General features: G+C 44.7%; 2 protein-coding genes across 2 annotated transcripts; one reads left to right on the top strand and one right to left on the bottom strand.

Annotated features, from left to right (window-relative positions):
- Positions 1-79,707: 79,707 nt before the first annotated feature.
- Positions 79,708-135,404, top strand: ACSF3 (acyl-CoA synthetase family member 3). Its single transcript, XM_066582317.1, has 11 exons — positions 79,708-79,732; positions 83,231-83,917; positions 87,347-87,502; positions 97,119-97,273; positions 98,312-98,457; positions 104,525-104,631; positions 105,482-105,608; positions 115,167-115,301; positions 115,742-115,853; positions 132,849-133,009; positions 135,259-135,404. Exons 2-11 carry the CDS (start codon positions 83,252-83,254, stop codon positions 135,402-135,404), a joined length of 1,911 nt encoding a protein of 636 aa, XP_066438414.1. The 5' UTR covers positions 79,708-79,732; positions 83,231-83,251.
- A 6-nt stretch (positions 135,405-135,410) lies between these two features.
- On the bottom strand, positions 135,411-136,512 carry LOC136581694 (germ cell nuclear acidic protein-like). The gene is made up of 4 exons (XM_066582316.1): positions 136,471-136,512; positions 136,219-136,363; positions 135,778-135,907; positions 135,411-135,625 (listed from the first exon to the last, which is right to left on the bottom strand). Exons 3-4 carry the CDS (start codon positions 135,893-135,895, stop codon positions 135,411-135,413), a joined length of 333 nt encoding a protein of 110 aa, XP_066438413.1. The 5' UTR covers positions 135,896-135,907; positions 136,219-136,363; positions 136,471-136,512.
- Positions 136,513-144,179: the final 7,667 nt, after the last annotated feature.

The following is a 144,179-nucleotide window of genomic DNA, read 5'->3' as shown; positions in this document are numbered from 1 at the left end:
AAGAGGTTAACAGTGGTGAAGGTTGATGACTTATCGTCATCACTAGTGTTGAAGGAACACAATTTTTTTTGCTTCAAGTTCGGTTTGGCATTAAGCTGAACCAAGCTTTTAGCAAAGTTCAACGTGTAACACTTTCAGTGTAATACACAGCTTTTATGGCTCTTAGACATTGTTGCACACCAGTTTTAGGGGTTCTGGTGAACTTCAGGTTAGGGTCAAACTAATTTGGACTGAACCAAACCTTTTGCTAAAGTTCAGCAAACCAGCTGAACTGAACTTTTCAAAAGTTTGCTCATCACTAGTTATCAATCTATCCTGATGATCAATCGATCAACAGTGAAGACATCCTCAGAATCAGTCATCAATAGCTGATTAGTGGGGGCCTGCTACCCTGTTCACCGGGCTACTGTACAGAGACAAAAGCACACAGCTCTGTAAACTTTGCAACAGAAGCTGTGCCTGCAATACCATGTTGGGCCACTGCATAACATACGGAGCAGTGTGCTTCTGGCTCCATACACTGTCACAGCAGCTAGGCAAGCAGTTGATCGGCAGGGGTCTTGCACAGCAGACCTTACCAATCAGCTATTGATGAGTAATCCTGAGGATGTATTCATTGTTGCGAAATATATTCTTAGTAAAAAAAAATCAAGTTACATTTCAGGCAGATGTGCAAATGATTAGCGTTGTGGTGTGATTAGATGAACAGTCTTGCCACCTGTGGCTCTAAAACTGGTTCCATCCTTGGCCTATTAAAGGGCTCTCAGAGGCTCCTTGTGTGTAGTGGACCTCTTTTTCCGTTTGTTTAGAGCTTGTTGACCATTAGATGCCTTTATGACACAATTGAAGAGATTTCACCCAGTTAGCAGAGTTGGAGAGAGCATTCATTATTGGGATGCGAGAAACTGGATGGTTGTATCGACGAATTGCCGCCACCTGTCCAGACTGTTAGGAGGTATAGAAACCAGTGGATGCGTGAGAACACACAAGGCGACTGGGCTCAGGATGCCCTCAACAGACTACAAGTAGAGAGGAGCGTCTGATCATCCAACAAGCATGAGCAGCTCCAACTGTTTCGTTGTCTGCCATTTAGAGACAGGTGACACCATCATTACAGCTGCCTGTCGGAACCATTTCCAGGTCCTTGGCTGAAGGACATTTGGACTCGGTGCTCATTACATGTACTGCCTTTGAGATCCACCCAATGGTACCTCAGTTTGCAGTGATGTCATAAATGTTGAAACTGGACGCTACGGAGTGGAGCAGGGTTGTCTTCAATGACGAATCCAGGTTTAGTTTGGGCAGTGTTTTTGACTGGAGACCTAGAAGTGAGCGCTTCAATTCTCCCTACTGCTGATGTGATGCTCTTGGAGGCCATCGTAAATGACAGTCGATCACCTATAGTAGTTGTATGAGGGACAATGACAGCTCGGCAATATGTTCAGGGCATCCTGCAGCCACATGTTTTGTCTCTCATGGCGGCTTCCAAGATGTATTTTCAGCAGGATTATGCTCAGGCTCAAAGGAATGTCTCCACAACATTGTCACACTTCTATTGCTGCTCGCTCGCCAAATTCATTGCCAAAAGAACATATATAGAACCATCTGGGACGCCAACTTTGACAAGTTTGCACCTGTGAACCTTCATGCCCACCCATATCACCTCTTATATCTAAACTAGAGGCGGTACAACAGGGTACTAGAGCCTCCATGCCCACCTGTATCACATCTTGTATCTAAACTAGATCGGGATATTTTTGAATTCTTCATGGTACTGTCAATTGAGCACTTTGCAGTAGTTTGTGAACAACTGTTGTTACCTTTGTGTTACCAACAGTAAACATCGTAGCTGTAGAATTTTCAGTTTTCCTTCTGATTTAAACAGAAAGCGAATCCACACGATGTTTTGTCCAGGTACCTCACAGACTTACCCTGAAAGAGAAAATCAAAAAAAGGGCTCACCGTTCTCCTCCTGCGCCTAAGCAAATTCTTGCTGAGTGGAGTCAACTTTAGTCTGTGGTCACATGGGTCGTATTCCCGGTGGAAATCTTGCAGTTTTGCCGTAGCGAAAAAACGCAAGATTTCCACCTAGGAAAGTGCAGTTTCAAAACCCGCGGCACTTAGCCGCGGGTTTTGGAGCGGTTTGGCCGCACGGTGCTCCAATAGGGAGGAGTAAGGCCACAACGGAGAAAAAAAATAGACATGCTGCAGCCGGGGAATCCGCGCAGCAGCGCCGGCTTCTGCCAGCTTTGCCGCAACAAATTGGCCGTCCCGTGTGGACGAGATTTTTGACAAATCTCGTCCACAAGGCTGGCTAATACCAGGATTAGCAGCCGCAAGTAGATTTGCCGCAGAGAAATTCTGCACTGAATTTCCGCGGCAAATCCGCCCTGTGTGAGACCAGCCTTAAGGTAGCTTCACCCAAGACGTCTATCGGCCCGAATAATAGATTGAAAGAGCAACTGCAAAACGGGTGATGGGCGAAATGTCGCTCACTAATCATTTTGTTTCAACTCCCCTAAAGAAATAGTTGGTGGTTGATCAAAAGTCATCATGTATATATTTCTATGCGTGGAAGCAAACGTACGACTGTCATCCATATCCTTCAATGACTTTCCTGAGCAACTATCTCAATGATAGTTGATCAATGTAAAGGTACACTTACCTGTTTTTTCCCCCCACGATTAGAAACCAGGAAGCTGAGCATCGAATGGACTACTATGTGCAAAATGACTGGTTTCATTCTATAAGGAAGAATGAATTGTCAAAGATCAACTAGGACCGAGCAAAAGATGCAACACTCTAGATTTCTGTTTGACCTTGAGAAGACATCCTTATACCTATTAGTACAATATTTTCCAAGAAAGGTTTTTGAAATCACAAATACAATGTGCCCAATTCTTTCTTCTCTTGGGATAGGAAAAGCGTCGGAGGTATCTAGCAGGCACTTATTCTTTTCACCCCATGATAGTTAACACGGATGACTGGATGATCTAGCATGTATGTTCATAGCAGAGCAGGGGGACATTGTTATGTTATGTGTGTGGCCAGCTTTAGTTACACTGACATCCAGACGATTAGCTTTCGGGATATAGCTCTGAACTACCATTTAGGGAAATTTTGGTAGAACAGGAACGCAAAACATGTCTCATCATGCAAAATTAAATGTGGACATTCCCCATAATGATTGCGATCCCACCAATTGAATACTATCATAGCAACGGTGGTTGGCGTAGGGATTGTCCTCTACACTGGGCAATTATTGAACTCCGTGGACCCAATCATCTTGACTAGTCACACATTCATTTTCAATATGACCTGGGCTTTCCAGTCTGATTGTAGCCATAATAGCTATATGTGAAAGTATTTGTAACAGGAGGGTAATTATACCTTAGCATGACTGTGTCCTGTTGAATCTACGGGATTAAAGAAATCATGGAAGGGTGTTTTCAGACTTCACGAATTTGCCGAGGATTTTGGTGCAGATCTGCAGCAGTTTTCACCCCTTCAATTTGAAAGAGTGAGATCTGCTGCAGATCCGCACTAAAATCTGCAGTAAATCAGTGATCTATGACTGCCTAACCCTAGGAGAGTTTTCTATTCATATATATATATATATATATATATATATATATATATTGGGAGATGAACCCAGTAAGTCCAACAACTTATTTGCAATCTGATTCTATGTTACCCTATGAACACTTTGCAGGTCTCCAACGCTCAATGATGCTCTGCAGATACATGTCCGTCACTGTCTAACTCTTTCTACATTATTCCCAGCCAATTCTTAGGAATCCCGCAGAGTATCTCGCATACACAGCGTACGTCGGTGCCTTCAAGCAGGTTAAACAAGGCTCTGCAGATCTTTAGTTCAGGGCATGATGTGCTGCACAATGCAGACTTCCAAGTGAAGTGATGCTTTTGCGATGCTCTGCAGGCATACACTCCGATAAAAGAGGTTAGCAGATGCTCTGTAATTTGTGTGATTAAATTCTCAAGTGATACCTTTAACCCCTTTGTCGCATGAGCCGACGCCAAGACGTCGCTGTGCCAAAGCAGAGTTATGGCCTACGGAAGTCAAAGCGTTAAAGATGGGATCGTGTCTTGGGAAAGGAGGTGTTAAAACCCATTGTATATCCGCGGAAGAATGCTGCAAACATTTTCTTTCTTTCTAGAAAATTAATATGCAAATTCCTCCACCCTTCTGGTCCCCCCCCCCCCCCCCCCAACAAGCCCTTGCTTTTTCTTCCCCACCTCGAAATTAGCCAGGCAGAATGCTGAAGCTGATTATGTATTCAAATGAGCAGCCTTCGTTAATGTGGTATTAAGAGGAATGCTGGAAATGAGTCGGGGGGGATGGGAGGCGAGGAAAGGAGGTACCGGGGTGGGGGGGAAGCGTTGGGTTGGGGGGGGTGGTATAAGACAGGAGTGCAGGTAACAAAAAAATAGAGAGAACATAAAAATGAAATGAAGTACATAGGTGACTAATGAGATACTATAATTTATACATGTGTCGGCGTATATAATGCAATACGCCTCTGTCCTGTACGATGAAATATGCTTTGTTTACTGTCTGTACCAGCTGCACGCCATACCCTAGTGAAATAAAACTGGAAGCCCGCTATTAAATCGCCTGAATTTCCATATTATGTGATGGACTTCGTGTCCAATATTATGGTAGGATCTTCTCATTTGACTGGATAGGACGCGGTTATATACATTTACATTCACCCACTTTTTGAGTACTTCTTTAGCACCTGCGCCTTGCCAGCAGAATTCTTCATGCTAAGGATTTATTCCTTAGAGATTATGGTCTTTGAAAGCAAGATACCATCAACTATTTCTTGCAGATTCGTCGGCTGCATGCTCATGCTTTTAGTTTGCCATTCCACCATATCGTAAAGGTGCTCCACTTGTGTTAAGATCCGGTGACTCTGAACTCATTGTCTAGGAACCAACTTGAGCCGATGCTTTGTTAGATGCAGGGTTGTCCTGGCTGGGTGGTAGGAGATAGGTAGCATGTCACCATAAAGTTATGCAATAATACTCAGATAGGCTGGGGCATTCTGAGCTGTTGTATTTTTCTAATCTCAAACCTCTTTAAGGGGCCTAATGCAAGAAAACATTCCTCGCACCTTAGTACCGAAAAAAGTAATCACACACGTTCATGAGATCATGGATCTATGGATTCATGCCGTCAACTCCAAGTTCTGACGATGGAAAAGTGCAACAGAATTTTTTAGACCAAGTGATGTTTTCAAGCCTTCCAACTTCCAGGTTTGGTGACCGTTCCCCTTTACAGCCTTAAGTCTCCATTCCTAGGCGTGGGACTCTTGCACACTATGTTAACAATGGCTGTCACCTTTGGCTATCTTGAACCACAATGGGTGTTCTCCTCTGATCTCTCCCATTAACATGATTTTTTCCTATGTCCTTTCTCAAATCCAAAAGGTGTGCAGTGTGTGTATTGGTAATTTACTGTACACGCTACTCACCTGCTTCTAAAAGATGTTGTGCATAAGCCGAGGTGTGTACTGATGGTCAAAATGTTTAGTCTTTTTATATGCTGTAGGTACAGTACTATTTTCTTGTTATATTGTTATAATTTGCAGCATACGTACTCACTATCATCAGATGGCCATAGCATTCATCAGTTACTGCATTACCATACTAACGCAGCAGTCGAGGTTGGCACTGCAAGCGCAGCTCCCATTAAATTCAACGGGAGCCCCACCAACCATACCGACCCGGGCTGCTGCACTATGGTCAGCGCTTTCTGCTTCTGACTGCAGTGATAGCGGCCATTGGAATCAGCTGATAGTCTGGATTTAGCAGAGGTCCTCGAGGATCAGCTATAATTTTTTTTTAAAGTTCCAGAATAGCCCTTTAAATGTTCACTAAATTTTCAAACTTATGCTTATATGATAATCAGTGTGATAACTAGCATAAACATTCAAATCAGTTTATTTTCCTAAAATGCTGAAGAATCACTTTAAAGTGCTGCCACGGAAGAGTCTCCTTTCCTTTTAATTTGCTGTCCACTGCCTGTTGTCAAGTGATGCCTGTCTCTAGTAACAGAGATAACAAGACAGATAACAGGAAATGAAGGAGGGCATCACTTGGGCCCAAAATGTGCCAGATCCAGCAGTTCTGATATGTTTGTTGTTCTGCTCAGAGAATCAAGCTAAACAACGGAAATCAGCAACAAGCCCAAGTGCAGGCCTGAATGTTGCCTTACTGTTCCACAGTTACCGAAATCACATCTACACTGCTCAGAATTGCCTTAATGCAATAATGCAATTATGTTTGTGTATGTGCTACAAAGAGCAGAATTAGCATTTTCTCCAAGAGCAGTGTATGGAAGACATCATAGCAGTAATCTCCATCCACAAGTTTAGAGAGAAAGAAAAACTATAGATACAGTCTGCAAAGCAGGAAATGGTGTATAATGCCATATGCCATGCATATAATAGCCAGATATAGTGTTAGTCCTCATGTGCACACATTATTAAACGTTATGTGAAAAGTTAGGTACAGTTTATTAATAGAGATGAGCGAGTATACTCGCTAAGGCACATTACTCAAGCGAGTAGTGCCTTAGCCAGGTATCTTCCCGCTCGTCTCTAAAGAGTCGAGGGCCGGCGGGGGGGGGGGGGGGGGGGAGCGGCGGGGGAGAGCGGGGAGGAACGGAGGGGAGAACTCTCTCTCTCCCCCCTGCTCCCCGCCGCAACTCACCTGTCACCGGCGCCGGCCCCCGAATCTTTAGAGACGAGCGGGGAGATACTCGGCTAAGGCACTACTCACTCGAGTAATGTGCCTTAGCGAGTATACTCGCTCATCTCTATTTATTAAGCGATTATCCACATTGTATATCACCATAACATACTCCTTATGGACCAGCTATATTTCTCTATTTCATCCCCCCCCACCTCCAAATAATCAATAGTCAATAATGTTTTTTCCTATATATTTTTATTGATAACATTTTTTCAACATATACAGGGTAGAGCTGTGTTTACAGATATGAGGCAATGCAAAATATGTCATATCAGAGAAATAGGATTATTACATCATACAATAACTAATGCATATTGGCATCTCAGTCCCGCACATAAATTCTCAATTTAGCTTTCGCTTCGTAAGAAAAGAGAATACAATATAAAGTTATCTCCACCCTGCCTAAGGCCTTAGTCACACGGGCGTTTTTCACGCGATTTGCGCATCGCATGACGGCGCCGAAAAATCGCCCGAAAATCTGCTCCTAGCCGCGTTTCATTAGAAACGGGCCGGAGCTGTCCAGCGCATTGCATTCAATGGAGCCGGCAATACAGCCGGCTCCATTGAATGCAAGCGCTGCGGGCGAGTGTGGGATGAATCGTCAGGAAGGGGTTAAATATATAACCCCTTCCCTGCAATGCATCCTGAAAAGTGAAAAAATAAAAAAAATGTATGTACTTACCTGCTCCTGGCAACCGGAGATCCCCGCGGCCGTCCTGCAGTGGGTGTGAAGGGGGTGTGACTCAGGCTTGCCCCTGATTGGCTCAGCGCTGAGCCAATCAGAGGCAAGTCTCAGTCACACCCATTCATGAATTCATGAATGGGTGTGACTGAGATCAGCCTCTGATTGGCTCAGGCTGAGCCAATCAGGGGCAAGCCTGAGTCACACCCCCTTCACACCCACTGCAGGACGGCCGCGGGGATCTCAGGCTGCCGGGAGCAGGTGAGTACATCCTTTTTTTTATTTTTTCACTTTTCAGGATGCATTGCAGGGAAGGGGTTATATATTTAAGCCCTTCCCGACAATTCATCCCGCGCACGCCGGCAGCCCATTGCTTTCAATGGAGTCGGCTGTATTGCCGGCTCCATTGAATTCAATGGGCAAACATCGTTCTTCTCTGCCACAGCTGTTCCAGCTGTGGCAGAGAAGAATGATTTGTCTTCTATATGTTCTCAATGGGGTCGGTGCTGCTGCCGCCGGCCCCATTGAGCGCATATAGAGAAGAGAACAGGAATCGCAGATCGCAGATAGGTGCGATCTGCGATTTCTGTTCTCTAATTTATCGGACGAGCGCATAAAAAGCGCTCATGTGTCCGATACCATTGCGAAGCAATGGTTTTAAAAAATCGCCGGACGCATGCGCATGCGCAAATCGCGGCAATAATCGCCCATGTGACTGAGCCCTAAGGGAAAATCAGATAAGGGGGAAACCGATCCGGATAGAAGTAGTATCATCTACATGGATTTTCCAAACAGTCCCATGGTAGTCTGTCCTGGGGAAAAAGAGCAAACCAATGAGGTCTTCTAACCCGACCCCTTTATTAAGCCTCAATAATAATCTTAATAGACACTTAATAGAGTTTTAATCTTATCGGTTTTCTCCAATCTCTCCATTTACATAGGTGTGAGCCATCAAAAATGTCACCTAGTTCATCCGGGCGAGTGTTGTGGAACCCCCGATCTAGATAGGAAAACACAAGCTATGTTAAGATGATCAGTGGATCTCCTGTCATTGATTTTCCCAGAAACCAAGAAGTGAACTTAAAAGACACATATAGAACCCTTTTTACTCGGCAAGGCAATATAGACCCTTTGTAAAAAAAATTGTAAAAATCAAGCACCTAGTAGGAGTTTTCTTTTTGCTTCAAAACTAGGCATGCAGTTACATCCGAGAGATATGCAAATGACTAGAGTTGTGTTGTGATTGGATGAACGGTTTTGTCACCTGAGACCCTAAAAGTGGTTCCATCCTTGCCTATAAAAAGGCTCTCAGAGGCTCCTCCTGTGTAGTGGACCTTTTTCTGTGTAGAGCTTGTTGACCACTCACTAGACGCCTCTATGATGCGATTAAAGAGATTTTGCCCAGTTAACGTTGGTTGAGAGGGGAAGCATTATTGGAATGCGAGAAGCTGGATGGTCGTATCGACGAATTGCCCACCACCTGGGTTGCTCTAACTAGAAGGTGACCATCTCAGGATGACTCCAACAGACCATCAGTAGAGAGGATCATCTGGTTGTCTGACAAGCATGAACAGTTCTAACTTTTTAGTTGTCCGCCATCCAGAGACAGTTGGCACCATGATTACAAGCCCCTGTGTCTGTCGGAAACATTTCCAGGCACTTGGCTGAAGGACATTTGGTCACAAGGTGCCCAATACTTATACTACCTTTGACATGCAACCATGCTTGCCTCTGTTTGCAGTGGTGTCACAAACAACGAAACTGGACTACTACAGAATGGTACCGGGTTGTCTTCAATGACGAATATAAGTTTAGTTTGGGCACTGATGACGGCCGTGTTCATGTCTGGAGAAATAGGGTTGCGCGCCTCATTCCGGCCATTGCGGTGCAGTAGCACACTGCTCCAACTGCTTTTGTGGTGGTCTGTGGGGCTATCGCAAATAGCAGTCGGTTACTCCTAGTAGTTGCGTGAGGGACAATGACAACTCAGTGACATGTTCAGGACATCCTGTAGCCACATGTGTTACTCTCAAGGTGGCTTCCAAGAGGCATTTTCCAACAGGATAATGCTTGGTGGCATTTAGCAAAGGGTGTCACAGGAATGTCTCCACACCATTGTCCCACTTCCGCAACATGACCAGTGACCAGATTTATTGCCAATAGAGTATGCATGGGACCATCTGGTATGCCGATTTCAAGTCTACGAGTTTGCATGATCTAGGCTTAGTTACAGAAAATCTTTACTGATATTTCAAAGGAAATCATACAGAACCTGTATACCTCCATGCCCATCTGTATCACATCTTGCATCCAAGCGAGAGTTGGCTCAACAGGTTACTAGAGCCTCCATGCCTGCCTGTATCACATCTTGTATCCAAGCTATAGTCGGTACAACAGGGTACTAGAGCCTCCATGCCCGTCCGTATCCCATCTTGTATCCAAGCTAGAGTTGGTACAACAGAGTACTAGAGCCTCCATGCCCGCCCATATCACATCTTCTATCCAAGCTAGAGGCGGTACAACAGTGTACTAGAGCTTCCATGCCCACCCATATCACATCTTGTATCCAAGCTACAGTCGGTACAACAGGGTACTAGAGCCTCCATGCCGACCCATATCACATCTTGTATCCAAGCTACAGTCGGTACAACAGGGTACTAGAGCCTGCCTTAAGTGTTCAGTTTTCCACAATAAATGATCCCTTTGCTCTGATATTGTAATCACTTACTTGTATCAATGTTACAATCACACAGAGGAAGTTTCATTCCATTCCGACAACTTCTAGGGGAAGGACGGTTTTTAAAAATGAGTTTATCAATAGAACTTTCCTATGTTAAAAAAAATCGCTGAACCTGTGTTTCTTTCTGGAATGAGATTTCTACACAATCCATGCACATATAATACAACAACATTTCCAAAAATAATTTAAAGAGAAGAGGGTTTGGGTCAATCTGCATCTTGCCTCTGCATGATCGTTTTAAGTCCAGCAGCTGCCACCATGTGTAAGGGTTTTCTGCTACCTGGTATGCATTTGGTCTCCTCTGGTGCTATATAACCAAAGTTTTCCCAAATTGAGTTGAAAGGACTAGCGGAAGTCAAATGATTAATCGTCAATCTATGCATTTTGGCCGAAAAGATATGTACAATGGAACACTTCTACAAACGGTGGTGAAGACCCCCTTCTTACATCGAAAGCACTTAACATTTGGATATATACCCATTTTATGACCTCTCATGGGAGTAAGATATGCCAGACGGTAAATTTGTAGCACCATCTCAGTGTATTGGCTAGCTGGAAGGGAAGATAAGCAGGGCTTTTAAGATCTTTGATATGGTCAATTCTGGTATGTCGATGATCCATTTTGAAAAGGCCGTCTGGGAAGCACTATAATCAAGCGGAGTATGTAAAAACTGATAAGACCCGGCTGTTCGGCCTTTCATGGCTGTAGGGTGTGTTAAACTCATTTGATTTGGTATTAACCAGTCACGTGTTGATAGCTTATTTAGGATTTTGTCTACATAACTCCTGGCTTGTAAATAGGCTAAAAAGGTAATAGGAATATGTGGGTATTTCACTTCCAGGTCGGAGAGGGTAAGTATCTTGCGCGTATCCTTATGTAATAAACATTTGAAGTTTAGTATACCACCCATGTACCACAAATGAAATATCTTAGGTATGCATACACCCAGTTATGAGATACAGCATATGCACCATTAAAAAACGGATATTGTGGGGTCCATCTTGGTTTCGATGGGCCTTTTAGTAATAGAGCTTCAGTTTTTTCGGAATTAAGTATATAACCTGAGAGTTAGCCTAAGATCTTGAAAAACAGTCGAAAGAACCATGGCTGGGTTTTTAAAGATAGGGAACACATTGTCTGCAAAGGCTGTCCCTGCAGTATCAGAGTGATATAAGTGGTTCGTTGGGTATGGCCATAGTAACCGAAAATGGTGTAGTAAGGGGTCTAGGGAGAGGTTAAAGAGTACAGGTGAGAGCGGGCAGTCCTATCTAGTTCCTCTAAAAATGTCAATAGGTTGAGTAGCATGGCCATTTACCATGAGAACTGTTTGCATGTCTGACTGAATGTGGTAGGCGAAGTTACAAATAAAGGGCCTAAATGTGGCGTAAGGTGGATTGCAGAAAGAGACAAAATACTTTGTCAAATACTTTTTCCTTGTCTAGGCTAAGTAGGAATTTGGGGTGCTTTTGGTTGTCTAGCTTCTATTGTTGCCGCAATGGCAGTGCATGTCTTTTTTTGGAGATTGTTGACGGACTGTGAAGCCTATTTGAGAGCGGTGGATAATAGAGGGTCAAATATTTAGGATATGTTTGGCTAGTATTTTAGGCAAAAACGTATAGTGGCAATTGAGTAGCGAAATCAGCCAGAAAGGGATCCTTATTTAGTTTAGGTATCAAGACGGTCCTAGAGTCCAGAAATGTGTCTACTGGGATGCTTTGAGTGTACATTTCGCTATATAGTCTGGTTAGTGTAGGCACGGATTCTAATTGTAGGAGCTTGTAGAATGCATTGCTAGAACCTTTCTGGACCCGGTGTCTTGTTGTTCAGTGAGTTTGTGAGTTGCAGTTTTGCGTAACTACTCCTCGGAAAATGGTGCCTCCAAATTCTATCTGCTCTGGTGTGAGGGCAGGCAGTGTTAGGAAATTGTGCCAGGAAAGAATATCCCCCATATTAGTTGGGAATGCTCTAAATGGGTCCCCAAAATAATTCTATAAAGTGTTTGTTATACCTGATTGTAGAGTACATTTAACACCTGCTATTGGGTCATCACATATAATGAGCTTACTTTTACACTGTGGCATCTCTAACAAACGTCCATCTTTGCTGGCTTTGTGATAAAATCTGTTTTGATCTACTTTTCTAATCTTTTTGGCTCTGAACAAGAGATTCCAGTATTACTTTAGTTTGTTCATGTAGTGTTTTGCTATGTTGCATTAGGTGTGTTGCGTTATGTCTGTGGGGTGTAATGTTGTTGCGTTGAGATAAAGGAGTGATGTCCCCGCATCACTGCTTTGGAAGTAGATGAGAAAAGGCCTGTGTCATCTATCTGTGAAATGTTATCACCCAGGTAATTGTTTCAATGTGTTTACAGATAATCCCTAAAGTTTTTTGAACTATATAGTGTCAGGTTGTGCTGTCTTAGGTTCCAATGCAGGGCCGTCTTTATCGAGGCGATCGCTCTGCTTGCAGGCAGGGTTCTCGTTCATGTTGTCTCGTTAAAGTACGGTCCGTGAGACACGAGGAACCTTGAAGTTGGGCTCGTGGCTTAAGTACATTGGCCAATGCACTAACTAATTCCTTATATTTATTACAGCAATTCCATCTGCTTATGCGTGCGGGGATATTTGGTGAGTGGTTGGCCGCTTGTCCTATGTTATGTCTGTCCGTGAATCCAGTATACAGTTCACTGTCCCTTTGATGTTCCAGTTGCATGTCCAGTGGGAATGCGATATTACTTCCGCATCCGTGCTGCGACGATGTATGCCCAGCAGACATCACATATAGGAGGGGAATTTCCAAGATTTCATCGTCAGGTGACAAAAAGACTGGGGCATGATCCGAAATCACAACGAGGTGAATAGAGACATACACTATTGTTTCAAGTAATGAAAATGAAATAAGGAAAAAGGCTATCCGAGCAAAGCTACAATGGGCTTGTGAATAGAATATATATATATATATATATATATATATATATATATATATATATATATATATATATATATATATATATATATATATATATATATATATATATATATATATAAATAAGTGTATCCATAAGATGTAGTATGTCTCTAGAAACTTGGGTCAATATGGAGCCACGGGACAATCTGTCCAATATTGGGCAAGTTATTGTGCTAAAGGCTCCCCCTCTAACTAAATGTGTATCTTGTTTTTGAAGTAGTAAAGAGGTAAGCTTCACAAAGAAGTCGGTATTTGACTGATTGGGTGCGTAGAGATAAGGAGAGCATATAATTTGCCATGAATACGTGTTCTAAGCAAGAGCTATCTACTCTCGTCATCTGTCAGCTCTTCTATGGAACGAGATAGGCCTTTGTGAAACAAAATAGGTACACCTCGTGCTTTGGACGAATAGTTATATAACAGGAATCTAGCCAAAAGGCTTTTAAAGAGGCTCCTGAATCTGACCGCTAATGTGTTTTCTGTACATAAATAATATCTGATTTAAGACTCTTCATATGAACAAGAACTTTCTTTCATATATTAGGCTTATTTAGGCCTTCCTCATTCCATGACACGAAGCTGATATTTCCAGGGGTCAAGTATTCCTGTTCAATCACATTAGTCCGTCATCATAAGTGATTATAATGTGTGGGTACATGTAGGCATATTCTTTGTCTTCTCCAGTCGTTCCAGGGAGCAACTAGGGGGCAGATTGCAAAGTGTCTGGGGGTTCATACACCACATTGACCAGTCTAGTAGAGATGAGGTGAAACTCAGAGTTTGGTGTCTTCGTAATTTGTACAACCACAACAGTCAATACTGTTTTTAAATTTCTGTGAAGATAGCCATGTGAAGGCTTGTTTTTCAAGGGGCAAGTTGTATTTTTTAATAGTACCATTTAATGTACCAACTCATGTATTCAAAATGAGTTTAAGATTTTTAAGTGGGCTTAAACAGGAAAAAACACAACTGTGCCATTGTTTTTTGAATTTCTTTACGGCACTCATGTTGCAGTAAAAATGACATCTTCCCTTTATTCTGTGGGTCGGTACGTTTAGAGTGGTTCGAAATTTATATATATAATTTTTTTTTTCTGAGTTTTACTACTTCCACAACTTTAAAAACCTTTTCTTCTAAACGGAAAAAAAAATTTCAGTCACCATGTTCTCAGACCCCAAACTTTTTATTTTTCTATTGATGGAGATTTACAAGGGCTTGTTTTTTTTGGATTGAGTTTAAGTTTTACTGGTATTATTTTCACTGTTACCTATTAAAGGGGTTGTCCCGCAGCAGCAAGTGGGGTTATACACTTCTGTATGGCCATATTAATGCACTTTGTAATGTACATTGTGCATTAAATTTGAGCCATACAGAAGTTATTCACTTACCTGCTCCGTTGCTGGCGTCCCCGTCGCCATGGTGCCGTCTAATTTCAGCGTCTAATCTCCCGATTAGACGCACTTGCGCAGAAGGGTCTTCTCCCTTCTCTTCGGTCTCGGCACGAGCGGTGTTCTGGCTCCGCCCCCTTCTACGCGTCATCACGTAGCTCTGCCCCGTCACGTGTGCCGATTCCAGCCAATCAGGAGGCTGGAACCGGCAATGGACCGCACAGAGCCCACGGTGCACCATGGGAGAAGACCCGCGGTGCATCGTGGGTGAAGATCCCAGCGGCCATCTTGGCTGCAAAGAAGAAAGAAGCTGCAGAGACGGGATTCGGGTAAGTAAAATTATTATTTTTTTTTTTTATCACATCCCTTGGGTTTGTCCCGTGCTGAACGGGGGGTCTATGAAAAAAAAAACAAAAACGTTTCGGCGCGGGACAACCCCTTTAAGCCCTGCCACCACCAAGGCTTAAAGACGTATTCCAGGAGAAAAAATTATTGAAGACCTATCAATAGTAGATCAACGGGGATCCACTGCTTGGGACCTCTGCCAATCAGCTGGGGAGAATCTGCTACAGATAAACAGAATTGTCAAAATGCCATCTATAGTGCTGTGGCTGGTTTGGTAATTGTATCTCCCTCTCACTGCAGTGAATACTATTGTGATCTGCTCCTGTGACTAATCCTGAGGTTAGTGACCAATAGTTTTTAATAGGCTAGAATAGCTCCAGGTCTGGGAGTTTTCACCAGGTCCATGGCTGAAATAGCAACCCATCTGCACACTACAATTGCATTGCAGAAAGGGGGTGGGGCAATGGAACAGAAAAGGGCGCCACCCCTGGCTAATAGCTTAAATGCCATGGTCAGCATTGACCATGGCATCTAAGTGGTTACATTTCTGCGATCAGAGCTAGCTCCGATTATAACTGTTGCGGTCAGGTCACAACATACACTCGCCACATACGAATCGCCTCAACAGCCGAGCCCACTCTATACACCAAATTTATATCATTACTTGTTAAAGGGTTAAGCTACAAGAGAGACGCACAAAACTGGCGCGAATATGAACCCCATTCTTTTGAATGGAGTCATACACGTGAGCGATGTTTTTTCCCCTCACAGAGTTGCAGCAAGATAAAAAATCGCTGCATGTCCAATTTTTTTGCGCCCCTTGGAATGCACTGCCTATTGTAATATGCACTGAAAAATACCCATGGACATGAGCCCTTATATGCAGTGAATATAACCCATTGATTTCAATGGATTCGTTCACATGTGCGTATTTTGTAGGGAGAAGATAAAGGAGGAAAATAAAAAAGACACAGTCACCTTTACATTGTTCCCCCCGCCTTCGGTCCAGCGTCACCGCTCCATTCCCTGCTGGACCGATCCTGGAAGTAGTTGTAGCTACTATGTGCAGGTTATCGTTCAATTAACCACTGACCAATCACTGACCTCGGCAGGCGTCTGTGCATGAAAGGGATTGGACTAGCAGGGACTGTAGCGTAGGCGCTGGATCAGGGAAGCCATCAGAAAGGTGTGTATAGTTATTTTTCTATTTTTTTCCATCGTTCTCTGCCCCCTGTCATTTTTTTTTTTTTTAAAGCGACCCTCCGATCCTGGAGAAACAAAGATGTCTGAATCGCTTTTCTGACAACCTGATGCTGATTTGACTGGTCAGTACTGCTCACCTGGTCAATCCAAGCAGGTGTATAGGACAGTCAGTGAAGCTGGTGCGCCCATTTTTATTTCTGGATTGGAGGGTCGCTTTAAACCCCAGAAAGGAACTCCTTTAAGAAAAAGTCATCAGCAAAAAATTTGGAACCTACTGAGATGGCAACAAAAAGCAGAAACAAGATCAAATGCAATAGTGGACAAAAACTTTAAGACTTATTCATATGTGTAAGCAAAAACGGCACTGGAATCCAGTAGAAATGTGACAGGAAACCTTTTCCAAAATCTCCTTCTCTTTTACTAAAAAATATATGAAAATAGAAAAACAAATGAAAGAAAAAACTGCAGAATACGAGATCTTGAGATTTATATACTAGGTATCTCCTGGGATTAGATTCATCCCAAAATAAGGGATATTGCATTAAAATGGATGGCGCATCCTGAAATACATGGAAATCCCTTTTCCCTCTGTAACGGCTGGGCGTGATTGATTCTCAGATAAATCAATATGTAGCAAGATGAGACCTTTTAGGCTCATACTGTTTATACGTCCTTCCGATCGGGGGACCCATATGGTGTCAGACCACCCTAGGACGTACCGTCTGTATATTGTATAAGTATATATAATAACATATTGTAGATTAGAAGGATATTAGAAGTCATAGAGGAGTTTTTATAAGACATAAAATCTCAGTCATTCTTAGTATACCAATATGTGTTCTTACACGCAAGCCAGATACAAGCTGTGTCAGGCAAATGATCCTATTACTATTATAGAGGTTGTACCAGAATGGCAAGTTATGGCCTAACTACCTAGCAGATTGGTGGGGGTCTCACTGCTAAGGCCCTCACCAATTCAAAGAACAGGGATCCTTATCCTCCTCATTGTGTGCTTGCTGCACCCCCCGTAGGAGGAGACTAAATGGAGCACCGGTTGCACAAGCGACTGTCGGAGATAGCCGAGCGGCAAGCACTTGGTATATTTGTCATCCTCATTGAAATGAATGGAGCACCGGCCACGTATGCTTAGCCAGTGCTTCATTCATTCTGACACCACTGCAGGGGGAGAAGTGTCTCCCGCAGTAACAGGTATAGGGGGATATTGGATCCCTGTTTTTGAGATCGGCGGTGAGACCCCCACGATCAACATGTTATTCCCTATTCTGTGGATAGGGAGGGGATAACCTGTGATTTGGCACAATCTCTTTAACATATGTACTTTTTACCCAAATATTTATATTTGTATTCTCCCATAAGTTTCCAAACAACATTTCCATAAATGCCTACACAATACCGCCATTTAATGCTGAAATAAAATCACCAAACACACGCAGCTTAAATACCGTCATACAGTATCTAAGTGATACACTCAAATAGTGCCCAGACTATTTCCCACACAATACTGCCATTCAACACCTAAATCAAACCGCCATTCAGTGTCTAAATATTGTCACCATACAATGAGTAAAATCATGAAAATCATAGTGGTGAGGTCCCTGGTGGTCCAGGGCAATGAAAATGTACATATTCCACTCTCAGATAGCTCCTGAGAGTTAATTACTTGGCGCCTCCCCTATGAAATGGGAGCTCTCCACAAATGCCCAGTTTGTTAAGCCTTGAAACAAAAACATAATAAAAGGACTTAGCTAAAATGACCAGATGTCCCAATTTAGGCGGGATGGTACCGCTTTCCCCAGGGTTCCAAGCGTAACAGCCATTTGCCCTGCTTTTGGGATGTCTGGTCAGCATGAGGCTGTCTACCAGCTGGGGTGCCACGGCTGGTAATCACTCGCTGCCGTTGCTGCGGGACGCATACATTGACGTCAGTGTGTGCACCCAGGATTATTCTCACTGACTTCTCTTCGTTGGTTCCACAGGGGGAGAGGACAGGGAAGGAATCCAGGTGCACACACTGCCTACAGTGGGTGCACCCTGCAGCAGCGCCGAGCGAGGGAGCAGCGTTGCTCTGAAGATCAGGAGGAGGTAAGTATATTGGTTACGGTGGACTGGAGTCACAAATACTACTCGGGCTACTGTGGGGCCACTGTTACTACCGGGGGGCGATATAGGGGACCGTATTAGTAATAGTGTTCCCTGTATCAGCTGCAATAGCAATTGTATTATCACTGTGACCATTGTGGGGGTTACTATTACTACTGAGGCCACTGTGGGGATTACTATTACTATCGGGGCCAATATAGGGGACACTATTACTACTGAGGCCACTGTGGGGTCACTATTACTACTGAGGCCGATATAGGGGACATTATTACTACTGGGGCCAGTATAGGGGACACTATTACTACCGGGGCTGATATAGAGGTCACTATTACTACTGAGGCCAATGTAGGGGACACTATTACTACTGAGGCCACTGTGGGGGTTACTGCTACTACTGAGGCCAATATAGGGGACAGTATTACTACAGGGATCCATATAGGAGTCACTAATACTACTGAGGCCACTGTGGGGTCAATATAGGGGGCACTATTACCTGTCAAAATCCATACCAATGGTATAGATTTTAACAGTTTTTTGGATGTGGAAATGCTGCGGAATTTACTTCCTTTTTTTTTTTAAATGGCCTTGTACCTTCGATAAGGACGGTTATAAAATCATGTGCAGTGATAAGACCCGCCCCTAACCACACCCCTTTAACTCGCTTTGACCCTAGAAAAATCTAGTCACCTTAGCTTAGCTCATCCCAAAAAGAAATGCATCACATTTTCCTGGAGAGCAGTATTGATAGAAAGAAAATTGGCTTTGAAGGCATTTAAGGGTTTTTCCAGGACTTAAAGGGGTTACTACAGAATAGACTTTTATAACCTATCCATAGTATAGGTGATAATATTCTGATTGATGGAGGTCATACTGCTGAGACCCCCACTTATCCTAAGAACGGGGGTCCTGTGCTCCGCTCTCCTCCTCACTGTGGGCTTGCTACACTCCCTGCAGTGAGTAGAGAACTGAATGGAGTGGCGGTCGCACATGGATAGTGCTGCTCCATTAATTTTCAATAGGACTGCCGGTGTTAGCCAAGCGCTTGGACTTGACTATTTCTGTCAGCCCCATTAAAAGGAATGGGGTGGTACTACCCATGTGCAACCACCACTTCATTCAATCTGATGTCACTGCGGGTGGCTGCCGTGAGCCAGCAGTGACGAGAAGAGAGGTACATGGGATCCCCGCTCTAGGGTCTGGTGAGGGTCTCAGTAGTGACAACCTGATAAAAGTCAGTAATGGTGCAACCCCTTTGAGTATCAGGTCATAAATATCAGATTGGTGGGGATCTGACTCCCAGCAACACTGCTGATAAAGTGTTTGAGGGAGCTGCAGTACTACGATGAGTGTAACAGCCTCTTCCTCAGCCTGTGGCCTGCAGAACTGCTGATTGGTGGGGATTGCGGACGGTGGACCCCTGCTGATTTACTATTGATGACCCACTTATCCTAAAGACAGGTCATCAGTAGTTTACAGTAGTGTAAAATCCATTGTTGTGTTCAATATATCATAAAGAGACTTTACTATGAATTAGTATTCCATGTGAAGATCAATATACATTATATCGTATAGTTCCCTGGCCAATGAGCAGTATAACATTCACATTCTTAGGTCACATAGGGCACATTTATGAAACTGTCAAAAAGAAAAACTGTAGCAACCAATAAGAGTTCAGCTTTCATTTTACCAGAGCAGAATAAAAAAATGAAAGTTGTGGTGTGATTGGTTGCTATGAGCAATTTTATAAGTCTCCCCCTTCATTGTTTTGGCAGCTCAGTCCTATTCCAAGTGAAAGGGACTGAGATACCAGGCATTGCCACTTCAAAATGTACAGCACTCTGCCTGGTATACGATGAAGAAATAGCAGCATTCATCCGAACACTGTGGCCCTTTCAAACAGCTTATCAGCCGGGGTGCCAACAGTCAGACCCCCCCTGATCTGATACTGATGACTCATCAATAGGCTTCTTTTACAAAAGGGAGAATGTGAACGACTGAACAATCGCCATTTATGCGTAATGAGCAAACGCTAATTTTTATGTCTGCATAGAATGGACAAAGATGATCGAACAAATTATCGTTCATCGTTCAATCGTTGGCCATATTTACACTGTTCGAACGATCCAACGATTTTTTTTTTACGATAATCGTTCCCTGTAAACAGGCCCTAAGGATAGGTCATCAATATCTAAGTTCTGGATAACCCCTTTAACAGTCTGTATTTTCCACTCAGATTAACCGAGAAAAATGAGGAGAAGACCTATATAGTCTACCACTACGAGTATATTCTCTATAGAAATAGGGTTCTAGTGACCAGTATAGAATTCGAAAGACATTTAACCCTCTCCAATCCACTGTCTGACGTCTAAAGACATTATAATTTAAGGCTGTACAGCTCTGATGTTGGAAGACGTCCATCGGGGTTCTCTTACTGTATATTGCCAGCCTCTCTGCTGTCAGAACCTATTCAATGTAGCAACTCATGCAGTACTGTCTTTAGCCAGCATATAGCGCCATTGTATAACAGCAGAAAAAGAGTAAGCCCCCTAGGAAAACCAGGATACTAATTGGATTGGAAAGGGTTAAAATGGTGGTCCGGTTATAAACCATAGATGGCCTATCTTAAGGTGACCAGACATCCCGATTTGGGCGGGACAGTCCTGTTTGGGAACCCTGTGTCCTGCTTTCCGCCGGTACCCGAGCGTGACAGCCATTTGTCCCGTTTTTGTCCCACTTTCGGGACGTCCTGTCACCAAGAAGGTGATTAGAAGCGGGGGTGCCACAGATCCCCGGCTGGTAATCCCTTTGCGGCGCCGCGGCCAGATGCAGACACTGAGGGCAGTGTGTGCATCCGGGATGTTCCTCCCCTCCTACCCTAACCTCCGGTCTTTAGAGCAGTTGCGCTCTAAAGACCAGGAGGAGGGCAAGTATGTGGGTTTCAAGGGGGTTCTATTAGTTCCTGAGCTACTGTGGGGGTCACTATTACTACTGAGACTACTGTGGGGTGAATGTTACTACTGGGGTCGATATAGACGACACTATTGGTAATAGTCTTCCATATATCAGCCCCAGTAGTAATAGTATAGGCTACTGTGGGAGTCACTATTACTACTGGGGCCACTGTGGAGGGGTCACTATTAGTACTGGGGCCAATGTGGGGAATAATTTTACTACTGGGGCCGCTGTGGGGGTCACCATTACTACTAGGGCCACTGTGGGGGGGGGGGGGGTCACTATTACTACTGAGGCTACTGTTGGGATCACTATTACTACTGAGACTACTGTGGGGGTCACTGTTACTACTGGGGTCGATATAGGGGACACTATTGGTAATAGTGTTCCCTATATCAGCCCCAGTAGTAATAGTATAGGCTACTGTGGGAGTCATTATTCCTACTGGGGCCACTGTAGGGAATAATATTAGTACTGGGGCAGCTGTCGGGGTCACTATTGCTGCTGGGGCCACTGTGGGGGTCACTATTACTACTACTAGAGGCTACTGTGGGAGTCATTATTACTACTGGCGCCACTATGGGGGTCAATATTACTACTGAGGACACTGTGGGGGACACTATTACTACTGAGGCTACTGTGGGGTCACTATTACTGCTGAGGGGTCTGTGGGAGTCACTATTACTACTGGTGCCACTATGGGGGTCAATATTACAACTGAGGACACTGTGGGGGACACAATTACTACTGAAGCTACTGTGGGGTCACTATTACTGCTGAGGGGTCTGTGGGAGTCACTATTACTACTGGCGCCACTATGGGGGTTACTATTACTACTAAGGCCACTGTGGGAGCCACTATTACTACTAGGGCCACTATGGCGGTCACTATTACTACTGGGGTCACTATGGGGGTTACTATTACTACTGACGCTACTGTGGGAATCACTATTACTACGGGAGCTGATATAGGGGGCACTATTATTACTAGGGACGATATAAGGGACACTATTATTACTGGGGTCGATCTAGGGGACACTATTACTACTGAGGCCACTGCCGGGGGTCACTATATTATTGGCTCCACTCTGCACATGGCAGCATAGCTCAAGCCAACTTAGGGTATGTTTACATGAGGCAGAAATTCTGCCTTTTTTTAATGGCCCTGTACATTTTATAATGAGGAAGGTAAAATCATACGTCATGATAAGCCATGCCCCCTTACCGCACCCCTATGTCCCGCTTTGACCCTGGGAAAATCTGGTCACCTTACCTATCTGCAGGATAGGCTATCAATAGTAGACCTGCTGCCCAGGACCACCACGAATCAGCTATTCAAAGGGTGCTGTGCTCATGTACTGAGCTGATTTTTCCAGGAATCGGACAACTCCGTTCACACTGCAGTGGCCAGGCTTGGTATTGCAGGCAAAGTTCCCACTAAAGTAAATGGCAAACAATGCCAAGCCTGGTCACTGCAGTCGGACTGGAACTGTCTGCTTCCTGTAGAAATGAGGAAATGAGTGCAGCAGCCCAGCAAATAGCTAATTGGCAGGAATTGTAGGTGGTGGATCCCCACTGATCTACTATTAATAATAATGACCTATCTTAAGAATAGGCCATCAATAGTTTACAACTGGACATTAAAGATACAATGTTGAGGTAGATATTCAATCCAGAATCCATTGTTTTGGTCAACATACTACACAGAGACTTTACTATGAATTTGTAGTCTGTATGAAGATCACTCTATGACCAATAAACATTATAGCATATGGATCACTGACCAATGAGCAGTATAATATTGTACAATAGGGATCTTTAGTGCAGCAGCAGATCCTTTGTGGAGAAGCCATATTACTGGGACTAAACACACAGGTAGAGCAGGTGACCCTCTAGGGGGCGCCAATGAGAGAGGACAGATCCTTATTATCTTAATGCACTGAAGTCCTCAATTTTCTAGGGATAAACCTCATATCTGATTAATATTACCAATCAATAAAGTAACAGCGTGAACGAGCCGTCTGTAAGTGCTTCCTTTATTCCCTTCGCATCCGGGCTGCGGCACGCTCCCAGCACCAAGCTCTGAGTAAATACCCCTGGGAGCTCCTGTTGAACAGGTAATATCTGTCAGTATGTGATGTATGAGTTGCAGGGTGAGATCTGTCAGAGGCTGCACAGTAACAGAGTAATCAATAGGGATGAAAAGACGTTAAGCTGCTTAACAGCCCCTAATAAATAGCGCAATGAATAGACAGCAGAGACAGACGCTTACAGAGCAAAATCCCAAACGCCAGGATGAGATGCTGAGACGGAGTAATATGCCGGCCCGACTCCTTTGTGCATTACTGCCCTGACTATGAAATGAACAGGCCGCTTGTCCTGTGAGCAAAGGCCATACAGCAGCCACGCTGCACTTACAGGAGGCACTGGGTGCGCCCGTCTGGAAGGGGGCAGAGAACTTACATGCACCTTGTAACAGAATTTTTTTGTATTTTTGAATGTACTACAAAACTTTTTAAAGTTTTTTTAAGTACGTATAGTGAAATTTAAAAAAAAAAACCACAATTTCGCCATCTTGCTTTTTTGGTCTTGCTTTTAGGGTATATACACTGTGGCAAAAATGACATGATAACTTTATTCTGTGTGTCTGTAAAATTACGCCAGTGCCAAATTCATTGATTTATTTTTGCTGTACTACTTTTTAAAAAGTAAAAAAATCTTTAGAAACAAAACTTTGTCGCCATTTTATGACCTCCTTAACGTTTTAATTAGAGATGAGCGAGCGTACTCGCTAAGGCAAACTACTCGAGCGAGTAGTGCCTTATGTGAGTACCTGCCCGCTCGTCTGTAAAGATTCAGGTGCCGGCGGGGGAGAGCGGTGAGTGGCGGGAGTGAGCAGGGAGGAGCCGGGGGAGAGAGTGAGATCCCCCCCCCCCCCTCGTTCCTCCCCGCTCTCCCCCGCCGGCACCCGAATCTTTAGAGACGAGCGGGCAGGTAACTCACATAAGGCACTACTCGCTCGAGTAGTTTGCCTTAGCGAGTACGCTTTAGTCTTTCTGTTGATAGCGTTGTGTGATGGCTCTCTTTTGTGGGATGACCTGTGATTTCTATCGCTACCATTTTGGAGTACATTAGAGTTTTTGTTCGCTTTTTATTGCATTTCGTCCTGAAGGCGGGGTAACCAAAAAAAAACCCTCGCAATTCTGGCATTGTGTATTTAGATTCACCGAGCAGGATAACGAATGGCTTATTTTTGATAGATCAGGCTTTTATGGATGCAGCAATGCCAAATGTGTTTTTTTGTTGTAGTTTTGATTTTTTTTTTTATTATAAAGGGTTTTTAGCTTTCAATATACTTTATTCTTTACAATAATAAACAACTTGTTTCGCTTATTTTTACTTTCTCTTCAGTCCTCACAGGGGACTTGAACTCATAATTGTTTGATCGCTTATATCATATATTGCAATACTTCAGTGTTACAGTATATGGTATTTTTCCAGGCATTCTATTATGACAGGCCCCTGGCTGCCAAGACCCAAGCACAGGGTCGATACGTGGCTGCTGCTTGCTTCTTCATGGATATTTAATAAAGAAGACTTCATTGAATGCTGCCTGGTTCCTCCTCTCTATATGACACTGGGACACCCGGACGGCTACCCGCAATCTCAGAATTGACAGTGCAATTTAATGGGTTTATAGGGTGCGAACCCTAAGCACAGACTTGCTGTCTCATGCTGCCCATAGGAGTCTAAGGGGAGAGTAGTGAGAATACAGAGCTTCTAGAGGGTGACAGAGGCAGAGAAACTCATGCAAACAAGGACAAGCATATTTACGGTCCATGTGCTGTTTGGATTGCACTAGATACACACCTTCCTTGTACACACTGCAACACATGCCCTCCTTGTACATAGCGCAAATGATACACACCCTCTTTGAGCAGTGTGCACAAGACAAATACCCACCTTATATACTAAGCACCAAACACACGTCCTGCCCGAATATAGTACTATACCACAAACACACATCCTCTATGTGTGCCGTGCACAAGATACACATGCTCCTTGTATAGAAACACGCCAGTCACATGTGCAAGAACAGAAATATATCTGTCTGCTATTATTGTGTACACCTTCACTACCATTTTTGATTTATGGTTCCAAAAGAGTTAAGATTAAAATTTAAAGAGCTTTGCATTAAGTCTCAATTAAAAATGTCCTATTATTTTGTTCCTACAGCTCCTATGCAGCCCGTGTGTCACATTGGTAGCACACAGCAATCAAATTCTTTGACGTGTAATCTTGCAGTTTCATACCTTCTTCCATTTGTTCCGTTTTTTGGTGATAATGTACATTCGGTAGATTAGCCAGAAGTAGAGAACAGAGAGAAGGGAATAGGGCTGCAGGATCAGACTACACGGTTTGTTTGTTGTCTGTTGCCATGGAGATGCACAGTCTTCAAAAGAATTTTTGAAGCAACATTTATTACACAATTGCTTCGATTTTTGTTTCATATGCTATTAGAGAATGCATTTCATTTTTATGAATATGGGTATATTTAAATGGTCATAAACTTGTGCTTCATACGATAGCCGATGTGATAACTAGCAAAAGTGCAAATTATTTGATTTACCTAAAGAAAAAAAAAGTTTTTGTGAAGAAAAATCGCTCTAAAGTGCTGTTTACGAGAGGTCTCATTTCCTTCGAACTTGCCGTCCACTGCCTGTTGTCATGTGAAATCTGTCTCTAGCAGTGGAGATACTGAGATGGGTTACAGGAAATAGGGGACTGTCTTTGCTTACTGCTGTTTTATGCTGCCCACAGAAGTCTATGAAGAGAATAAGGGGAAGAGGAATCTTCTGGAGGGAGACAGAGAGACACACAGATATGGCTGCAGCTTCAAGTAAGGGTTAATTTACACAAACATATTTTTGGTCCATATGCTGTCCAAGCCTACAACGGACAGGACAGGGATGGTGTCCAGTGTTTTTTTGCACTCAATTTAGTGGACAGAACACAAGCAGGCCCGTGTGAATTTAGCCTAAGTCTTTAGCTCCCCTCAGTACTGGATTTACAGCTACACTGCTCAGTACTGCTATGCAATGTCCTTCATGCTGCTGCTGCTTCTGAGGGTGTGCTATAGAGTGATAGAGGGGCAGGATCTCCTCTTCTCTGTATATACAATGCATGGAGACATTATAGCCATGGCAAAAAGGGAAACTGGTAAAAAATGCCAAATACTGTACAACTCATTAATGGTCAGAAATAGTGTTTTTTCTCATATACACACATAACAGATTTTTCTAAATAGTCACCTGAAAAGACAAGTCCCAGAGGCATAGCATGAAGCTTTTGGGGCTCAGCTCAAAAGCTATAACCCATCTCTCTTATGAGTGGTCAGGACCCATATTTCTGTTACCAGTGCCAGAAGAGTCTAGATCAATAATATGATACTCTTATTCCATTACAGTAATTTCCTGACTACTAAAGCATATATCTTACATAGGTAACAACTGCTGAGTGACAACTGCTGGGTGACATCACTGGCGGACGCTGCAGGAACGGAGGAAGCAGGTACATATAAAAAAAAATACATCTTTTGGCTCCCCATCACCTCCCAAAACAGCACCATAACTTAGTATATGATACTGTGATACTGTTCTGAGGTGACAGATCCCCTTTAAAGATGACCAGTCCGCTCTGCTGACACGTATATTGGAGTAACTACTTCAATTTCCTGTAAAATAACAATTTTAAGTAATATTTACTTAGAATTTTGCACTGTGCCATTTCTCTGTTATTGCTCCTGGAAATATATGCATAAATTGGAACTTCAGCTCTCTGTCAGGTGTCATATATTGTAGATATGATTGTCTGCAAGCAATATTTGTTGGGGAAAATTTATCCTTAAAGTGGTGTACGATGCCATGATATGGTAAACTTTCTACACTATCCTACCAAAAGTAATTAGACACCTGAGCAGAAATGTAGTATTTCCATATATTAATACTTAGTGGGGCTCCTTTGGCCTTAATGACATCAGATACTCTCTGTGGATACTCTACTGACATCTGATACACTTCAGCTGGAATTTCCCTCCATTCCTCCTGCAAATGTCTGCAAGGTCTCTCATATTTCCTGACCCGATGTCTTAGATAGTCCAAAAGATGTTTAGTAGGGTTCAGATTGGGACTCTGTATAGAACAGTCCAATCGTGAAACATCCATATCCTCAAACCCACGTAAAATAGCAGCAGCTTTGTGATAAGGCGCATTGTCTTGTTGGAAGTATTTCTGGCCATTCCCATAGTATTGTCACATTGTCTGCAGCACGTTATTGTCTCGAATATCTCTATCTTCATGGTTCTTGTCACTACAACCAACAGACCGAGATTATGCCATGTAAAACATCCCCAGACCATAACAGAACCTCTACCATACATAACTGTTGGCACAACACACTCGGGCAAAAGGCATTCCCCATGTGTCCTCCACACCCAGGTAAGCCATTCTGATTTGAAGATCCTTCCACTGCTTAACTGTCCAATGAGGATCCTCCTTGCAGCACTGTGGACAGGTCAATGCATCTTCTTTGAGAGAGACATTTTCAGGATGAATCGAGGGAAATCCCAGCTGAAGTGTATTAGACATTAACAGAAAGTATGCCACGGAGATTATATGATGTCATTAGGGCCATAAGAGCCCCACTAAGCATTAACATAAGGAAATAAATACTACTTTTGATTCTTGCTCAGACGTCCAATTACTTCTGTATGAAACTGATAAACTGCAGAAATGCACTACAGCTTCATGCATGTATAGGTATATGGTGCAAGGGGTTGGTTATAGGTATATGGTGTACAACACGGAGCAATAAAATGGCTGTGTGCATGAGGTCTAAATCTAAAAAAACCCACCAACATATTAACAGCATCTTAGCTGTGCCAAGCAAGGAGATAAAAAAGAAAATGAAAGAACAGAGACCTTTACTATTTTCTTTCCAACTTAAAAAACCACTTCATCAAAGTTTGTAGCATTGACAGAACAGTGTGTGCTAATAGGGGAGCAGCATGATGGGATGCACTGACATGCCTCTAATTGACCCAGTCTATATATAACATTTATTGATTTTCTTGGAGAAATTGGTGCCTAGGGAAATAGGTTCACAGAAGGTCAGATAGCAGCTGGGTATCTACCCACGAGAGGAATGCAGAGCCCCATGTGCTGTGAGGAACGAGCGCTGGAGTAATTCTATCAATGGACCGCGAGATGAAATTTTCTCGATATCCACCACATGTGCCTATAGTCTCTTTCAATGTTTATTGGCCTGACAGCGAATGAAAAATTGAATTTCATTTTTCACCGAAAACAGAACATGTAAGACCCTTTCGTAAGGCTGCCTTCACATCTGCATTCAAACCTCCATTCGGTGGTTCTGTTGCAGATTCGGCACAAATTTTCGGAAGAAATAGCGCTGCATGCAGCTTTTTTTCCGGTAAAATGCTGGGCAGCTGAGTAGAAACTGAACAAACCCAATTATAGTCAATGGGGACCGTTCGGTTCTGTGATAAGACTGATCCATTCGGCCTGGGGATTCCGCTTTCCTGCTTCCGAAAAGGATCAGGAAAATGGAACCACGGCCGCAGATGTGAAAGCAGCCTAATTGTTCCATAAAAACAGGAGCGCAGAACAGAAAATGTCATATGTGTGTTTGGCTAAGATCTATGGACCATGAACCCCAATGGAACCCTCCAAAGGCCAAATCCTCGTACAGCCTGGCACAGGACTGTAAAACTGGCATTGTTCTAAGAATGACTGGCAGGGTACAGACATCCCATAAGCCATTACATTAACGTGGAAAATGCTCTATAAATCCCCTTTGAAGCCATAATGACAACATGGTACATTAAACTAAGGGACTACCTGCTCCTAGAGCCAATAAAAAAGTCACGAGTGAATACAGATCCTTAAGAGGTCCTTTTATGTCAAGTGGTACGAAAAAATACTTTTGATTGATTTTTTTGCTACATTTGTGTTTGGGAAAGCTGGGTAATAACCAATATGGCTGCCATTTAAGTATATATGTTACGCAACTTTTCTAGTATCCTAAACAACAAAACTGTCAGGTAGGCGGGTATTGATCCTTTTTGCCACACACCGGTTTGGCTTTGGGATATCTGAGGCGGCAGCACCTGGGGAACCATGGTTTTCATGCTTAACTGCCCCAAATGTGGTACCGGCTTTGCTGTGGGGCCCTCAAGCCGTTACACAAATAGTGCCATCATGTGGCTGCTGGCACTGCAGTAGACCCAGGCGCGTTACCTGTAGGTCTGAAATTGAGGCATAGTGGATGAACAGGCTGAAGTCAGGACTGGCAGCACAGGTGCATAAATGAGGTCCAAGCTGAAGGTCGGACAGGTAGCAGATAGTAGTCCAAAATACAGAGCCGAGGTCGGGGAGCACAAAAGTCAGAATGGTCAAAAACAGGCAAGGATCAAAACTAGGAATGCACAGTAATTGGGGCTTTATCAAAATGGCTATGAGACCAATAACTTAGGTATCCTCTGTTGGAAGAATGCCTAGTATAGCTTGTGATGGCTGGTGATTGGTGGGGGGTGGGATTAGGCAGCGCACGGGCCCTTTCAGAGGGGGATGGGAGCACTCAGGACCCCCATAGGTCAGAGAACTGGGTGTGAGCAGATGAGTGTTGTGCATCATGTACCAGTGGTGACATCCAACCACAACGCCAGGAGCAGGTGAGCAGCGGTGATGCGCCTTGACAAAATCTTTATCATGCCTGACCTCTAGTCCCCATGTACACAAGTGCACCAAACTATGCTGCAGTGCATTGAGTATTGCACTTTGTGTGGTGCGATATGGTAATATGCCATACAATGCCACCATTGCCTTTCGAATGCATTCTATGATAGGCAAAGAAAAGATAACAGTGTAGGCTGTGGTTGCCATGCTGTATTGGGGATCCATGTGATATGTGACCCGAATGCAGCAATGTGCATGAGGCCTATATACAGGCTTTTTGTGGTCTGCCATTTTCAGCCTATTGAGGGTACAATAAAATACTACCTTTTACAGTAAAAGACAGATGCTAAATTCTCTGTGTAGCCCCAGTCCTACAGACACTAACTCTCCATTTATTTTTTCTTAATAAAAAAAACATGATTAAGAAAATGTATTTTTGAAATACTCCATTAGTAAACTGAATTTAGAGTAAAAACAGAGAAGTATCTGATCCACACCTTCATCTGAGAGGAGAGTGGCTACAATCTGTGCCTCTGTCTCTCTTTGGAGGACCCAGCTGTGTATTACACAGATTGAGCTTAATGGGGAATGTGTAATGCTTCTTTTCCCCTGCGATGGCGCTGTAAGGAAACTGAGCGCTTGCTGTCGGGTTTCACCATATATCACAGCTGTTTGATGGGGGCTCTAGCACTGGGATACACTGTAATCAGCTTGTTGTTGCGGGTCCCTTCCAACAAAAAGTGATTGACCAAAGTGCCCAACTCTTTTAAGCACTTTGATCATTACAGTTAGGTTCATGCGGGGCACAGGTTCGGTACCTCTCAAGGATGTCACAGATACGTCTCAACTAGATGTTGCAGTTGTTCACAGGGGACAAAAATAGACAAATATTTTGTCAACAAATGCAGAGAACACAAAATAGAGCAAATAACGATATAAAAAATATGGAAGTGGGAATGTTATCCCTAACTAGCTTTGGAGTGTTGATACCTGCCTAAAAGAGGGGCGATCAATAGGGGTGGCCCCGACATCAGAAAGCAAGGGGACCAAGTCTGTGTCTAGATGGAGGACAGGGATATATATAAGACAGATGGAAAAGCTACACAACTATAATAGAACTCAGTGATAGTAAAAGCGCCCAGAAAAACTGAATAAAGTACAGATATTTAATTTGTCAGGTGACCACTACCTCCAGACACCTCAACAGGACAATAACTGGCGTCCATGAATAGGCGGAGCTGAAATAATATACTTTCCCTATGGCTGATTGGACGTCTAGGGAAAACACCTCCCTGTCAGCCAATCATATCATAGAAAGATGTCTATTCGATAGCACCCTGTCCCAAATGGCACATATGCCGGGGATGTTCTCACATGGGTAGAGATGGCGTTGTGATGTCACCCTGGTCCCACTTCCTGGTTTGTGTCAGATTCGCCGCAGCGATTCCAAGCTCCGGATCTCTCCCGTCTTCTCTATATTGCACTGCATTGCCTTGTTTTGATCATTTTATTGATACGCTCCAATAGGTTCCTGTATATTTCAGTGGAGTAGTCTTTTCACTGACAGGTTTTTGGAACCGTTTGAGATAAATTAACTATACCCTAACAGAACTTTTCTAAAAAAACAAAAACAATTGTAGTTATTTTGCACTTTGTACCAGTTACCAAAAATATGTATTATTCATGCAAGCCTACACATTTACATTCATCTGCCGCCTCTGTGAAACTCAGCATGAATTTATCGATAATTAATGTCAAGTCCCCATCTGGTATTTAAGGGGTTAATCGGAGCTGCAGAACCTTCTCAAGTGCAATGTGAGCATTTTGCATCTTAAATAGCTGGCACATTCTGCAGCTGTGCGGCCATTTTTATACACCCTGCGAGGCTGCTCCCCGCTAGCACGGTACCTGTCTTGTCTTTCTTTTTCTTGGTCGCTCTAGGTCTGGTCCCCTCCCCGGCTGCGGTGTCACTGTTTATAAAATATTCTGGTTTGGTTATATGGCAGGTGTACTGTGTGCGGCACGTGCCCCGGTTTTTGGGTCCCAGCAGCCGCTGGCACATCACGCAGGCAGGTTTATGAATATTTCATGAGATGAGGAGGGAGGAAGATGTGCCGGGGAGCTCGCAACATCTGGCGGGTCTCAGGGGGAACCCGGCTCTGTGCAGCAAGGCAGAAACTGTTAAGTATGAAAAAAATAGAAGCGAAGAAGGGAGAGCGTGAAGAGACTCGCGGAGAGGGGAGACAGCGCAAGCCGTAGAGAGAACAATTATTTCTGGGGGAATGGAAGAAGCTGGGGAGCTAACCGAGACAAAAAATGTCATATAAACAGATATATATATATGTATACATAGTGAGCCAAAAATTAGGAACCGCCAAATTTGTAAGACACTTATTGTTAGGTTAATCTCATTATTACCGTCATTGGGAGTATCTAGATCTCCGATGTATGTTACTGTACCTTCCGCCATCTTGAAGAAAACATAGAATGTATCAACTGAGAGAGGTTTGCAGACTTAACTATATAATCCTATAGAAACTATCTATCTCATATATCTATGTACCTCATATATATATATATATATATATATATATATATATATATATATAGATATATCATATATATATCTGTATATATATGTATATCGAATATATCTATCTATATATAAATATATTTATATATATATATATAGATAGATAGATATATCTATATAGATAGATATATACATATACAAAAATCAGCTCTGCTAATATTGGCCTACACCTCAAAAATGATTTTGCTCAACTTCAAAGTATGCAAATAAATAATACCATACAATCTGTTGCTCAATAGATTTTCCACAAGCCCCCCGGACTGCGAGCAGTTAAAAAGTCTGATCCCAAAAAATTGCAATAAAACAACGTCGCAGTTTGACCACATCTCACCAACCTGCAACAGCGATGCTGTTCCTTGAAGACACATTTCTATGCACTTGCCCTTAAATTGCTTGATTGGCGTTAAGCAAGAACTTCCCTGCAGGGAAATTCAGGAGGAGAAGAAAAAAAACCCCACAAGATTTTCTCTAAAGATCAGTACAAGACGGTAATAAGTAAGATAATGGGAGGGGGTGGGGGTGGGGGGGGTGCTGGCACTATGCCAGGGTAAGGGGAATAGGTTACCCTGCTAGGAAGTTTCTTAAGAGACTGCAGTGGAAGATACATCTTGTAAGTGTGAACACCGAAGGCAGCAATGAACTGCTGTGGATATTGCATAATGTTATTAGCACATCCCTTCTACAGAGAAGCGACCGCATGCAAAATGTATTACATCCGCAGAGATGATGCCAAGACGAATCTGGGTATACATTTGACAAAGACATTACTGTAAACGGCAATGTGAATTATTATCTCTCCGCATTATTATTACATCAGTTGGCTCAACACTGCCGCCCTGTAGGTGAAAAAAAATAAAATAATGCCAGACATCCCTTATCTGCTTCTCCCTACAGACTAGAAATGGGTCAAATGAAAATCCTTCCAAATATACCAATTCTGATTAAAAATCTAAAACGGAATGATTATGTTGGAATGAAGCTGTTGCACGAGTGTAAAAAGTGACGCCGACTCCTCCAGGCTTGCGGTGAAGCAGAAATCTGGCTACAGTGGCACGTCCGCCATGGCTGCCAACAAGAGACGCAATGAAGTGAACGGATCCTTGTTGTAATTTGGCATCCGATAAACTGTATATCCATAGAACAAGCCGGAGACGATCCTCAGGTATTTCCATATGCAGCAAATCCCAAGGCAGGAATTCTTCCTTCGAAACTGGAAAACGCGTCGACTTCCACAATGAGTCACAGCGCTTCGATGCAACGAAAAATGACAAGATATGGAAAGCAAAGAGGCAGATGGGAATGTCTGGGAAAAGTGCCCAAATCCTAAGATATCCCTCTGTCTGGGTGTTCGAGAGGCCACAGCAAACAGACGCCCCGAATCAAGAAGCGGCGGCGCCACCACCATTGCCGGTCTGCAGAGGAGGGAGTCCATATTCCAGTCTGCAGCTGCAAGAAATGACTGAACAGAATCCCACTGTATATATATAGTCTGCTGCTACCTGCTGATATGTCCACCGTATACCTGCTTCATCTCTCCCTCTCTTTCGTCCGGTGTTAGTCTCTTCTTTCTGTATAACCCTCTCTTCTGACTCTCCTGCTTCTCTGTCTGTCTCGCTCACGTTGTATGTTGTGTCATCCTCAATGGCGCCTGTGCCAAACCACCTCCCGCCTGCCTGGGTATGCGGTGCCAGCTTCCCTGGCCCCATGCTGCCACACTTGGCACCTTCTCAGCTCCAGCTTGTGTGGCATCTGTCCATCTTTCCGTCTGTGATCTCCCATCCTCCTCCCTATCGCCCCCGGACCTATGGTACCAGTGCCAGCTATCTGCAAAATTGGCAGCGACAAAGCCAAGTTGTTTTCCCACAGCTGCTGAGCATTGGATTCCTTTATAAGAAGCACAGAATGGGCACAAATGGAGAACGGAGGCTTAAATCCGACAAGGGACGAGTCGCTTGAACCGGCAGGTTAGAAACACAGAACCACACAGGCAGGTAATCTGTCTCATGTTACACACAAAACAACATACCAATTTTATTTCACACTTTGTTCCCATCCGGGGACCGCAATCTACGAGACACCTGGCCAGGCTGGATAACAGCGTAGATGCATACGGTTCACACTGAACTTGGGCAGCTCTCCAAGTATGAAGCAGATGTAGAGAAAAGTTGCGAAATATTCCTGCAAATCTCCCCAGCCGCTTGTGGGTTAATTCCTGCATGTGCAACTGGGATGCATTTAGCGCATTATTCGTTCTTGCTATGTAGCACAAGAGTATAGGCTCCTAATTTACAGAGGACGAGACAACTGTTCCCATTGAGTGATGAAGAGTAGATATGATGGAGGAATGCATGGCAAGACATAGCACACACTCCGGCTCTCCGCATGCTGCACCTGATCTGCGTTGCATCGTCTGGTCCGAGATTTTGCGAGTTTTTTGTGTATATTTTGAGGGGAGCAGCTGCAGAAACATAAGCAGGGAGGGGGAACCTTCAGATCCTCACACCTGTGATTTCGGCCTTTGCAGGGAAGTCCCCATCCAACTAGCAGCCTTGGACTATACGGTGACCAAATGCCTCCTGACTTGCATGAAGTACAAAGTGATGTGACATAAATCAGATGAAAATGCACAATAGTGGCTCAAGTCTGTCTTGCAATGCATTGATTTTGTGCAGCGCAGGACGAGTAATGCAATCAACTTCGTCTTTATTAGTGAGTCTCGAGATCTCCAGCTGACCAAATGCAAAATGTGAACTAGTTTTTGTAGGCATCCACCAGAGTTAGGGCCAGGCAAGCGAATAATCAAATGAGCAATTATGGGCGAATTTTGGCTCCGTGTCAACAGGAGACCCGACAGGGCAAGTGAGCGAGAACTGCTCACTTGTCGAAGTCGCTTGGTTTTCAGCTCACCTAAAATCAAGTGTCTGTCTTCCCGTGAAGAAGTACCTCTACTGATCGAGTAGATATCAGAGTGGGGCAAGAGAAGTAACAATGGCTTAACAGCACAGAATGGGGCTCATTAAAGTTCTCACTTTTTTAGTCCCTCAGATTGATAACTGAGGGCTCGCTCACATCAGTGTTGGGGGATTCTGTTTTCCGGCTCCGTTCGGGGAGCAAGAAAAGGACACCCCCTAGCCAAATGGTTTAGTCTTATGACAGAACCAAACGGGGCAGATCGGCCTCTCATTGACTCTAATGGGAGGCTGTTTAATTTCCGGCCAGTAGTCCAGCATTTTGCAAGAGTTTACAGGAAGAAATAGCCCAGCCATATTGTTCGAAACAGCGCTGATCAGCCTCCCATTGACTGTAATGGGGCTCCATTAAATTTCCACCTAGCAGTCTAGCATTTTGTCTGAGTTTACAGGACAAAATAGCACAGCTTGTTAAGCTATTTTGGCCTGTTTTCTAGTGAAAATCAGCAATGGAGATTACAAACGGAACCTCAGATGCTGATGTGAACAAACTAGAGATGAGCGAGTATACTCGCTAAGGCACATTACTCGAGCGAGTAGTGCCTTAGCCGAGTATCTCCCTGCTCGTCTCTAAAGATTCGGGGGCCGGCGGGGAAGAGTGGGGAGGAACAGAGGGGGGGGGGGATCTCTCTCTCCCCCCCGCTCTCCCCTGCTCCCTGCCGCAACTCACCTGTCACCCGCGCCGGCCTCCGAATCTTTAGAGATGAGCGGGGAGATACTCGGCTAGGGCACTACTCGCTCGAGTTATGTGCCTTAGCGAGTATACTCGCTCATCTCTAGAACAAACGCTTAGGCAGAGAGCAGATCTTGCAGTGGATATCTGTGGTAGAATTGCGCTTTCCAGCTCCTAAACTTTTTTTAAATAAATTCTTTATTTGAAATTTTCATTTAACAGAACGTTTGCCATTTGGTATCAGTTGAGTGGCACGCATGTCTAGACAATTAGCACTATGAAATTCGAACTTATCATGTAAAATAAGCGGTATATCCATGAATCAACATGAAAACACTATTTGCAGGCGTGCCAATATTTTCTTTATAGATATTATTTTAACAGTAACTTAAATCAGAAACCGTGAGGAGGTCCAACTCCTAAACTTGTACTGACACCTAATGGATAACCCTAAATAGTTTCCAACTCCAGAACTCATTTGTTATGTTGTGACTCCTTCTTTTGCTCAACTTGGTTCTGTAGATTTGGCCCCTTTTCTATATAATATGCAAATGTATGACCTTTTCCTGTTGGACTTGTTTGTCATTTGCTTTACTGTATTTGCACAAAAGCAAGCAGAGAAGAACAATTGCAGGTAATATATCCCCTCCCCCAGAACAGAATTTTGTCCCAAAACTGGAAGATCATTCTAAAAAAATAAAATGTCTATGAGAAATCATTAATGAAAATACCTTTGTGCGCTCAGTATGAGTCCAAAGGAGACCACATATTACAAATTCATGAAACACAGATCCATAATGTGTACATAAACCCTAAAGTTAATGACCGCTATCTTGTAAGACTCATCTAAGAGGTATGGTATTTATATGCTGTGTGTGAATAAATGTCCAAAAGCCAAAATCTCCAGACCTCAGTCTTTACCTCTGATGAGAGCTCCAAATTCATGGTGGAGCACTAATATATGAGGTTGTCCTTCCATGACAAATCCTTCTTAATTTAGTCTTATCTGTCAACACGATACTTATATTTGCAAGTCAAAGCAAGGTCCGTGACAGACAATGAATGTCTCAGTATGACACTTTCAGATATCAGAAGGAGCAAATTTCTATACATGGCCTTGGAATTCTTGGTTACGTTTGTTACTTGCCTCATCTGGGTTCTAGTGTTGTGTCCTGGCAAGCATCTACAGTTATGACCATGTCCTGTGCCTAGACAACTTGATACTTCCTCCTCTCCTGTTCCCGTCTTCTGCTGGGTTGGGTATTGGTTCTCCTTGTTTGGGCTGTTTGGCGGTGTTGGGTTGCTAACACAACTTGCACCCGAATATGTAGTCAGGCCTAGTAGCCTATGTAAAGGAAATTGTCCTGCCTTGCCTGCTGCTTGGGTTTCTTACCCTCTTCTGGCTCTTTTCCCTTGTGCTATTGTACCTGGTTTTGACTACTGATTGACCTTGATACTTACCTTGGTCTTGTTCCCTGCAGTAGTCTCTGTCTTCTCCCTTGAATTATGCATCAGGTATCTTTTTTTCCACTCCTTGCTTTGATCCTTGGCTCCATTCTTGACTATATTCCAGTCCGGTACTCTGGTCTGTTGCACCCTGAATGCTCCCCGGTAATGACCCTTGGCTCTATTTCTGACTATGCTACTAATGCATCAGAGCTACTGCCTCTAATCTGTGACTATTCTGGGGACCGCAACCTTCTGCAGCAAAGAATGGAAACTTAACGGAAAGCAGTCTTCTTTTTTCACATTGTTGTCAATGGAGAACGGATAAAAGTCGAAAGCCTTCCATCTGTATCTGTCATTTGCTTCATTAAAACGGATCAGTTTAGAAGGACACTAAAATGTAAACTTAGGCTCTGCTCACATATACATCAGATGCTCCATTCGGGGTGTCCTGCACAGATTAGTCCAAACTCCCACACAAAATAACACGGCATTCTGCGATATTATGTCTGGGAAGATGCTCAAGAGAATGATGGAAACCAGAAGAACCCTATTATAATCAATGAGGTCTGCCTGGTGTCACTTAATTACATTATAGAACGGATCTATTCAAAATAGAGACCCTGAATTTAGATGTAAACAAGCCTTATTTACACAAAAAAACATATGTTAAAACAAATGTAGATGGATGCCAAGCTGATCCAAAAGAAACTAATGTTATAATTTTTAGATGGATCCGTGAAAAAACGAAAACCGCAGTTTTCACCTGGCATCCATTACTGAATCGATTTATGGGATTGCAGATGAATCTGTTAAAAACGGAAACCTGAAATGAGCTGTTAGTTCACATCTGAGAAGAGTGTAAATAAACTTCTGACTGTTTCCAAGGTGAACCAAAAAAATTTGCAGGTGTGGATGTGAATGGAAGATCAGACAAAATGTAACTCAAAATTAGTACTAAATGGGAAAAGCAAATTATTTGCAAAGTTACTCAACATTTGACAGAAATATATTGCTAATGTATAAGAAAACTTTTGGCATGTTAAAAGTTTTGCTCCACAGGGGTCTGGGTGCTGAGACCCCCACTGACCACTACAAGTAAGTAGCAGAAGGTATTAGTGTACCTTGACGCCAACGTAATCTAGGGGTTTGACAGGAGGAACGCCCCTGTCACACCTCTAGCTGCTGATAGGGTGAAGGTACAAAGGTCACTAATACCGTATAACCATATGAGCACTAATTGCCCCTCAAAGAGTTAGGGCATTCCTAATGTGTAGCATGTTTTCCGCAGCAGGGAATATACTCCAGTCTGGTCAAAATCCATCTCAAAATCTGCAAGTAACACATGTATTTACACGTAGATTTTGGTACAGATTTCACCCCCTCATTTGAAAAAGTGGACCCTGCACAGAAAAATCGTAGCATAAATTGACATGTCGCAGATTTAAAATCTGCATCACATTTCAATCTTTCTGCAGACATTGGTGGAAATTTACTGAGCCCGGCATTTCCTGCGGTGGGCTTGAGGCCCTTTTACATGGAATGATAATCGTTCAAAAAATCGTTAAAACGAACAAAAATGAACAATAATCATTCAATGTAAACTCAGCCAACGATCGAACAACTAATGATAAATTGTGACCTCATTGCCTTCCCGTCAAGCCCTACCCACTTTTCAAAAGACGTAGTAGGGCTGCCGAAGGAGGAAAAGAAGCGGAGCTTGCGGCAAAATCTGCAACTTTCCTATGCCAGTATTCTGATGTAGAATAGTTAATAAATCTCCCCCATTGTGCAGATTTTTCCCGCCTGGCTTATGCCGTAAATGATGTGGACTTTGTGCGGAAGGTCCACAGCGTCTACAAACCATATGAACATATACTAAAAAAAATGCCTCTCCCCCAATTTTGGCCCCCAAATCCCTATAAACCCGAAAGTGGATTAAGTGGAGTACTGCTTGAGCCTAATAGACATGTTGTTAAGGTTCTTAGATTATTTCTTTACACTAATTTTAACTTTTTTTTTTTTTTGTAGGATGGTTCAATTAAAAACCAAAGGAAAAAAACATTAACCTCAGAAAACCATTAAAGACGATGACAAACAAGTATTAAAACCAGGGAGCTCTTAATGCTTCTGTGTTTACTGGCCTTTAAGTGCCTCTGCAGGACTGGTGTTGGCAAGCAGCGGACTTTAGAACTTTAAACAAGGCTCGCCAAAGCCGCAGCTTCGTTCCTGACGTCCTGTGGTTAGTCGGTCCGGGAAAGGGTTAATGCCCTACCTCCAGTTTCGGGCTGTTCAAACTGTTAGCTCCTTTCATTTCATTATTAATTATTCACTTAAATTGTCTTTCTTGTAATTCAGTGAGTGCGAGGTGGCAGAGTCGTTAACAGACTGCTGCCTTTAACAGGTATTCTTTTAAGTGGCTTTTGATGCTTCTTCATTATTAATTTATACAGAAGCACTAATGACTATAAATGCATTGAGTATTAATGGGTTTCCAGGAGCCCTTCTGGTGGAATTCAGCGTTAATTAACACTCAGATGCCAGGCGGGTCTAGCACAGTAATAAGTTACAAAGTCCTCTATGGACCCCGGGCCTGTCTGTCTGTTTAACCCCCTCTCATTTGTCACTGCATCTCTATGTAACCTAATACGTGTTCAGTGTTCCTGCTAGTACATCACCTGCCTGCATGAAATAAGCATTACTGTACGGTAATATAGCATTGTAATCAATGCAGTAACATTGGTGTTAAAGAACACTTCCCTGTAAATGATACAAATATGGAAATATACCATAAGGCTCCTTTTACACAACTCAAGCTAAGCCAACGAGTGCCATACATGGAGACCAGCGCTTGTTTATATGGCCTTCATAGAGGCCGATTCAGACATGGTGGACATTCATGCGATCGGTCATCCACCATACTGTTTCATCGCTGTTGGCAGAACATCCCTCACTTACATAGGAAGACGAGCTGCTGACAACAATGAGTTTTGGTGCTGTACGAAAGATGCGATCGCCCGATGAATGAGCGTTTGATCCTTCATCAGGTATCGGTAGCACCATCATGCAGGCTAGTGATCGAGTAAATAAACATTTTTCTTGATCATCGGGCTATGTAAAAGACTAGAGATGAGCGAACGTACTCGTCCGAGCTTGATATTCGTGCGAATATTAGGGTGTTCGGGATGCTCGTTACTCGTAACGAGCACCACGCGGTGTTCCGGTTACTTTCAGTTTCCTCTCTGAGACGTTTGCGCGCTTTTCTGGCCAATTGAAAGACAGGGAAGGCATTACAACTTCCCCCTGTGACGTTCAAGCCCTATACCACCCCCCTGCTGTGAGTGGCTGGGGAGATCTGATGTCACCCGAGTATATAAATCGGCCCCTCCCGCGGCTCGCCACAGATGCCTTGTGAGTTAGCTGAGGGAAAGTACTATCGTGCTGGTGCTGCTGTAGGGAGAGCGTTAGGAGTCAGTGTAGGCTTCAAGAACCCCAACGGCCCTTCTCAGGGCCACATCTACTAGTGTGCAGTACTGTGTTAGCACAGTAATTTTTTTTTTTTTTGTCCAAAATTGGATCTGCAGAGCATTGCGCCCAGCAATAGGGACAGAAGTGGGGGTTAGGCAGGGAGAGTGTTAGGAGTTAGTGTAGGCTTCAAGAACCCCAACGGTCCTTCCTAGGGCCACTTCTATCCGTGTGCAGTACTGTCCAGGCTGCTGTTAGCAGTGTTGCATTTTTTTTTTTTTTCTCAAAACCGTCTGTGCAGAGCATTGCACCCGGCATTAATACTACAGGGATAGAATTGTGTAGGCAGGGCCAGAAGACATTTATTATTCATTGAATACACACAGTGGGGTCTTCCCTTTGCTAAAAAGGAAAAGAAATTATATTTGGCCTGCCTGTGTCAGTCCTAAGGTCTCCGTGTACGTGTGTGCTGCGTGTACAACGTACAAAAATCAGACGCAACCAGCTACGCTTTACTGCAGCCTAGCGCCATTGTCTTTCCTGACTGGCAAATACCTGCTCTGCTAGAGTTAATAACTCTGCTACACTATAGTTGTGTGACACTTTTTGAGGGCCACACCACAGATATTAAACTTCTTGTTCATTGAATACACGCAGTGGGGTCTTCCGTTTGCAAAAAAGCTAAAACATTATATTTGGCCTGCAGGCTTGCGCCAATTTATTTCCTGCCTGGGAAATCAAATCACTGGTAATACAGCATGCTGAGGGGTAGGGGTAAGCCTAGAGGACGTGGACGTGGACGTGGCCGAGGACGCGGAGGGCCAAGTGAGGGTGTGGGCACAGGCCGAGCTCCTGATCCAGGTGTGTCGCAGCCGACTGCTGCGCGATTAGGAGAGAGGCACGTTTCTGGCGTCCCCACATTCATCGCCCAATTAATGGGTCCACGCGGGAGACCTTTATTAGAAAATGAGCAGTGTGAGCAGGTCCTGTCCTGGATGGCAGAAAGTGCTTCGAGCAAGCTATCATCCACCCACAGTTCTGCGCCGTCCAGTGCTGCAAATCCGAATCCTCTGTCTGCTGCTCCTCCTTCCTCCCAGCCTCCTCACTCCACTACAATGACACCTGCTCAGGAGCGGGAACACTCCCAGGAACTGTTCTCGGGCCCCTGCTTAGATTGGGCAGGAGTGGTTCCTCTCCCACCAGAGGAGTTTATCGTCACTGATGCCCAACCATTCGAAAGTTCCCGGGGTCCGGGGTAAGAGGCTGGGGACTTCCGCCAACTGTCTCAAGAACTTTCTGTGGGTGAGGAGGACGATGACGATGAGACACAGTTGTCTTGCAGTGAGGTAGTAGTAAGGGCAGTAAGTCCAAGGGAGCAGCGCACAGAGGATTCGGAGGAAGAGCAGCAGGACGATGAGGTGACTGACCCCACCTGGTGTGCAACGCCTACTCAGGACAGGTCTTCAGAGGGGGAGGCAAGGGCATCAGCAGGGCAGGTTGCAAGAGGCAGTGCGGTGGCCAGGGGTAGAGGCAGGGCCAGACCGAATAATCCACCAAGTGTTTCCCAAAGCACACCCTCGCGCCATGCCACCCTGCAGAGGCCGAGGTGCTCTAAGGTCTGGCAGTTTTTCACAGAGACGCCTGACGACCGACGAACAGTGGTGTGCAACCTTTGTCGCGCCAAGATCAGCCGGGGAGCCACCACCAACAGCCTGACCACCACCAGCATGCGCAGACATATGATGGCCAAGCACCCCACAAGGTGGGACGAAGGCCGTTCACCGCCTACGGTTTGCACCGCTGCCTCTCCCCCTGTGCCCCAACCTGCCACTGAGATCCAACCTCCCTCTCAGGACACAGGCACAACTATCTCATGGCCTGCACCCACAGCCTCACCTCCGCTGTTCTCGGCCCCATCCACCAATGTCTCGCACCGCACAGTCCAGCCGTCGCTAGCGCAAGTGTTGAAGCGCAAGCGCAAGTACGCCACCACGCACCCGCACACTCAATCGTTAACCGTCCACATAGCCAAATTTATCAGCCTTGAGATGCTGCCGTATAGGGTTGTGGAAACGGAGTCCTTCAAAGCTATGATGGCGGCGGTGGCCCCGCGCTACTCAGTTCCCAGTCGCCACTACTTTTCCCGATGTGCCGTCCCAGCCCTGCACGACCACGTCTCCCGCAACATTGTACGCGCCCTCACCAATGCGGTTAGTGGCAAGGTCCACTTAACTACGGACACGTGGACAAGCACAGGCGGGCAGGGCCACTACATCTCCCTGACGGCACATTGGGTGAATTTAGTGGAGGCTGGGACAGAGTCAGAGCCTGGGACCGCTCACGTCCTACCCACCCCCAGAATTGCGGGCCCCAGCTCGGTGGTGGTATCTGCGGCGGTGTATGCTTCTTCCACTAAAGCACCCTCCTCCTCCTCCTCAACCTCTGTCTCGCAATCTAGATGTGTCAGCAGCAGCAGGACGTCGCCAGCAGTCGGTGTCGCGCGGCGTGGCAGCACAGCGGTGGGCAAGCGTCAGCAGGCCGTGCTGAAACTACTCAGTTTAGGAGATAGGAGGCACACGGCCCACGAACTGCTGCAGGGTCTGACAGAGCAGACGGACCGTTGGCTTGCGCCGCTGAGCCTCCAACCGGGCATGGTCGTGTGTGACAACGGGCGTAACCTGGTGGCGACTCTGCAGCTCGACAGCCTCACGCACGTGCCATGCCTGGCCCACGTCTTTAATTTGGTGGTTCAGCGCTTTCTGAAAAGCTACCCACGCTTGTCAGACCTGCTCGTAAAGGTGCGCCGGCTCTGCGCACATTTCCGCAAGTCCCACATGGACGCTGCCACCCTGCGCACCCTGCAACATCGCTTTAATCTGCCAGTGCACCGACTGCTGTGCGACGTGCCCACACGGTGGAACTCTACGCTCCACATGTTGGCCAGGCTCTATGAGCAGCGTAGAGCTATCGTGGAATACCAACTCCAACATGGGCGGCGCAGTGGGAGTCAGCCTCCTCAATTCTTTTCAGAAGAGTGGGCCTGGTTGGCAGACATCTGCCAGGTCCTTCGAAACTTTGATCAGTCTACCCAGGTGGTGAGCGGCGATGCTGCAATCATTAGCGTCACCATTCCTCTGCTATGCCTCTTGAGAAGTTCCCTGCAAACCATAAAGGCAGCCGCTTTGCGCTCGGAAACAGAGCCGGGGGAAGACAGTATGTCGCTGGATAGTCAGAGCACCCTCCTGTCTATATCTCAGCGCTTTCAGGAGGAGGAGGAGGAGGATGAGGAGGATGAGGAGGAGGGGGAAGAGACAGCTTGGCCCACTGCTGACGGTACCCATGCTGGTTGCCTGTCATCATTTCAGCGTGTATGGCCTGAGGAGGAGGAGGAGGAGGAGGAGGAGGAGGATCCTGAAAGTGATCTTCCTAGTGCGGACAGCCATGTGTTGCGTACAGGTACCCTGGCACACATGGCTGACTTCATGTTAGGATGCCTTTCTCGTGACCCTCGCATTCAACGCATTCTGGCCACTACGGATTACTGGGTGTACACACTGCTCGACCCACGCTATAAGGAGAACCTTCCCAGTCTCATTCCCGAAGAGGAAAGGGGTTCGAGAGTGTTGCTATACCACAGGACCCTGGCGGACAAGCTGATGGTAAAATTCCCATCCGACAGCGGTAGTGGCAGAAGGCGCAGTTCCGAGGGCCATGTAGCAGGGGAGGTGCGTAGATCGAGCAGCATGTACAGCCCAGACAGTGCAACAGTCTTTAAGGGCCTGGCCAGCTTTATGGCTCCCCAGCAAGACTGTGTCACCGCTCCCCAGTCAAGGCTGAGTCGGCTGGAGCACTGTAAAAGGATGGTGAGAGAGTATGTAGCCGATCGCACGACCATCCTCGGTGACGCCTCTGCCCCCTACAACTACTGGGTGTCGAAGCTGGACACGTGGCCTGAACTAGCGCTGTATGCCCTGGAGGTGCTTGCTTGTCCTGCGGCTAGCGTCTTGTCGGAGAGGGTGTTTAGTGCGGCTGGGGGAATCATCACAGATAAGCGTACCCGCCTGTCAACCGACAGTGCCGACAGGCTAACACTCATCAAGATGAACAAAGCCTGGATTTCCCCAGACTTCTCTTCTCCACCAGCGGACAGCAGCGATACGTAAGCAATACGTAGGCTGCACCCGCGGATGGAAGCTACGTTCTCTCTCACCATCCAAAACGGGGACATTTCTGCTTCATCAATCTGTGTCTAATATTCCTCCTCCTCCTCCTCCTGCTCCTCCTCCTGAAACCTCACGTTATCACGCTGAGCGGGCAATTTTTCTTAGGGCCACAAGGCTCACTCATAATTTTTCAAAACAATTTTTAGATGTTTCAATGCTCTGAAAAGCGTTGGAACTTTAACTTGAACCAATTTTTCGTTAAACTGGGCTGCCTCCAGGCCTAGTTACCACTTAAGCCACATTAACCAAAGCGATTAATGGGTTTCACCTGCCCTCTTGGTTGGCCATGGCCAATTTTTTTCAGGTACATTAGTACTGTTGATACAGCAATTTTTGTGGGCCCTCGCCTACAGTGTAATCAAATAAATTTTTAGCCCACCTGCATTAAGCACGACATTACTACCTCAGCTGTGTTGGGCAATGCAATGGGATATTTCTATGTACCGCCGGTGGCTTCCTGGCACCCACCCATGCTGTAGGTGCACACGGAGTTTTTACTACATCTGTACACTTGAAAAGAACCCCAGTCTGACTGGGGCATGCAGTGTGGGACGAAGCCCACCTGCATTAAGCACGACATTACTACCTCAGCTGTGTTGGGCAATGCAATGGGATATTTCTATGTACCGCCGGTGGGTTCCAGGGAGCCACCCATGCTGTAGGTGCACACGGAGTTTAACCTACATGTGTCCACTTCTAAAGAACCCCAGTCTGACTGGGGCATGCAGTGTGGGCCGAAGCCCACCTGCATTAAGCACGACATTACTACCTCAGCTGTGTTGGGCAATGCAATGGGATATTTCTATGTACCGCCGGTGGCTTCCTGGCACCCACCCCTGCTGTGGGTCCACAGGGAATTATAAATGCATCTGTTTCCACTTGTAAAGAACCCCAGTCTGACTGGGGCATGCAGTGTGGGCCGAAGCCCACCTGCATTAAGCACGACATTACTACCTCAGCTGTGTTGGGCACTGCAATGGGATATTTTTATGTACCGCCGGTGGGTTCCAGGAAGCCACCCATGCTGTCGGTCGACAGGGACTTCACAATAGGGAGTTGTACCTGCCTGTGTCTATGAATTAAAAAGCCCGGTCTGACTGGGGCATGCAGAGACACCTTGACAGAATGAATAGTGTGTGACACATAGGTTCCCCATTGCTATGCCCACGTGTGCAGCTCCTGATGGCGGTGGCACAGGATTCTATTTCTCATTGCTTCTGTACAGCATTGTGGGCTATCGCCCCGCCACTCTTAAAGAGGGTCGCTGCCTAGCCGTGCCAACCTCTGCAGTGTGTGCCTGCGGTTCCTCCTCATGGCAGACGCACTTCTAAATAGACATGAGGGTGGTGAGGCATTAGGGCAGCTGAAGGCTGCGCAGGGACACTTTGGTGTGCGCTGTGGGGGGGAGGGGGGGGCGGTTGGGCAGCATGTAACCCAGGAGAAGTGGCAGTGGAGTGTCATGCAGGCAGTGATTGTGCTTTGTTGGAGGTAGTGTGGTGCTTAGCTAAGGTATGCATTGCTAATGAGGGCTTTTCAGAAGTAAAAGTTTTTGGGAGGGGGGGGGGCCCACTCTTGCCGCTATTGTGGCTTAATAGTGGGACCTGTGAACTTGAGATGCAGCCCAACATGTAGCCCCTCGCCTGCCCTGTCCATTGCTGTGTCGTTCCCATCACTTTCTTGAATTGCCCAGATTTTCACACAAGGAAACCTTAGCGAGCATCGGCGAAATACAAAAATGCTCGGGTCGCCCATTGACTTCAATGGGGTTCGTTATTCGAAACGAACCCTCGAGCATCGCGAAAAGTTTGTTCCGAGTAACGAGCACCCGAGCATTTTGGTGCTCGCTCATCTCTATAAAAGACCCTTAAGTCAGTGAGTTGGTCCCTTGTGTTTCAGAGAAAACTTTGCCACCTGCATGCCTACCTTATCATGGGTGACAATTAAAGGGTTGTGCCAAGATTGATTTTTATCACTTATCTACACAATAGGTGATAAAAGTGTGATCGCAGGGGGTCTCACCACTGAGAACCCCACCAATCCCAAGAACTGTGGTCCCGTGTCCTCTTGTCCTCCTCATTGTTGGCTCACTGCAGTGAGGGGGGAGATTGAACAGATTGGTGATCACGCATGCACTGTGCCGCTTCATTCATCTTCAATGGAACTGCTGGAGATAGCTGAGTATTTGTACGTGGCGATTGCCGTCAGCCCCACTGAAATGAATGAAGCTGCACCACGCAAACAAGACCTCTATTCAATTCAATCTCCACATTACTGTGAGTGGGTGCAGCGAGCCTGCAGCGTTGAGAAGAGGGGAACACAGGATCCCTGGTCTGGGGAACGTGTGGTTCTCAGCAGTGATATCCTGTGGATAGGTGATAAAAGTCAATCTTTGAGTTGTCACCCAAGTTCCTAAATATGTCATGGAATGTAACCTGACTTATTTGTCCTTCAGGGTCTGTCGTGTACTGGGTGACAAATCTTACAGAAACAAGAATGGCCATCATATGCTGCCAGCCAGATTTGGCTTCTTATTAGTGATGAGCAAACTTCTAAAAAGTTTGGTTTGGCTGGTTCACCGAACCTTTGTAAAAAATTTGGTTCGGAGCAAATTAGTTTGAACCAAACCGGAAGTTCACCCAAATCCAAAAAACTGGTGTATAACATTGCCTAAGAGCCATAAAAGCCCTATGTAACACTAAGGGCTCTTATGGGTTTAGACAGTGTTATACATCAGTGTGCAGACAAGTAGAACCTTGTTTTGGGTCAAACTTTGCTAAAAGTTCGGTTCAGCATGAACCCGGACCAAACTTTCAGCAAAGTTCAACCTGAAACAAGGTTCTACTGGTTCAGTTCACTCAACACTATTTCTTATATAAAAGATGAAATAAAGTAACAAAGAACTTCCCACAAGTGGACAACTAAGGTTATGATTTTATTCTAGAAGTAAAAGCTTTTTAATAAACAAATAAATATTTAAAAGATATATGTGCTTTTGTCATGGATAAAGCTCTTTAGGAATGTATCTGTGCAAATTGAGAGGTTTAAGTTGTACTAATATCAAATTATGAATAATCAGTCTATATTATTGCTTGGTATATCCTAAAGAGCTGTTCATCTGACAAGTCTGCTCGGGCAGCTGCAAGTTCAGAGCTCAGTGGCCATTCCCTGTGAAGCTGCTACTTCTCTCTCCTTCCCTTTCTTTGATGCTCTAGCCTATGTTTCCTCCACCCACCCTCTTTTCCACTAGTATGGTTGTGCAAAACAATGGTTTTTAAGAGCAAGGATGATCTTTACAAACAGCCAACATATAAATGATGAAACTTCAGATCAAACATCTGCCCACTGTATGCATGTGACCAACTAAACCCGAGGTTCTGTGTATGCACATACAGAGTCTATTCTGTACTTTTTGCAGCTCAGCAGCGGTTTACCTATTGTCACGACTGGAGTCTGGGCAGGTGGAAGTCCTTAGTCCTACCCACAACCCCTGTCCCTACGTACTTGCCCCCCTAGGCTAGGCCTTAGGGCGACAATTGGGCGACAGTCCCTAAGCTCACTAGGGATGCGGGGCAGGAGTCAGACTCACAGACAAATACAGGGAAAAAAAACAAACACAAAAGCAGGTCAGGCAATCCGGGTCGGAAACAGGAGAGAACGCAGCACAAGGGGTCAGGCTAAGTCAGGTCCAAAGCAAGCGAGTCAAAACAGGGCATCAATTCAAGGTAACACAGGTGTAGCTGGAGACCAAACAAACACTGGCAAGGTCAGAAAGAAACTGAGCAGTTTAAATGCTGGCAGAACTCCAGCTCCAGCAGCTGATTGGGGCGGGGAGCCTGACAGCAGCAGGACCCAATCACAGGACGCTGGAAGAAACAGCCCCCGGCACCTGCTAAAGATGGGCAAAGACAGAGCAAGTGCGCCCAAGTGTCTTTGCAATGGGGACGCAGCGCGGGACGGCACCTGCCGTGTCCCCAGCAACCTGGCTACCTAGGCGCCTGCTGCTGGAGTACGAGAGCGTGTGCCCGGAGCCGGCGTCCAGGATTACGGTGGCCAGGGGAGGTCGCAAAAACCGGGGCTCCCCTGCGCCACAGCCTGGATGATAGGACCGGCGGTGCGGGCACGGAGACCCCGAGAGCCGCTGGTCCTGACACCTATCTTGTAGGTTTTGATAAAGGCTAACAACTAGAGATGAGCGAGCGTACTCATTAAGGCAAATTACTCGAGCGAGTATCGCCATTTTCGAGTACATGCCTGCTTGCCCGAAAAAAGTCCGGGGGACGGCGGGGGAGAAACGGGGGGGGGGGGAATCTCTCTCTCTCTTCCCCCCCGCTACCCCCTGCTCACTCCTGCAACTCACTGCTCACCCCCGCCGGACCCCGAATCTTTTCGGACGAGCAGGCATGTACTCGAAAATGGCGATACTCGCTCAAGTAATTTGCCTTAACAAGTACGCTCGCTCATCTTTACTAACAACCCCAAATAACCGTTTTCAAGATGAAATAAAAATTGCTGCAGTTTTGAATGCATAGTTGGCCCGAGATGCAAAGCAGAACAATTGGCACGTCTCTGCCGACTATCCAAACATGAGCGTTAAACTTCATTACTTTTCTGATAGGGCATGAAAGGGATCTATGTTCATTTGGGTTTATTATTTTGCATAATGGTAAATGCTGAAAATGTTCTTCTGTTGTGTTGTCCATGCTGTTGATTTTACATGGCCACAACTAAGTTGCCAAGAAGCTCAACAGATCAATCTAGATTCTACGACCTAGATCCCTGGGTTCAGTTGCAACCCTGGTTCATGTATAGCCGACTTAACATATATAAGCAGTAAAGAGGGCCATACATGTATGACAGTTGTCAACCAAAAAATTTGGTCTGAATAACAGCTATTTCTCCGCCCCCACCTTGGCTGAACATGTAATGTTTATTGCTATAGGAAAAAAGAGCATAAGCCAATGCCACCAGTAGCATCACTAATCTCTCAGTCAATCTGGCATATTGGAATCTAACATCTGGAGATTTAAGTATGTCTCCTCTTCATTAGTATTAGCTACGATTAATGACTATAGGTCCTCAGTGTATGAAAAAAATTCTATATGAATATAATTGTTTATAAATTTAGCCATGGATATAGAGTGTCAGAACTACTATTTTACTGCTATTTTGTATTTTCACGAGGCAAAGACTTTTTTCTGAAAGAAAGGGGAATTTAATGAGCAATACTGAGATGGCAGAGTGAAGATTTAAAGGCTATCTCCGTCCAAATGCTTTTTCAAGCTATGATCAAACATCCAAAACATCAACTATGTAGATTTTTGCAAGAACAGGTAATTTGACAGAAGATGAGTAGCTAATATTACCTGAAGCTATACTCCTTTTCCATTCTCTAAACCATTAATCCAAGAGTAAGTACAGAAGGACCCCAGAGAAAGTCAGGTCCTCAATTGTTACGTTGTTTAGTAGGAAGGAAGTGGGCTGTAAGTCTACGGCATCCACATGTTACTACCTAATAGTAGGTAGAAGAGAGAACTGGTTTGAAGGTCAAACCAGCCTTCTCTCCTACAAGGGGCAGTAAAAAGTACCAGCATTGGGTTGTGCCAACATGAGGTAGCTGTAGAGATTACAATTTTTGCCGTGGGGTCTTCTCTTCTTTGTGTACTCTCCTACTCAAAGATGTAATCTCTCTTCAAACACCATAAAGTTTAGGTTGATCTTGTGCTCAGCAGTGTTAATAAACATGAGGTTCTTTGTAACATGTTGATCAAATTGTGTAAGCCCACTAGCACCTTCATACTGACCTCTTTTTAATGGGTAGGTGGGCACGGCACCATGTGGTGATCCCTGCTGCCACACTACAGCGCCCACAGAGCAGCAATCCAGTTGCCCAACAAGACCACTGTTGTCAGTCTAAGGGCCCTTTTACACAGAATGGTTATTATTCAGATTCTTGCAAAGTGTAAATGTTTTCAGCCACTGAAAAACTAATAATTTGTTCGCTTATCATTTGTTGTTCAGTTTAGATAAAGGTAAAGTCCTCTGGTGCAAGCACCGAGTCATGACTGACTCCTAGGGTGACGTCACATCGTGACTAGAGATGAGCGAACGTGCTCGGCCACGCCCCTTTTTCGCCCGAATACCGCGATTTTTGAGTACTTCCGTACTCGGGCGAAAAAATGCGGGGGTCGCCGTGGCGGCGCGGGGGGAGAGAGAGAGGGCTCCCCCCTGTTCCCCGCTGCTACCCCCCACGCCGCCACGCCTCTCCCCGCCCCCCGGCGTACCCGAGCACTTTTCACCCGAGTAGTGAAGTACTCGAAAATCGCGGTATTCGGGCGAAAAAGGGGCGGGGCCGAGCACGTTCGCTCATCTCTAATCGTGACTAGAGATGAGCGAGCGTACTCAGAAAAGCACTACTCGCTCGAGTAATTTGCTTTATCCGAGTATCGCTGTGCTCGTCCCTGAAGATTCGGGTGCCGCTGCGGCTGACAGGTGAGTCGCAGCGGGGAGCAGGGGAGAGCGGGCGGGAGAGAGGGGGAGAAAGATCTTACCTCCGTTCCTCCCCGCTCTCCCCTGCAGCTCCCCGCTCCGTGCCGGCACCCGAATCTTCAGGGACGAGCACAGCGATACTCGGATAAAGCAAATTACTCGAGCGAGTAGTGCTTTTCCGAGTACGCTCGCTCATCTCTAATCGTGACATTTTCTTGACATAGTTTTTGCAAGGCGGTTTGCCATTGCCTTCCCCAGTCATCTTTTACCCCCCAGCAAGCTCATTTTACTGGCCTCGGAAGGCTGAGTCAACCTTGAACCAGCTACCTGAACCAAGCGGGGATTGAACCCGCAACCTTCAGGTCGTGAGCGAGAGCTTAGGACTGCATTTCTGCTGCCTGTTTACTGTGAATGGAGGCGGGAGAAGCGATCTCCGTCCCGCTCCGCCTTCATTCACTGAGCGATGACTGGTCCTGAGTGGATGCACAAGAGCGATAATAGCTGGGATGACTGCCGGGCACTTAAGCACCTGATAATCATCTTGTGTCAAAGGACAATAAGCCTCCAAGGCTCTGAGACCTACTAAAAAGCAGTTGCTGTGAAATAGCTAGTGGGCTCATACAATTTGATCAACATGTACCTAGGAATCTCATGTTTATGAATATTGCTGAGAAGCCATGTGTTAATGTATAATATGTGGATGTGCGGTCCACCTCGTCTTCTACAATGTAGATGTATTTGTTTGGCCCAGTGTTTTTAATTGGCAGGAGACTTCATAAGGGCGATTACCTACTTGGCTCTCAGAATGTGGCCTGCTCACATGGGCCGATTTGCATTGCGGATTCTGCGATCGCCGTCCGCACGGACAATCCACGGTAAAACACAGGCATTGAAAGGCATCTAGTTTTGATTTTTCCTTCACACTCCCTGGCACGAATTACGTAGTCCGCAAGCAAAAATTGCACCATGCTCTATTCTATTATGGAATCCATGCGGATGGCCTTCATTGGCTAACATTGCGTATGGGATATGGAAACTTGCGTCATCACTAAGCGACGGCGTGGGAAATACAAATAAGCGAAAAAATAACTTCTGCGCATGACCGCCTGCAAGCCTCCACAGTTATCTACAGTACAGTTAATGGAGGGATGCAGGGTCACCGGCTGAGCTCAGTAGCGTAGGGACCCATTACAAAGAGGTAACCGTGAAGTGACTAGAGGACTTATACAATTTGATCAAATTGTGACTAAGAATCTTACGTTTACAAATATGGGTGAGAGGCAATATGTGGATAATATGTGGATGTGCGGGTGTCGTCTTCTACAATGTCAGCCAGACAAATATTGTCAATGTATACGGAGATACATTGGGGGGGGGGGGGGGGCGGACCTGCTGTGCCTCACATTGCTTTGATTTTGGGCCAAATCCAGAGGCGACACCTAGGACACCCGGCTCTTCACCCTTTCATCCCACTGGCCAGGATCTGGTCTTTGTAGCAGGGTCCCCAGGTCGTTACTCTGGAAGTGGTCCCAGATAGGTAGCAGCAGATACTACTATAACCAAGTCAGGTATAGTTAGAGTCAAAAAACGGAAAGTTTGGTTGGAAAGTCATATATCAATTGTCGTCTGTCCAAAACCTGGTACTCAACGTCTTGGGAATGTTAGAGGTTCCATAGGTCGTACCCCACCAATTACATTTTAGCACAAGTGCAACTTATGCTATTATCTAATGAGTAAAAGTAGGTATGCCAAAGTATCCTCCACATACAAACATACAGATACCAATAGTTTTGTAGGCTGAGGAACATCCATTAAAATACAAAACATCATTTCAAGAACTGGTCACATTAACCAAGGCAGGATACACATAACAGAGGGCCAATTTTTGAGAATAAGTGCTTTTACCAACTAATTTACAAGGACCTCACTGAGACATCAGGTGACGTGCCCTCTAAATGCAATGCAAGGTTTGACCTACAGCACTGCATCTGGGGTGTTGGGAGCCGAGAGATGAGAAGGTTGCCAGCTCAGGGAAGCCCAAGGTTGGATAGGCTAAGATACCCCCTAGTGAGAAGCCCTGTGTTCACACCCCAGACGCTTCATTATCATCATTAAAAGTGCAACCGAGTTTTTAGCTGGGGATTAGGTGTGAGAAGTGAGGGGGGGGGGGGGATCTCCAGATGGCACAGGGCCAAAACAGAAGGGGCCCAGACAAAGTGGAGTTAATTTGTTAACCTGTTCCTGACCACAGTCTGTCAACTACTAAATTAAAAGTCATAGCTGAACAAAAAATATGGATTGCAGGCTCTAACGGGTGAGGTCCCGTCTCTCGTTTTATTGTTGTCATTGTTTACTGCTTTTCCGGATTAAGAAGCCCAACAGTGACATAAAATAATTGGTTACATTTAGTAATTTCTGTTCTGTTATCATCATCATTATTTATAGTTAAATAGAATTATTTATCTTTTTTTTTCTTTTAAACATAATTCTTAAATATTCTATAAATTAGATTATTACAATTTCTATTATTCATCAATGTATTAAACAATTCAGTATTAATAACAATTCCAGATCATTTACATAAAATGCAGGTATTAATATAAGTGATTGCTATTATTATAATTTATTTTTGTAATTTCTTAAAATTGTAAAAAGTTAAAACACAAAAGTGAATAGTTAAAATTCTTCATAATTAAATCATTTTTTGAAACTTTAGGAATTCCCTTACATTATAAAGCACTTTTTTCTCCCCTGTTCTCCTGCACACAGGACCTCCGACACATCCTATATACCTTTGGGATCGTGTCACCCCTAGGCATCCTGTTGTCCTATCCAGCCGAACTGACGAAGGGGTTCTTCCCCGAAACGCGTATTCCATTGCTGGTTTTTAATTTCTGAAAAAATAATAAAAAAGAAGTGCTTTCACCATCACACATTGGACTTTGATCTACATCTTCTAGTAGCTTAGAGTGTTGCGCCTCCATACCAGTTTTTTTCACATCCTTTTTGCTACACTTACGCCCACACTGGTGGAGCGTCATCTGGTTGGCAGCACCTCCACCATTCAAAATACTCAATCATTGAAAACTCTGTGTACTCCATAAATATTCCACTACCCTCACTGGGTCTTGCTCCACCCTCCTTTTTCATTCCTTTTTCATTTCTTTTACTTACATTATAAAGGATCTTGTGAGCGGCGTTACTTTGTAGCACTACGTAAAAATATCTTCTGCGTAGCTAAAATAAGGCCCGAAGTTCGTACAGATTAAGGGTCTTTTTGGATGGGATCATTGTCGTATCAGCGATTTTCGCTCCTGGGCTTTCGCACAGCGATAATCGTTCAGTGAATAGAGGTGGAACGTAAATGAACGACTGCCTGTTTACACGATCCGATCGGCCTTTGATTTTTATGCTTTCCTAAACTGCATTACGAATGCCGCTGGCTGCACTCACACTCAACATAGCCTTCAAATTCTCCCGATCCAGGAAGAAACTGAATGATAGAATCGCTCCGTGTAAAAGGGCCCCATAGGTTTATCCACACGGGTGATTTTCACGTCCATGTTTGCGAATTACTGCACATAAACAGCACATTGACCCATTATAGCCAATGGGGCTGCGCAGCAGGTGTTTTTTTATACAGACCAATGGTCCGTGTAAAAAGAATATGCAAATTACAAAATAAAAAAATACACCTCAAGCACAGTTCATAGTGTGGCACAAGCCCCCAAGGCACAGATCATAGTACAGCACAAGCCCCCTAGCACAGACCATAGTGTAGCACAAGCCCCCAAGCACAGACCATAGCACAGCACAAGCCCCCTAGCACAGACCATAGTGCAGTACAAGCCCCCTAGCACAGACCATAGTGGAGCACAAGCCCCGAAGCACAGACCATAGCACTGCACAAGCCTCCTAGCACAGAGCATAGCGCAGCACAAGCCCCCTAGCACAGACCATAGCACAGCCAAGCACAGACCATAGCACAGCACAAGCCCCCTAGCACAGACCATAGCGCAGCACAAGGCCCCTAGCACAGACCATAGCACAGCCAAGCACAGACCATAGCACAGCACAAGCCCCCTAGCACAGACTATAGCGCAGCACAAGCCCCCTAGCACAGACCATAGCACTGCACAAGCCCCCTAGCACAGACCATAGCACTGCACAAGCCCCCTAGCACAGACCATAGCACTGCACAAGCCCCCTAGCACAGAGCATAGCGCAGCACAAGGCCGCTAGCACAGACCATAGCACAGCCAAGCCACCAAGCACAGACCATAGCGCAGCACAAACCCCCTAGCACAGACTATAGCGCAGCACAAGCCCCCTAGCACAAGACAGAGAGCCTCATCCGAACTCTTTGGGCTTATAAACACAGATGATTTTAATCTCTGAATTTGAAGCAGACAGAACTCGGACCCGTTAGAAATCTTTTTCACAGATTGACCATCCGTGCAAAGTAAGGCCTCTTTCACAAGAGCAACGTGTTATCACGCTGGCCGCGTTGCGGACGAAAATCACGTGCAAAGGTAAAAGCCGCAATCCACTCATGGCCAAAATTAGTGTTTTCGCGTCCATTCATACAGTTGGCTGCGGCGTATTAGCAGAAAAATGCGCTGCAGCACGGAAATCCCTCAGTCGGCACAAATCCTCGGAATGACTTTAAATAGTTAACCAGCTGTAACCTTTTCCTAGCATTTGACGCAGCTAAACTCCCTCCCCCTCCCTTTTTTTCAGCTCCCATAGAAGTCTAAGGGAGCCTCCGGCGTATCTCAGCAAAAGATAGGGCAAGACCTATCTTGTCACATAGCGTATAATATCGGTCCCCGCTGTCCTATTATTCCCAGGGCAGAGTTTTTATGTTTTACGCAGAATGAATACATTGGAAACCAATGCTTCGGATGGTCGCGATTTTTTTACACGGGTAAATTAGCTTCACATAGTATGTCCATCTAGTTCAGCCTATTGATTTTTTTAATGGGTTTATTCAAGTGTGCGTATTTTTAACATGATTTTTGGTCCATATTACCGAATGAAACAGGCCACTGAAGTCAATGGGAATGTGCAAATACGCAATGAATACCCATGGTACGTGCATATTCACTGCGTATTTGCAAATACAATCAATGGGCCCTGCTTCCGTTTTTTTTTTTTGCAAAAACACGCAGTGATTACGTGCGCAAAAAACAACTCAACCAGGGCCACATAGGCCCAGAATACCCAATGCCTATTCACGGACTGAAATCTGCACGCATTGGTGTGAGTAAGCCCTGAATCGTACAGTTTATCACTGACCAAAAAACGCGAATACGGCCTTTCTCTTCTGCCTGGTAAATATTATAATGGGGTAATTGGTGTAATTTCCCCTTAAGTAATTCTTACCCGGTACAGCGCTACGGGAATGGTCGGAGCTATGGCGATCGATAATAATAAATAGCAATGTGTATGTGATTGAGGCCCTTCTGTCAGACTCAAGGTTTAGAGCGAATGAATTGGAGAGGGAGGGGGGTGCGGAGACACTGCAGATGGCTGCAACCTATAAGTGCATCTAGGGATAAAGCCACGGCCGGGAGGGGGGGGGAGGAGGACACTTAGGCCGGACATCTGCTTAGAGGGTGAGCTTAGCTGCCGAGTTGAACTGTTAAAAAAAAAATCCTGCATTAACCACAAGCCTCAAATTAATTTTTATTACCCCTGTGTAAAATTCTTTAAATATTAAGCAGCACGCCTGTCATGATTATTCGTACAAATAGCCAAAAGCGAAATTTTTTCAGGTTTTTTTTTTTTTTTTCTCGATCACATCTATTCAACTCTTGGAATGACCCGAGGGTTTGCACTTATCAATGCTTCTCCGTAGACGAATAATCCACCTTGGGACGGTAAATCGATGTGATCGCTTCCCACGGCAAACCTTGCTGCGGTAGACGACACCTTTAAGATGTTCCTATGATGCAGGACGGCGCTGAGCAGACATCATTAACGCTGATCCCAGTGTCAGTGTAATCTGGTTCCCCCCAAGGAGGTGAGACAATAGTGCACCAGATCCCACTTGCTGCTTAAAAGCAAGTCTATGGTATTGTCTGGTTTCACCGACAATGAATAATAACACCCCCGCACCCACAAAGAATATAATAATTAAAAAAAAAAAAACTTGACAACTGCCCTCCAACCTGCCCCCCCCCCCCCCCTCCCCGGCTCTAGAGGCTTGTGGACAGATGGCATGTAAAGCGAGGACAAGCGATGCAGAGAGTGACAGCTGTCAGCGAGGTTGCACTGACACACGTCACCTCGCTGTCTTGGGCTTATGTTAGTTCACAGGAGATGCTCAGCCTTGGACAAACACAGCGGAGAGAGTGACAGCTGTAGCGCTGCCTGTGTGCCCCCTGTTGGCCAGAAGAGCTGACAATCATCCTGCGTACTGTACACAATGGCTGAGAGATATCTACAGCAAGGCAGGTCAGACTGGCGAAGGCGATAAATATTATACAAGGGATTAGAGTGGTTGTTTTTTTTAAACAATAAGAAAAAAAAACAGAATGAAAATGTCGTTTTCCTTTTAAATTGCATAAAAAGAGGCAAAACGAACATAATTTTTTTATGAAAAAACAAAAGGACGTATTCTAATAGGAGCATTTACACTAACATGCCAAAAATCATGGGACAGGAATTAACATTGCGTAGGACCCCCTCCTAGAGCCGGCGAAGTGTAGCAACTCGACGTGACATCAGCTCCACAAATGGAGGGATGTTGAGCCTTGCCGTCTGGATAGCCCCCCACAGCTCTGTGGTATTTGTAGGTGCAGGATTTGGGAAATTAATGAACCTCTCCACCACATCCCATAAATGCTCAACTGGGCGATTGTGGGGCGAATGTGCAGGCTATAACGTTTGTGGAAGTCTTCAAAATGCTTCTCGAATTAATTCTGGATAACCAGGGCCTAATGGGATGGTGGATTATCCTGCTGGAATATCCCGTCATTGTGGGAGTACAAGGAATCCATGAAGGGCTGTAAATGGTCACCAAGCAGTGAAATGTAGTGGGCACTGGAGAATGACGTGTTTAGGCGTACCACTGGACCCAGCTCATGCCATAAGAACACACCCAACACCAATATGGGACCACCACCAGCCTACACAGTGCCGTGTTGACAACTAGGGTCCATGGCTTTATGGGGTGTGCGCCATATTCGAACCATCAGTTCCCTCCTTCGCCCTGAACTCCTTAAAGACATCTACAGGCAGCAAGAGACAGCAGAAAGCAAAGACCCACATACATACTTCCTGTGATCTGTGGTGCGGTCTCTGTTAATAGCGATGGACTTCCCATGAAAACAGGTAGCGGGCAGCAAATTAGAAGGAATGATGCTTTAGAGTGATTTTTCAGAGCAAAAAATGTCATTTTAGTTAATAAAGTATTTAGTACTTTTGCTGTCATCAAATTAGCTATCATATAAGTGCAAGTTTGTTTAAAGTGCATTAAGGCACAAAGAGTGTGGAGGACATGTTTGGATGAAGGGATCGGATTCTAAGGAATAACGTAGAAGATGTAGAGGGGAAGAGTCAGATAAGAGAGTATGATAGGTCTGCCTGAAAGGTTTTTAGCACAGTTTTTAATGCATGCTTGATGTTGAGAATTAATCCAATTGCCTAAAGTAGTGCATTCTAGACAACTGGTGCAGCTTGAAAAAAGCGTTGAGGACGGGCATGCAAGCTTCAGATTATGGATGGAGAGCTTCATGGGTGACAGTGATGAATAAATTGTATTCTATAATGGATAGGCAACCAGTGACCGGCACAGAGTAGGGCCATTAGTGTAGCGGTTAAACAAAAAGATGAGCCTAGCTTTTGCATTAAGGATAGATTGGAGAGTTTAGTCAACGAAAGACCAATTAGTAGAGAGTTACAATAACCAAGATGAGAAAGGATCAGGGCAACAATAAGAGTTTTGGCTGTTACTACAGTAAGAAAAGAATGGATACTGGAGATGTTTTTGAGACGTAAGTAGCACCATATATACAGCTGCAAACACGCCCACCACCATAAAACTATAAGAAATTTGGTCCTTTTTAGTATTTAGATTGCATTTAAGGAACTATATTCGGGTGGTTTCACACCGGCACTGGGGATTCCGGTTTCCCGTTCCATTCAGGGAGTAGGAAAGTGGAACAAAAAACCGGAATCCCCAGTGCAACTGTGGAAGTAACCGAACAATGTCAGACGAACCCCATTGACTATGATGGGGTCCACCCGCTTTCCTCCCAGCTGGCCGACTTTTGGACATAAGAAACCGTCCTTAGTTATTCTCTTGTGATATACCAGATGCAATGGCTCAGTGGTGAAGCATTAGAGAATCTATAAAGACCTAAACCGATCTCCATACTCTTGATAAATCCATTATACATTTTAGGGAGGCCACACACAGGTCCTTTTCGGGGACCCTCTTCTGCCTTTGTACGTGTATGTTAAGCTTAACGTTAGAATGCATTGAACATTGTATTTTCAGTTTTGATTTCTTTTAACACACCGACAGGAAACAAATTACAAATATAACAACAAAGACCAAAGTAGGTGGAAGGATGTAAAGGTTGGAAAGTCTGCAGATGTTTAGGCTGTCAGCTCACACCCTACTGATTTCGGGGAATCCCTGAAATAAAACTGAATGTTAATCATACAAGGAGACATGCCTCACTATCTGCTTGCTGCATGGTGGTCTTGTGTTGCTGTGTGGTTACAACGGATGTCTACTGCATGTCGCACCCCTCCTCTGTACTGATGTTGTGGGTTTTAGGACTTGTAAAGAATTCCGTTGAAAAAAGTTAAAGAATAACTACAGAAACGAGAGATGAAGATGTTGTATAGTGTCAAAGGGGTTGAATGGTTACTGGACAACCGCTTTTCAATAAGACCCCCTGTGTGAAAATAATAAACAGATATTATATCTTCCAAGAAATGTATCCGGCCCCTCTTGAACTTGTAGTCTCATAGTAAACAACTTCCAAAACTTAAAGTGACCCTCTAGATTCTGAGCAAAATTCTGTCCTGGGACTGGAGGAGATATATTACCTGCACTTGATCTTCTCCTCCGTCCCACCGCGTGCCAGTTCTGTTATGGGCAACCAATGTGGCCGTCGCCATCATTAGATTTCGTAATAACTAGAGATGAGCGAGCCTGCTCGAATAAGGCAGTTACTCGAGTGAGCCTCGCTCTTCTCTAGTAACTGCATTCTCGTCCAAGCAGGTTTGGGGGTGGTGGTAATGGTGAGCGGGGGCGGCGGGGGGTATGGAGAGATCTCTTTCACTCCCCCCCCCTGCTCCCTCTTGTCGCCTCCCCCGAGCCTGCTCGGATGAGAATGCAGTTACTCGAGAAGAGCGAGGCTCGCTTGAGTAATTGCCTTATCCGTCTCATCTCTAGTAATAACTCATAGTGCATTAGACTACCAATGCACTATAGCTGCTTTGTGATCGGCGCTTGCCAATCACAGTCCAGCCCACAGTTTAGTTAGAAAATGGCCGCGGCCATCTTGGTTGCCCAAAAATGGAACTGGAACCAGTTAAACAGAGGTCCAAGGAGAAGATCACGGGAAGGTAATATACTCCCTCCACTCTCTGGTCCTGAAACAGAATTTTGCCCTAAAACCGGATGGTTACTTTAAAGCACTAATAGAAGTATATGCCATAAATGGCAGATAGATGGGAGCTCTTGAACCTGCATGTATCTGGACAATTAAGGGCCCCTTCTACCACATTAGCACTCCAAAGAGGAGAAGACCATGCATGCAGATGCCTCTCTCCCTTGAAGACTATTATGGTATCAGCCTATACCTGTCAAACTCTGTGCCATCCAAAAGTGGCAGCAATAGCAACTGCTTAACATAATGAGAGCCCAGAAAAACGGAAGGGCAGTAAAAGTAGGCTCTATATACAGTACATTGCTGAACCAGCATTAATGAACTCCACAGCCTGCATATGTTCACATAATGCAGTGACAGACTATACAGAATATAATATGCTATAGAGAAGGAAGGAGAGAACAGACTAAAATGAATTCATGTTTTGGGGGGACTGCAGTTTTTGTCACTGTTGAAAGGGTTAATGTCAACCTGTCACATGAATATTACAAAAATATAGTCCTAAGGGACGTCACTCTATCGTCAACTAGAGGGGGGCACCAATTATGGGTTAACACCCACTTCAGAGATGGGACAAGTTGTCAATGTTCAGTGGCGAGTGGGCAATTATCCCAATCCCTAGACAGCAATGCCCACAGGCTGCAGAGAGGGGGGGAGAACAACGTGATTGAGGAGTAACTACCACAAAAAAAACGCCATAATGAAACCATTTGTGACTGTGCCTACCAAAATATAGCTTTTTGGCACAGACGCTTGTGACAAATTAGTTAGGAGTTCATAAGAAGACCAATTTAATGAAGGGGAACATCTACTAATTGTAACACCTACTAATGATGTAGACAGTCATTTTTATGGGTTATGAGCGAATGCAGTGTGCAAACACGAAATATATAGGATATTACAGAAATTATTTTGGAACTAAAAAATGTATTCTTTGATGGCAAAAGAGTCACAAAATCGATTATTAATTTTGTAAACACAAAACAACTGTTCTGCTACCAAAAATGTACCATCAGAATTTAAAGGGGCTGTCCGGTTAGAATTAACTTTTTTTTTAAAAATCTGAGTCAAAAGGGTTAAAACAATACAACATAGGGTACCTAACCATCCTCATCTCTGGCGATCATGATTCCTCTGATCACTGCTGACAGCTGAAGTCAAGTGACCGCCGCCTGCCAATCATGATGCAAGGATTTTAGAATGGTGACACTGCGGTTTCTGATTGGCAGGTAGCACTCACCTGACTCCCGCTGTCAACAGAGACAGGAGGAATGGCGGGACTGCAGTGATAGATTGCTAGAGCTGAGGATGGGTAAGTACCCTTTGTTTTATTGTTTTAACCCTTTTGGCTCTGATTTTAAAAAGTTAATTTCAATCGGACAAACCATTTAGCGGGGCCCTTTTATTCTGTAACCACCTCTACGACCAAGAGCGGAGAGCGGCTCTGTAAGAGCAACTCCCATTCCGGCACCCCTTATGCAGGCCTTGTATTTCAGGACGGCCATTTTTGGGAAAGGCCTTCCTGTAATACTACATATCCCCAATAGCAAAATTCCTAGCTGGCTATGACTTTCCTTGGCAAAATCAGCAGTTTGCGAAACCCAGGGCGATTAGCTATTCACCCTGAGAACGAAATCTGAAAGCAGTTGTGTATGAAATTCTTAAAGGGGTTGTGTGTGATGGTATCTCCTGAATTTTCACAGTGGTGGCCACGCAAGTGGGCTGCTGCTCCATTCACTTCAATGGGATCTGCAGGAGATAACAGACAAGTTCAAATGCTCTTCAATTTCCATTAAAGAAGTGATTGGGACTACTGGAGATTGCTGAATGATGAATCTGGCTATCTTCTGTACTTCCCATAAAAGTGAATGAGACCACTGGAGATAGCTGAGCACTTGAACCTGGCTATTTCCTGCAGTTCCTACTGATATGAATGGGACCAATGGAGATTGTTGAGTGCCTGAACCTGGTAATTTCCTGCAGATCCCATAGAAGTGAATGAAGTGGTGGCACGCATGAACAGCCACTGCTATTAAAATTCAGGGAGGCATTGGAGGCGATATCTCTAGATCAATCAGACCCCAACTGATTTAGTGATTGGCAAGTCATCCCTATCCTATGAATAGGGAATAACTTGCCGAGATTGGAATATCCCTTTAAAGGGGTTTTAAAGTGATGGTATATTGCTAGGATATGTCTTTACTTTATGATCGGCCAACTTCTAGGACTCGGATGAAAATGAGAATGAAGTAGTTTCAGAGCTAATTTAGTGCTGTACCCCCTTCACCTACTGCTCCTACTGTACCTCCCTCCGCGCAACGAACTGCGGCGTGGCTCCATCCAGTTGCATTTTCCCAGCGCCGCTGTGAAGGGAATAACAGTGAACGGGACGCGGCACTACATCAGCTCTGGAGCCCCTTTATTCTCAGGATCAGTAGGGGTCGATCATAAATTGGTGGCATATCCTAGCAATATGCTATCACTTTATAGAATAGAAATATCCCTTCGACCAATACTTAGTCTAGGCTCTAGTGAATTCACCAACTAAGGCGGCGCTAAAGTTGATTCAGTGCTCCAAATGGACATGTCCGTTGTGCCAAACTGTCATCTGAAAATGTGGGCTTATCCTTATTTGATCTAATTTAGCACAAACATTTCGAGAATCATTTCTCACCAGAGCAACAAATCTCTGGAATACACATCTCCATTCCAAGCAAGTAATAAAACACAATAGAAAATTTCCTTAGAGAGCGAACTCATATGGTTTTTATAAAGCCTCCTACCGACAGAGACTTTATGTGCATTAATTTGGAAGAAAATAATGCGAAAAATGGTGAAGTGTATACAATGCCGGATTCTAGCTGGATCTCAGAACCTGGAGGTGCCGGAGAAACTGTCTAAATATCATTACTTGCTAAATCCAGATATTATGATTACATTGGCGCCATGAAAGAGCTAGGTAATAAGAGGGCAATGAGACATAAAGTTATGTATAAAGGGCTGTTCACATCACGTGTTTAATTTACGATTACCGTATACTTTATACTGTAATAATACTGCCATACAGTATACTAATAATACTGCCATACAGTGCACTAATAATGCTGTCATACAGTATACTAATAATACTGCCATACAGTATACTAATAATACTGTCATACAGTGCATTAATAATACTGCCACACGGTATACTAATATAAACATACATGAAAAAAGTATGCAAATGTATGCGATTCTAAGCACACCTGTAGTTTTTTAGTGTATATGTACGTATAGCTATGCGTTTCCATACGCTTTTATATTAAACTGACTATCTGGGACAATTATTATTGATAACCTATCAACTGATGGTCTCAGGATAGATCATCAATAGTTGATCACCGAGGGTCTGCTGCTCGGGATCCTTGTTAATTATCTGATCCCCGGCCCAGTGGACAGCGTTGGAAGCAGATAGCACTGTCAATATTGCGGAAGCCCCCGATTCAGCAATGATTTTTATGCTGACTGAAAGTCAGAGAACGAAAAGTGAACAAATAGTTAATGATTTTTTTGCATTTACACGGGACAATTTCTTTCGTTAGAACGAAGTTTGAGTGATAATCGTCCCATGTAGATGGCCCGTTGGTTTCCCTCCGCTCTCCTGCACCGTCTTATCTGCTTATTTTTTTTGTTGTGGTCATAAATAAACTGATAGGAAGGTGCAGGAGAGGAGAGATAAGGGCAGAAAACCAAACTGTCAGTCCAGCCTCACTTACAGATCTCCTATTGAGACGTAAGCCCAGGGGCGTAGCTATAGAGGATGCAGGGGATGCGGTTGCACCGGGGCCCAGGAGCCTTAGGGGGCCCATGAGGCCTCTCTTCTCCATATAGGGAACCCAGTACTATGCGTAAAGCATTATAGTTGGGGGCCCTGTTACAGGTTTTGCATTGGGGCCCAGGAGCTTCACGTTACGTCTCTTCATAAGCCGTATTTACACGGGACAAATGTTGGGCAAACGATGCCTGACACACGTCCCCGCACATACTAGCTCCCATGCTGTTGGACAGGAGCGAGTATCGTTGGCTCACAGCGGGGCAGCTGGAGATTTCACTCCCGGCTCTCTCCCGCCCCTCTCCATTCATTTAGCAAAGTGGCTGTTCAGTACTGAACGGCCGCTGTGTTAGTGAATGGAGAGGGGCAAGGAAGAGCGAGAAGAGAATTCTCCTCCAGCCGCTCCGCCCCGCAGCTGGCCACTCCGTCTGAGAGCCAGTAAAACTCGCTCCTGTGTAACAGCACGAGAGCGAGTACGTGCGGGGATGAGTGTCGGGCATCGTTTACCCGAGATTCGTCCTGTGTAAATGGGGCTTTAGGGTCCTCTCAAAGTGCCGCGATTTCATTTACAGCACTAGGCTGCGATTTTACTTTTGTTGTAGCGTGTTTTAGCGCACCCCATCATTGTGATGGGTGATGAGGTGCTTCTTTTCCAGATCAAGCGCATGTCTGCAAGGTCCCATTGATTTCAATGAGAGTGTTATACTGCGATTACCACAATGTTCAAAATGCTGCGTTAATTGCGGTAAAAAGCGCATGTTCGAGAGAGGCCATACGCTATATTCACATGGACAAGCACCATATCAGTCTGAGAAACCCGGCCCAATATCACGCTTGACAACGTGCATTTCACCTGCGGATGCAGGGTGTTTTTCATGCAAAAATGCCTCTAATTACTCTTGTAAAATTGCGATTCTCCAATGCTTGTTTCACAGGTGTCATAGAATCAGTAAGTGTTTCCCACTGATTTTGCACTCACGCGGCATGTGATGTGCTTAACTGTCGCATTGATAACAATCGGTAATGCGTTCCAAGAGACGTGAAAAAATAGGAAATGCATCGCTGTGAGGAAGAACATCGCTCATGTTTATGACTCTATCCAAAAGAAGTCCATGTTCGCATAGTTTTGTGCATCTTACAGCACAAAAAATTTGCGCAAGACTTGTACTCGTGTGACTGTAGCCTCCTGCTGCATGTAGACTGAACAATCGTTCAGAAAATCGTTCAAAAGAGCGAAACCTAACGATAATTGTTCAGTTTAAACGCAGCCAACGACTGAATGTTGAACGGGAATCGTGTGCATTCTTGTTCATCATTCAGTTTCAGCCAGCATTAAAATCGGCGCCGGCCCGTGGAGTTTAAACTTTGATCATTCAGTGCTTCACATAAGAATATGGGACACTGAGTGACTAGTGACCGAGAACCGCACAACTCTCAACGATAATCACGTAGTCTAAAAATGCTGCCCAAGAGCGAGTGAGCTGGTGATGACATCACCACCTCGTTCATTCGTGCGAATTCGGATCTCGCCCCGTATAAAGGGCCCTTCGCCTGCAGTGTCTGTATACAATGATATGTAGAAGCCGCAGAAGACTGTGCAACATTTTTAATTAAAACTTACTGCAAAAATGATTGCCAGCCCCTATATAAATATGAAAGGAGCAGATCCGCTATTTCTTGTATCAATTACCTACAACGACCGTCCTTCTTTTCTTTAAATAATATCCACATCAGTATTTTCGGCGACTGGACCAAGAATGTAATAAGTGCCACCATTTTATAGTATATTACACTACAATAATGCAGGGCAGGATTCATGTTCAAGTCTGTTGCTGAATGCGTGTTGCATATCTGCGTGTGCAAGTGTGTTTTTTACTGTTCTTTTTGCGTGTGCGAGTCGCGTGCATTTGCATGTGCACAAAAACACGCAGCGATTCTCTCAGCCATTGAAATGGCCAATTAGTTTAATGAGTTGAATGTATGTTTTTTCCCTGCACAAAGGCGCAGAATAATAGATCATGTTGCGTATTTTTGTGTGTGACCAAAATGCGCACTGAAATCAATGGGTTCTATTTTCTGCATATTGTGTGCGCAAATCTGCTTGGGTGCATCCGGCCTGAGGGTGGAGACTGCATGGGAAAATTAAAAAATGAAATAAAAACAATCCTTAAATTGTGCAAAAATCCTGAAAGGGGGTGTCCACTCCCTCTTCCAGTAGTTGATGGGCAGGGATCCGCCACTTGGGACCTCCGTCCATCAGCTGATCATCCGGCCTGCTGTCCAGTGCATCAGCGGATGAGGAGGAAGTACAGGCGCCGGCTTGACTCCCATTGAAATCAATGTGAGAGCCACACAACTGCAGCGCCCCCTACTTCTCTGCGGGTCAGAACTGAATATGACATTCTGACCCGGAGGTGGAGTAGCAGCACGACTCTCCCGTTGAATTTAATGGAAGTGAAGTCGGCACCCTTACTTCCTGTGCTGACCACTGATGACAACATTGGCCCGATACAGCGGGCCGCAGAATTAGTTGATGGCCGGAGGTCAAGAGCGGCGCACCCCCGTCCATCAACTACTGATGACCCAACTAGAGGACATCATGGAAAAGAGGGCAGACAATTCCTATAAATTGCACATAAATCAAGCGTTTTGTGAATAATTATTGTGGGGGAAACCGTATTAATTGCAACAACCATTGTGCCTTGATGAATTGGATGGGATGCACAAACCCTACTATACTCGTATAACCACGACTACCAGAGGAGACCATAAAGACCTGACTGTACAGCCTGCAAGGACGTATTTTCCCGAAAAGCGCATGCTTCTTATAGTCTAAAGTCCATCCCTCGCACTCCACCACAGAGAGAGGTGCAGCCGGTGGCGCGTGGCATGTAGAGTAACTATTCACTGTATACACATGGAGGTCTAATGAAATCCATTTAGTCACTAGATGTAACTTGCTGAGCATGGCCTAACAGTAGGCGGGTAGTCAGAATAGGTTTCAGTAATGAATGTATAAAACTATAGATTTGTTTTGTCATATATTCTATATTATGCTGATTTCAGCCACTAGATGGCAGCACAAAGTTCATATGGCTATTTCTATCATTTTCTATACGGAGCAGCTCATTAATAATAATACTTGTATTCAGCATATTTGGTACATCTCACTTAAAACGCAGTAGATGTGTGACATACTACCCCCTAAGCACTCCGGACCTCACATCACCTAAACTTCTAGCACCATAACTAAGTTTATGGTGCTTATAGTTGATGACAGGTTCCCCTTAAAAACATTGATTTTTAAGGGCTTTTTTTTTTCTTAATGATGCTGCAAAGTTTTCCCATATGAGCTATTACATGACCAACAGGAAAAGTAACTAAGCATGAAAAAAACCCTGTAACCTCATAATAAAAACATACATAAAAAGCAAACATTTTGCATACATGTTCAGTTCAAATATGAGGTCCAGTATATCTTGCAATTTTCATGAAATAACCAGAATGCTTGATTGATGGAGACTCACAAAACTGCTGAGATGCTTGGGTGGATCTTGGTATCAGGGCCAATTCACACGGGCGTATATTATGGCAGTGTACTGTTTGTGTATTCCACGGGCAAAACACGGCTCCATAATAGCCTATGTGGGAATTTACATGCTGATTTTTTTCACGGGGCCCAAATTGCTGCAAATAAACCTCTTCTCGTTCGTTTTCACAGATGATATTCGGACATGCCATGTGCATGATTAGTGTAAATCGAGTCATGTGTGCTGTCCGATACGTGTTAAGCTTGAGTTTCTCGGCTACAACACATATATACCCATGTGAATAAGCCCTTAAAGGCGTTCTCCCACTTCTAGTTGTTTTCAGACAGCTCCGTACATTGCACAGTGGCCCAGGTTGGTACTGCAGCCTGAATTCTATTGAAGTGAATAGGACTCGGCCTGCAGTATCACCCTGGGGCACTGTGCAATGTACAAAGCTGTCTGAAAACAGCTAGAAGTGGAATAACCCATTTAAAGCGAACCTGTCAGCACTTTTTCACATTGTAATCCATCTACTTTGTTTAAACACAGATGAAATGTGCATTTCAAAAGTGACTTTGTTGTCCTCCGAGCGCCAAGCATACCTGTAAAATGAAGAAGCATATTTTTGCCATGCAAATAACAAGCCATCGGTCTGGCGGGCGGACCAAACCACTAGTGGTGGGCTGGCTGGACCGCCTCTAGAACGCTGTGTAAATACCCCAACATCGCCCCTCTCTCAGCACATGTCGTGAAGACGTTCTCCGTGACATCAGAGCGGCAGCTAAATTCTCTCTTGTATACTGTGAAGTCCAAGATCGGCATGCATAAATCTGTCCACAACAGGAACAGAGACGGTCTGGCCATGAACAGTCAGGTCCGCCTATCGGACCGATCGCTTATTATTTGCATATGGCACAGGAAAACTAAAAGTCTTCATTTTGCAGCTTTACTTGGCACACGGAGGACAACAGTGTTACTTTTGAAATACACATTTCATCTGAGTTTAAACGGATTACAGTGTGAAAAATTGGTGAACTTCTCCATTTACATATAACCATCATCATGGGTAGACTTTGAAGAAAGTAAAATTCCTCCTAGCAAGTAAGAACATACAGGCCTTAAAGGAGTTGTCTAGTTTAGGATCTGCACCCCTTGGACAGAGTGGAGAACGATTAGAAAGAGCGTTTCCCTCTCTCTGGAGGACTGTCCTGTCCTGTATTACACAGGCAACTCATTGGCGTGAATGGGCACAGCATAAAGCTGGATTCCTCCACTGGGGGCACTGCAGGAAAACTGAACACTTGCTGCCAAGTTTCCCCACAGACTAAGAGCTGATCATTGGGGGTCCCAGCAGGGGGACACTTTATGATCAACTTGTTGTCAAGGGTTCCTTCAAAAACAAGAGATTGTCCAAAGCGGAGAACTCTTATTTTTTCTAGAGCATTTGAAAGTAAGTTGTCTGAAAGTAGATGATCCCTTTTTGAGATTCCCTAGTATAATGTAACTGAGAGTGATAGTCTGATGGTACGATGGTTGTCCATTAATATGTTTACAGGGTTTTTGGGTGCTTTCACCTTTAATGATCTGTGGGAGAACAGCACAACCCGTGTCATGCTTGCCATCCCAAAATGATGTGAAAATATAATTGTATTATTGTACTCATAGATCTGTAAAAGCATTAGATGCTGCTCCCTGGATGTGCACTGCTTATAGGACTTTTCCCTAAATTCACAGTAAATATACAGAATCTGTTAGGTTTTCCCTCTTCTGGGTATGTTAGATGACGGGCCAAAAAGCAGCCTTTACTATTAAAAAGCGAAGGCTTGTGAAAGTGACCCGATTTGTCACATCAGTGCCTGCTAACTCATCAACATCTTGCATTTCAGTAATACATTAGCAATGCAAATGTACTATATTAGGTGCTATATTACCTTGTGTCACGCACTTCTGTGTGCCCACTAGATCAACGCTTGCTAGGTCTCCTCTGCTGAATATTATCATGATATAACTAGATACTATAAAATCATCATATTTGTTCATTAGTTACTAAATTAAAGGATTTTTCAGGATTTTAAGTGTTTTTTGGGAATTGTAATTCCAAAGAGCAAGGAATAGACTAAAATAAAATACTATGGAGTACTCACCTGTTAACTGCCCTGCCAGTTCAGCATTGGTGCCCCGATCCCTGCTGCTCCGGTCCCACAATCTCCTGCTGCAGTCACATGACTGCTGCAGTCAATCACTGGCTTCAGTGGTCATGTATGCATGTATTGTACACGACTGCTGAAGCCAGTGATTGGCAGTAGTGGTAAGGTGAATGATATGGCATATAAGCACAGCAGAAACCTCCAGGACCGGAGCAGCGGGGACCAGGGTGGCTGTACTGTCCCCGGGGGCATATTTAACGTTTTAGTACGGCTTAATTTTTTTATTTTAATTCATCACTTTCCTTACGAACTTTTTGAAAAGTCCAGGAAAACCCCCTTAACATTGATAGTCTACCCTTAGGAAGACTAACATGAATGGGGCAGAGCTTCAGTACCAGACACAGCAGTATAGACCCCCAACTGATCACACATAAGCATAGGCCATCAGTGTTAAAGGGGTTGTCTCTTCAGGATAAGCCCCTGTCTATTGCCCTATCAAAGCATATGGACCTCATGTACTTGAACAGAGAGCTACTTTGTAAAATGTCCCTTATACCAGCTAGTGATTCAGGTGACATGTATGGCTTCCCCGGTGACAACAGCTGATCCCCAGGGGTGAGAGAAACCAGACCCACAGTGATCAGTTTATTGCTTCTGTGCCTGATTCCTTTTTATAAAGAGTCGTCTTCATGAGACAACTCCTGGAAACACTCCTTAAAGAGGTTGTACCACAATTGACTTTTATCAACGATCCAGGCTGAGGCCCCTGCGGATCCCGAGAATTGAGGTCCCATGTCCCCGTCTTCTTATTACCGTGCGCTCACTGCACCCGCCTGCAGTGACACCGATATTGAATGGAGCACCAGTCGTGCATGCAGTCGTGCATTGCCGATCCCTTCATTTCAATGAGGCTGATGGAAATCTACGGCAGTACAACTGCAATGCAACTCCATTCAATCTCTTCCCCACTATGGGGAGTGCAGTGAGTAGGGACACAGGACCCCCATTCTTGGGATCGGTGGGGGTCTCAGCGGTGAGACGTCCACCGATCAGACTTTTATCACCTATGGATAGGTGACAAAAGTTGTTTTTCCTATAACCCCTTTAAAGACTTCCAAAGTTTTAGATATTTTATAGTGTGGACATTTTTACCAACCAGCTTCCCACGGATGGATCTATAGGCAAGTTGCAAGGTACTGCAAGTTGGTAATGATTGGGACAATTTAAAAAGACTGGCTTTTATCCAAATGGCAGATACGAGTAAAATGGATGTTGGATCTTACATGTTTAGTTAAAAAATGGGTGTTGCATATTTTTTTTACAACTGGAAAGCGGTGAACAGTCATTCTTTCTGCAGCTCTATAAAACAATGCCTTAAAAGTCCATGAGTTGTCTTCTTGGCAGCCATTAGTGTTTTTGAAGCCACAGTTGTATTCCCCGTCTACCTTCCTCATCCCTCGTGTCGTAGCGGTTGTAAATACAAGAGGTGCACGTTGGCCTCGCTGGGAGCCGTAGGGGTAGGTTCAATCAGTCTTGGGAAAATCATTGCAGCTGTTCTATCACCTAATGTTATCAGCATAAGGACTGGCGTGTATACTTATGCAATGTTTACATAAGGAAGACAGTAATCGAAAGCTACAGGTAGGTGACACAATCATCCGTGCTGAGATAATAACACCACACATATTTGTGTGTGCCAACACATGGCGCAGCTGCTATCGGAAGAGGCAGATGTGCCCGATGTGTTCTGTGTGCCAAGTAGATTGTCATCTTAAAAAGCGCTGCGCCGTGCCAAGTGCTTGCTCATCTGCTGCTGACACATGCTATGGTACTCGCACGGTTCCCTCTTCCCAACCAGGTTTCCACATTGTTACACATGTCAGGGGCTGGGAAAGCCCTGGCATCCCCGCAGGGAGCAGCTGGAGTTGGGGAGACTTGCAGAATTCTCATAACAGTCTATATATTCAATATAATTATGAATTAAAGTGTCTTTTGTGTACGGATCAGTCCAAAGAAAAGTGTCAATTGAAGGAGATCGCTGAATTAAATTGATATAAACCTGCAGAATTCCCCTTATAGTAAACAGCTTCTCATTTACTTCTAAATGATAATGCTGGTAGAGTGGCGCATGGAGACCATGAGTTCAATTAACTTTCACCAACATGCCATATGCTTGAGCGTGTTTTACCCATAGGCCCTTAAGCTTCCTTGTACAGATGGGACAAATTTTACCTTGATTTCGACAGCAAAGCGAAGAAAGTTATCTTATCTTAACCCATCAAAAAACTATTGTTGTGTTATCTTAACACAACAAAACTCATTGTAAAGTCATTCGAGTGTAAATAAACCACCCTGATGGCACGGCCCACCGTGATACCAGGAAACCTTAGAAGTTAAGCTAAAGAGTTAATGCCCCTTTACACAGGACGATTGTCGTTCTAGTTGTTCTCCCGCGGGGTTTTGAACGATAATCGTCCCATATAAATGCGTGCAGAAACTGAACAACTGGATGAGAACTGTGCTGTTGTTCAGCTTTAAGCTGCTTAAAATTCTTAATGACGATTGTTCAGTGTAAACAGCAGCTGTTCAGTACTGAACTACCGCTGCTTACAGTGAATCGAAGCGGTGGGTTGGAATGATCCTTGACCCACTCCGCCTCCATTCACTAGCGATGATTGTTCCTGTGTAAAAGAACAGATATGAATATCGCTGGGACGACCCGTCAGGCATCTGCGCCCAACAGGTCGTCTCATGTAAAAGGGCCCTAACCCATCTGTATAAAAACATGGTGGCAAATAAACCTCTTTCTTAAAGGCATTGTATACATTAGGTTCCTGTAGATGGATCCAACCTTTTTTGGTGGGATCTGCTGCTGAGTATTTCCGCTATTCTCAGCTGCTCATGATAGATGCAGTGGCCCAAAGTCTATATATCTGGCCCCTCCATAATGGTCATACTGTCATGTCTTCAATGTGGATGCACTGTGCAAATTGTCTTGTCTCCAGTTATGTGTATTGCACAGCTGCAGCATGCAAAAGGTTAAAGTCTGCAAAAGTATCAAGTCTGTCTAGTCACATGGTTTTGTATGAATATAAATATGAGTGAGAGAGGAGTGAGAGTTCCAGCCGCATGTGGGTACCTTCATCCCTCATGTGGTGAAGGGATGGAAGCAGAAGAGAGGTATACTGAGGAGAAAGAGTCCACCGTGCAGCAATTTATCTTCTAAGTCTCAAGTAAGTGTCTGCAGAGTGTTGTATGCCCCTCCGGTGTTATTCTGCATTCCGGAGTTTGCGTGTCCAGGAGCGGAGTCATACAGAAAAGCAATTGTAGGCCCGGTTTCATCCCGTGTCCTTCCTCCCTGACTGTATGTTAAAGCTGCCTTTACCTGCACGAGTGAGTAAGCTGTATTCTGCAAAGCCTGAAGTAAAGTTTGCCAATCACTGTCCATTCCCAGTTATTGAGTTTCTCCAGTTAAATCAGGTGTGGACTCTCTTTATTTCTACCGCCGAAGAGTCATCAATGAGAAGAAACAGTGGAGTCACGAGTGACAACGTCTACAGTCCACTACACCAATACAGGTAACTACTCACCCAGCATTGCCTGGAAGAGGCCTAGCGGTGCCTTGGCTGGGGTTCCATGCGTCCCTCCGGGAAGGAGTCTGGTAGAGCCACCGTGACAAGTGCCATCTTTACCCCTGCCAGCTCCTTAGTTTGGGCCTCGTGTCTTGGTCACTGCATAGACATGACTTTGGAGATGTTGGATTGGTCTTCTTGTCACCTTACCTCGGTGATAAGCAGTGTCAGATGTGTCTGGCAGTCACTCATTTCCACTGCCTTCATAGTAATGAGCATGCAGACTTGGATCAACTGGATCTGCAAGCTGGTAGGAGAATTTGGAGGTTGAAATCACTGACCAGGACCAAATTCACTGTCAATTCCTTACGTAGGTTGGTAAAAGACATAGGTCCATCAAGTTCTACCTTTTAATATGTATGATATAGAAGATGATGAGCATTAGCAGAATTTTTGTACAGATTAAGCAATTGTTAACATGACTGGCATGTGATAGCTCATGATAACTCACTTTTCAGCATTGCCGTACAATACATGGTAGTTAAAGGGGTTGCCCAGGACTTTAACCAATGATAACCAATCCTCAGGATAGGTCATCAATAGAGATGAGCGAGCGTACTCACTAAGGCAAACTACTCGAGCGAGTAGTGCCTTATGCGAGTACTTGTCCGCTCATCTCTAAAGATTCAGGTGCCGGCGGGGGAGAGCTGTGAGTTGCGCGAGTGAGCAGGGAGGAGCGGGGGGAGAGAGTGAGAGATCTCCCCCCCGTTCCTCCACGCTCTTTCCCGCCGGCAAATCTTTAGAGACAAGCGGGCAGGTACTCGCATAAGGCACTAGTCGCTCGAGTAGTTTGCCTTAGCGAGTACGCTCGCTCATCTCTAGTCAAGACCTATTTTGTCACGCAGCAGGGGATTTCAGTTGCTGAATCCCGCTGCTGATGTTGATTGGCGGTGGTCTGTTACTGAGGATCCGTGCTGATCAGCTGCTCCTCCAGCCCTCTGCCAGTGTGGACAGCGCTGGAAGCAGATAGCGCTGACGGTATTACAGTGGACTGGCTTGGTACTACAGGCACAGCTCCCATTGACTTCAATATTTCCCATTCCTTTTAAATCCACTTCTGGCTTTGGCTAAAAAAACTGCATGAAAATCTGTCGCAAAAACTGGAGTTTTTCCAAAAGCTGTTGTGGAACCATTGTAAATCTTATAGTGTACTGCTACATTGCAGAAAATTTCAGAGGTTTACTCTCAAGTTTCAGGACAAGCTTCTGTCCTGGGACAAGAAGGGGTGGGGGGTATATTATCTGCATTTGTTCTTCTTCGCCATCCCTCAGATCTGCTGGTTCCTGGCCCAATTTTCAGCAGCAATTTTCTACCTACCTAATGTACATTGTGCACTACTCTCTGATTGGCCAGTGCTGATCACGAGAGCAGCTCTGGCCAATTAGAGAGCAGGTATAAAGTGTTGGTAGTCTAATACTACCAATGCATTGTGGGAATTAGGTAGTCTGAAGAATGCGTTGACCATATTGGACGGCTGAAAATGGGACCCGGCATCAATGGATAAGAGGCATGGCAGAAAAGTACACCAGCAAACTATTTAAGCAGTTAACTGATATTTGCTGCTAAATATGTTCAACGTGGAGCCACATTTTATGCTTAAAGGGGTTTATTAAAATTTTAAGTTATCTCCTATCCACAGAATAGGGAATAACTTGCTGATCGGTGGGAGTTTCACTGCTGAGACCCCTGCAGATCTCAAGAACAGGATTCCCCCACAGTGAGGAAAAAACTGAATAAAAGTTTGGTCGCGCAAGTGCACGAGCGCTCCATTCACTTTCAATAGGACTTCGGACATACGCAAGTGGCACCCACTCAGGTATTTCCATTAGCCCCATTGAAACGACTGCGCATGTGCGACCGGGGCTCTATTCACAGTGATGTCACCGCGGTGGCAGAAGCGACCCCCAAAGCTACAGGAGAGCAGGACATGGGAGTCCTATTCTCGAGATCATCAAGGGTCTTAGCGGTAGGACCCCCATTAAACAGCAAGTTATCCCTCATCCTGTGGATAGGGGATAACTTTAAATTCTGGTGCAACCCCTATAACCCAACCTGTTATTGTAATAAACCAAATAACACATTTTTGTCTTTACCTGTCATTATCAGTGTTGCTATGAACAGCTTGTCTCTCCTGTCAAGTTTCTTGTACCTGGAGGACGGTAATTGAAAATACTAATTATTGAAAATCTCATTAGATATAATACAGTACGTGTAAATGGAAAATGTTATACGCTTCTTAATATTAGGGCGGTTCACAATAGGATTTTCATGTATGTTTAACGTATATACTACAAGTACATGAAAAGTTATATACAATGCAATCTAAGCACACCTGGACATTGTTAAAAAGTACGTATTAAACAGATAGCCGTACGTTTCTATACGTTTGTGTCCATATTTTACACTATTAAGTCTTTCTTTTTAATAAGTTTTCTAATGGAACTTTTTTGTTTTTTAGATATCTGAGAATAAAAAACATGTTTAACATATGAAAACGTAAAGGATTACGTTTTCATATGTTCTCTATTGACTGAAATGTTAAAAAAAGTATACATATTGCATATGTTTTATGGGGACAGAAAAACATAGTAGATTAAGCTTTTCAATCCCGCAAAAAGACGTTCAAAAATGTAAGAGAAGTCAAACGATGTTAAAATTACGCATTTCTGTACTACAACTGACGCATTCTAGCCTATGGGTAGGTTAAGCTACTATCTATCTATATAGACTGCAAAAGCATCAGTATTTATAAGCGCTTGATCACAGGTAAAACAAGGGGTGCGTACTGTTTCTTTTTTTTCGGTTTTACACAAATGTTTTAATTTACATGAGGTCGGATAATGCCTTTAGATGTCAAGTGAAAGTTTGCTACGACTGTAAGATAGATGGATATATACCCTGTTTCCCCTCAAATAAGACCTACCCTGATTTTTCGGGAGGCTTGAAATATAAGCCCTACTCTGAAAATAGATAGGCCCTAGCTGCATTACAAACAAAATAAAGGAATACATTACCTAGCAGGCTGAGTCCAGGTCCGTCCAGCTGCTCTCGGGAGCTCCGTTGCGCTTCTTGCAGTCCTCCGCCACCCACAGAAGATCACTTCTTGGTTACGGGATTCAGAAATCCTGCCTCCAGGAAGTGATTGGCTTTGACTGGTTCTCGAGCACTGCTCAGCCAATCAATGCAGCACTCAATGAACCAATGTGATGGCTGTAATTGGTTCATCGAGAGCTGCATTGATTGGCTGAGCAGCGGTCGAAGAACCAATCACAGCCAACACGTTGTGGAGACGAGATTTATGAACTGGCCAATCAATGCCGTGTCTCAGTGCTTCGGAGCTCCGGAGAGCAGAGGGAGGAACCTGGACCGAGCCTGCTAGGTAAGTATAGTAAGACATTCCCCGAAAATAAGACCTAGTGCCTCTTTAGGGGTAAACCGTAATATAAGACAGGGTCTTATTTTTGGGGAAACATGGTAGTTATCCGTGTCTGAATCTCTTATCACCTTTATCATTTCATGGGGTGTCATCATATTTTTAACACCCTTGCACGGGGACTGTGTGGAGCGATATTTGGTATTGCCGTGTCCGTAAAAGTCTGATCTATTAAAATAATGCATTATTTATTCTGAATGATGAATGCGATGAGAAAAAAAACACAAAACGTCAGAATTGCACATTTTTAGTCACCCTTTCCTCAGGAAAGAATGTAATAAAAAGCAATCAAAAAGTTATATGTGTATACATATATATATATATATATATAGGGAAAAAAAAAATATATATATATTTTTTTTTTTTTAAGGATTTTTTGTAAAAGTAGCGCAACTGAGTAAACTATATAAATTTGCTTGCCGCAATCGTGAAGTTATTATGTAATCTTTGCAACACAATTTGTGCCATAAAACACCTCTCCACCCACAGAAATGATATAATTGCATTTTTTTCATTTCATTTAAAAATGTTTCAGTATATTATATGATTCTGTAAATAGTACTATTGGAAAATACAACTTACCCTCCTAAAAAAATTTCCTCAGGCTCATTCGCACGGGCGACAGCGAAATCGCTGCTACAACATGGCTGCGATATATTGCATTTTTGTACACACAATTTTGTATCGTCAGTGATGCTTTTTTTTTTATAAAAAATGTTGCGTCGCTGCTACCCGCGATTTTCTCTTGTGATTTTATTATGAGAAAGTTAATAGGAGTTTCTAATGTTAAAAATATATCGCATCACATAAAAATCGCAAATGCGTGCGATACAATAGACAAGGAGGCTCCATAGGGTAACATGGGCTACAAAACATTGCAAATCGCGGCAATATTCAGCACGACGCAATTTTTTTTTCTAGCAACATAGCATCAGTGAAAACATCGCTCATGTGAAGGAACCCATTGGAAACCGTGGGCTTCACATACATGCGTTTTGTAGCACTGTCGCACGATTTTGTAGCCCGTATAAAAGCAGCCTTAGGCCGGTTTGACATTTGCGTCAGAACTTCCATCTGGAGGCTGCATCACTGATGCAGCTGAAAATACCAGTACGCAGCGCCTTTTTTCCACCCAAAAGCCAAGCAGCTGGGCGAAAATGGACGGATTCCATTATAGTCAATGGGGTCTGCCCGGCGCTGCTCTTTTCCGTCCACAGACGTAACCATTTAGCCGCGGGGATTCCCCTTTCCTGCTTGTCGAATGCAGGAGGAAAGCGGAATCCCCAGCGCCAATGTGAAACCACCCTTATATAGCCGTTGAATTAGCGGCATATACAAGGTGTTAAAAGAAATGCTAACTTCGCCTCCTATAGGATGGAGTGAGCCGCTACCTGCAGCAACCAATGAGATTCTAGTGTACATTTCCCCTCAGCAGGTTACAACATGAGAGCAGCCATCTGATTGGTCGCTTTGGCTGTTGCTAGGGGCAACCTTGCCTGCATGAGGCCTTGTATTGTTGTGGCGCCACATAACGTTATAAGACCATGTATATTAATAACTAAATAGATAAAAAGGTCCACTATTATGTGTATTATTACATAATAGACTGTAATGGCTGCACTTGTGACTGAAGTAACAACCAGACAAACATACAGCACGCCTGCAGTGCCTGCACTCATCCACAGGCGGAACCATAGATACGTAGTTGTATTTCCGGGGGAGCTGTGCAGCGACGGACCGGTCCCCCAGTGGTGCAAGGTGAGAGCGAGCTATAGTGTAAATGTATGGAGAAGGGAGACGTCACTGTGTTTACATAGATCCCCGTGTAGTACTAACGGTCTTGACACGTATCTATCGGCCATAGAGCTGTAGTGCTGCTCTGTGGAGACTCGTATATTCAGCAGGAGGGCTCAGGACTCCATTGCTGGTTATACCTGTGTAAGAAAGCCAGTTTTATCCTATATAAATGCCCTGTCGGGGACTTCTGCCAGGCGATGCGTTGGGGCTCATTCACACCGGCGATGTGTTGGGGCTCATTCACACCGGCGTATGCAATTTAGGTCCCTGAAAGATGCACCGTTTTAGACACATTTGTGTGTTTTTGGAGAATATATGTGTTTTTTGTCATTTTTTACGTCCTTATTGCATCCATATGTAATCCGTTTTTCATGCGCCCAGAAGAAGAAGGGGGACAAGAAAACTAGGTTTATGTACCCTCAGCGTTTAGCGAAATAAACGTGTTTTAGTCCCGTTCTGCGGCCGTGATGATAACGGGACAAAACAAAACCATTGATTTCAGCGGTTTCGTTTTCGCTATCATTGCGATCGTGATATTGCTGTTTCTTTTTAACGCGAATGTCAATAGGACTTTCTAATGATAAGACCGCATCGCACAAAAATCAAACGTTTGTGCTTTGCGATTTTTGTGCAATGCGTTTTTAACATTAGAAAGTTAAAAAAACACAGCGATATCGCAAGTGCGAAGGCACCCTAATTGTACGCGTGGGAAAGATAGGGCAAGACATATCTTCCCGCTATTTTTTTAAAACTCCCGCACTATGGCGCAGAGTTTGAATGGCCGGCACGGGAATTATAAACGTTGTTCATGTGTATCTACACTCCGTAGCGGTGAGCATAGCTGCGCACACGGCTGCATGAAAATTGTGTGCACGCAATAAACAGACCATACAACCCATTAATTTCAATGGGTTCGTTCACAGGAGCGTGATTGGCGTATGCAATTGCGTTGCGCAAAAAGTACAGCATGCTCCATTTTCTTGCGTATTTGCACAGGGAAAGAATGCATTTTGAACTCATTAAACTAATTGGCCATTTCAATGGCTGAGAGCATTGGGGTGTGTGTTTTTTTTTTTTTTTTTTACAAGCACAATTGGGTGCTAGGTTTTGTGCGCAAAAAGTACAGTAAAAAAGCATTGTTGTGCACACAAATTCGAAACCCCTGATGCGCTTACGTTCATGTGACACAGGACTTAGACTTCAATCGGCGATTTAAAGGATCTGTTACAAAAATTGTTAGGCCTAACTACGGTCCACGTAAAAAATGCGCTTTTAATACAACATTCGTAGGGGGTTGCTGCGCTGTCATGGTAATAATAAACCTGCCACTAAAGGGGTTCAGTCAGTAGAAAATACGGACTGCATATGGACAGAAAATCTGCCTGTGTGAATAGGCTCCCAGGATAGGGTGAAGGGCCCATTTACACGGGCGTCTTCGGTCCTTATTTTTTACTACGGGTAACAATAAAGACTTATTGGATTAGATTGGTGTATTCAGACATATGTGCTCTGAATGATTTAGTAGTCTAGAGATGGTGGTGGCCATCTTGGCTGCCTGGTGATGGGGCCCTGAACCAATTGAACCAAACAACAGTCCCCAAATCAACTACAACAGGGATCCCCAACTCCAGTCCTCAGGGACCACCAACAGGTCATGTTTTCAGGATATCCTATGGTAAGAATACCTGTGACAATGTCTGAGGCACCGACAATAATTACATCACCTGTGCAACACTGAGGAAATCCTGAAAACATGACCTGTTGGTGGTCCCTGAGGACTGGAGTTGGGGAACACTGAACTACAAGTAACATACATGCATCCTCCAGTCCTGGGGACAGTATTTTGTCCCGAAACTGGAGGGCCGCTTTAAGCTAATTGAGTGAACGACTGTCTAGCGAACGTTCATGTAAAATCTCTAACGTGTATGGGCAGCTTTAGACCGCTGTCCGTTCTCAGACTGGAGGGGCTTTTGTGCTCTTTTTTTTTTTTTTTTTTTTTATAAGCTGAACCAACCCCTTTGGTAAGAGCTCATGCACCCACCATTGCCACATGCATGGATCCTCAGCGGCAGTACACGCTGTCTCGGCAGGTCCTCTATAAGCTTCTGTATGCTCCTATAAAGGCAATTATTTTAGGAGAGAATGCATTTGGAATATGGCATCCAATGAAAAATGTCACAATTATCTTCTTGAAGATCCATGTAAAATCCACAAGACAAAAAATCCATGATGAAATAGACACAGACGTAGTATGTATAGAATAGAATTTAGCCAGGGTTCCCTGCCGATCAGCTTATTACTAGGCCAGTGTCTTCACGCATTGAGCTGATTTCTCCAGAGAGTAGACAGCTCCGTTCTTTCTGCAGTGGCTAAGCTTAGTATTACAAGCAGAGTCCCCATTCATTCGGAACTTGGTCTTCAATACCAAACCTGCTCACTGCAGTGAGAATAGAGCTGTTTGCTTCTTGCAGAAATCAATTCAATGCATGGGCACCCTGCACGGGCGAACAGCTGATCGTCAAGGATCCCTGGAGCCAGACCCCCCACTGATCTATAATTGATGGCCTATTCTGCACATAGGCTGTTAATAGTCTACAATTTGACAACCCCTTTAACAAAAAATGAAAAGAATATGGATGAGTCTCAAAATACCTGTGTGCGGATAGGTAACCAGAAGACTGTACTACCATAATAGTTGCTTTACAGGGAACCTGTCATCACCATCTCACCCCTATAACTAACTTCACTGGCTGGTAGGGGATGAAATATCTATTGTTTTTAATGCCCTCTGTTTTCCCTAATGAGCCCATGTAAATCCACAATTAGTTTCCAAAGTTATCACTTGCCATGTGCACAGATGAGCAGAGAAGAGTCATGCAGCCAAGAAGAGTCACGCTGATATATTAGCTGCTGAGCTAGCCGTGTCCCCTTTCTCTTGATAGACAGCTTGTCATATCCCCTATTTCACAGTAAATTCTGTCTATCTAGAGAAAGGGGACACGGTTAGCTCAGCAGCTAATAAATCAGTGCCACTCTTCTTGGCTGGATGATTCTTCTCTGCTCAAGTAGAGTCACTGTTTTATTAGCTGCTGAGCTAGCAGTGTCCCTTTTCTCTTCATAGACAGCTTGTCCTATCCCCCATTGCACAGTAAACCCTGTATATGTTCAGAAAGGGGACACGGTTAGCTCAGCAGCTAATAAATCAGCGTGGCTCTTCTTGGCTAGATGACTCTTCTCTTCTCACTTGCACATGGCAAGCTATAACTTTGAGACTTATTTGAGGAGGTACATGGGCTCACTAGGAAAAGAGAGGGCATTAGAAGTAATTGATGTTTCACCCCATACCAGCCAGTGATGTTAGTTTTAGGGGTCTAGATGTGATCTGCATCACTTTCATTGTTTATCTTGGTTGATAGGTGAAATGAACTGACAACATGTCTTCATGCTCTTCTCTTATAGCTGATTTCAGCCGCTGTTCCAATGAAGAAGTGGGGCACAATGGCCGGAGGATGTCGCCTCTTATTATCTACAGTAAGACTACACTGTGTCCGTACCCTTTCCTGCTCCCTTCACACTCCTGCACCCCGCCAGCTCCAGCCGTATGCTCCAGTGTTTTGTAAGGCTCCAGCCTACGGTAACAGAACAGCTTTAGTTGACCAACATGGACATCACAGTTACCAAGATTTATATCTCAGAAGCTTTGCACTGTCTAAAGAAATAACTCGCCTCTTGGGTGACCCTAAAAATGATGTTCCCCCGAAAAGAGTGTCCTTCCTTTGCCCTAATGACTCCTCCTATGTGGTGTGCCAGTGGGCCGCTTGGATGAGTGGTGCCATTGCAGTCCCACTTTTTAAGAATCACCCACCTCCTGAGCTGGAGTACATTTTGAAGGATTCCCAGAGCGCTCTGGTTGTTGCTGAGACAAAATACGCAGATGTAATTGCACCTTTGGCAGGGAAGTTGGGGATTGCAAACATTACTGTCCCAAACTTTCCGGAGCAAAGGTCTACAGAGGAAATGGTACATTTGGAAGCCCATGATTTCCACTTGGATTGGAAAGAAAGGGGAGCTATGATTATTTATACCAGTGGAACCACCGGAAGACCAAAAGGTGTCCTCAGCACCCACCAAAATCTAACTGCGATGGTAAGAACTCAATGTACACATGAAGTAAGTGGGCACCCTGGGCAGTAATGACAAGAAGGATGACTGTAACGGCAACATACGTTCTATGTCTGGATTCAGACACATCAGTGGAGTTGAAGAACAGCATCTCCATAAAAGTTAAAGGGGGTTTCCTAGATATAGATATATTCATACCAAAAGAGGACAAACAAGTTATACTAATCCAAGGGCAGATGTCATAGGGACACCAAGCAATAGTAAAGTGCTGGACCAAAAAGTTCTTTAACCACTTAATGACAAAGCCTGTTTGCTCCTTAATGGCCAACCAATTTTTCACTTTCTTTCATCATCACATTACTTTTTTTTTTAAATACTTTTTCAACTTTTTATTTTTGTCCCACTAGGGGACTTGATTATGGTCGTCTTTTATCATTCATCTAATACACTACTAGACTTCAGAAAGTTGCTCACCTCAGTTGTTTTGTGTTGTTCTTTTTGATCGTCATGCATTCTTTAATCATGGTTTAATAAAGATAATACATTTTATACCTGTGTGTTAACCCTTTAACGACTACCCATATGTCTTTTGACGGCTGCCATTAAGGGGCTTTAATCTGCAGCGCTGTCAAAAGACGTATGGGTGGTCGTTAAGGGGTTAACACAAAGGTATAAACTGTATCATCTTTATTAAACCATGATTAAAGAATGCATGCCGATTAAAAAGAACGCCACATGTGCAAAAATGTGCAAGTACTAAGGGATCAGTCCCAATAAAGTGCTAAGATTGATCCGTTAGTAATTGCACACTTCTGCCCACCTCAGATTCTTGCATCTGTAAGGGCTCCTGCACACTTGAGTTTTTCTTGCACATTTTTTTCACGCAATATCGCTGCGTTTTTTTTCACGCAATTGTCAGTGGGACTTTCTAATGTTAAAAACTAGAGATGAGCGAGCGTACTCGGAAAACCACTACTCGCTCGAGTAATTTGCTTTATCCGAGTATCGCTGTGCTCGTCCCTGAAGATTCGGGTGCCGCTGCGGCTGACAGGTGAGTCGCAGCGGGGAGCAGGGGAGAGCGGGCGGGAGAGAGGGAGAGAAAGATCTCCCCTCCGTTCCTCCCCGCTCTCCCCTGCAGCTCCCCGCTCCGTGTCGGCACCCGAATCTTCAGGGACGAGCACAGCGATACTCGGATAAAGCAAATTACTCGAACGAGTAGTGCTTTTCCGAGTACGCTCGCTCATCTCTATTAAAAACGCATCGCACAAAAATTCCAAAGCACCAACAAGTGATGCGTTTTTAACATTAGAAAGTCCCATTGAGAATTGTGTGGAAAGAAAAAACATGCAAGAAAAACACAAGTGTGCAAGAGCCCTAAGAGTGGCTTTACACACTGGCGTCAGCAACAGTTGTTCCGTGTGAACATGGCCACCAACGTGGGGACAAACGATAATTCGCTCACTAGTCATTCTGTTTCAGCTCACCTAAAAATAGTCGCTGGCTGATTATCATATGATGTGAACAGGTAATCCTTGTCTTTTACTGACTAGCCAATAGATTTTGCAGGGAGGTGTGCGTTTCAGTGACACCGAACACGAACAACAATCGCTCTGTGTAAAAGCACGCACTCAATAGTGTGGCGCAGAGTGTTAAGGCAGCAGAATGCAGTCCTAAGCTCTCACTCACGACCTGAAGGTTGCAGGTTCAATCAGGTAGCCGGCTCAAGGTTGACTCAGCCTTACAAGCTTCTGAGGTCGGTAAAATGAGTACCCGGCTTGGTGGGGGGTAATAAACAAATTACCTAAAAGCGCTTTGGAGTAAGTTGGCGCTATACAAATAACAAGTCCCTTCCACTTCATTGATATGCTAACAACTCGCTGTAGCGACTATTTCCAGCAGCTATCTGAACAATAGTTTTTAATCTGAATGCATTTTTTAATTCTGGTTTAATAAAGAAGATCCTTTTTACACCTTTGTGTGAGGCCCGGGTTCACACAACCGTATCATAATATGCAGTGTAAAGTTAGCAGCGTTTTTATGTGTATTGAAATACGTATCCATGCGTATGTACTGCTTCGTTTATGCGCAAAAAAATGAACGCAAGCAGAAGTTGCCTTACCCCATGGAAACGCCCTTCTAGCACTCACATGATGGCACAGGCGCCATTTTCTTGTGCTTTCCTGTGTTGGTGAAGTTGTTAGCGGCGCTCTTAGAACCTTATCTTCACTACAGGATGGCGCTCTATTGGCTTGGCTGTTTTTATTTCCACTTTTGCGCAGCTACGACCGATGCTTAAGAGCAAAAAGTTTACCCATATCAACAGTAGCCAATGTATGTATATTATGGCCTCCAATATCCACAGACAACAGCTTGGATGGGTCGGAGGTCCAAATAGGCTCCTGCACCGTCTGTCTACAACTTCCTGGTTTCTTTTTTTAACTTCCTTTACGCATTAAATATACGCAAGTTTGAGTGAACCAATGAAAAGCAATGTACTTTCGTTGACGCCATTTTGCAAGTATATTATGCTCATACATTGCACATGTAATACACACCGAAAATAGTTGTGTGAGCCCGGCCTTTGGCATAGAGAACTTTTTGGTCCAGCACTTTATTATCGGTTGGTAGACATAGATACTTAGGAATATTTCTTCTCCCAGGTGACATAATCAGCTTATTACATTGTCCGTCAGTTCTGGCCTATACACCTGTGAGCAGGGCGGAGCCAAAGCGCTATATGGTCATATGAGAACATAATGACATCACACCTACCACACGTCGAGGGGGCGGTATATTATTTGCACTCCATCTTCTCTGTTACGCTGGTTCTAGTCCCGTTCAGGCTGCAGTATGCACCTTCTGTGCGATTGTCCCGAATCTAGAGGGTCAGTTTAACGAATGTCACTCGGTGGCATTCATCTCCCATAGGCTGTCTCTGGTTTATTCTATGCAGTCAAAAAACGGAACTTCCTGAGCAGAGAGGCACAATGGCCTTGATCAGCTGAATGGGGGTGAATGTTTCTGGTTACCATATGCGCCAGGATTTTCTTGGTACATACGGTAAACATACACTATGAGGATTAAAAGTGAAAATAGCCTAAAAATGCTTTCAGACTGGGCAATGACACGAGCCAACGATGTCACCGTTCGCTCTTGTGCAGCCCATTTAGACAGGCAGATTCATCGTTGACTCCTTCAACGAGAATCGTTCAGTGTTTCACGGTCGGAACTGAATAGTGCCACCCAGGCCCCATTGACTATACTGGGGTCCGCCCGCTTTCCGATTGGCTTTTAGACGGAAGAATTATCGTTATAATACAATGCTTTTTCTTCCAGTATTTTTAGCCGGATCTGCGATGGAAGGTTCTGGCGTAGATGTGAGACCACCCTTGTAGCACTGCAGTTGTGGTCTCCCTTTAAACCCTAACTCATGTGCTGTTTTCTTCCATGCAGGTAACCGCTCTGGTCAGCGAATGGTTGTGGACTAAATCTGATTGTATTTTGCACGTTCTTCCGCTTCACCATCTTCATGGCGTGGTCAACAAATTGCTGTGCCCTCTCTGGGTGGGGGCTACTTGTGTCATGCTCCCTGAATTCTCCCCAAAGACGGTAAGGAGGCCGGAGGCTGGAGGTGGCCCCGAGATGTCAGAGTAAACATTTTAATGAATTACTAAGTTTAAACAGACTTTTAATATAAAGTGTGTCATCTACATCTGTAGTGGGGGTGGATACACTGTAACCAGTTATATCAGGCTGACAGTAGTGTTTGTAGCTATATATCTTGCCATAGTAAGCTGGGCTCCAGATTTTTAAAAAATTACCTAGCCAAAGGCTACTAAGCTGGAGGATTTAGGAGCCAAATAACATTTTTAGTTGCAAATTTGAAAGAAGGAATAAAAGAAGCCATAAAATAGTGCATACGGTACACACTTTACATATACAGAATATCTAGCTCTTACTAGAATAAGATCTGGGGTGTGTTCACACGTAGATGATTTGCTACGGATTTTCCGAAGTTGGAAAAAATCTGCAGCAAATCCTCACCCAAATCTGCCCCATTCGATGCAGATTTTGGTGTGGACCTGCGGCAGATTTTACCCCTTCAAATTTCAATCGGATTGAAGGGGTGAATTGTACAGTGACTCAGCAACAAAATCCACACCAAATGGTGCAGGTGTTGACATGGATTGTGGTGCAGATTTGCTGTGGATTTTTTTCAGCTGCGGAAAATCTGCACAAATCAGCTACCCTGTTTCTCCATAAGTAAGACAGAGTCTTATAATAACTTTTGCTCCAAAAGATTTTACTTTTTTACATGTATAGCTACCTGGACACTAATTAAATTGGCTTTTTTAAATTAACTGTAACTAGGGCTTATTTTTGGAGTAGGGCTTAATATTAAGCAATCTCAAAAATTCTAAAAAATCATGCTAGGTCTTATTTTTTGCGGAACAGGGATACATGTGAATGCACCCTGCCTGCACTCCCTCCTCTCAATATCCTCCCATCCTCCAATATTAATAGTGTCTCCACTAAAAAATTGCCATCACCATACACCCTCTTTGTAATAGTGGCTGCAGTTGGATAATAGTCAAATAGTGCCTCAGTGGTCCCCCATTAATTTAGTAGTGCGTTGTCTACCTCTCCGGACGCGCACCAACTTTTTAACAAGCAGCTCTTTCTCAGTACTTCTCCGACTGTCAGAGGTTTTGGATGCCGGGTGCTGCATACAGAGGAGATCCTGCCTCTTCCCCCGTCTCCTGCACCTACTATACACTAGAACAGGAGATGGGAAGGAGTCAGGATCTCTTCTGCATGCAGCGCCGGCGTCCGGAACCTCTGACCGGCTCAGTACTACTATCAGCCATTCTCCTGTGCTGCCACCGCACTGCTTGCCTGACTGATGTTTCTGGTGAGCAGCAGCGGGGTGTGGGCCTAGCAGGGCCACCTCTATAGCCGGGGGAAATGCATTTTATCTTAAGTTACAGCAGCAAAAAAGCCACAGCGGGGCTAGTTGCAATTGGCGACAAGTCTACGAAGTCTTGTCACCTGCTGCAAATTAGAGGTCGTCATCTGGAGCCCTGAGATGTGACCAAGCATTGGAGTTTTATTTAAAGACTATCTATAAGTGTTGCAGTACATTCACAGGAGATGTATTCTCCACCGTGGAAAACTTGCGCCGAATCCACAGCCGCATGCCTTGGATATGCAGTTTTTGCTACGGATTCACAGTTGATTAAGGCTGCCCGGCAAAAACGCCTCCCATCACTTCAGTAAAGTGGCGATCCACCGGCGCAGCCTTCGGTCGCGTCGGAGGGTTGGCAAGTGTTCCCATTACTTTCAATGTTTGCGTGTGATGTGTTTTACTGTCCCATTGAAAACAATGGCTGATGCGTTCCGAGAAACGCGTAAACATAGGACATGCCGCAGTGCGGGAAAACATCGCTTGTGTATATGACTCATTCTAAAGAATCGGGCTCATATTTGTGTGAGATTTGTGCTTCTTGCAATGCTTAAATCTTGCATGAGTTTCTCGGTCGTGTGAAATTTGCTGTAATAATCCGCAGCGTTAACTTGCATGCTAGAGACTAAAATCTGCGCTGCAGGTCAGTTTTATGCTAGATCTCATCCACTTTGCTCCCAGTGAAATACGCTACTTTTTTACACATGTAACTGCAACAAAAAATAAGCAGTGCTACATATAAACCTACCCTGAAAGGGGTTGTCCCGCGAAAGCAAGTGGGGGTATACACTTCTGTATGGCCATATTAATGCACTTTGTAATATACATCGTGCATTAATTATGAGCCATACAGAAGTTATTCACTTACCTGTTCCGTTGCTAGCGTCCCCGTCGCCATGGTGCCGTCTAATTTCAGCGTCTAATCGCCCGATTAGACTCGCTTGCGCAGTCCAGTCTTCTCCCTGCTGAATGGGGCCGCTCGTGCCGGAGAGCTGGTCCTCGTAGCTCCGCCCCGTCACGTGTGCCGATTCCAGCCAATCAGGAGGCTGGAATCGGCAATGGACCGCACAGAGCCGACGGTGCACCATGGGAGAAGACCCGTGGTGCATCGTGGGTGAAGATCCCGGCGGCCATCTTCGTAAGGTAAGGAAGAAGTCGCCGCAGCGCGGGGATTCGGGTAAGTAATAAACCTTTTTTTTTTTTTTTTTAACCCATGCATTGGGTTTGTCTCGCGCCGAACGGGGGGGCCTATTGAATAAAAAAAAAAACGTTTCTGCGCGGGACAACCCCTTTAAGGCGGCTTCCGACAAGCGTATGCGCAAATATGTCCACCTTAGCGTAACGTATTTACACAATGAACAAGGTTGATTTACGCGCGTATCGGTAAAAAGTAATATACATTTTCCGCCCACAGGGCATGTGCAACCCACCCCCACCATGTTTCAAAAGACTTTTTAGCCTAATGAGAATCAGATGTGTTCTTGTTTTCCCCGGAATTGCTCAGTGTGTTGCACATTTGCGCACCGCCCATAGACTCCTATGGGGCCGCTGTTGCACAAATGCCCACGCGAAAGAAATGCATGCGTAAAATACGGAAATGAGGATGAACCAGTGAGTTCTATCCTCTGTGTATTGGCAAATTTTGCGCACGCAAATATGTTTATCTGAAGGATCCTTTCTGGTCTGTTTTTAATGATGCTAAGTAGTATTTGACATGGATTTACTACAACTCTCTGCTACGTTATTACTTCTCCCTCACACATGCACTTTTTACCATGATTACTGTGGTATTTTGAACGCCACATTATCGCAGTATAACGCTCCAATTTTTTTAAATAGGGCCTAGTGGTGGATCTCCATCGATCAACTTCTGCTGACCTATCCAGAGGATTGGTCATCAGTTGTAAAAGTCTGAAATACCCCTTTAATGGCCACACAGTTGATTAGCATGGTGGCTCAGTGGTTAGCACTGTTGCCTTGCAGTGCTGGGGTCTTAGGTTCAAATCTGACTAAGGGCAACATCTGCATGGAGTTTGTATGTTTGAGTGGTTTCCTCTGGGTACTCCAGTTTCCTCCCAAAAACACAGGTGAATATAAAAATTGCCAACCCCATTGGAGACAGAAGCCATATCAAAGTGATTAAAGGGCTTGTACCAGAATTACAAGTTATCCCCTATCTACTGGATCCTGAGAAGGGGTTCCCGTACCGCTGTCTTCCTACCGTAACTGCAGTAAGGGCTCTTTCACACGGACGTCAATGTTTTTACATTTGCCGCCGGTGACGTAAAAATATGTGAATGGGCACACAAAGCTTATGTTTGTGTGCCCGTTCAGGGGGCCTGAGACCGGCGCTTATCTGCCGAGCCCACAGTGCTGTCGGGCGGTGGAAGACAGTTTAGCTCTGCTAAGCTGTCCCCCCCCCCCCCCCCCTTCCCTTCCCTCGTCGGCTCCCGGCAGGGGAAGAAGGTGGGATGTGGTGGGAGCTAGTGTGCTAAGCTCCTGCCTCCTATCCGCCGCTTGTCCACAGCAATGGGAGGGGACAGGAGTTTACCAACTAGCTCTGCCCGCTTCCTCCCATGGAACGCTTTTTCGCCACAGGAATTCGCCCGTTTGATCTGATGCATTGGAATCCAATGCATCAAATAGTAGAATATAGCGTCCGGCCGTGAAAAGAGCGGCCGATATATGCTCGCGTGAATAAAGCCTAAGGAGAAAACTGAATGCAGCGATGGTTGCGCAAGTACGCCGCCACTCCATTAATTTTCAACGGGACTGCTGAGCGTATTCTGTAAATCATGGGGGGAAAAAATGTGGCACAAATTGCAAGTGCAGCCGATAGTACAGCGAGCCGTACAACATCCAGCACTCCTTGTAACGGACAGCAGTTTGGCTTCTTGCGACAATTAAATGCTTCCGCCTGCCCTTGATCTGCGAGATGACCATTATGGACGGACTTGGCCGTGGAGTCTAAACACTCGGCATAGATTTTTCCAGCCGCTTCGTCCAGCTGCGCTGAATTAAGAGGTCGCTCGGCGGTTTTGATGTCTCTCTCAGCTGCATTAAAACACGTTTTAGAGAGAATTGTTGTGGAGCAGCGGTGAGAACAAGAGGAGGAGGAGGAGGTGATGGAGGTTCGGGAGGGGAGCGGAAACCATAACAAACAGCTTGGGGGAATATAAAGCCTGGAGTTGTCTACAAGAACACTGAAGGCGTCCGTGTGCCGAGGCGGAAGGGATTCACCTTTAATCAGTCCCCGTGAGGACTTGTGCTCGTGGCGCAGGGCGAGGACGGGTTGGACTGTCAGCCCCTGTTAGCAATCACATACATTACTGGGATGGGAGCAGTAAGGAGTGTGTAAATGGACGTAACATAGTCAGCCGTAGCTATACACCATCTATATACACTATAGTTACACCCAGCGGAGTCTTGTCATTGCTGCAGGTTGGCTTCAGCTTCTCTTGCCTTCATCCCAGGAGATGTGCGGTCCTCCTCGTCCGCCTTAGCAATATAGTAGCTAATGCTTATGGCAGAATAGCCATTTTTGAAGACAATGTAAATTCCCGGAACGGTATGTCCACAGAGCAAAAACCTGTAAACTCCTATTCTTCAACGTTTAAAGGGTTTGTCCGGCTCTCCAGCATCCAATCATATGTTAGGGAATTGGTATTTATGCATTATCCTAGTAGAGTATGGATGAGGATACATTGTATCAGTAGTAAATAAGAATACTCTGTAGATGTCCCTTCTTTGTAAAACCACTTAGATGCACTTCTACAATGGGACAGTATGTAATCAACAGGTAGAAGTTGCTTCTCTGTAGGGCCTATTCACACGGGCGCATTTTCTCTCCGCATTTTTTCCGGACGGCATATGGACTCATTGAATTAAATTTGTGTATTTTTTTGTTTACTTTTGTACGCGAACTGATGTTATTCGTAAAACAAAAATTAGCATGTCCTATTAGGGCCCTTGTTCATAAACCAAAATCGCCCATTAAGGTCTATGGCTGTGTTTAAAAAAAAAACAAAAAAAAAAACAGCGAAGAATGTTCACTAAGATTTTTTTTCGCGCAGCCTGTTTTCTGTGGGTTGTGCCTAAACCGATATGATTTGGGCTTTTTATTTTGCATGTGTTCAAAAGGGATTTTAAGTTCAAATTAATCACATCAGGTCTGTGCCCTTTCATGTGATCGTGTGTATATGTATTTATATAAATGCATCTTCAGATCTGTTCCATTACGCCTGAAGAAGGATACTGAGAGGTCTGAAAGCTTGCAATAACATCATGTATTTTTGTTAGCGATTCAAAGGTAATGGCTATCTACAAGATACTTTGTTTCTCTTACTGAGAACAATCACATTTTGCTCTACAGGTATCACGGTATCAAACCTTTTTTGTTTTTTCAAATTTGATGACACACGGATGCAACATGGGCATAAAAAACCTGCACATATGCAGCAAAAGCGCACATACACGCAGTGAAAACAATGCATTTTTCACTGACCAAAATTGGATTGGCCATTGTGAATGAGCCCTTAGCGTCCCTTTAAACTGGTAGGAGCTTAAAGGGGTTATACAGGGTTAGAAAAACATTGCTGCTTTTTTTGTCCGTTGGTTTTGTCTGGTATTGTAGCTCTGCTCCCATTCACGTCAATGGACTTGAGCTGTAATACCACACACATAGTGCAGAACAGTCAACATGACATCCAAGATCCACGAAAGCTTGACTGGCGTGATCAACAAGCGGGTATATAAACAGTAGGTGTTGGTGGTTCACTTGGCAAACAAACTTGGAACACTGCCCTACTTCGTTCACCATAACGGCTTCATTGGCGGCATGCTTCTGTCCTCCATACATAATGTTGTGATTTGCACAGTCCTTGCCCATTAGATATTGATGTTTGTACATTATCGTTGACTGCTCTGCTATTGGAGGGCAAGTAGTAAATTATTTGAGCTACTGCTGCTTGAAACATTATTGAAGGGCAGCACGGTGGCTCAGTGGTTAGCAGCACAGAGGTCCTGTGTTAGAAACTGACCAACCACAATATCTGCATGGAGTTTCCTTTTGAGTACTCCGGTTTCTTCCCAGACAATCCAAAAAAGTATACTGACGCTAGTTTGACACAGCATTTTATGGCCATTTTGCGGCACATTTATCCAGCATTTAAAGGAGATGTCCCGAGGCAGCAAGTGGGTCTATACACTTCTGTATGGCCATAATAATGCACTTTGTAATGTACATTGTGCATTAATTATGAGCCATACAGAAGTTATAAAAAGTTTTATACTTACCTGCTCCGTTGCTGGCGTCCTCGTCTCCATGGTGCCGACTAATTTTCGCCCTCCGATGGCCAAATTAGCTGCGCTTGCGCAGTCCGGGTCTTCTCCTCTTCTCTATGGGGCTCCGTGTAGCTCCGTGTAGCTCCGCCCCGTCACGTGCCGATTCCAGCCAATCAGGAGGCTGGAATCGGCAGTGGACCGCACAGAAGAGCTGCGGTCCACGGAGGCAGAGGATCCCGGCGGCCATCTTCAGCAGGTGAGTATGAAGACGCCGGACCGCCGGGATTCAGGTAAGCGCTGTGCGGGTGGTTTTTTTAACCCCTGCATCGGGGTTGTCTCGCGCCGAACGGGGGGGGGGGTTTAAAAAAAAAAAAAACCCGTTTCGGCGCGGGACATCTCCTTTAACTCTTGATGGCCTCTCCTTTAAGAGCCACTTCGGTAATTTTTTAAAATGTCTTTCTTAATTAAAGAGCCCCCCCCCCCACACACACACACACACACACTTCCCTGTATTCATAAGTGGGCTCGTATTACCTTGGTTAGTTATTCCTGTCCGAATCTTCCAGCTTGATGGTCATGTGATCTCAGTTCTGACCAGCCTCAGATCTGCTTGGAGATATGTATTCATTTGCTAGTCAATTTCTCAGTCTGTGTGATACGGTTGCATAGATCTTCCACTGCTACTGCCTGCAGGTGACAAAGTCATGTTACTGATGATGGTCACACTGCTTTCTGTCACACAGCTATAATAGAGGAGATCACAGCTCATCCTTCTCACTGTATACTTATGGTCTGCAGCTTATTTAAGTAATTATTGAAGGTAATGATAATGAAACTGTCCACCTCTGCCGGCAAAAATGGTATAGCCTTAACTAAGGCTGAGCTGATGCATCATGGGATTGGGTGAATGTTTAAATTAAAAAGTCTCACCACACAGATAGCGTCTGATAAGCATCAAACAGGCATGGAAGTGGCTGGAATACACTGAGGAGACCTACAGAGTATGAAAGGTAATCAGGTTAGAGGGGCATGCATGGAAAAATGTGTTTTTTGCCGGAGTGGCCCTTTAAGAAAAACCTTCAGTAGTATATCAGTGGGGTTTTTGCTCTCATTCTTGGGGCTGATGTGTGCCGAATAATACAGCTCCTTTCTTTCTCCATTAAGTGAGCCCCTTTAAAGCCTATAGTGTAATACTACATACAAACTGTTTTTGTGGTGTTTTTGGAATTTTTTTTTGCGAAACGCAGCATATTAAAGAGACCAGTTGCAGAGGTTTTACGTAGTCTTTCACATATTGCATGATTTCTGGTGCATTGTGGGCTTCTTCTGTGAACCGCTGTTAACCTTGGCAAGGACACATGAGGTTTTAAGAAGATAAAAGTGCAGCAGCTGGAAGAAGTCGGAGCCAATGTGCCTTGCAAATTCTGCGCATTTAACTCCAAAGGATGTGTGAGAGGGTAACTCGTTATCTTTCATAATTGATGTGTGATTGTTTAATGTTGTCCAGTATTTGAACTGGATAACGGGAGGTGGAGGTGCCAGCTCCCCATTTTGATTTGCGCATGTACAGTAATTGTACCCACCTTCTGAACACCAACATCAGGAAGAAGACTGGGTAATTTTAGTTGTAATACTATAGATACAATATTGTCTATAATGCAAAACAGCCCCCCAACTACCATCACTTGGAGGGCCACTCCAGCGAAAACACGTTTTTCTCTCCCCCCCCCTTAACTGATTGCCTGTCACACTCTGGAGGTCTCCTCTGTATATTGCAATCACTTCCATGCAGTGCAGCCCCCTGTCTGATGCTTACCAAGCACCATACTGATGCTGAGATTTCTCCCTGATCACTTTCTCTATGCTATGTTAACACTCCCATGATGCATCAGCATCATATCACATGACTAATTAGAGCCAGTACCATCTCTGCTTGCTGGGAGGACAGTGTCATTACCTTCTGTATTTACCTAATTAAACTACAGACCATAAGTATACACATAGGAGGATAAGCTGTGAGCTCCACCATTATAACTGTGTAACAGGAGCCTCTAATGTTCGGCAGTAACTGTGATAGGAATTTCTGTTCCCCTCCCTATGAAGATCTTGTGAGGTTGTCTCGATGTAATATCATACTGGAATTATGCCTACTGAAGAATTGACTTCCAGAGAGAACATAAAGCCAAGGAATTCTCAGATGGTCAGAATGAGATCACATGACTCACTTAGAGAGATGGACTCCAGGAAGTTTCAGATAGAAAGGAATAACTAGTAGAGATGAGCGAGTATACTCGCTAAAGGCAATTGCTCGAGCGAGCATTGCCTTTAGCGAGTACCTGCCCGCTCGAGACGAAAGGTTCGGGTGCCGGCGCGGGGGAGCAGTGAGTAGCGGCAGTCAGCAGGAGGGAGCGGGGGGGAGAGAGGGAGAGAGAGATCTCCCCTTCGTTCCGCCCCGCTCTCTCCCCTGCATCTCCCTGCCCGCCGCCGGCACCCGAACCTTTTGTCTCGAGCGGGCAGGTACTCGCTAAAGGCAATGCTCACTCGAGCAATTGCCTTTAGCGAGTATACTCACTCATCTATAATAACTAACCATGGTAATACTAGTCAACTGGGAGCTAATTGCATAGTAAATTACGCTAAAAATTCACCGCAGTGGTCCATTTAAAAAAAAAAATGTTTTTTTTTTTTCCTCAAAGAACATTTTACTAGATTTGCTTGTTAGGAAACCTCATTGTGGTACCATGTAAAATCTGCAAGCAAAATGTACACTCGGGTCTTTAGCACCCTAATTTAGCTAAATGTTGGCATTTTGGGGGAGAATTAGGAGCATTTCATCAATCCCATAATTTTAAATTCTTCACGATTATCTTGAATCCTTCTGGAGTATAATATCCAGACTGGAGTTTCATTACATAAATATCCAATTATGGGAAATAATGACTTAGAAGCTGTTGTTCTTCCTTGTCGTCTTTTCTGTAGGTATGGGAGCACTTGTTAAGCATGGATTCACCTTCTATCAACATCTTCATGGCCGTACCTACCATCTACAGTAAACTGATTGATTACTATGACAGTCACCTTACTACCCCCCATGATAAGCTCTCTGTGAAGACCGTGTGCCAGCAGAAAATCAGGTATTGTTGCAATGCTACAAGCTACAGTAGATGGGATGAGAGGTTTGTTGCAAAAATTAAAGGGGTTGTAAACTATTGATGGCCTATCCTCAGGTTAGGTCCTAAATAGTACATCGGCAGGGGCCCGCTGCTCAGGATCTCAGCTCATCCGCTGTTTGCTGAGTCCATATGCTCATGGACTAAGACTATTTTTACAGGAAGCAGAAAGCTCTGTTCCCACTTTGGTGGCCAGGTTTGGTATTGCAGGCAAAGTACCAACTGAAATGAATGTTAACTGTGCCTGCAATACCAGGCTTGTCCACTGAAGAGAGAATGGAGCTGTATGCTTCCTGCAGAATTCAGCACAGTGCATGAGCACACCAGCCCATTGAATCTGATTGGTAGGGGTCCCAGACAACAAACCTCTGTGGATCTACTACTAATGGCCTGTTCTACAGATAGGCCATCAATAGTTTACCACTGGACAACCCCTTTAAAGGTGGTATTCCAACTATAGACATTTATGGTGTATTGGTGGAAAATCCCATTCAACAACCCAAACACGATGTCGGAGAAAGGGGGACAGCGAAGCAGAGAGTAGGGCTGAACCTTGTTCTTTTACTGAGCATCTAAGAGGTGGAATACCTACCTATCAGACATACTATCCATCCTTTCAATCCATGCCACGTCTCATTTTTGGCTATCCAAGATAGCCTTTGCAGTTTTCAGACTACCTAATCCCCACAGTGCATTGGTAGTGTTAAGACTACTACATCTGCTCTCTGATTGGCCAGAACTGCTCTCGTGATCAGCACTGACTAAGTAGAACATTGCTGTAGCCAACTTGGACAGCCAAAAGGACCCTGGAACTTGGGTCGCTTTAACTTTTACAATTTGGCAAAAACAGTAAGCAAAAATTCACTTTTACGGTGTATTCCTTATTTGACATGTTTTTTGCAGTGTCAAGCTATACTAAATTAATTTGACTTGCATTAACCTTCTCCTGTGGCTGGCTGTTACTTTTGTCATATGGTGTCAGGATGCCTTTCTATCTTCCAGATTAATGGTGTCTGGGTCGTCGGCTCTTCCTGTGCCGATTTTGGAGCGTTGGAGAGAAATCACTGGGCACACTCTTCTAGAGAGATATGGAATGACAGAAATAGGCATGGCACTGACAAACCCACTTAATGGACCACGTGTACCAGGTAGTCCACTAATGTCATGTGTTCTCATATTGAAGGCTGCGAGATTAGATATAAACTATTGATGACTTGGGCAGTAACAAACACATCCTTCAGCACCCATGCACACCCAACGCATCCTTCAGCACCCATGCACACCCAACGCATCCTTCAGCACCCGTGCACACCCAACGCATCCTTCAGCACCCGTGCACACCCAACGCATCCTTCAGCACCCGTGCACACCCAACGCATCCTTCAGCACCCGTGCACACCCAACGCATCCTTCAGCACCTGTGCACACCCAACGCATCCTTCAGCACCCGTGCACACCCAACGCATCCTTCAGCACCTGTGTACACCCAACGCATCCTTCAGCACCCATGCACACCCAACGCATCCTTCAGCACCCATGCACACCCAACGCATCCGTCAGCACCCATGCACACCCAACGCATCCGTCAGCACCCATGCACACCCAACGCATCCGTCAGCACCCATGCACACCCAACGCATCCGTCAGCACCCATGCACACCCAACGCATCCGTCAGCACCCATGCACACCCAACGCATCCGTCAGCACCCATGCACACCCAACATCTGCACAAAAAAAATCAATGGGAGCTGAAGTGGTTATTAATCTTCTGTAACCGACCCCGGTGCCGGAGGTGAAAGTGCCAGAAGTGTAATAGTTGCTTCAGCTCCCATTGATTTCAAGAGGAGTAAAGCCAGCTGTGACACTTCTGCTGCCGTCCCCTATGACGACATCCAACCCTCTGCACTGACAGACTGGGCGATCAGCGCATCGCCGGGGATCCTGAGCAGCAGGTCCCCGGCGATTAACTGTTGATCTTTCCTGAGAGTAGGTCATCAATAATATTTGCCTAGAAAACACCATTAAACATGCACATGCTGATGACCCACTAAGAAATGCAATACAATTTTTTAGTTGGTCACCCACATGTGTATAGTTTAAATAAAGATCCAGATTTTAATCAGCAGCTCTTGTGAACCGGATCTCCAAGTTCATTTTTGTATGTGTCTTTGTCAAATTAAGTTCAGGTGGGATCCGCATACCAGGAGTTACTATATAAGGGGTGAGCTGGTTTGATTTTCTTTGGTTTTACCCCCATCAGGCTGGTGTGAAGAAGTCGTGGTGTGCCAAAAAACTCACAACGGGGCCTGGAACGGTACTGCAGCTTTCTCCCATTCACTTTTACAGGAGAGCGCTAGAGTACTATTCACTGTAAGGCTAGAACTGATGTGTCACGTTGAGGGGAGATGAAGGAAATGTTCACTTTTGCCAAATATATTTTAAATATTTATCTGCTTAGCATGTTGAGCATCTTTACCAATCTTGTACTAATTTTTAGCATATCTTCAGTGCAAATCACAAGTACAGTTGTAAGTTGGTCAAGCAGTTTATTCTGCACAGACCAACGCATTTCACGCCCGGACGGGACCCTTCAGACATGAGGAGACCCCTAATCACTGGTGTAAAGTAATCTACTCACTCTGGGATTGTGGGCACGGAAAAAGAACTAAGACACTACATCTGCTTTGATTGGCCAATGCTTCCCATGTGATCAGCACTGGCCAGCAGGAGTAACAGGTAGTGTCTCAGACTACCAATGCATACTAGTGCACAGTGTGCATCAGGTAGTCAGAGAAGCGGTTCGGCCATCTTTGTCTGCCCAGGCCTGGAGGGTCGCTTTAAACATGAAATCAACAGTTTAGAAAAGTGCAATATTCTAAGATGAGCTTTTTATATCAGTCACACATATGTAGAAATGTCTCAGGAGCTTTTCACTATGGAGATAGGGGGATGCGAGGTAGTGATCATGGGGGCTGGGGTTTTTCTATACTTCCTTTCAGTACCTTTATTGAAGAACACTATAGTCAAACTGAAATTGCTGATAACAGGGTGGAATCTGTTGCATTGTATTGATATTTATCATGTTTGTCCTTTTAATTAGTTTTCTAAACATTTCACCAACTGCTGCTGGTGAACCTTAAAAATATATCTGTGAACCGGCCAATAGCTATCAGTCCTAATTGCACCATTAAAGGCGTTGTCCAGTTTAGAAATCCATTGTTATATACTATACTAGGGATTTCTGAGTTTTTCCAGGACTAAACTATTGCTGACACGTCCTCAGGATAGGTGATCAGTTGTTGAGCAGTGTGCGTCCGCCACTCAAGAACCTCCACTGATCAGCCTATTGAAGAGGGAGCAGAGCTCAGGTTAGCATTGTGGCCTCTTCTCAGACATGTGACTTAACCTTCATTGGTCACGTGGCCTGAGAGCAGCTAAGTCCCATTCAAAAGAATGGGATTGAGGTGCAATATCAAGCACAACCTCTATACTATGTACAGCGCTGTGCCTGGTATGCACTGAAGGGACAGCGGTGCTCAACCAGGTGCCGTTTTCACTTCAGTCAGCTGATTGGTGGGGATCCTGAGTGGCCGATCCCCACAATCAACTATTGATGACCTATCTTGAGAACAAGTCATCAACAGTTTAGTGCTGGAAAACCCCTTTATCAAAGGATATAGAGGGAAGTCCTCTGTTCATAAACCTCATGTCTTGACCAGATGGGAGAACAGTTACAAAGAGCGTCTCTCGCCCCGCTGATTTGAATGGGTACCCTGTAATGCCTGTTTCCTCATGTGGTGGCGCTGTGAGGAAGTTATGCACTTACTGTCAGAATTAGGCTGGTTTCACATCTGCGCTGGGGATTCCACTTTCCTGCTCCGTTTTGATATGGGAATCCCCGCGGCCAAACAATTAAACGATTTAGTCTCTGTTCGTAACCGAACAGCGGGTCCGCCCGCTTTATGCCTGGCTTTTGGACAGAAGAAAAAGCGCTGCATGTGGCAGTTCCTCCGGTTGGAGGTTCCAACACACATGTTGGGCAGGAGGGTACTTTGTGATCCGCTTATTTCCATTAACAAATCTGGATCATCCACAGTGGAGAACGCCTGTAACACTCACATGATAAGCAGCTGTCACACACGTCTGGTAATGCTTCTCTCCAGGAGACACAGGAATGAGGGTTGGAAAATTCATCTTGTCCGATCCTTGTTTCCCGTGATGGTGGCCCTCAGGTACTAGTTTGACAGACCCCTAGGGCCCAATGTCCACGGGCAGATTTCAATTGCAAGCGGAAGGTCCGCAGTTCAAGCACCTATAGGGAACCATGGGAATTGAATTTACACATGCGGATTTGTTTTCTAGATTCCGCATGCGGAAAACAAATCGCAGTATGCTCCATTCTAGTGCCGATAATTTCCATTGAGGTTAATGGATGCTGTCCTATCTGCAACCAGTCAGCAATTGACATTGTGAACGGGCTGTAAATTCTGCAGTAAAGCAAGAGTTTGGAGAAAAAATAACCCCGTACTGCGCATGTGCGCCGGGGCGTCACTTCCGCATACATCCGCAGTACAGAAAAAAACGACCCGGACAGGTACACGGGGTCCTTGGCCGCGGGCAGGGTCGGATTCCGCTTTGGCCTACCACATGCGGAATCTGATCTGCCCTTGGACATGAGACCCTGAGCCGTCGGCTGACTTCATACAAAGCCAATGTCTCCATCACCTTTGACCTATCGCACGATGGTTGCAGGGCATGTCTTCGTACGCCACTTCCCACCATATTGGAGATACTGTAAAGCAGAGGACATAATATCTGCGTAGCTTCACGTTTTTAAGCGAATTGCAAAAAGGGTTAATTCTGCTGCATTTGCCTGAGTTTCTCTTTTTCTCTCTCTCTGTTTCTCCACGCACAGAGCTATGAATTATTCATGGGTAGCTCACGCCTCGCCGGGTCTAATCAGCGCTTTAATTGGAGGTTTAGATCACAGTTGGCTAATGGCTGCTCCAGCGGGGACCTGGCGCATTGTGACAGGCGGATCGCAGTGTGTCTTATCACCGGCCTGTCTCAATCCTCCCAGGGCCCCTCTGTACACAGCAGCATGTGGACCCCTCTGAGCCGAGCACATGCAGCATCCTCAATTACACAGCTCCGCGCTCGCAAGCAGCCTCCGTATAGGGGGGGACGTGTGCATCAAGGGCGCACGGCTGCTGTATTCACGGAGAGTATATGAACCGCGTGCTGCCAGACGGAGCTGTGTTGTGTGCGGTCCATATGTAGCCTGACATGTTCGCTTAATCATATACCTTTTACTTACCTTAGAACGTTGTAATATGTTCTGTACAGAGTCAGCCTGCTGAATGCTTACCAATGTGCCTTACTCTGTATGCATTGCATCCATCCAATGTATATCACTTATGGCAAGCAAGCCTCTGCAAGGTACGTTTAAGTGTATTTGTGCCAAACCTATGCAGATATAAACAAATTAGTTGCAAATGGCGGCTACTCTGCTCTTTTTGATGTACCTACAATTGCCCAGAGTCGCCTTTAAGGTAAAAAACTATGGTGGAAACCTACCCTACAACCTGTACGTAAGCAAAGGGCAACATGAGCAGTAAAGTCCCCATACATATCCCTTTCAGTGGTCCATTACATAGTGGGCAACTATTTGCAAAGGGAGGTACAACCTTTGAGACTCGTTGCTATTTAGGTTCTGTTCACATTTGCATTCAGGAGGTTCTGACAGCAAGAATAGCGCATATTGTAAAAAAAAAATGACCGCAACTAAGAAAGTGGAAAAAAAATGTCCAAAAAGTTTATTCCTCCAATATACTATTAAAAAAAATTGCAGCTTTCAACCCTTGCAGGGGTCTTTTTCAAAGGCCGGAACTTTGCACTGTTGGAGGGATAAAGTTTTTGGGTTTTTTTGCATGGATGATGTCAATTTTTTAAACCATACACTACAAAGCAAAAGTAGATTCTAGGACTTTGTGACCCATATATACAGGGTGTAGTCTAAAAGCCTGATCCAGAGCTGTATCTCAATATAATGGTATGATACACGAGACCCTGGGGACACCGGAACATGGATTTCAATTTTGTGTTTTGGCCCCTGTAAGAGAGGGTAAAACCCAATTGCAAAGTGAAAGAGTAGCATGTGAGAAGTAGAAATCTGCTTTCCACGCCTCTCTAGGTCTCGTAGGACTGCTGCTATGACGGAATTAAGGAAAGCGTACTCCAAGTGCCTTCTTCTGCTACGATACACATATGGAGCCCTCATTGGACCTGTATTCATGCCTAGGCCTTGAACATGACTTCCCGGATGATCTACCCCTATCATAGCAGTAGTATTAGCGCATTCATGCCTTCCTTTGCAAGAACGCTATTGTTATTTCAATATAGTACACAGGATATAGCGATGGATCAGTCTTTTTGACTACATCCTGTATAATCGATTCTGGAGACAAAGATATTCAAGGAACCATAATGGCGCAGTCTGCAGGGCTGCTATTGGCCTCATCAATATAGGAGCCTTGAAGGACCTCAATAAAGTCAATGGATTCTGTCCAGATGTGTCGGTATCCATTTGTAAACAGATGCCACATATTGCAGCTATCATGGCATGGCCAGGAACAGAAGCCTTGACGCTAATGTAATTAGCCGTATCTGGCCAATCAAATGCATAATAGATACTTGAAGCATATGGATGAATGTTCTGTATGTCCAGCCTGAATCGGACACGGCAGAGCATTAGTAGATTTCATTAGCCACTAGTAGAGTCTCTCCTACGATCAATATTGGCTTGTATCTTCGAGGAGTCTGAGCTATGATATTCATAATGAGCCCTTACCTACACTTGGGTTAACAAAGATGACAGCTCCCAAATAATGTGGATGTCCATCCTTCATGGAAGCAACCAGGATTTCAACTAGATCTCATAGGCCCCAATGGAAAAGTTATGAAAGGCCTCTGCCCACCAAGTTGGGTGAAAATAGTGCCATTTTACTTGAGCGACAATCAAAGGGTAAATAATAATGGGTCTTTTTCACAATGCAGAACCCACATGGTGGCGCTGGAGAGCTGGAAGCAATTTTTCCCAATACAAAAGTATAGCACCCGACTGCGCTCCTCAGCCTCGGGGCCCATGCCATGGCTAGAATTATGCCCACGGTTCCAAATCTGGATTAACATACTGCTATTTCTCACTTTGCCAGGGTCAGTGGGCAACCCGTTACCAGGAGTGGATGTCCGTATAACCAATGAGATCCCAGAAGGAAGCTCCTATACCGTCCTCGCTCAAGGAAACGCTACAGGCACCAAGGTAATGGCACAATCTGGGCACTGCCAGTGATTTTCACAGCATGCTCTTTCCCATCTCTCCTCCTGGAATCGTTTCTGCGAATCTGAAATAGATTATGAAGCAAAGAAGGAGTTCAGCCAAGGTTAATACCAAACAGTCTCTCAGGAGAGATGAATATTCGGTAATAATTTTTTTTCGTTAATTATTTTTCTTTCGTTCCACATTTCCTGTAACTTCGTTAGGCGTGTAAAAATCAGCGGGGAATGATATCGCTTCTTGATTTTATTTATTCTTACAACAGATGGCTTTAAATGAAATGACACCATCGCAACTTGTTGATTTTCTTTCATTTTTTTTTTTCCTCCCTGCAGAAATTTATTACCAGATTAGAATCGGTCGGCAAATAATTCTTCGTCGAAATGTTTAGTTTACGAGTTCCAAAGCCCAATATACTAACATTTGCGCACAGTCATACAGAGACTCTTAGACGTAGGTAATAAGACACAGTAGACCCCCTTTTTTTTTCCTCTTTAATTTGCATTGGCATTGAATGGGTTTATCGCGCCAACACAAGCAAACAGACATACAGGATGCAAGTTTTGTGTTATTGTTTTCTCGCCTTTTCAAACCCCCTCCTTCCACCCTCACCCTTCTTTTTCTGCCAACTGGCGCCAGCCTGTGCCAAGACTCCCAACTGGCAGATGCCGCGCACAGCAGATGTTTTCCTAAAGATGTGGGAGCGTTACCAAAACTGTAGAAATCGTGCAAGGTCAACACCAGCTGCACTAAAGAAGTATTTTTTAGGGTGGTTGGGGGGGGGGGGCGTACTTGTTTTATCTGGCATCGGTTAATTTCAGGTGTTGCTTTCAAGGTCTCCCCGGATTCCGAGGACGGGGAAGGAGAGCTGCAGGTACGAGGCCCGGCTGTGTTTAGAGAATACTGGAACAAATCACAGGAGACGAGAGAGGCTTTTACTCCAGATGGCTGGTTCAGAACAGGTAGGAGGAATGTTTGGCGGTATAAGGCAGGTCAGCAGAGAAAAGGGATTACAGTAGTAAATGCTACAAGTTACAAGTATAACCGTTGTATAGTGTGATATATAAAATCTCAGAACGTTCTATAGGGTTATGTTCACACATAGCGGATATGGTGCAGATTTTCCGCAATGGAAAATCTGTGTCAAAATCTGCACCGTTGTATATTTTGATGCGCTTTTTGATGCAGACCCTTGGTAGACATCACCGCTTCAATTGAAAGGATGGAATCTGCTGTCAATCTGCATTAAAAAAAAACATCAAAATGTACACCTATGGAGCAGATTTTGATATGGATTTTTGCAGATTTTCTGATCTGGAAAATCTGCACCTTTTCCACGATGTGTGAATATACCCTTAGGGTATCTTCGCACGTAGATGATTTGCTGCGGATTTCCTTTCAGATTTTTGTGCAGATCATGTTTGTAACTAGAGATCCAGCCGTTTGAAGTAGAGTCAGCAATACTAAATTTTCTTTATTTAGTGTGTGTGCAGAGGAGAGAGGGAGGGGAGATCAGCAGCAACAAAGAAGATCTGTGATTCTCCCAAGGGAGGGGTAACATGAAGTTTTGCAGGTGATCGCCTCTTCTTCCCCTCCCCCATCAATCAGAAAGCATATTTGCTCTCTGATTATCACATATGGGTTTTTTCCTAGATGAGGACTTGCTCATCTAATCACTCCTCTACACTGTTTAACCTCGCAGATGCCAGACCCTGGTATCTTAACGTTTTGACAGAAAAAAAAATAATAAAACCTATTTTCCCCTTACATAAGGCTTTTAACAGCTATAATGCTGAGGAAGGGGCGCAATGGCCCCGAAACGCATCTATTATATGCTGGATTAATTTTTAATAAAAACAGAGGAGTCAAGCTCAAAAACATGTCTCGTGCCTCTTTGAGTTAAATGGGATTGTGCTATAACCACATATTTTTCCTACATTTATCTCATGCACATGCGCAGTCAACGCTTCTTTAGTTTCATTGGGGTTTACTTAAATTGACGAGCCCTAGCCGCTTGGGTATCTCCACAGTCGCATTGAAAGCCAGTGAAATTTTAGCGCGCTTGTGCAACCACCGCTCCATTCAGTCTCTTCCTCACTGAGGCGATGCATTAAGCCCCCCAGTAGGGAAGATTGAGGACAAAGGCCCCCGATTCTCGGATTTGGTGGGGGTCTCAGTGTTGAGACGCCCACCAATAAGCAAGTTATCGTCTATCCTGTAGATAGAGCATAGCTTGTGATTCTAGTACAACCCCTTTAACCCTTTCCAATCCACTGTCTGACCTCTAAAGTCATTATGATTTAAGGTTGTACAGCTCCGATGCTGGAAAACATCGATCAGGGCTCTCTTACTGTATATCGCCAGCCATTCTGCTGTCGGAGCTTATCCAACGTGTCACCTCATGCAGTACTGGCTTTAGCCAGCATATAGCGCTGTTGTATAATGGCAGAAAAAGAGTAAGCCCCCTAGGAAAACCAGAATACAAATTGGATTGGAAAGCGTTAATGTGCTGAGTTTGTTAAATCTGAACGCTCAAGAAGTTTTTATTAAAAAAAACCTTTAATGACCAGTGTTCTGATCCTAAATGACCAGACACTTTTTAGCGATTTTATGCATGTGGTGGTTGAAGGGCCCTATATTTTTATTTTTTTCTTGGGCTACCAAAATTTTTTTTGTACTGCGTGTTCTCAGAACTTTCCTCCTTTTTTTTTTTCTATTTTTCAGTTTTCCATTTACAGGTGAAAACAACCAACTAATTATTAGTCACTCGCAGAATTCTGCTGGGTCTGCTAAGACCAGGAAGCTCTGCCATGCTGAAGGGCACCCAGCAATCCTGTGATCACTGGGTTCAGTATAGAGAACAGAGCTGCTGCATCCTGTATTTACTACATAGCGCTCCTTGTGTAGGCTGCAAAGGAAAAGTCAGAGACAGTTATAAACCACTTCTGTATTCTCCTTATGGTCCCCGGCTGTTTATGACAACCAAGCACATGGTGTATTCTTGATACATAGCAGGAGCTTTAAACCCGTGTCGTACATTTACAATTGCACAGGTTTAAAGCCCAGGACCACATGCCATACATGTGCGGTGCTTGACTGTAATCAGGTTAAAGCAATATTACAGTTTCGGCAACTAAAGGTATCCAATATACATAAATATTTCTTGCATCAATTCCTCAGTTTTCAAAATCTCTGCTTGCAGTCCTTCAGTGGAAACTTTCATTGTGTATTTCCAGTGGATACAAATCTGTCTTGGCTATGTAATGGACATCTAGGTGGACAACTCATTAGAATACAATTATTAGCCTCTGTCTTGTAACGAGTAGGGATGAGCAAGCATACTCGCTAAGGGCAATTGCTCGAGCGAGTATTGCCCTTAGCGAGTACCTGCTTGCTCGAGAGAAAAGGTTCGGAAGGAAGTCTTCCCCAACCACAGTGCCGTTTTTCAAAAAGGACAACGTTCCATGTCATCAAGCACAGATCACTAGGGAGTGGTCAGAGGAACACAACAATGAATTCCCCACACGGACTTGGCCCCCAAACTCACCGGACTGTAACCCCATTGACATGTTTGGGACGCTAGAAAAGGCTATGAGATCCTCTCCCCCTTTTCCACAAAATGTGCACCAACTGACGGAGCTGCTGCAGCGGGCATGGGGCAGGTTGAGTATTGAGAATGTTCGCCACCTTGTGAAATCTGTTCCCTGACATTTGAAAGCCGCGAATGCCCCAAAAGGTGGACCAATCCGCTATGGAGTAGGTTTTCTTAATACAGCGATCATTCCGTGTATATTGAAAATTTGTAAAGCTTCATCTGCTGAAACCGTAATACCTCTTTACCATATTTTATTCTTTACCCCGTGCAGAAGCGGTTATGCCCAAAATAAAGTATTGCCCCGTCTGTCGGTGTTCATCACATCTTATTCTTGCCTGCATTTTTCTCATTTGCCTTCACCTGTTCACTACCTTTAAACAACTGCCACTCCCTTCTCTTCTAATACGGAGTATCTTGTGGATTCCTCTACAGCGCCGGTCGGCCGGGGTCCCCAGAGCTCTTGCCCCCCATGCCCCTCCATGAACAGATTCCAACACTGTATCAATCTTGTTTAATAGAGTGAAAGGGTTATTGGCGGGTGGCAGGTCTCCGGGAGCGGGTGTGAGATGGATGGCTCGTCTCCCCCGCCGGCCGCCGCGCTGATGTACAATGAAATATTTATGATTTATTCCGGCTAATAAACTGAGATGAAGAGTGTGATGTATGCGAGCAGATGGAGGACTATTGATGCGGCTCCTTATGGGTACGAGAGGGGAGGGGGGGAATCTGGGGGATACCGCACACGCACATACAAGACAGACAAAGTCAAACGCTATCCTGCTCCCCGCCGAGAAGACACGGAGGGTGAGAACCCCCTTAGTGTATTCCCAATATTTAAGAGAGGGGGGGGTGAAAAAAATGTTTTTGACCAATCAGCAAAGTGCAAAAAAAAAAGAGGAATGCAAAAACCAGATCTGTTCTTACACCGCGCATCAGTAAAGTACACCTGGGTATAGGTTAAATAATTAATCATTGTGAGAAATGCTGCATCATTATCGTTGTCATAATTGATAGCAATATTTCTTACAATTTTGGAAAAGCGCCAAATAGTGTTTTTTTTTTTTTATTTGCTGAATTTTAAAAGTGCTTTTATATTAATGCAGGAGGATTCTTAACTTGGGAATATTTTCTGTTTATATACAGAACACTAAGTACTTATGCGGGCGGATGCGTCCCATGTATTAAGGGTGTAATTTTCACATGTGACACCCCAAATACGCGTGTGTGTGTGTGTGTGTGTGTGTGTGTGTGTGTGTGTGTGTATGTGTGTATATATATATATATATATATATATATATATGTTACATTCCCATAGCCTACATTGGTGTGGTTTCCACCCCAAAATAGGACATGCTGTGTTTTTATCACACACTTAATAAATAAAATGCAGATGTGATTGGGCCAATAGAAGTCAATGGGTTTTTAGCACCACTTATTATGTGCTTAAAAAACCTGGTGACGTACGTGTATGTGAGTGACCTTAGGGAATGCAGAATGAGGACTACAGTAGTCTTCATCATTCGGCATGCAAGGAACTTGTATAGTGGGACTCCGGTATAAAAGGGGTTTTACCGAGATTGACTTGTAGCACCTATCCATGGGGGTCTCGCTGATGAGTAGGAGCTGCTCATATAAGGTGACTTTCTGTTCTGGCCTATAATGGGGTACAGAGCAGGGAACACTCTTTATGATATCCATTAGCCATAATAGGGCTTGTGGACTGGGGTTATGAGACTTCCCCTATAAGGAGGTTAGAGGGTTTAGACGAGCACTTATTGTTGGAAAGGTTCCCTGTTAAGTTGATCATAGGAACCCTGCTACTAGATCAGTGAGACGCAGAGAAAACTGGGCTTTACACAGTGCCCATTGTAATCAATGATATGTCTGTGTGCCAGGTGCCCCAGAATGAAAGCCGCACTTTAGAGGAGGGTCCAGAAAGGGGTCTCTGGCCCAATTCAGAAACCCGTAATAGGGATGATATTGTTTACCCAGGTATTCATGTTGGCACAGAGCCAATTGACACCTACATTTTTGGGGCTCTTGGGGGATGTTTGGGCGGAACTCAAAGTACAGGTAGGTCTCCACAAACTTCAGTAAGGAGATGCCACTTGTCCATGACCCTTGTGGGGCCTACCAGCATGAAAGCTTAGGGGGGCAGTCTTGCATGAGAGTAGGGCTTGTAATGTGCGGTGTCTCGCATAGCACATGGACGGGGTGTCCGTGTGATGCAAGTTGCGCCCGAGAACCTTGGTCCCAACTGTGTAAATACGGCCTTAGAATAGAAAAAGGTTCTTTCAGCTCAACAAGAGCCTCTCTCAAGCCTTGAGCAAGCTGTTGTTGAGCCGAAGCGTTCCTGCCACGATAACTTGGGTTAGATGATATGTGGATGCCCAATCTCCTTTGTCTATGTTACTATTGCTATACAGATGAGGACCGATCCTCCGTGGATAGACTGTCACATTTACTTAATTGTTGGACACGTGTGCTGCTCTCAGTATATCTCTTGATCAATGCTACCTGTGACTTCTAATTTTATCAAAATATGAGCAGAAATATGGCATATTTATCTATTCAGTGGGCCTATATCTTAGATGATAGCCAGTGTGATAAGTGGCAAAAGTGCAATTTACTCGATTTGCCTATAATGATGTCTTGTGTTGATAAAGCCATCTAAAATGCTAGCCGCTAGGGGTCTCCTTTCCTACCAGCTTGCTGCCTGCTGTCAAGTGATATTACTTCAGTTACTGGAGACAACACAAGGGCAGAACAGGAACTGCAGGAGGGGAACGTGTCATACTGCTCATTGAAGTCTATGAGCGCAAAAGGGAGGGGAGGGATAGAAAAAGAGACACACACAAAGGTGGAGCTACAGCTAATGGCAAGTGATTTACAGCTGTTTATTCACATCTCTACTGATCAGTATTGCTGTATACTGGCCTACACGATGATATGTCTGTCTTACAAATACTTGCAGAGAGAGCAGAATCTGCAGTTCTCTGCATAGTATTTAGAAGACAGCACCAGGTCCTCCCACCAGCTCTGAGAGAATTGAGAATCAGATATGCATCCTGCAGAAATGAGGAAAAAACAGAATACAAGCCATATAATTTACAGAAATAATGTTGTCATGGCTGGCCTAATCTAGGTTGCAAAGGGTGCTAGATTTTAGGGGAGGCTCTAGGCAGATATACAAAACAATCACTTGGTTCTGTGACTGTATTTATGTTGCTTTTTTGGTTCTGGTATTGTATCTGTGTTTTGAGCTTGGTTCTAGTGCTGTATTTATGTATTGGGCTTGGTTCTGGTGCTGTATTTGTTATGAACTTGGTTCTGGTACAGTTTTTATTTGCTGAGCTGTTCTTGTGTCGCTATGCTGCTATCTTGCTGCTTTCTGCACAAGCAGAACATGCCTATCACTTTTAATATATAATATAGATGGATCTAGATTTTTTTTTTTCTTTAATGGGGATGGGAGTGGCAAAATAAATTCTGCATGTCATACGACTGAAACTATTGATACATACCCCACCATAATTGTAGATCCCCTTCATCTACTTGCAGCCAATCAAGACATGATGATCATTCATGAGAATCTGGTTCATCCTTAGTGTATGTTATGGCAGATTTAATGGCCTCTCCTGTGTTTGTGGTCATTTATTAGATTGCCCTATGTTAAAAAAAGGTTTTGTGTCAAAATGTCGCAGGACTTGCAGGTCAGTTTTGCCTCTTCTTCTCCCATCACCAGTCTCCCTAGTTGTCCAGCATTTAATACTCAAACTACAGTAAAGCTGCTTCTTTTTAGAATTTTTTTCCCCCCGGACCCATCCCGGCGGCTGTAACTCCAGCCCCCAGTTACACGGACTACTCCGAGAAATAGATGATGTGAAAGTGTCTTAATTCATTCTGAGCCCCCCTCCCTGCTACCCTGGGGAGCACTGCTGTGTTTACTACCTCTGAGACATCATGCTCCAGGGTGGGGATAGATTATCTCAATGCCTTTTACAGGCTGGGATGGATAGCTGCGTACATTACTGGGCAGACTGGGAGCAATTGCTGCAAACGGGAACGCCTGAGACCCAAATGTGATAGCACATACATATAGCAACATACGGGGCATCGGCCAGCTCCGAGCCGGTGACCAGCTTTACATGGAGTGACCAGAGAAAAGTCTATATATGGAGCACCCTTAGGACCATCATAACAAACAAGGTGCTTAAAGGGATTGTCCAGGATTAGAAAAACATTTCTGATTTCTTCCAAAAACAGCGCCACTGCAGTCCATAGGTTGTGTGTGGTATTGCAGCCTTTATTACGATTACCATGGGAGGATAGCTTTGTTTGGGAACCGTGGGTTGAACTCTGTAGCTAACCAGTCTTAGGGTGGGGTCACACGGGACTTATTTCCAGCTGAAATCTCGCGGTTTTGCCGCAGCGAAAGACAGATTTCCGCCGGGAAAGCGCTGCTTCAAAACCCGTGGCACTTAGCCGCGTGTTTTGGAGTGGCTTGGCCGCGCGCTTTTCCGTTGTGGACGGCGCTCAGATAGATGAGAGTGCTGCCATAACAGTAAAAAAAAAATTTGACATGCTGCGGACGGGGAGTCCGTGCTGCAGGGCTGTCTTTGCCACAACAGATTGGCTGTCCCATGTGGACAAGATTTTTCACAAATCTCGTCCACATGGCTGGCTAATCCCGGGATTAGCGTCCGCAGGCGGATTTGCCGCTGCGAAATTCCAGACCAAATTTCCACGGCAAATCCACCCTGTGTGAACCCAGCCTTAGAGTACGTTCACACGTAGCAGATATTGCGTGCACACCAAGGTCACACAAGGTCACTGCGCTGGAAAGGGGCGCCTCGTGAGTATAAAACATAGCTCCCTGGACTCTCCATTCCCCGAGTCTTAATAACATAGCCTATGGGGCTCAAAGGACATGGCAGGTTCCCTTTTAAAGGGATTCTGTCATCAGAAAATGACTTATTGTATAAATCACATTTTTGTCTTAAACACGTTTTTTAAGAATTTTTGGTGATTTTAGTTTTTTGGACACTATATCTATTTTTTAAGAAGTCCTAAAATCCTGCATTTTTTTTTACACTGACCTTAGAGCCTCATACTACTGTCAATTCCTGAACTGTAGAGAAAACTTTACAGCAGTCATCTAACTGACATCCCAGGCAGAGAGGTAAAGCCTATATGTGGATACCACAGGATCCACCATTCACAATAGGTGATGGTCACAGCTCACCTCCTCTCCTCCCTGCACAGGTCACAGAGCGTGTCTAGAACAGTCTCCCATGCAAATCAGTGGGTTTCCTCTTGTCCAATGTATAAATGTCAAGCATTTCTCTAAATGCTGCTAAATGTAGCTCAGGAAAGATGGCTGCCCCACCCCCGCCCCCATAGTCATGTATAGAGGGCAGAATGAAAAATTCTGCAATCAGAAAATAAAAACAGATTGATTAGAAAAATGGAAAATGTTTCACAATCTGGTTTTAATTACTGCAAAAAAATGTTGGTGATATAGTCCCTTTAAGGCGGATTCACAACCTGGTGCACACAGATCAGCAAGTGCATGTCACACAATTGGACGCCTACATTGTTACTGTTTGTGTCGCATTCACCATTATGAAGCGGGGCGATTATGGTCAGACATTATATGTCTTAACGAGGTGGCCAGTTAGGATGTCCGTACATTTTAGTTATTGGACGATTTCAGTGGGACTGGCAGTTCATCCCATGTGTATGGGGGCTTCCTGATGCTCCCCTGATGGCAAATGTTGGGGGAGATAAGTATCTGGCAGCGGCTTTCTCCCCTTTGTACATTCAGAATCCATGCACGCTCAGTATGCAAGTGCATAGAGGTCTCTGGAGAGAGAGCTGTCAACCGAATGAGCTTTGAGCTGACAGCTATCCAGTGCGTACGGGCAGCCTAAGTCCGTCATGAATGGAATCACTAGAAATTACATAGACTGTGAGGCTCTATTCACACAGCGAGTGCAATTTGGGCAGTAAAAAAAATAACCATTTTTCATGCGATTTTTCATATTGTGATTTTCATGCGTTTTATGCAGTTTTGTGCTTCCTGTTTTTTTTTTTGGTTTTTTTTTATGTGATCCCCATAGTATCATGCATGCTAGTGGGATCCAGTTTTTAGGGAAGGTGGTTCCCTTTAAACTTGTACAATAACTGCACATGTTGGCTGAGCAGAGTCTTCAGTAACCAAAGGATGCAGTGTAATATGCAAATGCGAGATGGAACCGTGCCTCCACAGCGCCACCTATCTTTTACTTTTGGAGAAGATTCTTGCTTTGGGTTATTTTCCCAGACAGTGTTACGAGGCCTGTTAAAAGGTCAGATATTGACTTGCAGGAATGCTACCCTCTAATAGGTGGCACCATAGAGGCATCTCCAATTTGCATATTTAATTTCCAAGCAGTGCATGCATGACCTTATAAGTCCCGCCACACCTATTAGGTGCTCTCCCTGAGGAAAAACTATACCCTTCCCGACCGAGGGTGCAGTGTAAGACTGGTATAGTAACAAGGTATTTTAGGGGGGGTGAGTATATGTGATGGTCCAACTTATTACTAGTCATAAAACCATGAACTTGGGTGGCCATGCAGGTGGCAATGTACAGTAGGTTTCTGGTTAGGGGGGTGAGAGGTCTATTGTACACCGATAAGGGACAAAAATCCCAAACACAGCCCATCTGTGCGTGATTATGAAGACTCTGGTTTGTCTTATTTCCTTGGTCATGTTACAAAGCCTCAAATAGGTGGCGCTACAGAGGCATTGTACCATCTCCCATTTACATGGTGGCGCTCCACTCATAGCGTACTTTCAGATATGGCACTGCTCTCAAGGTTTGGTTGCTCCTTGTTGGATTCTGCCTGTAATTACTATGTTTATATGTGTATCTTTTCAGGTGACACTGCGGTCTACAAGGATAACCGTTATTGGATCCTTGGCCGAACTTCTGTAGACATCATAAAGAGTGGAGGATATAAAATCAGTGCCTTAGAAGTAGAACGCCACCTCTTGGCTCATCCTAGCATTGCAGGTGTGTAAAGTACCTCCAGAAACTAACTAAGGGCAGCAAACTTTAAAAATAAAGGTGCTTTCTGAGACTGAACTACTGATCGGCAGGGGTCCCCACCGATCAGTTGGATAAAGAAGCTGTGAAACTCAGAAGAGCACTGCGGTCTGTGAGGTCACCTTCATCAGGCACATGGCCTGAGAGGAAAGGAGTCCCATAAAGGTGAATAAGATTGAGCTGCAATACCAGGCACAGCCACTATAAAATATATGGCGCTGTGCCTGGTATAGACTGAAGTCACAGTGGCACTCACTCGAGTCGGTGCCGTTGGCCCTTCAATCGCTGGTCATTGGGGATTCCGAGCTCTGGGCCCTCAGCAATCAACTATTGACTTATTTTGAGGATATGTCATTAATAGTTTAATGTTGGAAAACCCCTTTTAAGATTTTTTTTTCTGTTCCTAGATGTGGCTGTGATCGGAGCTCCAGATGAAACCTGGGGGCAGCGAGTATCGGCCATTGTGAAAGTACGTGATGGGCAGACCCTATCTTTGAAGGAACTAAAGGAATGGGGAAGGTGAGTAGATGAGAGATATAGGGGAAGCGTCTGATGGAGATGCATTTCTTCTTCCTCGTAACGATTATATCGGTTTTATAGATGTACCTATAAATCCTCAGCAGTAACCGGCAGGAAGCATTATTAAGAAATCACAGAAAGAGGACATATATATTCATTTTCCCCAATTGCTTGCTGTCAGTTTGCTTCCATTCCGTATCGAGTAAAAGTTACCACAGATCCAAAAGTCCAAGTCCTATCTGACAGTGACTACGAATCAATGAGGAAAGTAATGGAAGTGGAAAAGCAATTGTGACTAGTTGAGCTATTCAGCTGCTGTAATAACTGATGATCAGTACAGAAGGGTGGCTCTACACAGCCGAATAGTCGCTGAGGCGTACGAACGACTGATGTGTGTGTGCTTTTACACGGGTTGATTGTTGTTTACTTGTTGTTCCATTTCGCGATCTCTGGATGAATTGTTGGGGGTATTTACATGACCCAAATTATCGTTATTTGACTAATCGGAGGCCGTGAGGTTCCTTGGCGGGCATGCATTTGAAATTTTGACTGCTCCCCCAACACACCATCATGGCTTGCCAAGTCCACTGAATGCACATAAATACGTGCAAGCGGTCTTCGCGTAAACACTCGCTGCTGTGTTCTCTCGCTGGTTCCGCTATCACTCGAACACTGATCGCTCACAAGAGCACACCTCCCCGCGAGTTGTTGAAAGACAAGAATTACCTGTATACTCCAGATGAGAAATAATAATCAACCAGTGACTATTTTTAGGGGACCTGAAAGAATTCTCGCTCGCCTCCCAGTTGGTGGTCACTTTTACACGGGACGGCCTGTTGGGTGCAGATTTATTTTGTTCTTCATAAAGCTACCTTAAAGGGGTTGTAACAAGACTACTAGGGTTCCCCTAACCACAGAATAGTGGATAACTTGCTGATTAGTGGTGGTCTCATCCCTAAGACCCTGCTAATCTGGAAAATGGGGATCCCACGATCCCCTCTGCTTGTCACTGTGGGGGGCGCTTTTCCCCCAGCAGTGACATAAGAATGAACGGACAGCTGGCTGACCATCCGCGGTCGGTTCTCCATTCATTTCAAAGGGGTTGACGGAAATGCCTGAGCGCTGGCCACTCAGGGAAGCCCACCTGAAAGTGAATAGAGCGTTAGCATGCTTGCACCAACAGCGCTCCATTCAGTCTTCTTACTGTGGGGGGTGCGGTATTGCTGGAGTGAGGAGGACTGGGGGCGTGGGACCCCCGTTCTAGTGATCACTAGGGGTCTCAGCAGTGAGACCCCACTGTGGATAGGGTTCAATTTGTATAACCCCTTTTAAATTGTTTTGGCCACCAATAGATTTTACCAGGTGCATTTACCAGAACGAGCAGTATGGTTGTGATTTTGCTGACACTTGTAGTTGCACTCATACTAGTTTTTTTTTCCCATAGTGGTAACTGTTACTATAGCAGTAGCAGGTTTCTTGCGACTTGCTGTAGGTTTCTTACAGATGACATGTTTACTATGCAGACCCATCTCGCATGTGATACAAGTGTCTGAGCTCTGTTCCCTTCTCTTATTTGGGGCAGTCATGGCCCCGTACTGCATCCCTGCTGAGCTCATCCTGGTGGAAGAAATTCCCCGAAACCAGATGGGAAAAATCAATAAAAAACAACTGCTGGCTCTCTTCTATCTAACCGGGAGGAGGGAGCAAAATATACCTGCCTGAGCAAGTCAAGGAAAGTATACATGGGTATACGGAATACTCTACAGAGAATAGACTGACGTAGCAGAGCTGAACTCGCTGCTTCATTACATACACTGTAATAATATAACAGGTTATCGGCAGTCCCATGTAAATATCACAGATAACGCAACATGATATCGGCAAGATTCATGCCAAACGACCGACTCGGCTCTGCTGCATCTGTACCACCTGATCAAATATTGAGTGCTGCCATTTTTTGCATATACTCAGGGAGCTGCACTCAGTATTACAAATACAGCAGATATTATGAGACTGTCGCTCTCCAGATGTGGAATCACACTTAGGGCTTATTCGCATGGGCGATTTTCATTTCCGTGCGCTGCCCTTATTTGCAACCTGCTGTACACGGACGGCACACTGACCCATTATAATTACTTAGGCTATACAGACTAGGAAAAAATAATCACAGCATGTCCTATTCTGGTCCGACTTCACAGACAGCAGTCACCCGTTCAGTCATTGGGTGCGCAAAAATTACAGAGTGCACGCCGTGTTTCACTGATCAATGCTGGAAGACAAATTGTGCCTTCTTCTGCCTGCTTTGCGCATGAGAAAAAAAAACTAATCACAGATCTAAAAAAGCGACACATGCAACATGAACATACACGCAGATTAAAATTGGTTCGTTTTTTCACAGACCAAAATTGGACAAGCTGTTCTAAATAAGCCCTTATGGTCGAGTCATATGCATTCCTCCATATTAACAAGACTTGAGCACAGAGGTAACAAAGTTTAACTTGACTAATGATGCATAACTCTCTGTGCCTCCTGTTCAATAGCTTTTCAACAGTTTTGTACACAGCTTTTCAGTAGCTGGAGATAAGTTAACCGTCTGCAACATGTTATTACGGTCAAGCTAAACTTTGGTACATCCGTCAGTACTGTGTATTTTAACATTTTTTTGTCATTTATTTTAAATCTCAGGAAAACCGCTTCATTATGCTTACATTACTTTATTTTTTTTACATTTTTGACACATCCTCTCAAGTGTATTTGCTGTGCTTATTACAGGCCTCTCTCCAGCAAAGTCAGAATCCTACTGTACACTGATGAAGGGCAAAAACCCTGAAACAGCTGTCTGTGCATGGACTCTGACTTTGCTTTCAATTCCTGGTCATTGTTACTAGGCTTGTGTGTAGAGTCTAATTTTGACTTTAGGTATTGCTGCTTTCCAATAGGTGACGCTACAGAAGTATTGTTCCATCTCCCTTAATTGCATAATGCAGGCTCTGCTGTTTCCACTAATCCCATAGGCTTCAATGAAGGGTCTTCCCTTGGATGCAGCGACTTGGGGCACCTTTGGTTGGAGAACGAGGGTCAACAGATCTCTACCTGTCAGATATTTATAACCTATGAGTATGTTATAGATATCTAAAGGAAACTTCTTTAAACCCTTTAGTGGCACGCCCGGAAAATCTCCGGGGCTTGCTGCACTGACCATGCAATTAAACGCCGGAAGATTTCCGTGGACAGCTCTAGTGCTGAAATGCTGGCCAGGACACACAATTGTGTCGCTGTACACGTTTGCCACTTCAAATTACCTCAGGAAAATCTCCCGGGCTTGCTGCGCTGACGTGGTAATAATAAACTTGTCACTGAAGGGGTTAAAGGGGTTGTACAAAGATTGACTTTTATCACCCATCCACAGGATAGGTAACAAATCTGATCTGTTGGGATCTTACTACTGAGACCCCCACCAATCTCGAGGAAAAGGGGGACACCACAGACTGCCTATCAAGCCATTCCCTTGGGGTGGCTTGATAGGCTGCCTGTCAGAATGCAGCATGACGTAATGCTATAGTCATACTGCAGGAGCGATCAAAGCATCACTAGTTGTGGTCCCCCAGGGGGGCTTAAAAGAAAAGTAAAAAAAAGATCAATAAAGTTTTATTAATTGTAAAAAAAAAAAAAAGTAATAAAGGTTTAAATCGCCCCCTTTTGCCATATCTATAATTTAAAAAAATCAAAATCATAAAAGAAAAATACATATTTGATATCGCCACGTCCATAAAAGTCTGGTCTATCAAAGTAGCACATTATTTACCCCGCACAGTGAACGTCGTCCGAAAAAGAAAAAAAAACGCCAGAAATGCACTTTTTCATTTACCTTGTCTTCCAGAAAAATGCAATAAAAAGCGATCAAAAAGTCATATGTATTCCGAATTGTTACTAACGTTAACTACGGGACATCGCGCAAAAAATGAGCCATTGCTGAACTACGTCAACGGAAAAATAAAAAAGTTATTGTACCGACCCATAGAATAAAGTTATCATGTCGGTTATGTTGCAGTTTGTGCGCTGTAGAAACAAGGCGCACTAAAAGATGGCGGAATGCCTTTTTTTTTTTTTTTCATTTTACTCCACTTAGAATTGTTTTTACGTTTTTCAGTACATTATTTGGTACTTTAAATAGCACCATTAAAAAATACAACTCGTGCCGCAAAAAACAAGCCCTCATACAGCGACGGCAATGGATAAATAGTTACGATTTTTTTAAAGCTGGGGGAGGAAAAAACTAAATGGAAAAATAAAAAAGGGGCCGCGTCATTAAAGGGTTAAGGCCCCACAAACTCATCAAGTGATGCTTTGCACACACAAACTGTTCTCTGGGACAGGATATTTTGCATCAGACACACAGATGGTAGAAACAAATGGTAGTAAAGATACTAATCACTTCCTATGGTTTAACTTATTAAATGTTATGTGGAATCCTAGCTGACTAGATTAGTAGAATATCATCAATGTGTTCATCGTTTCAGCATTTTGTGTACTCGTTACAACGGCATGAGGAGCAAAACTAATTGCTTCTGGAGACTTTGATTCACAGAGCATAACTACATTCATTCTAATGACACATGGGTGAAGATTAGAGATGAGCGAGCGTACTCGGAAAAGCACTACTCGCTCGAGTAATTTGCTTTATCCGAGTATCGCTGTGCTCGTCCCTGAAGATTCGGGTGCCGCTGCGGCTGACAGGTGAGTTGCAGGGGAGAGCGGGCGGGAGAGAGGGAGAGAAAGATCTCCCCTCCGTTCCTCCCCGCTCTCCCCTGCAGCTCCCCGCTCCGTGCTGGCACCCGAATCTTTAGCCCCGAGCACAGCGATAGTCGGATAAAGGCAATTACTCGAGCGAGTAGTGCTTATCCGAGTACGCTCGCTCATCTCTAGTGAAGATGGAAAGAGTTGTCTGGTAGAAAACAAGCCTCACTCAAGGCTACATCTACCCAAAGCAACTACACCGACCCCGCACATCACTGCACTACATGGATGCCACTGAGTCCAATGGGCACCATGTGATGCTTCATTTTCCCTGAAGTGGAGCTGCATGGGGAGTTGAACACTTGCTACCATGTTCCTCCACATGGCAGAAGTGGGACTCTTTATTCAGCTTATTATTAGGGGACTTGGTCTAATGTAGAGGAATGGCCAAAAGCAGACAACCCATTAAGGATGCGGGCCTTTTTTCCCCCCATTTTTTGTTTTTCCTTCCACTTTAAAAAAAATCGTAATTCTTTTATTTATCCATCGCCGTCGCTGTATGAGGGCTTGTATTTTGTGGGACGAGTTGTATTTTTTAATGGTATTATTTAATGTAATATATAATGTACTGAAAAACGTAAAAAATTCCAAGTGGAGTAAAATGAAAAAAAAAAACAAAATCTAAATTCTACTATCTTTGGTGCGTCTTGTTTTTACGTCGCACGAACTGCACCAAAAATGGCATAACTTTATTCTATGCGTCCGTACGATTACTATGATACCAAACTTATATTGTCTTTTTTTTTTTTTTTTTTTTCAAAGATATTTAGTTTTTAAATTATTTTCTGCTCCCAACTTCTGAGCGCAATAACTTTTTTATTTGTCTGTCGACATAGTTGTGCGAGGGCTCATTTTTTGTGGGACGTCCTGCAGTTTGCATTGGAACCATTTTGGAATACATATGACTTTTTGATCGCTTTTTATTGCATTTTGTCTTGATGACAGGGTGACCAAAAAAAGCTCATTTCTGGCGTTCTTAATTTCTTTCTGACGACGTTTATTGTGCGGGGTAAATAATGCATTACTTTGATAGATTAGACTTTTACGGATGCGGCGATACCAAATATGTATTTTTGTTTTATGATTTGGATTCTTTTATTAAAAAAAATGGCAAAAGGGTTTTTTTTTAACTGTTATTGCTTTTTTGTTTTTAAATTAGTAAAGCTTTATTGATCTTACTTTAACTTTTTTTTTTTAGTCCCCAGAGGGGACAACAACTTGTGATGCCTTGATCATTCCTGCAGCATTACATTATACTGCAATCAGGCAGGCAGTCTATCAAGCAACCCCACGAGTGCATTCACGTGGTTGTATTTTCTGTCTACGTGTGGTCAGTATTTATTATTGACTGTATATGGACTACATACAGACCTATTAAAGGTGATGTCCAGTTGTAAGCTACTGATGGCCTATCCTCAGGATAAGTCATCAACATTAGATTGGAAGGAGTCTATCACCTAGGACCCCCTCTGATCAGCTGTTCTCCTGGCCAATGCTTCTATGTACTGAGCTGATTCCTGTAAGTTGCAGACAGCTCCATTCTCACTGATGTGGCCAGGCTTGGTATTACACACCAAGTTCCCATTTATTGCCATTCTGCAGTGAGAGTGAAGCCTTGTGGTTGCGGCAGGAATTGTCTCCGTACACAAACGCATTGGCCCAGAGAACAGGTGATCGGCAGGTTTCGCTGGAGAGATTGGACAACCCTTTTAAAGCAAATTGGTGAATTTGGACGTGCGTTTCGTTTATGTGGAACTAAAAATCACAGCGTGTTCCATTCTGGTCCTCAAAACATCGTCCCCCTCCACCCTATCACCCCACTCTCTCCAAAACAAGCATTTTGATTGTCCCCAAAACTTCTGACACATATATTATCCGTTGCACCCCTCTGAATGTCCCCCCGAACAATTCGGTTGGGCGCTATCAGAATGTGTATGTTGGTGAGACTGCTGGATCAGCTGTCAAGGTGCTGAAGGGTCCAGCCAGTTACAAGGGTCTCTGTTCCTAAAAGCGTCAGGTTTGTTTCAGCAACTCCAGAACTTAGTAGTCAAGTGGGCAACAAATACAAGTTATAGACGGCTGGCCGACTTGGATGTAGGAGAGCAATATCCGTATCCGAAGGCCCATCTTTGGGGTATGATTGTGGTTACTTGTATTTGTTGTTCGGTCCTTTCCAGCCTCCGGCGGTCGTGTTCGCCTGTAGAGATATATGAGAGAATATGGAACTAGAAAGCATTACTTGCTGTAACCGATAGTGTAAGGTTAATAGACTGAATTTTCAGTTTTTCTCCTAATTGCCAGTAAGGGTGGGTTATAATAGGGGTAGCTTGGGCGGCCACTTAGGGCCCATGCCCACCCAAACCGCCCCACCATGAATGCAGGCCCTCTTCAGGCTTTCAGAAGCAACCGTGTCCTACGAGTATAAGACATGCCACGTGGTGCCAAAGGAGGGCTGTGTCGCAACGGCACTACTTCCAGGCAAGAAGCCTTGACTGTGTGTAGCTTTGCTAGTGATTCCCAGCAGCCCACCCAAAGCCAGAAGTCCCACCACTGAGGAACATGTTGCCCTCTGTCCATCAAGGGGCAGCAGAGAGGAGAGACAGATAATACTCTGATCAGGCAGCAGGGAAGCAAGTCAGCAGCTTCTGATCATTAACCATTTGCACCCTCCCCAGCTCTTATTTTAGGTGGGCGAGCGCTTTGTGGATTCCTTGGAATTACTCAATAGAAACACATAAAAATGATGTCAGGATGATTTTATTAGCATTTTTAAAAAATTAAAGTTGAGCTAATGATGCGGATGGAGGATGATGATGGAGATTCATCCTTTTTGCCGGTGGTCATATTTTTTGCCTGCTCTTACAGGAACTGCAGTAAACGGCTTCATTAGTGATCTTTCTGTAACGGCCGACACTATAGAGACAGAGAAAATACGGGTTAATAGACAGGAAACGGAGAAGGACACAAATCATTACAGGATAGGAATGGATTGTATCAGCCCCAAATGTTGACCCGTCTTACCTGCATTGGCACACTCTGCACTGGTAGGTGAACGGAAAGTTGATGTCATAGTTGTGGTAGACCGTCACCTCTGGCAGCTCAGGATGCACGTTGGTGACATTCGCTGCATATGACTTCCATAATGGACCGTGGGATCCGCTGTCTAATTGCTTGTTAATAAGCCGGCAGGCAGCATGACACATTTCGTGGACTAATGTGTCTCTTACTCGGTCTAAAGAGAAAAGCATTTATATGTACAATGAGCATAAAAGACGGATTCCATCCCCAGTACCAGCCTATCACTTCTATCACAGACGGGGCATTTCCTGGCAGCTTCTTACCCCGTATATAAAGATGTACAGATGGATGTGATGTGAAACCTACCTGCAGAATCGCAGACTTTATCTGATAGGTTGATGATGCAGTAACTATCGTCACCCTTGTTCATCCAACTGCAATAACCTGAGGTCGTTGTTAGCCTCTTGTTCCATATGATGCTCATGTTCTCAGGGAGCTAAAGAAGAAGGAAGAGAAGACAAAGTCCAATAAATCTGCAGTTCTATCATAATATATAGCAAAAAGAGGTATCTTGAATCTTTGGGCCCCAATGTAAGAAGTTGCCCAACTCTTGTTTATAGCTTTTCTTTGTAAAGGGCAGAAGACCTTCAGGGCCCCCTTGTACTCCCGGACCCCGAATCTCCAAACCAATGAAAATATAAATGATTCTAAAGGGTCCAAATGTTGACTAAGTGTCTGGGATTTCCAATTTCAGGCCAATTAGAATTATTGAGGGAGGATATATTGGATCAGTTGATGATAAGATACCTTGTTCTCAAATATGGTGCTGTTGTACAGCTGGTAGAGCCTGGATACCAGCTCCTGCTTCGTCTCCTGGAAGTTGGTGGTATAAATGGAGGTTGGCAATGTGATCTCTTCAAGGAAACAGCCCTGGATGTTACACAGAGGCCTCCTGGGAAGAATAAGGAATCCTATGTAAAGCCACTGGAATGTTTGTCCCATACTTCATTGTTTCATTTCAAAATCATAGCGATGAATAATATATGTAACAGGACTCACCTCTCGTCTGATTGCCCGCTCTCCTCATGGTCAGAGAGTTCATTATTCGTACAGAAAGCTGGAGAAAAAAAAAACACTTTTCAAAATTTTGCTGAGTTTTGTTAAAATCTGCTAATGTTGCCAACAAGAAATGTCTTTATGCAGACAGAGCGACAAGAGTCCTTTGGTTTGGTAACTGACCTGTGAAAGAACTGTCTGATATAGAATATTCATTGTCCTCATCGTCGCTGTCGCTGATGATTATTGGCGAGTCCGGCTGTATATACGACTGATGAGTCCCAGTATCCGTCCGGATGCCTATAAATTACAGAGAACAGATCAGTTTTCTATACTTAATAACCTAAATCTAGATTGTAATTACAAAACACAGTAAGACAAGCGTCAACCTATCAGGAGCGTTATTGGATCAGTGCTGTACCTGGGTTATAAGGTGATGGGTGGTAACTGAAGCCACTATCTTCACCTCGGTATGGAAAACTGGTGGTTGGCTTCTTCTTAGGACGGGGCTGGAAAAACATAGAAAACATATCAAACAAAATCCAAAAACATGATTGTGTCTAATTTCTGGAATAAATCATCTTGGTACATACCCCACTGACTTCTATCATCGCCCTATATGTAGTGTATGCAGGGTGTGAGGGGCTCGGCTATGGTTATGGTATGGATAGGGTTGGGGTGACATTTATTTGGCCTCTTACAATACTAATCTCTGTCCTGCACATGGACCTGTAGTCACAATGACCCCACTGAGGGGGTCTTTAGTCTACAAACATCATCCAGGCTGTCTGGAATATTTTTGGTCATCTCCTTCCCTCCATCTTCTAAGACTTTTACCCCCCCCTCCCCCCCCCCCCATGTATTAGAATTTCTTCGGATTGTGTCACTTCATGGCCGACACTGAAATAGAACTTTGCTTTCTTTCTCAAAAATCTTGTCAAAAACTCAATAAAATATTGTTTACAAAAAAACCTCTGCTCACCTGCTGGATCTCCTCGTCCTCGTCCTCTGAACTGGACACAATTATATAATGCTTTCGCTTTGACATAATAGCCAAACTTGCACAGAAGGATCTTCGCTCCACAAACTCCTACAAAGACCTTCAATGGAACTTTGGGCGACTGGGAATTTATGGATGTTGGTCATTTGTGACATCATTAGATTGTTCTTACTTATGGAACACTGTGACATCATGACAGTGACATTACTGGTCGTCTGATCACTTCTCACTGTGCGGGTCACCTTTGACCTTTCCTCGCTTTATGATTGTCCTATATGATATTTATACATGCACATATGTATAGAATGTTTAACCCTTTCCTGTTGCAACCAGTTTTGGCAGTGATACTTTTTAGTTTTTTTTTTAGTAACAAAGTGACAAAAAAAACTAAAATTCTCTCATTTTATTTATTTTTTACCATGGACTTTTAGGCTGGGTTCACACACATCGGAATCCCGGCAGAAATCTCGCAGTTTGGCCGCAGCGAGATTTCCGCTGGGAGAAGTGCTGCTTCAAAACCTGCGGCACTTAGCTGCGGGTTTTGAAGCGGCCTGGCCGCTCGCTCTTCTGCTGTTGCCGGCGCTCCCATAGAGGAGAGCTCGGCCGCAGCCAAAGAAGAAAAAAATTGAACATTCTGCAGCCGGCGAATCCGCGCCGCAGCGCCGACTTCTGCCAGCTTTGCCGCGGCGGATTCACCGTCCCGTGTGGACGAGATTTCTGAGAATCTCGGGATTAGCGGCCGCAGGCCCATCTTTGCACTGGGAGGGGGCATGATTGTGGTTACTTGTATTTGTTGTTCGGTCCTTTCCAGCCTCCGGCGGTCGTGTTCGCCTGTAGAGTAATATGAGAGAATATGGAAATAGAAAGCATTACTTGCTATAACCGATAGTGAAAATCAAGGCTACATCTACCCAAAGCAACTACACCGACCCCGCACATCACTGCACTAGATGGACTCCACTGAGTCCAATGGGCTCCATGTGATGCTTCATTTTCCCTGAAGTGGAGCTGCATGGGGAATTGAACACTTGCTACCATGTTCCTCCACATTGCAGAAGTGGGACTCTTTATTCAGCTTATTATTAGGGGACTTGGTCTAATGTAGAGGAATGGCCAAAAGCAGACAACCCATTAAGGATGCGGGCCTTTTTTTCCCCCATTTTTTGTTTTTCCTCCCCCCTTTTAAAAAAATCGTAACTCCTTTATTCATCCATCGCCGTCGCTGTATGAAGGCTTGTTTTTTGTGGGACGAGTTGTATTTTTTAATGGTATTATTTAATGTAACATGTAATTTACTGAAAAACGTAAAAAATTCTAAGTGGAGTAAAATGAAAAACAAACAAATTGAAATTCCGCCATTTTTGGTGCGTCTTGTTTTTATGGCGCACGAACTGCAGCAAAAATGACATGATAACTTCATTCTATTCATCAGTACGATTACTACGATACCAAACTTATATTGTCGTTTTTTTTTTTTTGCGGTACAACTTTATTTTTTTTTTTCAAAGATATTTAATTTTTTTTAAAATTATTTTCTGCCGCCAAGTTCTGAGCGCAATACATTTTTGTTCAATAAGATTTTATTTGGACAAACAGTGCAATAATACAGTTAGGGCATTCAAGACGATTACATTAGATTATGGACATCTACTTATTCCGCCCCACTCTCACTTTGATATAGAAGTGAGCTGAGTTGTCCTCTATTTTGTGTTAATAGTAGAACTCGGTTGATCACCAATTGATGGTACAACAAGATTAAAACAGAAACAGTAGAGAGAAAGGACTTAGTTTGGAGATTAGAAGTATAGAAGGGGGGGAGGGAGGGGTAGTGGGGGGTGGGTCAGGCAACCGCGTAGCAACCCTGATTGTTGATTTAATTGACGTTGTGGAGTCTCGACGGCCAAATCTACCCAAGTCATCTCTTACCAGGTCGACCACTTGACCTTGGATCTCTTGTCGTGCATTCCCTGAATCCCCAGATCAAGTTGGGGAGAAGGCTGGCCGAGCGAGCAACCGAGAAGGCAGCAACTCCCGCTCCACCCACCCTTTTGCTTCTGTGGTATTCCTGTATTCCAGCCATGGCCGCCAGAATGCATAATAGTCCTCTTGCTTTATGTCTTCCTCCGCCCTCATCTCCTCATATCTTACTAATTCGTTGATGGCTTTGACCCAATGACCTCTGGTGGGGGAGGCGTCAGACCGCCAGAACCTTGGAATGATCTGTCTGACTGCTTGTACAAAAAAGCGCCATAGGCCCTTTTTGGTTTTGGATATAGGGCCCGGGAACATGGATAGCACTCCCACCTCGAGCGTGAGCTGCGCGTCCCCTCCGCTTATATTGTTAAATAGATTTACTACATCCTTCCACAGCGAGGCTTTTGGCGGGCAACTCCACCAGATGTGGGACATGCTTCCCATTGCGTTTGGGCATCTTTAGCACTTCGGGCTAAGTTGTGGGAGCATTTTGTGTAGCCTGACCTGGGTTCTATACCAGCGGGAGATTATTTTAAAATTGAGCTCTTGGAGTCTGGCATAAACCGACCCTTTATGTGTCGGAACAAAAGCCTTTTCCCATTCGGCCGGGGGCAGATTCCTACCCAGTTCCTCTTCCCACACACCCACGAAGTCAGGTGGGGAGACCCCATCTCCCGGTCCAGCATCATCTTGTATAGCACTGAGATTGGATGGCTGATAGCATCTGTGGACATGCAGAGTTTCTCGAAGTCTGTGAGCTCCCTCCTCGTCCGGGACCCAGAGGCAAAAGAATCCACCAAGCTCCTCAGCTGGAAGTACTCCAGCCAGGCTCCCGCGGGGCAGTATGTCCTGCAAGTTACTCCGTCAGGGGCCTCAATCCTTCTTCACCTAACACGTCTCTAAGTCGCGGTGTGAGGATGCACTGGAATGGTCTTTAGGGATTTACTGTGCACAAAGGCCTTAAATTGGGGATTAGCCAATAGAGGTGTGAGGGGGCCCGATATCAATATCAGTTAATTTCCCTTCGCGAACCCCAACCAGGCCCTCATCAGCTGGTTTAGTAACGGTGATATGTCGGCGATACTCCTGATTAGAGTCCCCAGAACCCAAAAAATTCCCTGAGTCAGCCTGGGATCTAGTTTATGCTCTAGCTCCACCCATAGTTTGTATTCTCGGTTTCAAAGCAGATTTATTACGCCGTTCGCTAGATTAGCTTTATAATATAGAGAGAAGTCCGGCAGACCCATTTCTCCCTTTGTCTTGCTTCTGGTTAAAGTATTGTATTTTAGTCTGGATCTACGCCCTCGCCAGACAAATTTTGTGATCAGGGAGTGTATGTGTTTGAAAAAGAATCTATGTAGTTTAATGGGGAATGCCTGGCAGATGTATAAAAACCTTGGCAGGGCATCCATTTTGACTGCATTTATCCTGCCCCCCCCCCCCCCCCAGGATAGGAGAAGGGGATTCCATTTCCCCAAATCTCTTTCCAGATTTGTTAGAAAAGGTTTAACGTTCAGGTCATATGTATTTGCTGGGTCGCCTGGTAGTTGGACACCTAAGTACTTGAGAGAGTTGGATTGCCATTTGAAAGGGAATAGCTCTTGCAGGGATTTTGTTTTGGCTCGAGGGAGAGAGATATTCAACATTTCTGTTTTTTGTAAATTAATTTTAAAGTTGCTTATTGCGCTGAATTTGTCGAATTCCTTTAATAGAACTGGAATTCCAATTCTTGGACAGGATAGGTCCAGCAGAAGGTCGTCCGCGAACAAAGAGAGTTTTAGCTCCCTCTGCCCCAGCCTCACCCCTCTTATAGCGTCATTTTTCCTTATGGCACTGGCCAGAGACTCCACTGTCAGTATGTACAAGAAGGGGGACAATGGGCACCCCTGGCGCGTACCGTTCCGGATATGTATGTTGTCCGACAGGGCTCCATTGACTCTTACCCTAGCCGAGGGGTCTCTGTACAGCGCCATTATCCAATCTCTCATGCGGGGCCCCAGTCCCACTCTCCTTAATGTGCCCTCTAGAAACCTCCAACCGACTCTGTCGAAGGCCTTTTCGGCGTCGACTGCCATGAGTCATAGTGGGGACCCCTTCTGTCGGACATGTGATATCAATGACATAGATTTTATTATATTATCTCTCCCGGGACAAATTCCACCTGGTCCCTGTGGACCAATTTTGGGATATGGGGCTGGATCCTTGTAGCGATTTAATTTTGCAAAAAGCTTGACGTCCACGTTTAAGAGTGAGATGGACCTGTAATTTCCACACTCCATGGCGTCTTTCCCTGGTTTAGGTATTATGACCAGGTGAGCCTGTAGGGCCTGGGTCGGGAAGGGGCATCCCCTATTTATCGCGTTGAAGGAGTCGATTAGCAGCGGTGTAATATCATCTTTGAAGAGTTTGTAGAATTTTGAGGACAATCCATCCGGTCCCGGACTCTTGCCCACTTTGAGTTCTTCGATTAGGGACGAGATTTCCGCTAGAGAGAAATCCCCTTCCATTTCTGCAGACACTTCTGGATCTACAGGTCCAGGGGCGTGGCTAGTTAGGTACTCCTCTACGTCTCTATCCCTCGGGGCCTGGTCGGGGTTCCGCTCGATATTATATAGGTTATTACAATAATCATGGAAGACCTCTAGGATTTCCGCAGTTGAGTGTGCGACGCCCCCCTGTCGTTTTTGTATCTTTGGGATGTGTGTCAGGGGAGTCTTGGGGTGCAGAGTCCTTGAGAGCCATCCCCCACATTTATCCCCGTATTCGAAGGTGCACCTGCGCATTTTGTCTCTGAATCCCATCGACCTCTGATCGAGTATCGAGAGTATTTGCTGTCTTATCGTGGAGATCTCTGCTCTCAAGGTCTCTGATGGTTGACCCTTGTTTTTTTTTCTCTTTTATCTCCAGCTCTATCAGGAGTCCTTTTTAATTTTTCCGTTCTATCTTTGTTTTAAGCGGGCCCCGTGGGAAATGAAAACGCCACGCAAGACACATTTTAGAGCTTCCCATTTGATGGGAGTGCTCATGGTGTCGTCTCTGTGGGCTTCGATGAAGGTTTTGATCATTTTTTTGACGTCTCCCACACAGACGGGGTCATTAAGGAGGTTGTTGTTAAGTCTCCACTGATGTATTTTGCCCCCCCCCCCCCCAATCTGTGAATAACTCCGTAGACAGGGGCGTGGTCTGACCATAAGAAAGGTCCCATGGAGCACTCTGGGTCTTGGTCCAATAGTTTGTGGGAGATAAAAAGGGGATCTATTCGACTGTAACTGTTATGTACGTCCAAATGGAAATTGTAGTCTCTGACCCCTGGGTGCAAGATCCTCCACATGTCCACTAGTCTCAGCTTTTCTAGTTCCTTTTTGAGTGTACGACGAGCTGTGTGAGAGATGGGGGACTTACCCACCGATGAATCCATCACAGGGTCCATTACCAGATTGATTTCACCGCCCAAGATCACGTCAGAGCCATCAGCTATCTGCCTTGAAGTGGGTCTCTTGTAACATGGCCACCATAATTCTCTTTTTGTGTAAGTGATAGAGGAACTGGTTTCTCTTTTCCGGGGTGTTCAACCCTTTAACGTTGTATGTGCATACTGTTACGCTAGCCATGTCGACATGTGTAGGGAGATTGTGTTTGATTGTCCGGTGCCCGGCCTCTCGCGGTGCCTTGGGGTGGGGGTGGTGGTTGGAACATGGGGGAGGGGTTAGGGATAGATAAGAAAGAAAGGACAGGAGAAAAAGAAACAGAAGAACATGAGCAAATATGGGGTAAAGCCCCACTAAACATTTCTAAGGGATTTTCTAAGAAAAAACCTTAACTTGCAGCGCGTTGGCTGCACCCTCTAATAGGGAACGAACGGAACCTTACGCCGAAGTAGCGCCCCGTGGCGGCTACGGCTGGAACAAACATATCAATAGTAAACGTTCAAGGCTATGGCTAAATGTCCCTTTAACTAGGTGACTTAAACTGCGTCTCAGCAGAACCCGGAGGTGGGAGAGCGAACAAAGACATGAAAATGCGTAGGTGTTAGTGTCTCAATAGTTGGCAATCAGCAACAGGCATCATAGATCGGGATGTCAGAGTTCGGCTCTGTCTCTGACCCTCTGCCATGAGGGTCCCATCGCTGGGGCAAGCGCTCCTTCTCAGTGTGGCCAGTCCGGCAGGTTGATCATTGGAAGCTTAAATGTACTTAGGAGGTTGGGCAGATCCCCCAGCGATCTAAAGATAGCTCTTTTGTTTCCTTTGCGGGCTTGCAGTTGAAAGGGATAGCCCCATTGATAAATCATGTCCTTTTCTTTCAGTGCCGTCAGTAATGGCTTCAACGCTCTTCTTAGTTGTAGCGTACGGCGGGATAAGTCCTGCAGGATCAGTATGGGAGAGCCCCGGTATGTCAGGTTCCCTGCCTCTCTGGCGCATCGCATCATTTGCTCCTTCTCTTGGAAGAAATGCACCCTGCACACGATGTCCTGCGGCCTTGCAGGGTCCGCGGATCTCGGGCCCAGAGTGCGATGTATTCTATCGATTACAATAAAGTCATCTGGTGGGTGCTTGAGTAGGTCGTTAAAGAATTTTGGGGCCCAAGTCACGAGTTGATTCTGTTACACTCCTTCTTCCAGGCCGCTTATGCGTAAATTGTTCCGCCTGTGGCGGTTTTCAAGATCATCAAGGTAGAGAAGGAGCTCTGAGATTTGTGTAGATTGGGATTAAATGGCTTTTCTATGCGATTCTACCGTGTCCATTAGCTTTTCTTGTGTTTCCTCCACCTCCACTAGTCGTTGGCCCACGTGTAAGATATCTTTTTGTAAGGCTGTAATGTCCTTCTTGTGTGACAACTCGAGTTTATGTAAGAAGTCGTCCAGGTCTGTTTTTGTGGGGAGAGCGCGTAAATGGGTGCGCCAATCCCACTGCTCTTCCTCATAATATAGGTCTGCTGAGAGCTGCTGGTGGGGGCCCCTCAGGTTTGCCTCCTGGGTCTGTGTTGGAGAGATGCTTAAGGGGCTGTGGGAACCCTGTCCCTCTTGCACTGTGTGTGGGCCGCCCCTCCCCCACTGCAGAGACCGCGGGGGGTGATGTGACATGTGGCTCTAGCTGGGAGCTCATTGTGCCGGGTTGGCCACAATCTGACCTTATTGCTGCTTCTCCTGCAGGTTGTGGGTGATCGCTTGTCCTGGGTGGCCTGCTGCTTCCTTCCGTGATGTCTCCCGAGTCCTTGGCGTCTGCTGCTCTCTCCCTCTGCGCGCCGCCGCTGTGCAGCGCCGGACATCCCGCCGGCGCCATCTTGGATTTTCTTCTGTTGCCGGCCGCCTCGGTATCCGGTCGTAAAAAGTGCTCTAGTCTGCCCTTCTCGTGATCTGCAAAGCACCCTGATGTGCTCTGGGATTTTCTGAGACCTATGCTGTCCTGCTCCGCCGCTGGGAATGCTTGTGAAGCCTTTTAATCGCGGCTGCTGCCGGAGCCTTTCCTGGATGCAACATACTCCATCAGGTAGCTCCGCCCCGCACAATACATTTTTTATTTGTCCGTCGACATAGTTGTGCGAGGGCTCATTTTTTGCGGGATGTCCTGCAGTTTGCATTGGTACCATTTTGGAATACATACGACTGTTTGATCGCTTTTTATTGCATTTTGTCTTGATGACAGGGTGACCAAAAAAAGGACATTTCTGGGGTTCTTTATTTTCTGACGACGTTTATTGTGCGGGGTAAATAATGCATTACTTTGATAGATTAGACTTTTACGGATGCGGTGATACCACATATGTATTTTTGTTTTTTGATTTGATTCTTTTATTATAAAAATGGCAAAAGGGTTTTTCTTTTTTTAACTGTTATTACTTTTTTTTAATAATTAGTAAAGCTTTATTGATCGTACTTTAACTTTTTTTTTTTTAGTCCCCAGAGGGGACAACAACTTGCGATGCCTTGATTATTCCTGCAGCATTACATTATACTGCAATCAGGCAGGCAGTCTATCAAGCAACCCCACGAGTGCATTCACGTGGTTGTATTTTCTGTCTACGTGTGGTCAGTATTTATTATTGACTGTATATGGACTACATACAGACCTATTAAAGGTGATGTCCAGTTGTAAGCTACTGATGGCCTATCCTCAGGATAAGTCATCAACATTAGATTGGATGGAGTCTATCACCTAGGACCCCCTCTGATCAGCTGTTCTCTGGGCCAATGCTCCTATGTACTGAGCAGATTCCTGTAAGATGCAGACAGCTCCATTCTCACTGATGTGGCCAGGCATGGTATTACACACCAAGTTACTATTCATTGCCATTCTGCAGTGAGAGTGAAGCCTTGTGGTTGCGGCAGGAATTGTCTCCGTACACAAACGCATTGGCCCAGAGAACAGGTGATCGGCAGGCTTTGCTGGAGAGAGTGGACAACCCTTTTAAAGCAAATTGGTGAATTCAGACGTGCGTTTCTTTTAAGTGGAACTGAAAATCGCAGTGTGTTCCATTCTGCTCCTCAAAACATCGTCCCCCCCACTCCCCACTCTCCAAAACAAGCATCTTGATTATCCCTAAAACGTCTGACACATATATTATCCATTGCACCCCTCTGAATGTCCTCCGAACAATTCGGTTGGGCGCTATCGGAATGTGTATGTAGGTGAGACTGCTGGATCAGCTGTCAAGGTGCTGAAGGGTCCAGCCAGTTACAAGGGTCTCTGTTCCTAAAAGCGTCAGGTTTGTTTCAGCAAGTCCAGAACTTAGTAGTCAAGTGGGCAACAAACACAAGTTACAGACGGCTGGCCGACTTGGATGTAGGAGAGCAATATCCGTATCCGAAGGCCCATCTTTGGGGTATGATTGTGGTTACTTGTATTTGTTGTTCGGTCCTTTCCAGCCTCCGGCGGTCGTGTTCGCCTGTAGAGTAATATGAGAGAATATGGAAATAGAAAGCATTACTTGCTGTAACCGATAGTGTAAGGTTAATAGACAGAATTTTGAGTTTTTCTCCTAATTGCCAGTAAGGGTGGGTTATAATAGGGGTAGCTTGGGCGGCCACTTAGGGCCCATGCCCACCCAAACCGCCCCACCATCAATGCAGGCCCTCTTTAGGCTTTCAGAAGCAGCCGTGTCCTACGAGTATAAGACGTGCCACGTGGTGCCAAAGGAGGGCTGTGTCGCAACGGCACTACTTCCAGGCAAGAAGCCTTGACTGTGTGTAGCATTGCTAGTGATTCCCAGCAGCCCACCCAAAGCCAGAAGTCCCACCACTGAGGAACATGTTGCCCTCTGTCCATCAAGGGGCAGCAGAAAGGAGAGGCAAATAATACTCTGATGAGGCAGCAGGGAAGCAAGTCAGCAGCTTCTGATCATTAACCCTTTCCAGCCCAACCTCCCTGCCGCCCGCACCCTCCCTAGCTCTTATTTTAGGTGGGCGAGCGCGCTTTGTGGATTCCTTGGAATTACTCAATAGAAACACATAAAAATGATGTCAGGATGATTTTATTAGCATTTTTTTAAAATTAAAGTTGAGCTGATGATGATGGAGATTCATCCTTTTTGCCGGTGGTCATATTTTTTGCCTGCTCTTACAGGAACTGCAGTAAACGGCTTCATTAGTGATCTTTCTGTAACGGCCGACACTATAGAGACAGAGAAAATACCGGTTAATAGGCAGGAAATGGAGAAGGACACAAATCATTACAGGATAGGAATGGATTGTATCAGCCACAAATGTTGACCCATCCTACCTGCGTTGGCACAAACTGCACTGGTAGGTGAACGGGTAGTTGATGTCATAGTTGTGGTAGACCGTCACCTCTGGCAGCTCAGGATGCACGTTGGTGACATTCGCTGCATATGACTTCCATAATGGACCGTGGGATCCGCTGTCTAATTGTTTGTTAATAAGCCGGCAGGCAGCATGACACATTTCGTGGACTAATGTGTCTCTTACTCGGTCTAAAGAGAAAAGCATTTATATGTACAATGAGCATAAAAGACGTATTCCATCCCCAGTACCAGCCTATCACTTCTATCACAGACGGGGCATTTCCTGGCAGCTTCTTACCCCGTATATAAAGATGTACAGATGGATGTGATGTGAGACCTACCTGCAGAATCGCAGACTTTATCTGATAGGTTGATGATGCAGTAACTATCGTCACCCTTGTTCATCCAACTGCAATAACCTGAGGTCGTTGTTAGCCTCTTGTTCCATATGATGCTCATGTTCTCAGGGAGCTAAAGAAGAAGGAAGAGAAGACAAAGTCCAATAAATCTGCAGTTCTATCATAAAATATAGCAAAGAGAGGTAGCTTGAATCTTTGGGCCCCAATGTAAGAAGTTGCCCAACTCTTGTTTATAGCTTTTCTTTGTAAAGGGCAGAAGACCTTCAGGGCCCCCTTGTACTCCCGGACCCCAAATCTCCAAACCAATGAAAATATAAATGATTCTAAAGGGTCCAAATGTTGACTAAGTGTCTGGGATTTCCAATTTCAGGCCAATTAGAATTATTGAGGGAGGACATATTGGATCAGTTGATGATAAGATACCTTGTTCTCAAATATGGTGCTGTTGTACAGCTGGTAGAGCCTGGATACCAGCTCCTGCTTCGTCTCCTGGAAGTTGGTGGTATAAATGGAGGTTGGCAATGTGATCTCTTCAAGGAAACAGCCCTGGATGTTACACAGAGGCCTCCTGGGAAGAATAAGGAATCCTATGTAAAGCCACTGGAATGTTTGTCCTATACTTCATTGTTTCATTTCAAAATCATAGCGATGAATAATATATGTAACAGGACTCACCTCTCGTCTGATTGCCCGCTCTCCTCATGGTCAGAGAGTTCATTATTCGTACAGAAAGCTGGAGAAAAAAAAAACACTTTTCAAAATTTTGCTGAGTTTTGTTAAAATCTGCTAATGTTGCCAACAAGAAATGTCTTTATGCAGACAGAGCGACAAGAGTCCTTTGGTTTGGTAACTGACCTGTGAAAGAACTGTCTGATATAGAATATTCATTGTCCTCATCGTCGCTGTCGCTGATGATTATTGGCGAGTCTGGCTGTATATACGACTGATGAGTCCCAGTATCCGTCCGGATGCCTATAAATTACAGAGAACAGAGCAGATTTCTATATTTAATAACATAAATCTAGATTGTAATTACAAAACACAGTAAGACAAGCGTCAACCTATCAGGAGCGTTATTGGATCAGTGCCGTACCTGGGGTATAAGGTGATGGGTGGTAACTGAAGCCACTATCTTCACCTCGGTATGGAAAACTGGTGGTTGGCTTCTTCTTAGGACGGGGCTGGAAAAACATAGAAAACATATTGAGCAAAATCCAAAAACATGATTGTCCAATTTCTGGAATAAATCATCTTGGTACATACCCCACTGACTTCTATCATCACCCTATATGTAGTGTATGCAGGGTGTGAGGGGCTCGGCTATGGTTATGGTATGGATAGGGTTGGGGTGACATTTATTTGGCCTCTTACAATACTAATCTCTGTCCTGCACATGGACCTGTAGTCACAATGACCCCACTGAGGGGGTCTTTAGTCTGCAAGCATCATCCAGGCTGTCTGGAATAGTTTTGGTCATCTTCTTCCCTCCATCTTCTAAGACTTTTACCCTCCCCCCCCCCCCCCCCCCTTCATGTATTAGAATTAACTAACTGTATAGATATGATGCGCTCTAACGATATTTTGTCTACCATTGACCTCTTGAGATATTTGCTCTATGGGGTTTGGGAAATCACAGCTTGACCAGTTTAATTTTACTGGTTTTTGTATTAAAGCGGTTTGATCTGTTTCCAATGTGGTAATGAAACTTAGGATTGTGTTACTTCATGGGCGACACTGAAATAGGACTTTGTTTTCTGTATCAAAAATCTTGTCGAAAACTCAATAAAAATATTGTTTACAAAAAAATTAAAAAAAACCTCTGCTCACCTGCTGGATCTCCTCGTCCTCGTCCTCTGAACTGGACACAATTATATAATGCTTTCGCTTTGACATAATAGCCAAACTTGCACAGAAGGATCTTCGCTCCACAAACTCCTACAAAGACCTTCAATGGAACTTTGGGCGACTGGGAATTTATGGATGTTGGTCATTTGTGACATCATTAGATTGTTCTTACTTATGGAACACTGTGACATCATGACACTGACATTACTGGCGATCTGATCACTACTCACTGTGCGGGTCACCTTTGACCTTTTGTCGCCTTTATGATTTATCCTTTATGATATTTATACATGCACAATGTATAGAATATTTAACCCTTTCCTGTTGCAGCCAGTTTTGGCAGTGATACTTTAGTATTTTTTAGTAACAAAGTGGCAAAAAAAACATGGACTTTTATGGTTTGTATTTTTTTTTTTGTTTATAGATCTTACATAAGAAATTGGAGAAGGTTTATTTTAATGTATCTCTTATATTTATGAACATTTTTGAAAGGTTAGCGAACTGGGGACCATGGCCACCCACCATATACTGTACCACCACTGCGGCCCGCAGGCCATCTCCGGGTGATGCTCCAGGAGGGGAGGGCTGTTACCCGGGGCAGCCAATCCTGTGCTGCAGACTCCCCCGATGTGCAGTCCTCCCTTCCACTGAGATACCGCAGTTGTGATATATCAGTGCTCTGCCGGACGCGTGATTGGTCCGGCCTGCGGTGGCTGATAGTAGAGAAGGGGAGTGAGTCAGCGGGGTAACCAGGTATGCACCGCATGTAATCATGTATGTATAGCTGGTATACGTTATACCAGCTGTTCATATAGAAGTATATACCGTAGATATTCAGGTTATACCAGCATGGTCCATATTCCTATATACAGGGGGATGTACATATCCCTGTATGCAGTGATATAGACCATGCTAGTATAACCGCATATCTCCTGTACATAATTATATATTTCTCATAAAGAGTCCGCAGGTTTTGAATTTTTGCCTTGACAATTTTTGCATCGAAGTTCTGTACAGGAAAATATTTCTGTGCAACTTCTAGCAACTTTTTTTAAGCTTCTGTCTTCTTCATCCGATTACTGTACTCTGGGCTGGCTGGCTTCCACAAGCAGGAAGGAACTCTTCACACTCTATGACTCCCCTATGGAAACAAAAGCAAGAAGATTGAAAACTTGTGAAACATTACTATAGTGTCACAGGTCTATAAGATATTTGTATGAAATCCTACATTCCAACCCAAAGCACACTTAAGGGTTGTTCACATCAGCATCAGAAATTCCATTTAGAACCTCCATTGTTTATTTATGCTAGAAAGCAAGGCGAAATAGTGGTGAAAGCGGTGCAATTTAGTCCAATAGATTCCGGCAAAATGATGGACTGCTTGCCCGAAGTCGAATGGACCCCCATTATAGTCAATGAGAGGGTCGTTCAGTTCCGTCCCAAGACGGAACTGTTCAGCCAAGGTGTGCCGTTTTGCTGCTCCCCGAATAGAGCAAAAAAACAAGAGTCCCCGAATGCTGCTGTGAAGGAGTCCTTACTGCTTCCTCAGTTACCCAGTCTATCATCTTCGGTACTAGCCCTTGTTCAGCTCTGTCAAGGTAACCCTCGAAATAGTGAAAATAAAATGTCTTGCAGGAATCATTCACAATTATGAACGCCTGAGCCGAGCCACATTGCGCTACTATGAGGAAGACATTTTTGCTCGTAACTTCGAAGGATACTTAGTTTTTATACAGTTGCGAAAAGTGGGACTACCCAGGACTATAACAACCAAATGGAGTACTTTCCACAGGGGTGAACAGATGTGTCAAAGTATCCCTCGAAGTAGCGAGCAAAAATGTCTTGCAGGCACCTGCGCCATGTGCCTCTCCATCCGTCATTACGAATGCCTGGATGAAGCCATATGGCGCTGGCGCCTTTGAGCCATTTTTGCTTGCTACTTCAAAGGATACTTCACTTTCTTTGCAATTAATAAAAGTTGGAGTCGCAAGGACTATAATGACTGAAGGAAGTACTTTCCGTAGCAGCAAACAGACATGTAGAATTAGCGAGCAAAAGTATTTTGCAGACGCCAATGGCTCTCCATTTACCATTACAAACGCCTGGATGAAGCCACGTTGCGCTGCCACTTGCAAGACCTATTTGCTCAATACCTCGAGGCATCCTTTGACATGTCTATTCGCCGCAGCAAAGCGGTGATGGCGCTGGGACCTATGGAGTAATGAAATGTACAAGCCAGTTTGAACCATTCACTCTTCTAAATATTCCCTGGAAGGACCAGGCCATACTTTCAGGCGGTTGAGTGAAGTAATCCTCGTTGAAGTAGCGAAAAGTAATGTTTCGCAGGCGACAGCAGCCCGTGGCACTCTGCAGGCGACCAGACTGGTGAGTGACTCCTCAGATCTTTTCCTATGGTGTACGTCCATTATCATCTGATGCTTTAACAACCAATAGTAGAGCATTATGTGGGCGTGTTAAAACCCAGCAGCCAATTGCATACTTCTGTGCATGCATACTTACTGCTTGGTTTGCTCATTTACACGCCAACCTGAGTAAATAATTGTTCCGTCTGAACACTACTGATGACGGAGAAACGAGTGACCTAACGAGCAAAGTGAAAAGAAATTTAAAGGATGATCTACATGTGTAAACAGTCATTGTTTAAAAACAAACAAGTCGTTGGCTCGTTCGTTTGGTTGAACGATTTCTCGCTTCATGTAAAAGCACCCTAATGTGATGTCATGTCATGGTGAGCCGTCCTATCAGGGTGGCTTACTTTCACTTTGAATTGCTTTACAAAGGATTTTGTTGTCTTAAAGGGGTTGTCCCGCGCCGAAGCGGGTTTTTTTTTTTTTTCAAACCCCCCCCCGTTCGGCGCGAGACAACCCCGATGCAGGGGGTAAAAAAGAACACCGGAGAGTGCTTACCTGAATCCCCGCGCTCCGGTGACTTCTTACTTACCTGCTGAAGATGGCCGCCGGGATCTTCACCCTCGGTGGACCGCAGGGCTTCTGTGCGGTCCATTGCCGATTCCAGCCTCCTGATTGGCTGGAATCAGCACGTGACGGGGCGGAGCTACAAGGAGCCGGCATCCAGCACGAGCGGCCCCATTGAGGAAAGAAGAAGACCCGGACTGCGCAAGCGCGGCTAATTTGGTCATTAGACGGCGAAAATTAGTCGGCTCCATGGAAACGAGGACGCTAGCAACGGAGCAGGTAAGTGAAAAACTTTTTATAACTTCTGTATGGCTCATAATTAATGCACAATGTACATTACAAAGTGCATTAATATGGCCATACAGAAGTGTATAGACCCACTTGCTGCCGCGGGACAACCCCTTTAAGAGAACATCAGTTTTTTAATGTGTTAAGATCACTTTCTGTGCCGTGATACCACAATTAAGGTAAGCGTTGTCCCATCTGTAAGGAGCAACAAATCATTTCGATCCCAGCGATCAGTGGGAATCTGAACAATTCCCGTTCAGTGTAAGAGCATGCTCAGACTGAATGACTAACGGTAATTTGTTCAGTTTATGCATGTCTAAAGTGAAAAAAGCTGAATTGGCCCGTGTAAACAGGCAGTCTTTCATCCATGAGCAACTGCCTGTTGACTGTGAATAGAGACTGCGGGCCGGAATGATCTCCGGCATGCTTCGCCTTCATTCACTGAGCGATGATACTGGTAAAGATTTTGCCCAAAAATGCCCATCTTGGGGGCAGTTTTGAAAAAAATCCATTCCTTTTGAAGGTAGTTTCAAAGGACAATCCATGGTTAGCAGCTCGATAAATGGGACTGCCAGAGATGTGACATTATCCCTTTACCTTCCTATACTTTTAGGTTTCAGCCACAAATACAGACAAAATGCAAATATAAGTATAGATCAACATAAGCGATTGCATATTTGTACTATTTTCCATTGGAAAAACTAGGAAACCTAATGTGGCCAAAAACCAAACCAGCAGTGGTGGTGCACTGACTTAATTAAATTCGAGACCTTCCAAATACTGAGGAAACATGGTCATTCTACGGACCTTTCACACAGGATGGAATAGGTCACATGACGCACCGCAAGTAAATTCTGCGCTAACGTCTGCAGGCTACCTGCGGATTTTGATGCAGAATTGAAAATGACTTAAACTTTGCCTACAATTAATTCCTCATCAAAATCCGCAGTTACACCTGCAGATTTTGGTGTGGGATTCCACAGCTGTGGATGTGGCGTCATTCCTTCCCGTGTAAAAAGGTCCAGAACGGCTCGTTCACTCATCACTGATTTGCTGCGGATTTTGGTGCAGATCTGCAGCAGTTTTCACGCTTTCAATTGAATTCAGATTGAAGGGGTGAAATCTGCTATATATTTGCATCGGCATTTGCAGCCAATCCGTTACCTGTGAGTGTACCCTTAGGGCACGTTCACACATTGCAGATTTTGATGCGGATCCACACTATATTTTGTGCTGTAGATTTTGGTGCGTATCCATACAAAAAATACAAAAAAATCCACACCACTCGGTGTGAATCTGCAGTAGATTTTCAGCCTTTTAAGTCATGGGGGGGAATTCTGCTGCAGAGCTGCACCAACACTGGTTTTTCACGCAGAAATTGACGAGGATATTCCGCAATGCATGAACGTACCCTTAGTTTGGATGAGTCTTCTACCTGGACTTCTATAATACTTCCCTAATGTATCTGCCTTAGGCCACTTCCGCATGGGCAACACGACACGGACGCGAGAAAATCGCAGCAATATCAAAGCAATATCGCTGCATTTTCTCGCCACGATAACACAATTTTCTGTGGATACAAAGTCGCACGTGGTGCCACAAAGGCACCCCACTTTGTAGCACCACATGCGAGGATTTTCAGTGGTAGTGGGAGGAGCTTGAAATATAATCCCTCCCCGAAAATATGTCCTAACTGCATAAAAAAAACATATACATCACCTAAGAAGTGTTGTCAGCTCCGGCCCATCATCTCCCTGGTCCCCGGCCGTCATCTTTAGGCAATTTTTCCTGGTCAGGAATTTGTAAATCCCCACCTTCAGAAAGCGCAGCCTCTGAATGGCTGAGTGCCGTGGCACTGATTCAGCGCTCGGTGAACCAATCGCAGCCATTCAATGAATCGAACTGGGATTGCTTCATTAAGAGCTGGCTTTGACTAGCTGAGCGCCATGGCGCTCAGCCAATCAGAGGCAGCACTTCCTGGAGGCGGGAATTTGCAATGCCTGAAAACCGACTGCTGGGGGCTTATTTCAGTGCTTTTACAGAAGGATTTCCTACTGTAAAAGTTGCATCGCACCGCATGAAAACCGTGTTTTCGTGTAATGTGATGCAGCGCATAGGAAGGCTCCATAGGGAAACATGGGCTACAAAAAAAAACAAAACGCAAATCGCGACTGTATAGAGAATTCTGTGATTGTGTAGTCTCGCAATGTTGCAGGCTACAAAACATTGTGTGGAAGAACCTCATCAGCTACAAGCACTTTCTAGTTTACAGCAGTTGAAGGCCTATGCCCACTATCACACATCGGTTTTTACCGCAGTAATCGTGGTATAATGCTCCTACTGACATGTGCTTGAACACAGCGCTTTCTAATGCCGCGAATTTCAAGCGCTGTCTGCTCTATTTTGCTGCGTTTAGCGCTCCTCATCACCCATCACAATGATGGGGTGCGCATAAACCCGCTATTGGACGCAGGAACCTGCATCTGAAAACGGCGGTAAAATCGCGGTATTTTGCAATGGTATGTGTGAGAGTGGCCTAATAACTGAGTATAGACTACTATAAATTACAGCCTGTAGTTAGCGGAGGATCTATGCTATAGCTGTCTAGTTGGCCGGTTTCATACAGTTAGCGTATTTGGTATTAGATGTACGTTAAAGCATGGTTTCATGCAGAGCAGTCATATAGCCTGGCACACATTACACCGCAATAACCTGCAGAGCAGGAGAATATAACATTATACTCTAATTACCTCCAGAGCAGTGGTATAACTTTGGACTACATTATACCGTAATTATCTGCCAAGCCGTCATAAAATATGCATTTTATACCATGCCTGCATGCAGAGCAGTTATACAACATGGCGCACATTATACAATAATTACCTGTAGAATAGTTATACAGGGTGCAGTCAAGAAGACGGATCCGGAGCCGTATCTCAGTACTGATGTATTATTGAAATAACCATAGCGTATGTGAATAGGAAGACGTGGATGCGCTACACGATGGTATGACGCATGAGCCCCTGGGGGCCACAGAACAGGGATTTAAATATTGTATTTTAGCCCTTGTAAGAGAGAGTAAAACCCAATTACAAAGTTGAAGGGTAGCATGTGAGGAGCAGAAATCCACTTTCTGCGTCTCTCTAAGTTCCGCGGGACCGCTGCTATGACTAAAGTAAGGAAAGCGTACTCAGCGCTGCTTCCTTCTGCTGTGATCGGGGAAGATCATCCAGGAAGTCATCCGCCATCATCTGCAGGAGATTCAGCTACCGATCCATGTTGAGTCCCTGGAATGAATACAGGTCTAGCGAGGCA

The sequence above is a fragment of the Eleutherodactylus coqui genome, chromosome 11 (genome assembly GCF_035609145.1).
Source record: "Eleutherodactylus coqui strain aEleCoq1 chromosome 11, aEleCoq1.hap1, whole genome shotgun sequence".
NCBI lineage: Eukaryota > Metazoa > Chordata > Amphibia > Anura > Eleutherodactylidae > Eleutherodactylus > Eleutherodactylus coqui.
This window is presented reverse-complemented; position numbering and strand designations above follow the sequence as displayed.

What these genes read in the sequence shown, in the direction of transcription:
- ACSF3 (XM_066582317.1), top strand. Translation starts at nt 83,252, where the DNA reads ATGAAGAAGTGGGGCACAATGGCCGGAGGATGTCGCCTCTTATTATCT. An exon ending in CTGAATTCTCCCCAAAGACG is followed by an intron (nt 87,503 to 97,118) that starts GTAAGGAGGCCG and finishes TCTTTTCTGTAG; the next exon opens with GTATGGGAGCACTTGTTAAG. An exon ending in AGATGGCTGGTTCAGAACAG is followed by an intron (nt 105,609 to 115,166) that starts GTAGGAGGAATG and finishes GTATCTTTTCAG; the next exon opens with GTGACACTGCGGTCTACAAG.
- LOC136581694 (XM_066582316.1), bottom strand. Translation starts at nt 135,895, where the DNA reads ATGAGCATCATATGGAACAAGAGGCTAACAACGACCTCAGGTTATTGC. An exon ending in TAAAGTCTGCGATTCTGCAG is followed by an intron (nt 135,626 to 135,777) that starts GTAGGTCTCACA and finishes TTTTCTCTTTAG; the next exon opens with ACCGAGTAAGAGACACATTA.